The 114926-nt window shown below is 28.7% G+C and overlaps 14 protein-coding genes, 1 long non-coding RNA gene and 1 pseudogene across 36 annotated transcripts; 5 read left to right on the top strand and 11 right to left on the bottom strand.

Moving 5' to 3' along the window:
* Positions 1-12754: 12754 nt before the first annotated feature.
* LOC117207284 (F-box/LRR-repeat protein 14) lies at positions 12755-18150 on the bottom strand. The gene has a single exon (XM_033447331.1). It carries the CDS (start codon positions 16795-16797, stop codon positions 15340-15342), a length of 1458 nt encoding a protein of 485 aa, XP_033303222.1. The 5' UTR covers positions 16798-18150; the 3' UTR covers positions 12755-15339.
* A 3285-nt stretch (positions 18151-21435) lies between these two features.
* Positions 21436-27880, bottom strand: LOC117207266 (ras-related protein Rab-35). Of its 2 annotated transcripts, none has more exons than XM_033447299.1 (4): positions 27765-27880; positions 27150-27438; positions 24317-24741; positions 21436-23149 (listed from the first exon to the last, which is right to left on the bottom strand). In XM_033447299.1, the coding sequence occupies exons 2-4, from the start codon at positions 27199-27201 to the stop codon at positions 23021-23023; spliced, it is 606 nt and encodes a 201-aa protein (XP_033303190.1). In that variant the 5' UTR covers positions 27202-27438; positions 27765-27880; the 3' UTR covers positions 21436-23020. The 2 variants fall into 2 exon arrangements, with proteins under 2 accessions (XP_033303190.1, XP_033303189.1); XM_033447298.1 differs by having other exon boundaries at positions 27678-27842.
* Positions 27881-31134: 3254 nt separating this feature from the next.
* Positions 31135-33555, top strand: LOC117207315 (tRNA selenocysteine 1-associated protein 1). 5 transcript variants are annotated; one of them, XM_033447386.1, is made up of 6 exons: positions 31135-31240; positions 31920-32005; positions 32101-32298; positions 32404-32726; positions 32809-33008; positions 33359-33483. In XM_033447386.1, the coding sequence occupies exons 2-6, from the start codon at positions 31964-31966 to the stop codon at positions 33481-33483; spliced, it is 888 nt and encodes a 295-aa protein (XP_033303277.1). In that variant the 5' UTR covers positions 31135-31240; positions 31920-31963. The 5 variants fall into 5 exon arrangements, with proteins under 5 accessions (XP_033303277.1, XP_033303281.1, XP_033303280.1 ...); XM_033447389.1 differs by lacking the exon at positions 31135-31240 and adding an exon at positions 31364-31425; XM_033447387.1 differs by lacking the exon at positions 31135-31240 and adding an exon at positions 31502-31618.
* Positions 33556-34741: 1186 nt separating this feature from the next.
* On the bottom strand, positions 34742-36341 carry LOC117207318 (annotated as a pseudogene).
* Positions 36342-42071: 5730 nt separating this feature from the next.
* Positions 42072-48997, bottom strand: LOC117207310 (transcription factor TFIIIB component B''). 2 transcript variants are annotated; one of them, XM_033447376.1, is made up of 6 exons: positions 48917-48997; positions 45320-45731; positions 44246-44699; positions 43680-44113; positions 42979-43080; positions 42072-42814 (listed from the first exon to the last, which is right to left on the bottom strand). In XM_033447376.1, exons 2-6 carry the CDS (start codon positions 45699-45701, stop codon positions 42210-42212), a joined length of 1977 nt encoding a protein of 658 aa, XP_033303267.1. In that variant the 5' UTR covers positions 45702-45731; positions 48917-48997; the 3' UTR covers positions 42072-42209. The 2 variants fall into 2 exon arrangements, with proteins under 2 accessions (XP_033303267.1, XP_033303268.1); XM_033447377.1 differs by lacking the exon at positions 48917-48997 and adding an exon at positions 47901-48251.
* Positions 48998-49201: 204 nt separating this feature from the next.
* Positions 49202-55282, top strand: LOC117207314 (Bardet-Biedl syndrome 5 protein homolog). 4 transcript variants are annotated; one of them, XM_033447385.1, is made up of 8 exons: positions 49202-49329; positions 52505-52653; positions 52922-52971; positions 53044-53171; positions 54276-54411; positions 54480-54581; positions 54684-54875; positions 54958-55282. In XM_033447385.1, the coding sequence occupies exons 2-8, from the start codon at positions 52509-52511 to the stop codon at positions 55159-55161; spliced, it is 957 nt and encodes a 318-aa protein (XP_033303276.1). In that variant the 5' UTR covers positions 49202-49329; positions 52505-52508; the 3' UTR covers positions 55162-55282. The 4 variants fall into 4 exon arrangements, with proteins under 4 accessions (XP_033303276.1, XP_033303275.1, XP_033303274.1 ...); XM_033447384.1 differs by lacking the exon at positions 49202-49329 and adding an exon at positions 49504-49735; XM_033447383.1 differs by lacking the exon at positions 49202-49329 and adding an exon at positions 51426-51541.
* A 93-nt stretch (positions 55283-55375) lies between these two features.
* LOC117207309 (WD and tetratricopeptide repeats protein 1-like) lies at positions 55376-63721 on the bottom strand. 6 transcript variants are annotated; one of them, XM_033447372.1, is made up of 15 exons: positions 63091-63496; positions 62792-62909; positions 62453-62583; positions 62194-62305; positions 61668-62054; positions 61381-61498; positions 61087-61266; positions 60747-60850; positions 60366-60493; positions 60211-60291; positions 58853-58995; positions 56416-56560; positions 56135-56327; positions 55784-56012; positions 55376-55681 (listed from the first exon to the last, which is right to left on the bottom strand). In XM_033447372.1, the coding sequence occupies exons 2-14, from the start codon at positions 62855-62857 to the stop codon at positions 55809-55811; spliced, it is 1992 nt and encodes a 663-aa protein (XP_033303263.1). In that variant the 5' UTR covers positions 62858-62909; positions 63091-63496; the 3' UTR covers positions 55376-55681; positions 55784-55808. The 6 variants fall into 6 exon arrangements, with proteins under 6 accessions (XP_033303263.1, XP_033303261.1, XP_033303264.1 ...); XM_033447370.1 differs by adding an exon at positions 63684-63721 and having other exon boundaries at positions 55663-56012; positions 63091-63470; XM_033447373.1 differs by having other exon boundaries at positions 55663-56012; positions 63152-63496.
* Positions 63722-64141: 420 nt separating this feature from the next.
* On the bottom strand, positions 64142-65783 carry LOC117207317 (DNA-directed RNA polymerase III subunit RPC7-like). Its single transcript, XM_033447391.1, has 2 exons — positions 65462-65783; positions 64142-65098 (listed from the first exon to the last, which is right to left on the bottom strand). Exon 2 carries the CDS (start codon positions 64808-64810, stop codon positions 64160-64162), a length of 651 nt encoding a protein of 216 aa, XP_033303282.1. The 5' UTR covers positions 64811-65098; positions 65462-65783; the 3' UTR covers positions 64142-64159.
* Positions 65784-66161: 378 nt separating this feature from the next.
* LOC117207312 (nucleolar protein 58) lies at positions 66162-69249 on the top strand. Of its 2 annotated transcripts, XM_033447379.1 has the most exons (5): positions 66163-66372; positions 66551-66627; positions 66797-68190; positions 68297-68304; positions 68432-68534. In XM_033447379.1, exons 1-5 carry the CDS (start codon positions 66328-66330, stop codon positions 68438-68440), a joined length of 1533 nt encoding a protein of 510 aa, XP_033303270.1. In that variant the 5' UTR covers positions 66163-66327; the 3' UTR covers positions 68441-68534. The 2 variants fall into 2 exon arrangements, with proteins under 2 accessions (XP_033303269.1, XP_033303270.1); XM_033447378.1 differs by having other exon boundaries at positions 66162-66372; positions 66797-68304; positions 68432-69249.
* Positions 69250-70155: 906 nt separating this feature from the next.
* On the bottom strand, positions 70156-72921 carry LOC117207313 (fizzy-related protein homolog). The gene has a single exon (XM_033447380.1). The coding sequence runs from the start codon at positions 72661-72663 to the stop codon at positions 71203-71205; it is 1461 nt and encodes a 486-aa protein (XP_033303271.1). The 5' UTR covers positions 72664-72921; the 3' UTR covers positions 70156-71202.
* A 1022-nt stretch (positions 72922-73943) lies between these two features.
* On the top strand, positions 73944-75261 carry LOC117207286 (NADH dehydrogenase [ubiquinone] 1 beta subcomplex subunit 3). 3 transcript variants are annotated; one of them, XM_033447332.1, is made up of 2 exons: positions 73944-74061; positions 74829-75261. In XM_033447332.1, the coding sequence occupies exon 2, from the start codon at positions 74848-74850 to the stop codon at positions 75157-75159; it is 312 nt and encodes a 103-aa protein (XP_033303223.1). In that variant the 5' UTR covers positions 73944-74061; positions 74829-74847; the 3' UTR covers positions 75160-75261. The 3 variants fall into 3 exon arrangements, with proteins under 3 accessions (XP_033303223.1, XP_033303225.1, XP_033303224.1); XM_033447334.1 differs by lacking the exon at positions 73944-74061 and adding an exon at positions 74090-74165; XM_033447333.1 differs by lacking the exon at positions 73944-74061 and adding an exon at positions 74267-74363.
* A 90-nt stretch (positions 75262-75351) lies between these two features.
* On the bottom strand, positions 75352-80914 carry LOC117207287 (meckelin). Its single transcript, XM_033447335.1, has 13 exons — positions 80562-80914; positions 80342-80500; positions 79881-80182; positions 79628-79822; positions 79285-79536; positions 79004-79149; positions 78707-78872; positions 78336-78620; positions 77795-78259; positions 77453-77712; positions 76888-77068; positions 76605-76806; positions 75352-76533 (listed from the first exon to the last, which is right to left on the bottom strand). The coding sequence occupies exons 1-13, from the start codon at positions 80758-80760 to the stop codon at positions 76310-76312; spliced, it is 3036 nt and encodes a 1011-aa protein (XP_033303226.1). The 5' UTR covers positions 80761-80914; the 3' UTR covers positions 75352-76309.
* A 6657-nt stretch (positions 80915-87571) lies between these two features.
* On the top strand, positions 87572-90951 carry LOC117207297 (flightin). 3 transcript variants are annotated; one of them, XM_033447348.1, is made up of 3 exons: positions 87572-87726; positions 89293-89516; positions 90420-90951. In XM_033447348.1, exons 2-3 carry the CDS (start codon positions 89305-89307, stop codon positions 90661-90663), a joined length of 456 nt encoding a protein of 151 aa, XP_033303239.1. In that variant the 5' UTR covers positions 87572-87726; positions 89293-89304; the 3' UTR covers positions 90664-90951. The 3 variants fall into 3 exon arrangements, with proteins under 3 accessions (XP_033303239.1, XP_033303240.1, XP_033303241.1); XM_033447349.1 differs by having other exon boundaries at positions 87584-87726; positions 89279-89516; XM_033447350.1 differs by lacking the exon at positions 87572-87726 and adding an exon at positions 87768-87792.
* An 801-nt stretch (positions 90952-91752) lies between these two features.
* Positions 91753-92619, bottom strand: LOC117207245 (the record flags this gene model as incomplete). Its single annotated transcript, XM_033447241.1, has 2 exons — positions 91753-92127; positions 92416-92619. Coding segments are annotated over 2 exons (573 nt in total), but the record flags the coding sequence as incomplete, so codon positions are not given.
* A 2229-nt stretch (positions 92620-94848) lies between these two features.
* On the bottom strand, positions 94849-109794 carry LOC117207253. Its single transcript, XR_004487489.1, has 3 exons — positions 109782-109794; positions 107095-107101; positions 94849-94948 (listed from the first exon to the last, which is right to left on the bottom strand). It is a non-coding gene; the product is annotated as an uncharacterized LOC117207253 (long non-coding RNA).
* Positions 96380-112620, bottom strand: LOC117207251. Of its 3 annotated transcripts, none has more exons than XM_033447257.1 (3): positions 112526-112620; positions 99509-99714; positions 96380-98059 (listed from the first exon to the last, which is right to left on the bottom strand). In XM_033447257.1, the coding sequence occupies exons 2-3, from the start codon at positions 99687-99689 to the stop codon at positions 97344-97346; spliced, it is 897 nt and encodes a 298-aa protein (XP_033303148.1). In that variant the 5' UTR covers positions 99690-99714; positions 112526-112620; the 3' UTR covers positions 96380-97343. The 3 variants fall into 3 exon arrangements, with proteins under 3 accessions (XP_033303148.1, XP_033303147.1, XP_033303146.1); XM_033447256.1 differs by lacking the exon at positions 112526-112620 and adding an exon at positions 109742-109889; XM_033447255.1 differs by lacking the exon at positions 112526-112620 and adding an exon at positions 109732-109880.
* Between the last annotated feature and the right edge of the window lie 2306 nt (positions 112621-114926).

The following is a 114926-nucleotide window of genomic DNA, read 5'->3' on the forward strand; positions in this document are numbered from 1 at the left end:
GGGATCTTATGTCTCTGTAATATTACTATGGAATATGCGTGGATATAGATGTACATATGTCTAAAAAAAACTGTCATGAAGCATTCAAATTTAATTGTGCTTATTATTAAGCATTGTGGTGGATCCATAATGGCGTGGGGCTGCTCTCGATATTTAGAGTTGTTAATTTAGTCATATGTTTCATCAAAGTCGGTACTTTGAAAAATCAAGGATATATCAAAATACTATAAAAAAATTTGTACAGAAGCATTTAATTAGAAAATTTATCCTGCAACTCCAATGTCTGGATTTCAAACCCATGAGACATTTATGGGATCATTTAAAAAAAGAGTTCGAGAAATAATAAAACTAAATTTTAAGAGGCATTGCAAACAGGCAACAATATCGCTAATAATTTTATTAATTCTATCCGAACAAAACTAAGCCGTTATTCGTAGTAAAAAATATTATAATATCATATCAGAATACATAGACATACGTATTTTTTTTATTTTATGTACATTAATCATATCATTAACTTAGGTACCTTTCGAATTATATTCAAAATAAATATCTATTTTCTTAAAAGTTGTAAGAATATTTTCAAATTTTTTCTTGCTTATATATTTAACAATGCACCTCTAATTTGTAGCAGGATTTTTCATTTATCTAATATTTAATATTTAATATTAATAATTTGATTTTGAAGTAATAAAGTCTGATTTTTCAAACCTGCCAATTTACTTTTTAAGACTATATCTTTATACGAACGTTATTCCCTTTTCTCCTTTTCTATGGCGCATCAAATTTATATCCAAAATCTTGCCTGAGCTTTTTGGAACATACTGCGGATAAAAAGAATTAATCCATAAGACAATAATAGTGATGACCATGTATTACTTATAAACAGATGAAATACATACAGAGTGGGTCAATAAAAAATACTATCTAAAATAACTCGTTCTCCATTTGTTTGATCGAAAAACGTCTTAAATGAATTATGTTACATTTGAAGGGAATTATCGAATGGATACAATTTTATTTTCTGACATGTCAAGATGACCTTGAATTTTTTTAATGGTACCGTATATTTTCTGCGACATTAATCGATCCTGGACATTCTCTACAAAAAAGTATTAACTTACTTATACCGAAAAACCATTAGTTTGACAGATATTTTAACTTTAATTTGTTGAATTTAGTGTATGAAGGACAAAGACAACGTCAGTTGTCGCTACCAACATAATTCATTTAAAACGTTTTTCGATGAAACCAATAGGTAACGAGTTATTCTAGATAGTTCTGTTTATTGACTCACCATGTACGTATAAACTCTGATAGTTCAAATCAAATAAACTTTTACTTCTTTACATGACACCATATGATATCTTTTATGTAATGTTGATGGCTATACGCAGCGAATTCAACACGGCTGTGTTTCCTCAATAATTTCTTTAGAGAATCAGTCAAAAAATGCATATATTAGTACAAAATACATATATATTAGTATTCTGTAATTGAGATAATCCGAGTATCGTTATCTATACAAATCCGCTATTTTCCGTGCATATATTCTGCATACACAGTACAATAATAATATATCAACTATAACAAATAAACATCGCTTTTACTAAACTGACAAGTTTAAAATACACTTATTACAACAGCATAAACATGTACCATGGCAAGAGAAGCAATCTTTGACTAACGTTTATACCGTTTGCATTCAGTAAAGCTGCGCACACACTAGCGACAGTTTGTCGTTTCTGAAAAGAGCATCTGTTGATAATGCTTATATGGACGTGCGCATATTTGACGACGCGACTGCAGGACGACTTTTTGTTATTAGAAGACGAAGAAATTGAACCGTTGATTGAAAAGCATTTTTAATTGATTCGATAGAAAGCATTACTGGATACTTCTATAACTGACTTACTTGTTAATGAGTAAATTTGTTACACTTTAGATCGATCTTTTCATAAGTTACTAGAGAAAAGCAATTGTTCATAATATCGTTGAATTCCTCTCGATGTTATCTTCGATACTAAATAAAGAAACGAATAGTATCACTAAAGAAGATCCAGACTCAGGCAAATTTTGATCTTGTCTTGAATCAACAAATTTGCGACTATTTCTATCTTTGCAATTTGTTACCAGTTGACAATAAATGCTGACTAATTTTCGTTCGAAACATTTTCTTATCAGATGACTGGAAATACCAGAAGAATCGTGCCAACCATTACGATGAACACCCTGTATATAGCTTTATTAGTTAAGCTTCTGATTTATATATCATTTATTACAAAACACCAATTCATTTTGATGTACTTAAAATGGAAATTTAAACAAATCGTTGCAGGTGTAACGTCAGAAAAATATTCGTACTCTTACACGTTACGCCGTTGTGAAATCAAAATATTTATAAATTCCACAATCCGTTCGTCGCTTTAAAGTACATAACTGTATGTCTGACATGAATACTTAACATCAGATTGCTACAAGCAATATTGCAAAATTCAACAGCCAATTGAACAACTTGCACGCTTGGGATCTCAATTCATCGAACTATTAAAATCCGTATATAATGTTTTACTCCACAATAATCTACTGTCGACTGGTAGTCGTATTTTGTATGCTATATATACACGTTGTTAATATGCTTTTATAACAGAATAAAATTAAAAAGAAAAAGGGAAATGTTACGAAAAAAGACGATAAAAAAGAAAATCTCTTTGATGTACCATCCTGCATTTTCCGATACACACAGTGACATTACGCGTGCGTTTTTAAGAATACGAATCAGAGGCACATGTAACGTTGGTCAACGAGGTTGTACCTGCTGGATCACGCGAGAACAACGAAGTAACGTAACAGGCGTCATTGCGCGTGCGTCACCTAACATTCAAGAGGAAATGTCACCACCATCGTGTGGCTCTACTGTATTACTCGACCTCGGGATGCTTATCTTATAAAAATCTGCGCACGTTCTCCTTCCTCCCATCGCTGATCACACGTGAACAATCTTCAATTCGGGCGTTACTACGTGTATATCCAAATTTTCTTTACAATTATCATTAATATTTCCTTTTGTCCTTAGCGTTTTTATCAACTATTCTTTTTTTTATTACTCATCTATCCTTATGCCCTTATTAGTATTTATTTATCTTTCTTATTTCGCTTTCCTTTTTACTGTTGTAATCGTATTTGAAGGGCAAGGGGCAGAAACGAGGAATGTTCATTTTTCGTGATTCTCCATTTTACAGCTCTCTTTGTCTAGCAAGCGTAGGATTCTATCGCTATGGAAAAATTATTTTTATTTACGGCGAATTGTAGCGTGTAAAAGATCGTATTTATCTTTCTTTATTGTGATTTTCCATTCAGAGTTCAGATGAAAAGATCGAATCGAATGTAAAGTAGTGATGCCAAAGAGGAGCTAGAAGAGATGCAAAACAGATAGACTGATTTTGAGCGACAATTAGTTTATAACAATTGTGAAAAGGCTAAGACTTCAATTCCACGAAGTAAACGAAAACTTCAGATGTGAAGGTCTAAACTGTTTTGAAACTACAAATGCTGAAGAAAGACAAGCTATTGCGATAAATTTAGCAGTCTACATTCAATCAACGCATGTCTCTTATTGTTGAAAGCGATAAGTGTCATTATAACACGATGTAACATTTCGTTATAAAATCAGAATAAAAGGAGAAAATATCGTTCGACATCTGTTTATGTCGATTTATTTCGATTCATGCATTAGAGCACATTCGAAGGTATTTTAAAATTGATAAAACACCTACACTCGATAAAAGAGGTCAACACTCTTTAGAACATTAGAAATTAAATGAAAATTAAAATAAAGAAAAGCAAATCCGAGAACACATTGCTTCTTTTTGAAGAAGGCCGAATCACTATACTCTACAAAACTCTAAAAAATTATATACGCATATTTGAAAGTTGAATGTTTCTAAAATGTTTGAGATCTCTTATGGTGATTAAAATATTTCATACCAAGTTTATGTTTATTTTATGAGAGAAAACGGACTGCTCGAATGTAGGTGAGAGTTCAGGAGCAACTTCGACTTCGAAGCAATAGAAATGTACTCTAAAACAAAATATTTCATTGCCTGACATAACGAAGAATGATGTTTATTACAGGAGACAGATTTCTCGTTCAACCTTCATACATTTACTTCAGGAAAATCTGTTTTTTACCTATCTAAAGTTTTTAGGAGAGAAAGCTTCAGATAGAGTTTCTTCGATCCTTTTTTCTTTTAATACAATATTTTGTAGCAAAATGTTCCTTATTTACATTGTCTTTTGTGATTCAACAAACGCGATATGACGGACAGAACGAAAATGTCACCACTGTAGTTAGATTACTTCGTTATACAGGGTGTTTTGGTACAAGTAGTACAATCGAAAATGAGTAGATTCCTTATGAAAAAATCGACCGAAGATATAGAATAACGATTTTTTTTGCTTGCGGCCTTGTTTCTGAGAAAATTAAGTTTGAAAATTCTTCGTGTACAAGGGCATTCGCCACGCTGTTGACTTAATCGATACTACTATAATGGTATTAGATTGGCTTCTTCGTGTGTTTATGATCATGTAAACATTAGTAATGTCATGCTTGGTTTTAGTAGAAAATTGATTTTGTATGCCAGCAAATCACCGGACCTCACTTCATTGCACATTTCTTCATGGAATCGCATGAAAGAATTCGTGTATGTCGAATAGCATAGGAAACATGAATAATTATAAAGCATCTGAAGAAATACGAACTCAAAATTCATTGGCATTAGTCCATGTTTCCATGATTCGACAAGCAATTCGTTTACGGCAAGACGCGCGACGACAATCTCGATAATTTCCTCGTTAATGTAAGTTTTAATTCCGCCAAAATAGAATTAGGCAATCTCCTTCATAATATCGTCAAAATATAATACTAGCGTATAGTGTATACACTTAAGTGAAATGCGTGGCAAGTACTCACGCATACGAAGAATTTTCAAACTTAATTTTCTCGAAAACTTAGTCGCAAACAAAAAATCGTTATTCTATATCTTCAATTTATTTTTTCATAAGGAATCCACTCATTTCCGGTTGGGTACTACCCGTACTCAAATATCTTCTCTGTAGTGTTCACGAGTTAAAAAAATTGAATTCGATTCATGTTACTTTCTCTGTTAGATGACATTCATATTTAAAATACGATAAAGATATGGAGTTAATCAGAAGACGAGGATGGAGTCAACAAAGGATTGGGTCAATGTACTGCGTGATGTACGAAGTAAGCCCTTCAAGTTGTAAAGATAAATCAAAATATAAGGGAATGAACATTCTTCCTGCGAGAAAGATTTGTCAAGATCATATGTCTATGTCCATATGTCCATCTTTCATTCAACAAGTAAGAGAATTACGAATATTATGTGATAAACCTAGGTTTATTTCTTACCCAGCTGTTTATAATGACTGTTAATTAAGCAGTGTTATCACCAATAAAAAAAGAAGACGAGGCAATAAAACAAAGAAAGGGAAGTTTGAATTTCTCAACAAAGCATATACAGAATTGTTAGCTATTTCAAAGGTAAGATACCAAGACCTTACAGTCCTAAAAAACTTATGCGCTTCTAAGACTCCGTGATTTTATAAGATGATTTTATATTACGTATATTAAAATACATACATAAGAAATGAAAAAAGAGTCAGTGGGTATTAATGAGCATTAACAAGTGGCGTTTTTTTCTTTCAAATAATAATAGTTTCACTAATAATGGAATCATTTACTTTATTTCAATTTTTTATGGCGTCCAAATTTGACAAGAATTACAATTACATTAAGATAATTACTATTTTAATATTTCTTTTTGTAATGTTTAATGTATAAACTTCATTTTATAAACAAAACAGTTAAATTCATTGAAAGTTGCCTATTTATGGACTAGTGGACTAAAAAAGTTAAGATTAAAGCTGAATTTTTTGAATAAACATATTTCGTGATAGTCCTTGTTTCTCTCCCTTACTCTTTATTTATATTTAGTTTAACCAATTATAATATAATAAAACATCCTTACTTTCAATGACGTTTTTATTTCAATTAGTTCCTATTACTTAGGCATATAAGCATCTAAAGTAAAATTTTGTTTGTCAATAATTTGATAACACTATAGAAATTAATACATGAATATACGGCACAATTAATTCAAAGCGTGTGAAACCGATTAAAAATTTATATCCAATCTGAGGGAAGTTAAACAATGAATTATATTATATATTTAATAATTATCATTAATATATTTTGGCATATGAATCGTACAGCGTTTGTGACAGAAAACCGAGGGAGAAATTGGTGAAACGTGAAAAACGTGTAAAAACTTCCCATACAGAAAAGGAATCTAAACTTAAGTGGAGAAAAACAAGGAATAATAATATGTAGAAAGGAAGGGAGGGGGAAGAAACAAAAGAAATGGCTATAGAAAGAGAAGAACTGCAGGATATAAAAACGTTTAAATACCGAAAATCCAACAAATTTAGATGAATGATAAAACCATTTTTATTAATAAAAATCGGTAGTAGCATAGCTATCGGAGGTTTGAGAATGGGGAAAGAAAAAAAGGATAAGAAAAATACAGACAAAATACACACATAAAATAGGTACTACGTAGAGCTATAATAGATAGATAGTAGCACTCCAAAATATATAATGTTAAAAAAGACAAAAAGAAAAAAGGCAAGAATCAAAAACCACAGGAGGGGAGCTTTGAACTTCTGAATGTATAAAATAGAAAGAAAGAGAAAAGAAAAATAGGTGCGAGTAGAGAAAACTACTGAAGAAGGACCGAATACGAACTTTAGGTAAGATTAAACTAAGAAGAAGAAAACAGAGAAGGATTAGAAGAAAACATAAATACAAGGCAGGAATTAACTGGCAAGGAAAAAATTGTGTATACAAAAACAGAAAAATAAACAGAGTTAGATATAATAGAATAATAGGACAAATATGTCACACAAATCTATCAACGTACTTAAGAAAGAGAGAAAAAAAGAATATTGTTTGTAAGAGTAAGGTATGGAAATAAGGAAAAGAAAAGTAAATATTAGCTGGAAACAAGTTTAATTCCTAAATCTAAAATCTAATTAACAAATGTGTTTACCAATAACGTATGAACCGAACAATGAATTAAAGTTAAAGAAATCTACAGCACGTACTGTAGAGGGTATTGTAAGCGCGTTTATTCAGCATCCAGCTTAAGGAAGGTCTCGCATACCAAACACAAATAAATCAAAGTAGTAAACTAACATTTTGATTGATTTTTCTACTATAGACATCTAGCTCGTCTAAAAATTGTTGTTTTTCTTGCTTTTTCTAGAAAAATGTCATTAGAAGTTTAAGCTTGCTTTCGCGAAATTATTTTTTTCTAAATTGGCGTGCAAGAATAACTGAAAATTAATAAGGTGATTGATTCCAAGCGAAGATTACTCATCTTATAATAAACCTCGTTGAAAATTATATCTATTATATGACTTATATAAAGTCAACTTACCTGTCGAAAAAAGTTCATTTTACTTCCAAACGAGAACTTTTTCGATTCTCGATGTTCTTTTTAGAAATATGTATAATGCTGATACAAATTATCTAACTTTACGAAAATTGTTCATTTTTTGTCTTTTAATGAATATGACAAATGCTACATCCCACGCCAATAGCAATTGATTGTACACTGCACACTGTCCGATAAACAATAAAAAATGTTTTCTATAATTGAATGTCTTCTTACATCTCAAGAAAGTTTAGTTCCATATTATCAGTTGACTTTAGAGTTGTTATACAAGATTTCTCATTTAAATACACGTACTTCTACGGCACGATATATTAAAACGCAAGACTCGTGTGATTCGATTCAACTTTGTTCAACTATTCGTTGTAAATAAATGTAGCATCGAATAAAGAAAAATGAATCTGTTTCGACATGATTCAACTCGGCTCGGCTCGGATTGGTTCGTAAACTCTTTTTGAAGAACTATAAAATTAATTCAGTAACAATATATGTATGTATGTAGACTCGATACATACGTATGTACATATATGCTTAATCTATAGACGTAGAAAAATAGCAAGATCAGTCACACTGTCGAAACGTTTATGGCCCGATTCGTATTCACTAATTCTGACGAACATACAGGCTCGCCAGCAGAGTCAGAATACTGTTTTTAGCTCCCAAAATTGTATTTTTCTTGTAATCCTTTAGCGAATTTGCACTATATTAAATGTATCATCAATACGGAGAACACATAATTGGCGTAATATTATCTGTGTTATCAGAGACTATTACTTTTCGTTTAAAATTACCAATTTATCTTTTATTAGTTACCTATTACGTGGTTTATATGCCTGGTATAATAAAGGCTTTCCAGCGATTCAATATTTAAATTATCATAATTAATTGAAACTTCTTCTACCGTAACCGATCGAAAAGAATAAATGTGATTTTAAGAAATTTACATTAATTTTAAAAATTTACGAAATATAAAAGGAAAAACCTTGATATAATATAATTGATATACTTGCAACTAAAGTACAGTGCATATAATAAAAAAATATAATGTATGAAGAATTTTATAGAAATTATATACATACATAAAAATATCGTAAAAATAATTATAATAATTATGTATGTGAGTGGGTGTGGGCACGAGTGAGTGTATGTAGGATATTGAAAAAAACATATTTGTAAAAATACAAATGAAATGTATTAACATTTAAAGAAATATATTATAAAATATTAACAAACGCAATTACTTTTCGCAGTGTCAACACGTTTAACGTCAATAGTGAATCGTCAATAATTGTTTATAAGGATATTTGCCATGTTTCTGCATGTCAGTAACGGCTAATAGCAACAGCTGCTAGTAACTGTCATAATGAATTTACGTATAATTTTCTATAACAAAGTTGTATTTTACAATTTCTCAATTTGAAGTGAGTAATGAGATAACCTTTTTACAAACAGTCAATGTAAAAAATTGACCTGCAAAAACAAGGCGTACACAAATATATGCATGTATATACGTCTCTAGATATTAGATATGCATCCTTTAGAGACTGTTGATTTAAATGAGCATGGTAACATACAACTGTGGTAAAATAATACTTAGGAACAGAAGTTATTTACAACTATCAATTTATCATCATCGAAATGAGATAAATTTGCCAAATATGAAAATAACAAGTCAATATGAAAAAACGAATTAATATACATACTTGTTATCAATAAAAATTAAATAAAATTCAATACGTATAAGTATTATAATTTAAAAATATAAATCAACTGCACTTTATCTCTTAACATATTGTTAGTCGTAGATTGACAAATATTTGATATACACTAATTCGAGCAAAAATGTCTGTGCATTTGACTAGCAGTTCCTAACAAATTTATTATTTGCCAGAACGTAAGTATGCATTATCGGTAGTATCATGATAATTAATGAATTCAAAATTAACACGTCCTGTTTTGTTGATAATAACCCAACTCTAACATAAAAACATTTAGATAACAAACGTTGTTCCTTCATTTTTAGAGTTCTCATCTAGAACATAATCTCTACATAATTTCCTATATCATTCGAATACATTTTACATCTTCTTTTTACATTTTCAATTGTCTGAATGTAAATAACGGATACAGATCATTATTAACATGAACAAAAAGGATGTCAGAAATAGCAAGTAGAAATAACATAACATAACATAAACAAGCTTTCAAAAAAATATTTCATTTTGAGAAAAACAACTTTGAAAATCTATAATTATCTAATTTGATGAGATAAAAGTTAATAATAGTGTACTAGTATTACTAGTACACTAATAATAATACTAGTACTCTGAATGGAATTATATTACCGTTCATTGAAAAAAGTACGAAGAAGTCATACAGAATTGGCTAAAAATTCAACAACTTTCTAGTTTGGATTAGTCAATATAAAATTTCAACCTAAACCCTGTGGGAAATTATAATTATCAAAAATACGAATAAGCGATTTATACTATTCTGGATTTAAAACCAACGATATTAAATATTATCAAAATTTAACGGAAAATATATCAATTAATGCTGTTTTAAAAGTCAAAGATTTAGAGGCAAAATACTAATAATTCTTTAAAGATCAAATATTGTATTGTTCAAAACATATCGTACAAACATGAGTTAAGTTATATGCTAGGGCTCTTACCATCCGCACTACCTAAATATAAGCATGAGTAGTGGAGTATCCGGGTTCAACTTTTTTTTCATGATTATTCAAATATATATGAAGCTTTTCTTATATATTTGAGTTTAGCTTAAGGAAACCAAGTTTAATATTAGTAATATTAATATAGTATTGTTAAGAAGTACGCCGCGTCTATGGATTTACAGTGACCCACCATGGGACAAGGGTGGCTCTAAGAAGAGTTAGAAACAGTATTCACTTCAGATGCAGAAGATGTGAAGTCCAAGCCTAGAGTTTACCAGGACTACATATTAGGTATGTATATATTCATTAAGACGTAGAGCATAAGAAGACACAACGAGGTATGCGACTTGATCATCGAAAAAGCTGTTAAACGGTGCACGATATTCAAAGAACCACTGATGAATGTAATGAATCAGCTGTGTCAGTCTGATGCAGTCATTACAGATCGTGTTACGGTTTACAGCGGACGTTAAAGTATGCTATGAAGAGAAAAATAACTTGAATAAAGCGTACAAGGACAAGATCAAAAGTACAAAGATACCGCAAAGTTAATTAAACGAAGAGTAAATGCAGCTACAGCTGTTGTCCTACCAGTGATGATCGGATGTGAAGAGGCAGTGCTCTAAATCATCAAGGAAGACAAAGAAGACGTCCTTAGAAATTATAAACTAACATCATAGCCTATAATTACGTAAGGTGATCGTTAATTACATCGTGTATTTATTCAAATCGTTTATTCCTTAGATAATCTCAATTTTAACGAGTAACTGTAATGAAAACTATCTCATGGCTATGACTAACTTATTTATTGTTTTACATAACGACTGTCTGTGGGCTAATGATAACGAAGAAGAAAACTGTCAACTGATATGTCTATGTATACATAGCTCATCTCGGCTTTCTACATCGAACGGTGCGAATACTGTCATACTTTTGTCCGAGTAGGGCGCGAAGTGGATCCTGCATGAATAAAGTTCAGGGTGACACCTTCTCGCGTCATTCCGAAAGAGTTCCTCTTATTAACTTTTTTTAGAATGTGGCAAGTTTCTTAGCAGCGGTGTTGGAAAGGTGTCCTTATTTTGACCAATCCATTCGTGGATTGTTATTGTTATTATTGTTGTTGTTATGAACGCTTTATTATCATCTGGCAAAAGACATTGTACCTCAGAAGTATTACACCACCCTTTGGATGTTGGTACAGAAGTAATCAAGTATTCGGATACTCGGATCTAAATCGAGCGAGTAACCAAGTACTCAGTTATATTCGGATACCTGGATGTGAATTCAGTGAGTATCCGAGTATCACATTCGGTAGATCCGAGCAATAGTAAGAGCGCTAGTATATGCTCATAATTAAATTGATTTTTATTCATTGAAAATTGAAATCTGTGCCGCATGTATTGATAAAATCGTAAATGAACATTTTTCAAATTAACTGTATAAGTTTTTTTTTTTTTAAACATGCTATGTACGTATGTAGCAACGAATGATCAAGATTCAGCATTTTCTTCATTTTAATGTTGAGTACCTGAATACAAACGTGTCTATGAACGATTGTTAGAAATATTTAATAATATTCTAGTGGAAAATATAGATACATGCAATCTTTTTACTTTAACAACGTGTAGAGTTACGACAAAACATTTTGAAAATATAAATATAAAATGACTACTAAAAGATACTGTCTTGGAAAAGACAGAACTTAAAAAGGGGCGTTAAATTTTTTTTATTACACATCGAAGATATGAGCGTTTTTGAAGCAATTCTTATATTAGCTGACCAAATAAAATTCATTAAATAGAATTATAACTTGAAAGAGTATGTAAAAATTTAGAATAAGAAAAAGATTGAAAGTTGATGTCTCATCTCAGAAATAACTTTCTAGATCTAGTATCCTTCGCTGTTTTCTTTTTTTATTATAAGAACACATTAAGCATGAAAAATTATTTATTTACTTATAATGATCGTTGAATTATTTTCATCATTCAACTGGATATATTTGTAAACTTAACCATGTTCGTTTTAATAGAACATCATTCACTTTCTATTCTAAATTTTACACATTTTAAAACATGAATGGATTTATATGCGAAACAAAGTTCTACTTTTGGCTGCAAATAAATAGCAACTATTTATCGTTTGTATTACATTATTAATAAAAAAGTTCTTATTGGTTAACATTCTAAATACAATATATATCATATACCCATGTAGTACTTTGAAAAAAGTCATTGATATTGAGAATTGTTTTTATTACTGTTCGAATACATGACTGAGAAGCCAATTTTTGTACAAATTTGTGTAACATATTCGTGTCAACTAATATTACTGCTTCCTTTTTTCCTACATTTTTTGTCGTTTTAATTACCTATATTTTTTAAATGCAAAAATATATGTTAGTTTAGTATAAGAACATAGAACTAAAATATATACGTACATAGATGTATTAGATCTATCGATCAAAATGTTTAAGAAGAAAGTCAAATAAAGCAGATATAAGCAGTCAAATATTGCACACACGGATATATAAATAAAGAAAAGAAATATATAATTGCTTAGAGTGTAAAGAAATAGAGTTGTATAAATCATTAAAAGAGATAAAAATCGTGTGCATGTATTATCAAAAGTAAAAATTAGATTGTATATTTCTGATACAAATGACGATCCTTGCTAAAGTCATGTTTAATAATTACTTCGTCATGAATACTTAACTTTCTTCAGAATTTACTATCTATCTTTATCCATAACAATAATAGTCGAACATAATATTAAAAAACTAATACAAAGATACTTAACGATAATGCATCTAAAAATCCTAGTCAAATGCGTTATAACTTTTTCGATAAGCTATCTACGCGAATAGTAATTGTAATTTCTTCCGACTACAAATAACAAAAAGTGCAAATGCACAATATAGAAATTAAAAAGGAAAACCCCAATATATGTTTTAAACAAAAATTATGCGAAATATGACATCCTCCGAAAAGATGGACATATGGACGTATATACTTAGATTTATCATGATCAAATAAAACGTTAAAACAAATAATTTTGCTATTCGAATTATGCTATTTCATTCGAATTCAACATTGACATAACAACGCAGGTTGCTTCTTCTAATTCTAATACATATTCTGTTTGTAACTTGTCTGGACAAATGAAATTGCTACGATTAAATTATATGCTATTAAATTTGATTTTGTTTATTGCTATATGCATACTTTGTTTTATACCTACACATTATTTTTATCTTCTTCAGTTCGTATATAGAATATCACCTAATTCTTGCCTACGATAACAGAAAATTTGCTAAATCAGATATAATACAACGTACTAATCCTTTTCATTCCTCACGCTCACCTCTTTTTCTCGTTTCTTTTTCTTCTCTTTGCTTGTATGTATTTATATGCTTTTAAGGAACGGATATATGTTTCAATATCATTTATATAAAATAAAAGCATGTTTGATGTTATGGATGATCTGTACAGACAAAATAATCGTATCATATAACCTGAAGTCTAGCAAAGCGTACGTATTCGATAACATTTTTCTTACTATCATACTAAATTCGAACTTATATTATGAAGAAAAAAGCAACGATTTTCGCTAATCAGGCAAACATAACGAGTGTGTCTCTACATACTATCTCATATTAAAATAATCGAATCACGTTGAAAACGAACGAATCAGGCGATTATAGTATTATTCTAATCTCCGTATTCTTTGGTATGCGTAATATGTTAGATAATTACGATGATTCGACGAAAAGATCTTCGCTCAAATAACAAATACAACGATCTCGTTATAGAAGGCACATGAATAAAAAAAATAACAGATGGTAATGAGTAACTAGCAAGGTTTTAACTAAAAAGTATCTACGTGAAATTACATTTAAGAAATAAATTGAGAAACTTGGGTCTTTTTATGTAAAAGACTTGGTAATGTTCGTACAAAGAGATCAATCGAAAACAATACGCAATTACGACGACAAAACGTTTGGTAACAGAAAATATTTGACCGATTACCTACTTCGTGCATGTATTGTTGTGTATATGCGTATATGCGTGTAAATACAAATACATATATGTAAGGTATGCATATACGTTTACGTAGAAGATGAAAAATGTATAAAACATTGCAAAGAGACCGAGAGAGCGGCAAATGATTCTAATCGATCAAGTATAACACCTTGGTTAAATTGTTACGATATTTCGTTCATTAAAGAGACATAGATTTACGTATCAGATTCGTATGTTCATATGTATGTACATATGTATGTATATTTAAGAAAATAAGCATATTTCTTGACACGATAATGGAATAAAGAAATAAAGAAACAGCTCGATACGCGTTTTCCATTGCGTGCATGTGCAGAACGCTTTGGAAAGCACGAAAAGAGCGTAAACGTTAGACTAGAGTGTAATTAAATCTTCAACGTTTAATTCCGATAAGGTTATGACAAAGGAAACAAACGTACGATTAAAGAAACGAATGGGTTTTCGAACATACGCAAATGCTGCGTATTTATCGTAAATGAAATTAGTTTCCAATGATATAAATATATTGAATATTGATATACCGATATCGCAGTAAGTGCGGGTTGAACGAAGCACTGAAAATTTGAGAAAAAGTTTTTGTTCTGAAAAATAAAGTATATATGTATATGGAACCGATGATTAATGAATCCTGTTCGTCACTTTGTAACATTAATGATCGAAAAGTGTGAAAATTTGTCTTTGACACGATACGCAAGGATGGCAAGAGAAGAAGAAAAAATGAGTGTGAGACATCTTACATAATCGTCGCATGATCAAAAAGAAAAAAAAAAGACGAGGAATCTGCTGCTGTTGCTACTACTGTCCACAAGTGATTTGATAGGATAGCGTATAAAAAGTAGTACGTAAGAAGACGCGGCGTAGGCGGGGTGGGATGGAGAAGAAGTGTTAGGGACGTTGGTAAAGGAAAAAAAAAGAATTAAAAGAGAAAATAATTAGGAGAAATACAAGTATAAAATCGGCATGGCATCCGGCGATGTTTCGCAGGCACCGAGGAAACACGTTCGTCGAATACTCGTACGAATATAGGGACGCAAATAGTGCATGTAGTACGGTTGAGAAAAAGCCATCACCGCACGTGCCAAAGACCAAGATTTAACGTACTCAATTGCGGCAACTTCATAATCCTCTCTAGACCGTTGGTACTTATCCTGGTGCATCCATAAAGATCGATACATTTCAAATGTTTCATACTCTCGGCGATGGTGTAGAGTCCTTTATCCGTTAATCTGCTGCACTGGCCGATGTTCAGTGTTTCGAGATCGTGCAAGGTCTTTGCGATCTTACAGATACCTTCGTCGCTGATTTGACAGGCAGAGAGAGAAAGTAATTTTAAATTAAACAATCCTTGGGAAATGTGAACGAGCGCTTGATCTCCAATCTTGTCGCAGAACGATACATCCAACGAGGAAATCCTGCTGCCACCTTCCGCGAGATAAGCCATACCGATGTCGGAGATATTATCGCAGGATCGAAGATTCAGTTCGCGCAAGCTAGACATCTTGGCCAGATGTTTCAACCCCGAATCGGTGATACACACACAAAACGAAAGGTTAATGGATTTCAAGGTAGTTAAACCGATCGACACGTGCCTGAGGGCTTCGTCGCTCAACCGTTGACAATCTTGAAGACTCAAATGCTCCAACGCGAGATTTCCCCCGGCTGATTCTCGATTTACACCAGCCAAATGAGCGATACCCAAATCAGATACTTGCCAACAGCTTCGTAAATCGAGTCTTTTTAACTTTTTCAAATTCCATGCTATACAGAGAAGTCCTCCGTTTGTAATGTTACAGCAACCACCGAGTTCTAAATGCTCGAGATTTTTTAAATACTGCACTATCCTACCGAGAGAAATATCCGACACTTGTTTGCACAGTGAAAGATTCAGTTCGATAAGCGTGGCATATTCTTGACAGAAAGCGTTGATTAAGCCTACATCGGTGATATTATAGCAACCTGAAAGATTCAAGGCCTCCAAGTTCGGCACGCCTTTCAAAACATCGCCGAGACCTCTTCGCAATGACAATACCTGGACCCTTTTTACCCCTCTTCTTACCAGACTAGCAAATAATGCTGGGGCCTGCTTTCTTAGGTGTAACCTGGCCTCAACCCCTCGCCAGACAGACCGGTAATATGCCGCGTCTCTCCACGCGGTACATACTTGGGCAGCGCGTCCTTTATCCCTGACCTCCAGGTAGCTAAAGATCAGCGCCAATATTTCAGGATACAGGCAGGAGATATGCGTGCTCGGTACTGTGACAGTACCACGAGCAGTTACTTGCGGTTGTTGCCTCGACGAAAGACCTTGCGCGTACACCGGTAAGCCAGTCGTCGCACCGCTGGTATAATGTGACGGCGCGTTACTTGAGTTGTAAAGAATCCCCTGATTCTGCGGCGACGTCGGTATCGCAGCCAGGTGCGGCTGGTGTAACTGATAATAATGTCCTGAACGATGAAGCAACGTTGTGCCGCGACTTGGCGTCAATGCCGGAAGTTCCGTCATCAACAGCTGACTTTCCTCCATCTTGCCCACTGATATATACACACGCGCACACACATATACACGTTTTTCAAAAACTTCGAGCCTTCACAATTATTTCACGCACGTTTCCTTCTTTCTTCTCTTTGTTTCTTCTTTCCCGTTTCCTTTGCCTTACCGTCTTTTCCTCTCCCTTCCCTTCCCTTTCCTTTCCTTCCCTTCCCTTCCCTTCCCTTCCCCAATATCCTCCAGTCCGTCTTTATGGAATCATCTCTTCACACCTCTGACTCTCGCTTTTCCTTTCTTCCATGCACCGCTATTCTCCTTCTTCCTCACACTCAACGATCTTGTACCATGCACGATTCATATTTCAAGTACAATCTTCGATTCTTTTGTCTAAATATTAATTCGAGATCGGCAATAATCAGTCTTGAACAGTTTACTTTTCTGTCGTACCGATCGTTTGATTAAATTTATCAGCAACGATAAACCCATTCTAACTAACAAAACGAAACAAAAGGGAGAAAGTTCGTCGATTGTTTTGCTTTACGATTTTCTGTCCCACGCGGATCGCTTAGCACTCGCGAAACACCGCATATCACATGTAACACTACCGTATTTTTCGATTCCTATTTCCCTTCTTCCACGCGTTTCGCTTTCTTCCTTCTTTCTTGTTCTCTATATTTCTCTCCCTTACTCGCTCGTTCCCTCGCTCCTTCCCCAAGCTCCCTCCTTTAACCTCCCTCACACCGTCCTTCTCTTCTTCTTCTCTTTCTATATATGTACAAATACGTGTATATATTCATCTACTATAGAGTACATACACACACGCGCGCACGCGCGCGCGCGTGTGCGTGCGTGTGCTTGACTGCCCGTGTATATAACTTTATTACGTATCTGTATCTGTAAGCGCGCCCGCAAGCGCGCGTATCTATATATGTGTGCATACGCGTACGTCGTGCGTGTCGTGCGTACAATGTGTAGTAAATTTTTCTTTCTCTTTCTTCGATGTTTGTATCACCCCACCAGCACTTCCCCTCGTTATTCTGAACTTTTTCTCGCTTGCGATCGTTGATTTCTTTTCGATTCTGCTCTCTTTACCCCAGTTATTACTTTTTCTTAGACGCGATACGAGTATCAGCGATACTCACACGCACACCGCCGTTATCTCCTTTTCAGGTAAAAACAAATTATGAACAAATTATGTCAAGCGCCAAATTTATTCTTTTCCACACTCTGATATTGTGATATTGTCTTTGTATTCACTGCCTTAACGGTTAAACGTGTCACAAAACCACTCGCGTAACTGGCTTACTGGCTTCAAAACGAGACACATTGCCAAAACATAAACCGGTGCGCTGCCAGTCGCGAACTGTTGTTCCAGTTACCTAAAGTTAGATGTCGTGTCGTCGCTCTGTTATAGAAGGAGAGCAAACTTCATTCTAGCAAAATCCCGATTGGCTGCCAGCACTCGAGTCTCAGTCACGTGACTACGTTGGCGAATATCGATTCGGGTTGCGCTGCGGCGGCATTTTTAAGTTTTCGTCAGGAGGTGGGGGTACGACACCGTGTATTCCGAACCACGTTGCTAGAACACCTTTCCTTAAATTTTCCTACATACTGTATTCTTATTTTATATAACCTTTTTTCATTGATTTTGATTTTCTTTATTTTACAGTACTTTTTTTCATTATTAATTTGGAAAAGGAAAGAAATGGAATTCGTTCCTTGCGTTTTTTATCCTATATTGTAACGTTTTAATAATTATCAATAATCTTCATAAAAGATTAAACAGTTACAATATTATTTTCGTATAACTTATTTTAATTGGAATTACATAACGTTACGAAATAGTAAATAGTTGCATACGAAAAAGTAAAATAAAAATTCCTTATGAATATATATATAAGATATATTTCTATTAATATATTGTTTAAGAAATAGAGAATAATTACAAAAATTTATATACTGTTAAATAGATGAAACATTTTACAGACAAAACAAAGCGAGGCAATGTTACAATTACATTACATGAAAATTATAAGTAAATTTAGAATAATCAGTTCATAAACTTCATTATGCATAAAATATCTGCCATATTTTAATTAGCATAGCTTATTTTTAAAGTGGTAAGTTCTGTAGCATATACTCTATATTTAAAAGTAATTATTTAAGAGAAATTATTATAAATGAAACTATTATAATAGCATACGTTAGAAAAATTGAATATGTTTAGAGGTAATATTTTTTTGTAATATACAAAATAATAATACACAAACTAAAATTTTACCAGTATTTGACTCTAATATATATTGACTCTGGTGTATAGCAGGTAATAGATATATACATATATATATGTGAATTACCTACTACATAATGTTACTACGCGTTTATATTGTGTGCACGTGTATGTATATATATATACACGTTGCCTTGTGTATTATATATATATATGTATATATACATATATAAAATAATATGTAAATGCTCAACTTAATATTAATCAATGTAATAAATATTTCATACAATTAAAGTTATTTAATAATCTTTCTTTTCGTCAAAACGAAACACGTTGAGTAAGATCAATTTAAAATATGTGAGTGCTATAGATTTTAGAGTTTACTGACAAAGGATATGTATATATGTATGTATGTGTTTATAATGTATGTATATATGTATATATGTACCTATGTATGTATATATATATATACTATGTAAGTATGGATAACAATACTAGTATCATAATATATGTATAAATTACACTATATATCATTTTACACGTCTATAACAATACGTTATATGTAATTCTTATTAATTTATATGGTTACATGTAAAAATTTTTATATTATTCTTTTTATATACAAATTTTACAGATTCTCCTTTAAAAAATGTGAGGTTACGCAATTTTTTATGTGTGTATAGAGATATATAATAGATAATTTTCGTTTCAGCGATATTAGATAATATTTTACCGAATATTTCTTAAACCGTTTATAATTCATATTACTATTTTTAATTTATATTATTCTTTACCAATAAGTTTTACTACATTTGAAACATAATCTAATTGAATAAACAATTTTCTCTCTTTTTCTTTCTTAGATTTTATTCTCTTCTGCTTTTAAGATTTAATTTTTGAAAAAAAAGTTTACATATATATCTAATGATTTATAAATCAAAATAATGTGAGTAATTTTAATTACCGGAATAATACAATTATATTATATTTATAGCACTTGATCTTATAACACATGCTTAATCATTAAATGAAAATTCATTCCTAATAAGAAAAAAAGATATATCGTACAATAATCATTAGTTCCGTTACTGACATCCTTATTATCCACCCTTTTGTATTTAAGGGGTTTGAAGGAGTCCTGTATTCTTTACAAAATGTCTTTATTAGTTATATTATTGTTTTTAAAGAATAATCATTAGAAAACAACCTTTCCATATGTAATAACTAAATTTGAATTGAAACTACAATACAAAACAACTAAATCAACTAAATTAAAAACAAAATTTAAATCTCGTATGACTACAAAAGTTAGCTTTATATTTCTTAAACTTTAATTGTTTTTAATTTTATATTTTCCTATATCCTGCTCATTATAAATAATATACACTGACTGTTGATAATTCCATGTTTATTACATATCCTTATTTATTATGCAAATACTATTATTTGTACATATATATAAATTTATTAATCAAAATTATTCATTATGTATCAATATTTAATGATTCTATGTATTTTTTAATTTCTAGTGTTAACTTTTAGTTCAACAAAATTTTGAAATCAATATAAAACATATAATGGCTATGAAATATTATAATTATTATAATATTATTTAGTATTAGTTTCACATAAATTACATAGATATAAGAAATTAATTTAAATATACACGAGATAAATTTATCTTTCGCAAAGATGATTAATAATTTATTTTAGCATTTAGTAATGTACTAAAGTTTATATTGCTATACATCACAAATCTTGAATTATATAAAAAATAATGTTATTTAGGAAAAGTAATGTTATACATATTTGTTACTTTTAATGCAGGGTTTTTAATTAACAACTTAGCTTCACAAACCATATATCTTTCTTGATTGTAAAAATTGGGAGTAACATTAGGAAAATTTTTTAAATAAAAACCATTCAATTTAATAAGAAAATCAGTAAAAAAAACTAATTTAATCCGTATTCCCTATTTGAAATCTTATTCTTATCCGTATCTAGAACTCCAAAAATACCTTTGATCTAGTTTTCAAAAATTGTATTGTAATGCCTAAGGAAACTTTATTGCCTAAGGGATTAAACCAAAAAGGAAATTATTCTAACATCTTCAAATATCAATGCTTAATGTTACTTTTGTAAATAAATTGATTTAATCATGACAAATATATTTAAACTTGTTCATATTTCTTGTTAATTTTTACACCTTAATAGTAACTACTTAATAACAATAATTTTTGCGAACAGATTTTTATTTTTTTTTATAAACATTTTTGCAATATTATATTTATGTCTATAATTGCTGAAAACAAAGAAGTATATAAAAATGCATGATATCCAATACTTTAATTTATAATTGTCATAGAACTTAAATGTGAATAAAAATGGGAGAGGTAATAAAGAATCTAAAAAAATATGAAGTATATTCACACACAACACACATATACACGTAGATTCTATTTATTTATATTTTAAAGTATATAATAATTCATATTACAATGTTATAACTGTATAACAGTAAACAATATTGAATATACTTGATTGGAATATTTGTAATATGCCACTAAAACTGGCAAGTAGGATATTTACATATTATAGGATGCCGCTTCATTCCCTCATTTGAAAGATATGTTATTTTGACCAAAAATTTGTAATATCAATTACAATAATTTACGGAGCTATTTTTAACGGTATTACAGCGGCAGCTAGATAAGTATCCTAACTATTATCACAGATGATAAAATATGTTTATTGTGTTATTATAGCACATATAATATGTCAATCATATTTATTATCAAACTTGGCAAATTATTACGTGTTCAGAAGTTTGTCTTTTCAATAATTACAAAATGTTAATTTTAATTGTTTATATGTAATACATACTTAAAAAATTTGCTAATAATTTTTACTTTAATTATTATCATAATGGGAACACTTATAATAGTTTCAACAATGAAACTGATTGCAAACAAAATAAAAATTTCAGTTCATATTATTTAAAAAATTAATTATTTGAATCAAGTTCATAAAGATAAAAAATTTCACAAATGCTAATAGTATTGTATTAACATATTGCAAGATATACTTTACAGCATTCAAGTCTACAACATATATTCATATTGAAAAATAAATAGTTTTAATTTTTTTCAATTTGTTAATTCAGTTTTTAAATAATGAATAGTCTGTGTTTATATTTTAATTGAATTTATAATATTTAAATTGACACAGTGTAACTTTTCCTTCATCAATTAAACAGCTTGCCTCTGTTATACCGTAAATATATTACTGTTTATTTCAATTTGATTTGTAAAGTCCATTCTAAAGCGTCATCAAACTACAGGAACTTTGTACAATGAATATGCACAAAATTGCCTGAACCTGCTGATGAAGATAGATCGTCTTCTCTTTATTAAATAGCATGCCTTATCTATGTTGAATTCACATTATGGTAACTTATTAAGAAAAATTTATCCATAATCATTCAAATCTCACATACATTATTTTACGTTTTTTCATTTTATTCAATAAATTTAGATTGAGCTTTGTACAATATATTCCTTTATCTTCTATTTTATACCACTTTTCTTTATAAATATTTTGCAGTAAAAAGAATGGATAAGAAGCAGCTATGTATATAATTTAATTCATTTTTCTTTTTTGTGCTAATTTTTTGTAAATTGTAAATTGTACAATATAAATAGGCCTTTATGTTCCTAATGCCACATTCAAAATATGCAGCTTGTTGAAAAGTGTGTTACTTACAAAGTTACTTTTACTAAATAAACACTACACACTCATAACATTTGCATCCTATGTATATTGAACATTACTAGCATCAAAGTATATTTCTATGAGAATACAATCTTCGATGTTGTAATTTAGATACAAAACTTAATAGTTTTAAAAAACGTTGGTATTACATTACATGATCATTTTGTTGCTATAGCATGCTCTCTGTTTTAGTTTTGTTTCATTTTTATTACTCTATTAAATGGTATTAAGAACAGATTGCATGCTTATACAATTCTGTTAACAACACTTTTTTTTATGCTGTTTTGTGCTTTTTCTTAAATTGACTGTTTCACTGGTTTGTATAGCTTGTCGTTCCTTCCTTTCCTTTTTGGTTCTTAATACTTGCCGTGTTATAGCCATAAACATCTAAATGCAACAAATTAATATAAATTAAAGTTATGTCACTGTCAAATTTAACATATTTATTTATTTACTTATTTAGTACTAAAGAAGTCCTACATTACCTTTATAAAAAAAAATCTCTTTAATAGCAAACACAAATCAGAAATGCAGAAAAAAATTTGTTTCTTTGAAGTTTAGTTTTTAAAAATATTAGTTCTATAATACTCCATAAAATAAAGAAATGATATAATCTTTCTTACAGAAATAAAATTTAATAGAAATATAATCATTTTCACAGAAAGGAAAAGATGGCTGTATAAAACTAATATAACATTAAAAATAAATAAGCAGCAATTTGATTCGTATTAATCTAAAATATTAAGTGTATATTTTTTAAAATTACTCCTTCATTGTGATATTTGATATAATTTTCTAAAAAAATAATTTTATTAAATAATTGATTGGTTTGAAATTTGGTACATATATGGAGTAAATTTCCTTGGTATATAATTTATAAATCTATAGTTCAAGAAAAAAGACCATGATGTATACAACATTTCTTATTTAAAATAATATTATGCATTTTAATAATATTATAATGACAAACTTTGTTGGTCTTATTGAATATTTCGTATTATAACAAAAAATATAAAATATGCAGAATATGAAACTGATAGATACTACGTCTTCATATATCTACATAAATGAAGACAATGTAGTAAAATATGTGTAGCATAACAAGTACAACTGTTAGCGTAACAGTAACAAACACTATTTAAATCTGATAAATCTAATAGTAAAAAAAGGTAATGAAAAATATAAATTACTAAGAGATAATATCATAAGAAAATCATCGTATGAAAATCAAAAAGAAAAATTATTTTATAAAATTTGTTAGAAAAATAGACAAAAAGTCTATGAGTTTCTGAATAATATATGCAATTGCCATATTGTTAAAATATGTTCATATTCTTATTTAAAAATACAATCATTAATTTCAAAAGATAGGTTATCATATAGTGGCATTTAAAAAACTGTAAACAACATTGAAATAATCAATAACTAATAATAAATATAAAATATATATATAAATACATTTAATTATATCAAATACTATATCTTACAAATTATTATTTATGAAAACATGTTGTAACATGAATCATAGATATATGTATACTGTATCATACTTACTTCTTGCACATTTATATTGTCTTTAGCAGAAGTTTCAAATAACTGAATTCCCATTTGATTAGCAAATCTTTGTGCATCTTCTGTTAATACCACCTTTTCATTAGGTGCATCATTTTTATTTCCTACAAGTACCCTGTTGACCACATCACAATTTTGTTCGATTTCATGTAACCATCTTTTAACATTAGCAAAAGAATCACCACTGGTCACATCATACACAACTATAACACCATGTGTTCCCCTGTAGTAAGTTGAAGTTATTGTCCGAAAACGTTCTTGTCCAGCTGTATCCCAAATTTGGAGCTTTACTCTCTCACCATCTATATCCACAGTTTGAATTTTAAAATCCACTCCTATTGTCGTTATGTAACTGCCATTAAAAGTATTGTCAGCAAATCGTAATAGCAGAGAACTTTTACCTACTCCTTAAACAAAAAATGAAAAAGAAATGTTGAATATAATTTAACAAATGCAGCTCGTATAAATACAAATATGTTTATGTAATATAATAAATATAGATTATTATAATCTGATAGATGATAAATAAAACATAACTATTATTAACAAAAATAAGTTTTATATAATAGAGAAAGCCCTAGCTAAGGTGATACAAATTAGTTTCTCAAAGCTTACTAAATGTAGTGACTTTCTTTGCCTTATTATTATATATTACAATCTTTAATATTATTAATGGAGTATCTTTAATCAATCCATCAGGAAGTACTTCATTTTTCAAATAGTTTCCTTCAACATTACCTAAAACATTTATTTTTATTTTGTGTAATTATAAAGATGTGGTAAAAAATAAACACACAATTTAGTAATAAACAGATACGATATCTATAGTATAAATGTAAATGATATTCATTCCTTAAAAACATATTAGAAATAATATATATAACCAACAATAATTCCAATGACAAAAAACAACAAAAAAAATATATTTATAAACCATAGTGTTCGATCAATTTAGAAAAATTAATAATTTTCCTAATGTAACATAACAAAATTAGTTAAATTTTAAATAAATAGCATTTTAAATAACTGAAAAAGTAATGTCTAAACAAGCAAATAATAAAAAACATATACATTATATGTTATATTACATTTAGTAATATTGGAAAAAATAAATTGTAACATTTATCCAAGGATATTTTATATAAATCATTTGTTTAATCAATTTATAATAATCTTAATATAATCTTAGTATGTAATATAGTATAATAATAATTAGCTTACATTTAATTATGTTTAACTACGTCTGTAATATCAAATAATTTGTATTTAATATTATGCCCGATGGAAGAATATTATGGGTGATTCTTTAAACATTGTAACAAAATACTTCATTTGAATTCTGTATTTACTATTTTTGAAAGAATCAACATTTACAGAATGACACTCCTTAAATTACAAAACTTTATGAAACTCTAAGATAAGGATTGATATTATAATATTTTGAAAAAGTAAAAAAGTATTTAAAATAAGAAAAAATTCAATTAATATATTAATTCAAACATTAATTACTAATACCAGTTCAAATAATAATATATAAAATTTTAAGTAAGACATAATATATTATTGCTTTACTGAAATGAAATATTATATGATGTTAGTTAATGATAGGCACATTTTCATTTATTGAAATTATGATGCTAAACATGTTTTCAAATAAAATATGTATATGAATATTCAGATTTGTTAGATTCATCTCAAATTAGAAAAAGAAAGTTGATGACTAAACTAATAATTATATCATTGTTTCTTCTTGTTAGTTAAAATCAAATATGTATTACAATAAGAGAACATATAATATATACATTTATTTTACTTTGCATATACGTATATTATTGATATTATAGTCTTCAAGATAATTCTTCAAACGGAGGAACCATCAGTACGATAAACTAATAATAAAATCATAACATTGAACATAATCTGCTATCACTAATCAAAATTAAGTTAATAAACTTAATAAAATGAAAAAATATAAATATAAATTATGTAAATGTAACAAAAAATAGTTCTTTTCATTAAATAATGAAATAATTGGAAGATTTACATTAATTTTGTAAACTCATTAAAACTGTATATTTTCAAATACTTAGTAATAAGCTATATCATAATATCTTAAACAAAATATTAGCTTAGTTCTTATAATAATATTCTTAAAAATTTTTAATTTAATAAAATAAATAGGAAAAATATATAGGAAAAATATTTCTATTGTCTTCATTAAAAAGGAATTTTAATGACTCATTTATATTAAGTACACAATAACACTTCATTCTATTTTATTATCTATATCTTATTATATTATTATAACATCAAAGTTTTACAAAACTGCATTCAATATTGAATATTAAAGCATTTTTTGAGATTGTCAAAAAATTTTTGAATATAATAATATATCCAAAAGTTTCAAAGACTGTTACACGGTAAAGATTACGAACTTGTTCATCATAATTACTTGTAACATAATATAAATACATATAAATTACTAATTTACTTAATAATATTAATTATACAATTCTAAGAAATCTTATGTATATTTTTAATTGTACATTAAAAAGAAAATCACTTGTAAATAGTAAATTTTAATGAAGTTTTAGAAAAGTAAAAATTTCCTGAATGAAAATTTCTTCTTTTGTTATTATCATATGAAATATAATTTTCTTCTAATTTTGATTATGATAAATGTATGTTGTCTATTTTTTATTAAAAATATAAATAGCATTATATTCTTCTGTATAATTTTTAACTTATCATAGCGTACAATTATATTTGTTTATTATTGAATATATTTAACAGCAATGAAAATTTGTGCACTTACCACTATCTCCTATTATTAGAAGCTTAAATAAATGATCATATTCCCGGGCCATTTTGACATGTATGACGTTCAGGTCTATCAAACGTTTCCTCGTAAAAACAGTTCGAAATATAGACGATACATTCACCGTATCGTAAATAGTTTGAATTATCTATGAAAAAATGCGGAAAATGAAATTGCTAACTTGATATAAATTGAAACAACGTTTGCGGCTTAGTCCAAGTAAAAGACTCCGGTATCAAATAAGCGCCATGTTTATTTGCCGTGATATCACAATTCATTATCACCACTGAGGAAAAATTATATTCGTTAACAATGATAACTATTTCACATTAATTTAAAATAATAATTAGTACATTTTATTTATTTCAAAAGCCATATTTTTATGAAAGAAAAGAAATATAAATGTATTTAGTAATAATTATCATTAAAGTTAATGAAGAAGAAAGTTTTCAGAAATATGTATGTAGGCACATATTTTTTTAACAAAAAAGTAAATGATCTCAAAATATTAAATAAATTACAAACCACAATTTTGCTTTACTATTCAATTAAAAGACAAGTATTTCATTTGTAAAGATATAGCAAATGTCGGAACACTATATGTGTACATAGATGAACATGATTTATCTATATCATTCGTAACTACATGTCTATGGCACTATTTCATCCTTTACTATTATAAATTCTCATTATACTACGACTATATATGTATACGTATATCTATGTATATGTATGTGTATATATATATATGCAAGTATGATATTAAAGAAAACCTGGTATGGATAATTTAAAATATAAGAATTTACTAGATATTCGTAATGATTCTCTTGCTCTATCTCTCCTTCTCCTTTTCCATCTTATTCTTACTTATTATTTCTTTTATTCTTTATTATTTTTTTCTTAACCTTACGGAGTAATATTGCAAAGATGTCGGTGACTTCAGAAAATTGTAATATTTTTTACAAATGTGTAAATAAACATTAAACTATTCATTTTGCTAATTTATATGATAGCTTATAGAAAAATAGAAAGAATGTTTGTTATGTAGTCTTTATAACTCTAATCTCTCCAGCGACTTTTTAATATCTTTAATGTAACGTAATAAATCTTTATTACAATGTCCTAAATATTTAGTATAAATAGGAGAATATTCTGTACAAAATTTGTTAATAATTTATATATGCATATGCAGAGAAGTAAAATGTAGTTTTCTTAAGGACTCATCTAATTGGAGGTTATCCCAAAGTATTACTTATTATTGTATTATTCTTATTCTTACTTAAGATGTACAAATTCTAACTCTTTCGTACACAACTATTACAATTTTTCTGGAAAAGGAAATATAGAAAAGAACAAATAACTTATATATCAAGTATCTGGGTAGATTATAATTATCCTATGAAGCTTATATTTATTAAGAAAGCTATGTAATTTTTATAAACATAAGAAAACAAGACATCATATATAATCTTTAGCGGTAATTATTGTTTAAGACTACTATTCATGCTGTATATTAATTCTTTATTAAATGTATATTTACAATAAATGCCTTGCAACTTCTATATGCATTTCTGGATTGGTTTCAAATTCTACTGTAATACTTGCAATCGTCATGTTTCATTACAATATCAACAAAATTTTTAAGAGATTTGTATAGCACATATAATATATTCATAAAAAATTCTATGTTTGTGTATTTATATCACAGTTTCAAGATGGATTTAGTAGAAATTGCTTTTGTAACATAAATATTGAATGTATTTATTGTTTAAGGAAAGATTATTAAGAACAGGAAGTTTTATATATATATTATAATTTAGTAACTTATCTTACTAAACTTTTTGTATATTTGTATTTCTGTATACATAAGTATAGGTTCTGATAAATTATTATTATTCTTAATGAAACTATTAATAATGTATCAAAACTTTAAACTTTTGTATCATTAAAGAAAAAGTTGACTGTGATGATAATATTTACATAAAAAAAATCGCTTTGCTATAAAATTAATAGTGATATAAACAATTAAGTGATTAGTTGGGACTCATAAAATTATTTACACAATCAAGAATGTAATAAAAATTTTTTTATACAACAGAAATGGTATTCTTATAAAATTATAAAATTTTATATACATTAATCGATGGAACCTTATATTCTCTATTAGAAAAGTATTAATATAGAAGTAGAAAATTAACTAGTTTAAAAGATATTTTAACTTTAATCTTGTAAAACTTACCATATGAAGGACAAGGGAAGACAGTATTTTATGTTTATGTTTTTTTTATCTTTCATACTCAATTTAAATTAAAATTAAAATATCTTTTAAACTAAACATTTTTGGACACAAGTTTTCTAATACCTTTGTATTATATAGAAAATTAAAAGACACATCAATTAATATACTTATACAAAAAGTTATGTCTATTTAAAAGAATAGAAATGATCTTAAAATCTTTAAAATGGCATCACTTTCAGGATGAATATATATACCAGGTCATATATTGTTCAAACTATCTAATTTTGTCCAATGAAAATTTTTTCTTGCTTTTACAGTTTCAGAAATGTAGTTTATCCTAGTTACACGGAATACTCTATATACATATTTCTAAATATTGGAATATTAGTATCTGTAAATATATTTAAACTTATGATTTGAATATTAGTCTGTCAAGTTTAATGAGTATTTAAATAAGATTTGATAGTACAAAATTTGTTCTTATATCAGTTAAGTCATCTTTTCTTTTCTATAAAACTCTCAATAAAGATTCTTCATATGATTTTTATTTTGTTTTAAATATTTTCATAAAAAAAAATATTTACTGGATTTACATTTGTCATGCACTGTTCTCTTAGCTCTCTATTTCTCTCTATTTCTCTATTATGGATGACCAAAGCAGTAATCAAAATAAATGTTCTTACTTATCTGTAATATGCTTAGATTTGATCTATGTCTGTGTGTAAACTCTAAGTCTTCTGTGGCAGAAAAGTTGTAGATCTTATGTATAGTTCTTACATGAAGTTCTTGATACACCTATTTGTTTGAAAAGTGATATATGCTAAAATTTGTTAATTTAAATTTGATAAATAAGTTAAGTTTAAAACTACATTGATATTATAGGACAATAATTTGAACATTTTTTCTAAACTGTTACATTTGAATACATGCAAAATCATCATAAAGACTAAAAAATATTCAAATAAAAATAATTTTGTTTGCAATATACACTTATTTTTACAATTAAGTTACAAATTGATATTGGAAAGTATAAATTTACATTATAGAGAAATAGAAACTATTAGCCAAACTTTCGATTTTACAACAAAACATCCACATATACATTTTTTCTCTCTCAATAGCATTTATCCATTCTAGATAACTATGTCATTAATATCAAACATGATACCATATATGTTAATGTAATGAAATTCATATGGTTTAAGTCACAGTATGAACTATTTAGAAATAAAAAAATGGATATATTTTCAAGCCAAGCAAAGTTATTAGTGATACAATACATCTATTTTGGAATAATTTCTTCATGAAATTTAAATGAGTCATTCAGGGAAATAATATGAAAAAGCTAGGTATATAAACATATAAATAAATTCTCATGGTTTCTTACAAAAATATATTTATTAACAAAAATGTTCCAATAGTTTTAATCAAAATCCCATTGAAATCCATTATTTTTTGCTATTTCATAGGCAATATATGGATTACATTATGAAAAATGTTTTATTTTTTTGAGGCAAAAAAGTTATTAACCCAATTTCTTGACTGTGAAAACTTCAATACTTTGATAAATAATTTTTCTTAGTTAATCATCATATCATTAGATATTAATTATAAATAATTTTTTGTATATAAATATGAAATCTCAATTTTGACATTCATTATTATTACAATTGTTAACAAATTGCAATTATTATACAAAAATCAATTACTACAGAGCTTTCTCGCAATTATTCAATCCAAATTATGTCTTAACATGTCTTAACATTTTATGTACTGTACCTAAAATAGCTTTTATATGTTGAAACAAGATGAGATGCAAGGATTAATTCCATAAAAATTATTGTTATAAGTAAGTATACCACCATATTTTTAGAAATCTTAATTTTTTCAAAATAGTTTTCCTAAAAGTTGACATTTAAAATTATAGTCGTGATTGGTTTGAGGTTAGACGCTAACTAGCAATGTTCGTTACTTTACTCTTTATGTTCCTTATTTACTATCTTACTTACATACCATCTGGTGAATACTATATAAGTAGTATTCAAATGATAAGTAATGTTTGTTAATTATTTTATATAGAAACAGTGAAACTGAATAACCATTACAAGTATACTTACTTGACGATAAAGAGAGGAAAATTTATTTTAAATAATTACAGTTTACATAATCATTATTATATTAATTAATACAAAGTAATAGTTACTAAAGTAGAAATCTAATGAAAACAGTAAGTTCATAACATAACATCTTTTTACTTAAATTTATATTAGTTTAAATGAATCCAAATTTAGACAGGAGTTAATTTATCTAGATTCTAACCTCTTCTTATAGTAAACAACTTTAATAAAACATTACGTCTTATACATATGCATTATATTATGTTCATAATAATTGATAGTATACTAACGAGATTATAGCACAAAATTAAATACATAAATATAATATTAATCCTATTTGTATAAAAATAGATAAACTGGATAGCTATCATTTAAGTGATGAAAATTATGAATTGTTTTGTTTCATTGCAGAATTTTACGAGATTTTTCTGTTTTAAACAATTATAAACAAGAAAATGTCTGGACCTATGGTATTATGTCAATTATGGATGGGTGGCGTAAGTAAAGACTACTTATTATTTTATACAAAAATATATTTTTTATATTTTGTATCTATGTTTTACAATGAAGTTGAAAGTATATTTTGTTTTAGTTAGAACCATATATGACAGAAAGTTTTATAATGAATGCTTTTCATAAAATGGGAGAACAACCACAAACAGTTAAAGTAATGAGAAACCGTTACACTGGTGAACCTGCAGGTTATTGCTTTGTACATTTTCCAACTGACGAAATGGCACTTGATGCAATGCATAAATTAAATGGCAAAGTGATACCTGGTTCAAATCCAGTAAGGATTTAAAAATTTTTAATGCAATCTTTTTGATAAATTATTATATCTTTATTTATATTAATATATGCATCAGTTTGAACTTTTATGCCTTCTATATTTTAGGCTGTAAGATTCCGATTAAATCATGCTAGTACCACAGGAAAACCAACAACAGAAAGAGAATTTAGTATTTGGGTTGGAGATTTATCAACAGATGTAGATGATTATTCTTTATATAGAGCATTTGCTGCTAAATATAATTCAATTAGAACAGCAAAAGTAATTTTAGACAGTTCTGGATTTAGTAAAGGATATGGTTTTGTCAGATTTGCTAATGAAGAAGAGCAGAAGAATAGTTTAGTTACTATGAATGGATATAGAGGATTAGGAACAAAATCATTAAAAATTTGCAATGCTGTTCCAAGGCCTTGGAATAAATTATCAGGGTGTGCAAATAATACTTTAATTTTTTATCTATAAAACATAAATTATAATATAGTATCAATAAATAAATTTCCTATTCTTCAGGTCAACACCTCCACAATCATCATCAGAATATACACCATCAAATTTAAATTCAGATGCTTACAATTACTATGACACATCATCTTACTGGAACAGTTACAGTGCATGGCAACAAGGTTATTATGAAAGTGAACCTACATCAGATGGATATAATAGCTATATATCTGATCAAAAACCTGAAGAAGATGAATTGGAATTAATTGGTATGAAACACATCTTTCATAGATATAGCAATATCATTTCATTGATAAATACTTAACATAGAATTAACCTTATTCTGATTAATATCATTGATGATATGCTTTATTTAGTGAATAATATTTAATGTATAATCTAAAAACTTTACTTAGTTTTATGCTTTTGTCCTCTAAACAAAAAAACTTAGTTTAATTTTCAACAAAAAATAATTTATATTATTATAAGTATATTTTTTAATTTTTTAAACTCACGAAACATAAAATATACTTGGAAATTTTTACTATAATATTTTCTATTACTATATATATATTATTTTACTATAATATAGTAAACATAATTTTTCTTTTATTTATAGAACATTCTGTTCCCATAGACATTGATAAACTTAATAGAGAAATAATAGAACAAGATTATAACTTGTGGGATGCATTAGAAAGTTCAAAATGGATACCATGTGATACCTTAGAATTATGTTATTAAAACTTTTTTGCTATACTTGTACAACATACACACTATGTATTTTTATTGATGATATAAATAAATGTATAACTTGCAATATAAGCTTGTAAAACGAAATTTATTTCTATTTTATTATAAACGCGATCGATTGTTATTAATATATGAGCGCTATACTATGCTGTTCTAGTGTAATTTGTAACCTCATATCATAGAATTCAATATTTTAAAATTCAAAACGAAAATTATTTGTCTAACAGAAAATTTCAGTACTTTTATAATACTTAAATATATTTTTCACTAAGTTCATATCATTTGAGATATTAGAATTCTAAAATGATCTATGATCTAAATGATTTGAATTTAAATGTAGAAATGTTAAAACATCTTTTTCGTAAAATTATTTTCTCAAAAGATATTTCACTGTATTAAAATAAAATAAATGCTCTGTATATGTCAAAAGAGAGATGTTGTCTACATTTAATGTTTGCTATTTCGGATCCTTGTGGCGAACACTATCCAGAGAGGTGTATTCCAGAAATTGCTCGGATTTATCTCTTTTTCAATACATTCGTCCAGGGGAGTTTATGCATTTAGGCGTGCGTTCTTTTCTCCAATTTGGGGTTATGTTTAGCCATATCACAGACCGTGTAAAGAATGCAAAGGTACCAATGAGACAAGTTTGGGGAATACAAGTAACAAAGTTTAAGGATGATTTCAAAAGAAGACTGCTTATGTTTGATCGCTTAATAAATCGCTGAAGTAGTGCTTACATTTAGATTACTGCACACCCGAGTAAATAATATTAGAAGAAACTAAGTGTGAGAGAGAGAAAATTGAAACAAGGGAATGAGTTCTGAGATATGAAGAGGTTATTAGAAAGGGTGTAGGTAGAGTGTTCGTTAAACAATGCCTGAAAGAAAAAGAAAGGACAATAGGAGAAACAAAGAATAGCAGAAAAAGGGAAAGAATACTTCTGGAGAAACGACTACAGCTATCTAAAGTGTGGAAAGTTTGAGGCAGCGGGAAGTTTATTTAACCCCTTCCCGTGCCATTTAGTTCGACGAAACTCGGGCCCAAGCGGTAGACATCGACGCGCGCTAAACAGACCAGACTGATGCTCGTAAACAGTCGCAATACGAACCGAAATGTAGATGCCCGCGATACCAGTGGTATAGTCAATTTTACGCGATAATGCTGTTGAGGAAGTAAACTCTTATACTTTTACTTTTATAGATATTATAAATTTATTATATTTTGTCATAAAATTATTTAAAATTATATAAAATTTAATCATAAAACTGAATGAATATCTAAAAAGGAAATACGTAAAACTCTACAAATCCTCCATGGTACGATACCTTTTAAAACATTCTGGCAAATGTAAAGCCACTTTATATTTCGCGCATTCCCACTTCGTTGCGCTTTGAATTTTATGTTTATAGCAGACTTTGCACGTCCTTGTTGGATACTTATTCCGAGGTGTCGGATCTATATTTTTGGGGAAATGAGCCCAATATTGAGCTTGGAGTCGAAGAGGTGTTTCAACTGATGATTTCGCACGCATTTTGTAATTCAATAATTTAACAATTTGTAAAATTGCCTCCGCTATATTTACACGGTAATCAACACAAGTCTCCCGTTTTCGACTCTAAATTGTTTTCTGCATAATATAGGTATTGAACAAAGCCATATCTGATATGTAAAAGAAAAGCTTCCGGTATCCTTTCATGACTTTTCTCATTATTGGGAAACAGGCTAACATCTGATCTTGATGATCAACTGGACTCATACCCTTGTTATATTCCACGATACATTTCGGTTTCATTACTTTCTGTAATTGTTTGGTTGATTGCTCGACCATCTCTATAGTTCTGTGTTTTGTGGAGAGCATATAAACGTCGCGCTTGTCCTTCCATCGCAGAGCTATCAAATTATTACAAGATCTCCACACAAATTCTCCTTTCTTCAAAATATGCTTTTCTAAGTCTTGTGGCATATTTTTTCTGTTCTTGCGTACGGTCCCGATAACGTTTGTCTTTTGCTGATGTAATTTTAGAAACAGGTTGGGTGAAGAGTACCGGTTATCCAAGAATAAAGTATATCCTTTGTTTATTAGACTTTGACAACTCTATCACAACGTTCTCCGACGCACTATCGTCGGTATATATTTTACAACCATGACAGAAACCGGTAGTTGCCTCGCACAACTTGTAAATTTTTATTCCAAACCGAGCTCTTTTTGACGGATTGAACTGTTTGTACGCTAAACGCCCTTTATATTTCATCAAGGATTCATCTATGCTAACATATTCATTGAGTGTGTAAATTTCTTTAAATTTTTGATTCCAAAAATTAATTACAGGTCTTATCTTGCGAAGTCGGTCTTTACTATCATCAGTTTCATTATCGGAAAAATGTAAAAATCTCATAAAAGGCATCGTTTGCCTAAATATTGGCGTTTCTAATACAGCTCTTTTAGTCCAATAAAGTTGAATATTTGATTTTTTTACTTGATCCATCAAAATATATAGTGCATAATAGGCCTTGATTTCGTCTAAAGTGACAGGATACCAAGTGTCATCCACATACCGTTTTTTAAGCTCGTCGTGTATTGTCTGATCTGCGAAGCGATTTGTTTCCGTAACCAGGATTTCCCAAAACTTGTTATCAAATGTAATAAAGAACAGGTTTAGTATTCTTGGATTGTCGTTTACATTATTTAAGACAGACGCTTTTATTCTATGATGATCAGAATACTTCCGAACTATTGGTGTGTTTTTTACTTTTTGCCAAATCCATGATTGTCGTGTCGTACTTTCCTCTTCGCTACTCTCATTATAATCATACACCTTACACGCTTTGCGACTGGTATAATCACGTCACTATCAGAGGATTCGTTGTCACTGTCTTCATTTAACACTTTTGTATCTTCCATTTTGAAGGGGTTTCTTAAATTTTAATAATTGAACTGCTTCGTAACAGTAACGATAAGAATTGTGACTAACTGTTATGAGGTACTGACAGGAACTAACATTCAGTCACGATCGTAACGGGCAAAAAACAGTCCGCGAGCTCGGCTTGTTATGTTTACGTTTGGCCCAAGTATCTGGTCGCGATATTCATGTTTGGGCCAAAATCTTCATCGCGAGTCTGACTCGATAATGTACGGGAAGGGATTAATAAAAGTTCTGACAGAAAAGATCAAAGAGTTGCAAGGCCAATTGTGATATAATAAAATCTGGAACGCCAAATATAATAGTAAATACAAATACATAAGAACAGCGGACAAAGCGAAATATCCGGGAAAGGAAGGAAGGGAAGGCAGCAAGAGGCTAATGGTAAGGGCAAGAGGCGGAAATGTGAAAGAGGAAAACAATTATTGGTTGGCAGAAGAAAAAAGAAAATATATTTTACGTAATTTAGAGATGGGTACGTTGAAACAGTTATTAAAAGACAACTATAGATTAGATTTTAGTTTACTAAGAGAAAAGAATACGGCAGAAAGTAGAGTTAACGAAACAATGAAAAACTGGTTAAGAGTTTAGGAGAAAAGGCGTAAGAATATAGCTACTGAAGTGATTGCAAGCCAAAGAGAAATATGTGATAATAGATAGGTTAAGTATAGGATATATAGGTTAAGAGAAATAAAGATATATATATATATGTCGGAGACGAAAGGACGCCGGGGCCCCTCTGGAACTTCAGGATAACCTCCTAACATTGTAATCTAGAGTCTACTATAGCCGTAATGAAACAATCGCAGTTATCCAAGCCGATGATAACCGTCCGGGATTAGTGACGGTGAGCTTTGGCTCGGGGCGACAGCCTGTCGCCCAACGTAGCCGCGGTCAACGGGACGGGCGCTCCGTCTAACAAAGGTGCGGAGCGGTGTTATGACCCTCATTGAAGGAACTACCCATAGAGGTATCGGACAGTAAAACATGCTAACGGTTCCTTAGGACAAGTAATACCTGAGGTTGAGGCACGTACACAGCACAAGTCCCGGCATCCCGAGGACCCGCTATAAAACCTGGGTTTTTCGGCAATTAAGATGTTTTGCAAAAGGACAGGCAGCTTCTGTCCCAAACTGACCAATCGACAGCGACGTCGATCCGAGGATCTTGGGTACTTAGACACCCCACCAGCAAGCATATCCATCCTCCCGTTGACCGTGGATTCGTTATCGAACCTAAGACCACTATCACTAGTGTCGCGAGGGCCTAATCGCCGCTGTTGACTGTCGAATCGGTAGTGTTCATACCCGTTGTATCAGGCCATATCTTCGTTATAACACGACCCTGGCCAACTCCAAGGGAGGTCTAGCAAACGCCCACAACTCTATTACTGACGCTTCTCTGACATATATATGTAATCTGTAGCTTTGTGAATATAGAGGGTGATTGGTAACTGGTGGTACAAGCGGAAAGGGGGTGATTCTACGCCAAAAAAGAAGTCGAAAATATAGAATAAAAATTTTTTTCTAATTTTTTTTTTTAATTTTTCCATCGAGACAACGATTTACAGTGAGATCCGTTAAAACGAGACGTGATAAAGTGCACGCGTACCGAGCGAAAATTCAAAGTCGATTTTCTCGAAAACAAAGCCTCAAACGAAAAATTTTTATTCTATATTTTCGACTTCTTTTTTCGCGTAGAATCACCCCCTTTCCGCTTGTACCACCAGTTACCAACCACTCTGTATAAGGGGATATATGTTTGACATGGGAATGTGGATGGTTGTGTTTCGGATTATGATGGATATTCTAGGAGCTGTAAGGGGATGAGTGAAAACTAGAAATATGTAAACCAAGTTCTTTTCTAAAGTTGTGAAGCCGAAAAATAAATAAGGATATATAATAATTATTAATTCATACATATATACATTTCTAAATATATTTGGTTTTTAAATATTTTCATATATCGATCTTTTGTACTTTACTTTGGGATAGTTTTACTATCCCAATATATATCAACATATATATCCAATATATACAATACATATGTATTGAATGTATATAGTATATGTGATTTTTGTATCTCATAGATAGGCTATTGTTCAAAGCCGAAAAACTTGTCAGTGTATGAACTTGACCAAATTTAAATCAATCCTTTAACAGAAAATAAATAAATAAACAAATATATGTAGCATTAATATTCAAGTATATATTTATATATTTTATATACATATATTATTATAAAAACCTAACATTATTAGGAAAAGGTATATGTTATGCACCATAATATACAAAATTAATTTAAATCTCTTTATACAAAAATTAAAATTTGTATTTTTATATTTGAAGAAGTTCAAACTACACTTTTTAAAGAAACTTGTTTACTATGAATTCGTATATCATTTTATATATTTATAATCAAGATAAACAAATCTTTGGTGAACTTGTAGAACTTTGAGAAATCAACATTTTGAGCAATTGTTCTTTTTACATATTACTGTTGGTCTCACTTAATTTCCGAGATATTCGCAAAAAACTACAGGTATCGCTACAGAGTATTTCTGTTCGTAGTTGTGCATCTGTGACAACATATACGTTAGTATGAGTTGCCGACTACCGGCTGCTTATCTTCTGTTTATAAAAGAGAGTTGGACGAGCGTAAAGACCCCGTGCATAACGTGCATATACGAAGCTGTAAGAAATGCAGTCTTTTTATAAGTTATAATTCAATTAAAAGTGAATATCATTAATGAGTGGGGTCTGAGTTTGGATTAAACTTTCCAATATCGCTGCGAAGCAGATGGCTGCCATGAAATATAACGATTATTCTATTTCGTAAAATAGTATCAATTATTCATTCGTCTATTATTTTTGTAATTAATTTGTTATTATTTCACGCAAGCGTTACTAGACTCGTGGCGGCCGAATTACGAAAATTAATCCAAACCCAATACGTTGATGATATTCATTTTTAAGTCAATTATAAGAGACAATTCTTGCAGTTTCGCATATATGTCGTAGATATTTGTTTATAAATAAAAAATAAGCTGCCGATGGCCTACAATCAACACTAATGCATACGCAGCCACAGACGCACAACTATAGACAGAAATACACTCTAGTGGTACCTGCAGTTTTTTTGCGAATATCTTGTAAAATAAGCGAAATCGACTCCGTTACACGTGTACGAAAATGTTGTTCAAACTGTTGAACTTTACAAAATATTCAAAAATTATAGAAATCGGAAAGGACGGAATGGTTCTACAAATTCACCAAATCTTTCTTTGAAAAGTAGTTAAATACAAACTTTCTTGCTTATTTATTATTACTTGCTTGCTTATTACTTATTATTTTAATTTTCTAATTATACAAAATTATTTTAACTTTTGTACTAACAACTTCGAACAAGCACTTTTCTTATCAATAGTAATATTTCTAAACAAGGAAAATATACCATTTATTGAATAATGCAAATTTGCTATTTTCGCACATTATTCTTTATTGCTAATGGAATAAATTTGATTTTAATGAGTAAAATACTTTTGTAGTTATCTATAATTGTGGAAGGTGTCCTGGATGTTGAACATGATAAAGGCAAAATTATGAAATACTTAGTTCTTTAACTCCCATAAGTGTACCTTATCCTGCTAATGCATGAGAAGTATGCAATAACATCACAGATACTAATCCTATACTTATAAGCCAAGCGTGGAGTATAGAGAATTAACAGGTAAGTATATATATTAAACAATTAAAATCAAATTACAATATCATAATGATGCAAATATGTACAGAGTGCATACAAAATAAATGTCATGACCATCATTTGCTAAAAAAAGTTGTTAAATAAAGCTGCAGCAAAATTGACTGTGACCTTGAATATCAAGGCTAATTTTTTTTTGGTGCATCATATTCTATTCATTATAAGGACCAAACTTGTTACAGGAACCACAGATTGGAACTCAACTGTTCCCTTGGAAAATTCCTTTGGCTTTTCTAATGACATTATTTGTGTTGTTTATCTTTCTTAGTCAGATAAGAAGTAAATAGCGTGATATTAATGAGAAAACAGGAAGTTATTCCTTAGCATGTGAGATAACCCATCCTAGATAAAATAACACATCTAACTTCATGGCTTAATTTTGATGGTTTCTAAATATTATTTTTGAAGAGAACGATTGAGTTTCGACCCGTGATTTCTTTGAAAAATTTAGTCCTCGTGATAAGTAGAATATGTCGTAAGTAAAACAAAATCTGATTTTGAAATTCAAGATCAAGGTAAATTTTTCGGGAACTTTTTTAAACAAATCTTCACCGATCCAGAGGTATAGAATCTCACAGTGGTGATCATGACATTTTTATTTTATGCAGCTTGTACATTTTAGTCAAGTTTTAAAAATTAATTTAACTCAATTACAATCGAATTCATATTTACATAAATGAAATTTTCAGAAAATATTTCTTTGCTTGATATTTATAAAGTCATGATGAATTAAACTACTAATAAAATTTATATATAATAAACTACTATTAAAATATATATAAGCAAGATATGTTCATGTAAAAAATGTTACAAAAATCAGCATTTTACAATATTTCCTAAATTGCTCCAATGTGATAGAATATTATGCAATTTAGAAAATGATAATAAAATACAATATAGATAACATCAATGTAATTAAAATAAGTTGAACTCTGATAGATAGTCTTAAGAGGGTATGTTAAACACTACAACCTTATTCAATGCATCATGATAGTTGCTAAAATCTAATGTATGGAAATTATTTAACAGAACTTAATACACATAAAAATACATAAAAGCATCAGACAAGATTATAAAATTACAAATGTATTGTATGATTCGTTTGAATCTTTAGGAAAGTAGTCTAATACTCATCATATTGTCTAAATTTAGCAATTAATCATAAAAAAAACATATATAAATATTTATAGCTCAAAAGCTAGGAATATAACAGTCAAACCATTCACATTTATAATTCACGGCTACATTCAAAAGTTGAAATGTATTCCAGGCCACATTTAAAGAATTAGCATTATTATTACTTAATTAATGCACTGTATGGAAAATGGCACTCTCCAAAGAATGTGCTACTGTATAACAATATATGCTGGCAATAATTAATAGGCAGAGTTACGATCGGACATTCTAGATTTATATAAAAACAGATAGAATAAACATCCGAATCTGGCTTGTGGATCTAGAAGTGGTATTTAATATTCATGTATCAATTTGAATTTTATAATGATTGCAAATAGAACAATCTTTAAATTTTTTACATGAACTAATAATTGTTCTATATTACGTTTATCATAATTGTGAAGTTTAAAATTTGCGTCCTTATCTTTATAATTTCTGTTTATCATCTTCTTTATAATCCCATATCAAACAAAGTACATTATGAAGGAATTATTAAATCAATTTTCTTTAGTCTAATAATAAAAAATTTAAGTAAATAAAGTAAAAATTTAACTAAAACAATGAACTAACACAATCAAGTGCTTTTTTATAAACAGATAATGTACATAAGTGCATTTGAATTCTAACCAAAAATTTAAATATAATATACAAGTATGTGACATTTTCAGTAGAAATTTTAAATGATATAAAGATATAGAGATATATGTATATTAAATTAAGTTAATTTAAAACCTTTCATGTAAATTAAATTAAGTATTCTTTTTGTTGAAAGTGATTTAACATTTGATAGTCAATGATTACAATTGCGAATTATAAGAGTTTTGGTGACATATGTATGTTAGGTTCCTTGAAATCTTAAGGATGAACGTCCGAACTAACCATATAAACTTGCAAAACACTTTTACCTGGTTCCTCCAAAGATTCTTTTGACAAAATAACAAAGGATCCTGGTTCTACGTCGCCGATATTTGGTATAACTGTTTTAAGAGGATCTATATGATGAATTTCTGAATTAATACTGTCAAAAATTAAATCCTCTGTAACTTTAGCATCATTTTCTGATGAAATTGTGATTTCATGATCATTAGAGCAGTAATTTAACTTTTCCTTATCAAACGTATTTATATCAGGTCCCTGTAATCTTTTTACTTTTGGTAATCTTCCAGATCTTGTTGGTCTTACACGATAAACTTCAGTATCACTGTCAACATCGTTACATGAACTTAATGATTCTACGTCATCTCTTTCCGTCAATAACTTTTCCTCATCTCTTGGTCTTTTATAAAGTTTTTTATTTGTCTTATTTAATGTTTGTTGATATTTGCCATTTGATTTTGTATTTTCTTTGTATACCATTGAATCCAAGCCGCATTTTTCATTCTCTCCTTCTTCTTCACCTTCTCCTTCTTCTCCTTCTTCACTATCAGTCTCGCTTTCAATCCCAATACTGCGTGCTAATTCTACAAATAAATAAATATACTGGTAGCTTAATATTCTTTATTAAATATATATCACTTTAACAAAGATATTTTAAAATGTAAGCAATTGAAAATATTTGAAATATTTGAGCAAGTGTAATGTCAAAATTCTTCAAATTCAATATTTATATTTATTTTTAACTTACTACTTATTCGTCGTTTCCTTGATTTTTTATTCTTCTTCATCCTTTGTTGTTTACGTTTTTCTTTTATACTTAAAAGTTCTTTCTCTGAAGCTTCAAATGCAGCTGTTAATAAACAATTAAAATCATGATATTAATCAATAAATAAACTATTTAATAATTTTATAACCTCTATTTCAATCTTTTACTGCAAAGCCAATAAAATAAGGAAACATAATATTGGTTTCTCAGCACCTAGTTACATATCTTTATTAATAAGTATAAATTTATATACTTCATTTTGCCAAAATTATTTTTAGGATTAAAATATATACTTTAAGTATACTTTATATAAAAGTTGTAATTTATTGTTAAGTTGAGTACTAATTTAAAATTAATATGATTAATTCAATAAACTAATATTAAACTAAGTTAAAATATATTGAAATAGAAATTTTCATCCAATGGTAATAAGTGTATAAATATACATATAGCCGTAAAAGACAAATTTTTTACTCTTTAATCAATACCAAATTGGTATTACCAGATATTAGTACCAATTGGTACTAATGGCAATGAAGTTTTTACGTTTATTTTGTAGTTTAGTTTTTATATTTACGTATATTTTATCATCTAATCATTTTATATTTTTCATGAAATATTTTGCATGAAGTAACATAAATTCACAGTCAATTTAAAAATAAATACAGAATATGCAAATTTACCTAATGACTTTTCTAGCATTTCAGTATCAAATTCTTGATGATATGCAAGAGCTTTTTCAACCAAATGTCTATTTACTTTCTCTTCTTTCTTAAATTTTATCTTCATTTCCTGTCTCGTTCTGTTAGGAAAAAGACTTTGCATCAACAAAAAGTCTGTACCAATTGTATTTAATGCCCTATAGAAATTTAAAGTTTCTCGTGCGGACCATTCTTTACTTTTCTGACGCTTTTTATAAAATCCACTTCCACTATTATCATCATCAATAATAGCTTCTTTTGCTAATACTTTCCTACTTTTCTTTGCATTAGTTTGCTCTATAACAAGACTCTGTTCATCTATTATTAATTCACCATTTGGTCCAACTTTTACTTGAGGTACTGGCATTGTGGATGATGGATCATCTTCATTTTCTTCTTCTTGAAATTCTTCAGATCTGTAAAAATGATCATTTTTTTGTATTTCAACTTATATATTGTTTTTATGAAACTATTTTCTCCAAAATTAAGACATATTACAATACACTTGAAATATTTACATTACATAATTTACTAAATAGAATACTTACTGACATTCTGAGACTCTTCTTGTTGATATGGCAGAGTCTTTAGACTTTTTCATGGGATTAGTAACAGGATTATAATAAATTAAATCATACATTGTAAGTTTGCTTCTATCTGGGGTTTTATTTTCATGCTTTAGATGAAATTCTCTTCTAGCTTCTGCTAGTTTCCTTGCAGATTCTGAAACTAAAATACGTCTCTTTTGTCCTACTTTGGATGTTATTAAATTATTCTTGATATTATTAGTAACTGCATCTTTTGTATTATTTGTTGATTGCGTTAAATCGTTCCTAGTATGATTAGCAATAGTGCATGATAGTCTCCTACTATCATCTTCAGATTCACTTGTACTTGCTCCACTCCCTTGAATACTATTCCTCCGTATTCTATTACTATTATCGAATTTTGGTGTTGGTTTCATAAAACCAGTCCGATTTTGTGTTAATTTTATAGGAGAATCTAAAACAATATATAAACAAATATCATAATTCTTCACAATGACAATATTCTGACCTGTGCTCTTCTTATTATCAATGATAAACTTCTATGATAATCACATCTTCCTCAATAAATCTATGATAAAACCTATAATATTATATCCTTTACTTTATGTAAAGAATAAATATCATATAATAATTTGTATTATTCATTATCTATCACTTCTTTACTATTATTAAAAAAAAATTGATTTCTTTTTTTCTAATATCATATTCGTTAATTTTTAAATTTAAGTAAACTATATAATTAATAGTGTCTTATGTTAGTTATAAAAAGTTCATCTGATATTAAATAAATCAATTCCATTCTAAGCAAGTAATCTAAAAGAATCTTTATGAATATTTGCAACAATCATTACCTTTATAAAATAATACACATTACATTCATAGTATTAATACAAATGCACAATGTACTTATATATTCCAAATTAAAAAAAGATTTCATGCAGAAATTTAAACAAATTTAGAAATCAATAATGATACAAAGTACAAATTTATATAACTATCTATTATATTCATTTATGTACTGTCATTCATTCTAATCCTAGCTATTCATTTTTGTATGTAGCTCATTATACTTACTAATTTGTGTTGTGTTTAAAACTTCTGGGGAATGTACAATTTCTTTCATAGATTTTTCAGAATTTTTTGTAGAGTCATCCTTATATTCACTACATTGATTATCAACATGTAATTCCTCATTCTCTTTTTGGTCTCCCACGTCTTGAATTTGGTGTATTAATTTTTTTGTATCATCTACATCTTTTGTATCATCTTCTTGTATTTGTGTTTCTTGGAAAACATTTTTTGAAATTTGTTGTGATGTTATACAAATGTCATTAGATATATCTTTATTTTTCTCATTGTGTTCAATTGAATTAGGGTCTTCAGTAATGGATACATCTTGAGTTGGCTTCCTTCGGGTTGGAACAGTAACCATAGCTTTTATACGTGCTCGTTTCATTTTCTTAAATATATTAATTTATTAAAATCTCTGTAACATAGATTAATATCAAAATTTATAGATGGAGGATTTTAGGAGAAGGAGGAGTAAGAAAGAAAAGATAAGTAAGGAAGCATAGATGAAACGTTAAAAAGGGGTAAGATTAAATTAATCAGAATATGAGATGGAAGTAGAAAATTTAAAGATGATAGCTGAAAAGTGACATTAGGGGACGACATAGCAATAACTAGCAAAGAAAATTTTAAGAAGAGGACACTTAAAGGAAGATTAAAGCATATTACAAACACTAAAGTCGTTATTAAAAATGGCAAACAAAAATCTCTGCCAAGTAGGAACAGGAAAAATAGTTGTCAGAACAACATGGGAAGTACTAAATGTAATGAATAGATTTACGAAATATAGAACATGAATTTTTATGCATTTATAAGAAATTTGGAGGTGAAAAACTTACATGATGTTAGATGAACAAAAAAAATAACAATGAATGTACAGTTTTAAATTAAATTTGAAGCCGGCCATTTGACCGGGCCTGCTAAGGTTAATGTTAACTAGTTCTTTTAGTTACTCATTATAGAGCATTAAAATACAGGTTTTGCAATTGAATTCTATCATAAAAAATTAATTGTTATTAATTTTTATGAAGGAAATATTCTAGAGTAAACCTTCGAAAAAACCGATCTTTTTGCATTTTTTAAAGGAATGTAATTTCAAAAATATATGTGGAAAACCCTATGTCTGAACCTTTAAAATTAACTTATATTTTTAAAATAAAAATATTTAACAATATTAATTGTTGTTAAAAAAGGATACATTTTTATTAATTATCATTATTTTTTATTAAACAGAAATGTATTTTTTAAATAAAATTATTTAATAAAAAAGACTGATTAGTCCGGTACAGTTTGATTGCATTGCGTTTGCATCTTAATCTGTTGTTTACCACGGAGCTCTTTTAAATAATTTTTTGTTGTCGCGGACACCCAAGATAATTTAAAATTTAAATCTGTAATATATCTTAAATATGTGTATTTAAAAAACTCATCAATTACTCATCAACAACCTTCAAATTTGAAGAGAAAAGATTTAATATAAATAAATAAATACATATGCTCGTAGTGAATATTTTGTATTCGAATCATAAAATAATAACTTATATGTGTGCTTCTTGGGGGCTACAGATTAAGAATTACTGGTCTTCCGAAAAAATACTGATTTGATCGATACATTTCGATCATCAAACGTATGCAATTAGCGCAAATAGACGATGGATATTGCCCGTTCTAATTTAAGGCTATGTCAGATATAGCCGCGTGCTATGGATGCACCTAGGAAATCCCGTCTAAGGATAAAACAAGCCACAAAGGATAAAGTAATTAGAAACAAAAATATTTTACTGGAAAAGATAAGAAATTGTCTAATATAAGAAGATAGGAGTAAAGCAGAAATATCCATATACAATACTGCTTCTAAAGACAAAGAATTTAAGCATAGAATTACTTAGCGATGAATCTTCCAATAAAATTCAAAAGAGTACAAGCACAGTTGAGACTTACAGGAAGGCTTCAATAAAGAATAAGGAACAATGAATAAGGACACGTATTAAATATTAAATAGAGCATGTATTAAAACCTATCCAATGTATGAAGAAGTACACAGCAAATTATTACAGCAAAGAAGGGAGATATTAAGAAACTGTATTATTTCATAAAAAATGCAATGAAACTCAGATTAAACTGTCCAAAAATATAAGAAGGAATGTAATCGGGTTCAAAGAATACTGATAAACCTTGAATTTAGAAAAATAACATAAAGTAGCTCGAATTTTACTAACTAGAATTAACATAGATATAAGACAGTTAAATTAATTATACACATTTAAGATTGTAATGGGTGTAAGTCTAAATGCAATATAATACAAAAAAGAGTATTAAAATTTATATGATTATTTATCACATATTACACATTAATTCTCTATAATGCCATGTAACTTCGAAGTCACATGCTTATATATCAATATTCTTTTAATCTAATTTCATTTTTTGTGACTCCAAAGTTACAAACCATTTTCTTCATAATAAAATTTTTGAAAATTGTAAATTCATTGTCTATACAGGGTGTACAAAAAAATTTGGGGAAAACTCTAGAAACATATAGTCAAAACAAAAAATCTTAATAAACATGGATTCAAAAATCACTAACTTCTGAGTTATAAGGTGCTTCTGTCATTAAGATATAAGCTTTATACCATATGTTCACTATGTCCCTTATTTATTTCAACACACAGTTCAACATATTGAAAAATCCCCAGTATTTCTCTTATCTCTTGGCATCAGGTTTTCGAATCCTTGTATCAACACATATAACAATGTAATTGGTTTATTATAAACTATAGTTTTATATATTAAACATCTACCTAAAGCAAAAACCATTAGTTTTGGACTTATGTTTATAAAGACACTTTTGCTTGTTTTGACAAGTACTACATATTTCCAAAGCTTTTTCACATATCCTGTATATAGAGAGTTATCATCATTAAATTATAAAATATATTAATTATATTTCAAATATTTTAAATAGTGTTATTAAACTTTTAAATATATAAATAAAATTAGTATTCTATCATAAATAATTAAAATTATTTCATTATGTTACAAAATCATAAAATATTACAAAAACTAAAAGAATTTAAAAAATTTGTTATGAAATATGAAATTATATATCATAATTTACAATGATTGTATATTTGGAAGAAAAACTACTATACTTTTCAAACTACTATACGTTTCAAATACTAACAATAATATCGCTACAGAGTCACAGTTTTTAGCTTACGATAAATTTTTTAAATTAGAAATATTCCATTTTGTTTATACCTTTGTAATACAAAATATAATAATGACAGCAAAAACGAATATATTTATAATAAAAAATGAAAGTTTAACATTCATAACTATTTATTCTTTAATTTTAGAAAGAATATTTTTGTTACAATATTTGTAACTGTTATAAAATATATGTATGAACATATTTATGGAGTAGTAATAAAAATATGACAAGTCTTAGTAAGATAATATTTTAAGCAGAAAAATATGATAAGTGAACATACTAGCAGATTTAATAATAACTAAATTTAATTATGCTAAACATTGATAAGAAACTAAATTCTCTAACTTATCATTATTTTATAGTATAAGGTTATACGTGCATCTACTTACCAATGCAGCTTGACTCTCCACGACCGTATACGTAGATACATATGCATACGGTATACATATGTCCGGCAACTCCTATGGAAGGGGTACCATCATTTTGATATCGTATTTATAATTTCTTTACTGGCCGCATAGCGCTGTCAACGAAACTATCCAAGCGTGCGCATGTGCATTCGTCATTAGTGACGTACAAAAAGCACGGATCACATTCGCTGATGTCGTATCACCACTGTTATTAGTGCCAAAGTCAGTGCGTATCACAGTCAGAGACCAATAGAGAGATCACCAATGCTTATGGACGAAATTCAGCCAAAACGGACACCAAGAATAAGGGCCTCTGGTGGTCAATAGTTGCACTACTTGCTAATTTTGTCTTCGGTTTAGAGTTCTTGGTTGGAGAAACGAGCAAATGCACGGTAAGAGGGGGAATGTGCGATCATACGATCTTGGATCGTACCGGTGAGCAGTGGAGGATAAATATGCACACGGTACCAAGTACTGTCAAAGCAGACATGTAGTGTTAGCTATAAATATGTACTAAGGACACATATTGATATGTATCTTTGTATGTGCTACCATACTCAGCATACTCTCCTGATTTTGCACCATCGGACTGATCATTTGCTCTGTTCTCTTTTTTTCTGAATGGTATAAACTTTGATTCAAATGAAGCGCAATAAAAAATCAATTGCTTCAATTTTTTGACAACAACGAGAAGCACTTTTATGAGCGTGGAAATTTGAAATTGTCCGGAAGATGGTGAAAAGCAGTAGAACAAAATGACCGATATACAGGGTGTTAATTTTAAAAGTGTTTTTAAAAGTAAGAAAAAATGACTAAATAAAATGTACATAGTTTTAAGGCGTGCAACTGATAGTGGTAAAAATATCTTGTGAAGGTCATTTTAACGGTTTTTTCAAGGTCATCTTTTTTTTTTTTGCATATTAACGTGCACTTTTAGTTGGAAGTGGTAGTTGGCGTCAAGATGAGCCCAACGACTTACACACCATTATCTTGAAGTGGCCTTGTAGGCGTAGAAATCAGTTTCAGTTTGAAGAATGCAGAAATAGTAAAATGAAAAGGGCAATATCACTATATTTTATTAAATGCTAAAAATACTGGCCGCCCACAGCAAGACGCATCCGTACACGATAAGTGAGTGGCTGCATTTTTTATGGCATTCCCGCGATTCATAGTGCAACATGCATTCTGTATTCGTTCTTTCATAACTTCTGGCATCGTGGGAACATCGTTATAAATACTAGATTTTAAAGTTCCCCACAAAGAGTAATCTACTGGTGATAAGTCGGGTGACCGAGCTGGCCAGTTAATGCTTGCACCACAGGCTATCCATCAGTTGAAAAACATGTCATTTAATACACTTTGAGCATTATGAGCAGGACAGTCATCATGTTGATACCACATTAATAATCGTTCTTGATATGGAACATCATCTAATAGTTCGTTTAAGTTTACAATAAGGAATTCCTTGTACCTTTCACCTTAATGTACCATTAATAAAAAATGGACCAATAATTTTGTCTTTCAATAGGCCGCACCACATATTAACACTCCAAGGAAGCTGGAGTTCCACAGTTCTAAGCCAATGAGGATTCTCAGTAGACTAGTAATGTATCTTGTACCTATTTAACCCTCCATGATTAGTAAAAGTTGAATCGTTAGTAAATAATACGTTGTCAGAAAAATTCATATTATCTTGCAGACGTATCTTGCTGCGGGCAGCCAGCATTTTGAGCATCTAATAAAATAAAGTGATATTACCCTTTTCCTTTTATTACTTCTGCATTCTTCAAACTGAAACTGATTTCTTCGCCTTCAAGGTCACTTAAAGACCATGATGTATAGGTCGTTGAACTCATCTTAACACCACTTTGTGTTATAAAAAATACATGTTAATATGAAAAAAAATACGATGACCTTGAAAAAGTCGTTAAAATGACCGAAAATAATTTAGGTGCTTGAGTTAAAATTAACAGTTTGTATAACAGAATGAAATTTTTTTTAAATATGAAAAAATCGTTTTCCATCTTCCCATGAATAAACGAAATTATTTCCCGAACAACCTAATATTTAATAATATAGAAAATATTTCTCTTTTTATTTGTACATTCTAATGTACTGTATGAATACGTTTATTTTTCACTGTAAACATATGCGTTTATATAACGACAACAGAAAGGAAGCTCTCCAAGATAGTCTTGTGTTTTATTTCAAGATCATTGACATTTTTTGTATGTATTGAATTAATATTTATTTTTTATAAAAACAAGTTCAATGATCTTTGAAATCACGAACTGGAATGATGTTAAATTAAATAGTAAAATATAGTATTAATGTTGAAACTTTCTCGATTTTTTATTAAAATTAATTATTTATTCTGTATTGGTTTCATTTCATACTTGACAATTAATAAATCAATAGAAGTCTGGAAATATTTCAGATTACTAAATGCTTATATATATACAAACATATATATATCTAAGTGTTACACTTTCGTAGATATGGTAAGGATATTGATTTTTATGATAGTTGAATTCTACAGTACATTGTTATATTTTCAGCAAAAATGTGGCAAGATAATGAAGTTCGATTCGATGTTTCTTACACGTAATAATTGTGATACTTTTAAGTATAATTATTAGATACGTATTTTCATTTTCTCCATTTTTTATTTATATTTTTAATAGAAATTTACTGTAACGGGTGTTTCGTTTAACTGGAAACGGTGAAATATCTAAAGAGGAATTGAAGGTATCAAAAAATTGTTCTTACAAAAGTTGTTTGGTATACAGGGAGGCATTAGATGGCATGAATAATTCTTTGTAAATTAAAATTAGTGCGGGAAGTATCAAAGACAAGTCAAGTAACCTCTTTTAAATGAAATCCTATATTTTTTATCTATAATCATACATTTTATTCAAATATATGATAGTATTTGTTGAAACGAACAGCGACCTGCGATACGATGTCATTTTATGTAGTAAAATGTCATAAATTAGATCCGAAGATTAACATAAATCGGTAGCTGAACTCTACTGCATTGTCTAATGCCCTAACGCTATCGGATGACACTACATAGGACTCGGCTACTGATTTACGTTGACTTTAAAATTTATCTTATGACATTCTACGATATGAAATGACATCATGTGGTAGGTGGTTGTATTCGTCTCAACAAACCCTATCATATTATGAATAAAAAATACAGGGTTCCATTTAAAAAGATCAATTTGTCAAAAAAATGGTTTGTACCATCTAATATTCCTCTATACACCAAATAACTTTTGTAAGAATAAGTTTTGATAACTACAATTCCTTATAAGATATTTCACCGTTTCCAGTTAAACGAAACAACTATTTATAAAATCATTAACAATTAAATTAGAGTAAGAGTATAAGTAGATATGTATTAAGAATATGAATAGGTGTGTGCGTGCGTGTGCATTTATGTGTGATTAAAATGAAAAAAAAGTTAAAATGAATAGCACTATATAGATTAATATTTTATATAAAATTATGCGAAGAAATAATGAAGAGTCCATTATTTATAAAGTCTTAAATTTTTAATAGTCATATGCAACTACGATTGGGCGAATTTACTGTTGATAAACTTGACTTAATAGAAGATACAAAAGGAAATGCAGGAGATACTGGAAAACTTATAATAACTAATCTCAGAATTATATGGCATTCTTCGTTTCTTCCCAAGATCAATCTAAGTATGAATTAATTTAGTGATTCAAATCATTGAATCAAATATTCTTTTATAATCATTTTTATAACTATGTATTTCTGAAACATACACATGCTTATTAATGTGAAATAAAATTTTTGAGATATTTGTAATAATTAAAGTTAAATTTCATAATTTTGAAATTTATTAGTGCTATTTAAGATATATAAATATAATATTTGTATACACATATATAAAGTATGATTTAAGTATGATAAAAATGATAAATCTCATATAAATATGTTTTTCTGTAGGTATTGGCTATAACACCTTTATAACAATAAATACTAAAACTATACATAGTGTTAGTATGCTTTAAGAGGTCATCATTTTTGATTTTTGTTTTGCAATTAACAGAAGCATATTATTTTTGTAGTTGCAAGGAAAGCATGTGCAAGCGTTACATATTTTAGCTTCCTTCCGACATTGCAGATATGAATTTTTATTTACAAATCAAGATTTAAAAAGTACAAGACATTATACATCTGTTATTGGTGTTTACAGGTACACTTTTTATTAAATTTAAAATTTGTATTATTTATTATATAAATTGTTCTAAAACATGATATTTATATTTAAGACAAACATCAGGATGTACGATATTTTAAATGATTAGGATTGTGTAAATAATATTTAAGCATAATAAAAACACCTTCATATGTTTTATTTTTATTAATTTTTATTTTTAAATTGAAACCATAATGTCTAAGGTAAATAATTTTAAATATATTTTTGTCAAACTCTTTTTAATAAAAATTGAATTTTGTATTTAATTTCAAAATGATATTTTTCTGTTTTTTAAAATAGAAGCTTTTATTATTTTTTATATTTAGTAAAAATATGAAAAAATTATTTTTATGAAAATTTAGCTGTTACAAAATATGACATATGATTCTTTACCTGGATTTTTCCTATTATTATTATTTACATTTTTTTAGTCATTGCTTTTGTGTTCTGGATAAATTCATATATTTTGATTTATCATGCATTTTGATTATCTTATTATACTTATATGTTTTTTATTCATTATCTATTAGAAAACAGTATTCTTACAATCCTAATAATAATGACAATATTTCTATAACTTATACATACTTTAACAGATTTAAACCAATTTGTAGAATTATACGTATAATAACAAAATAAAATACACAACAATATATATTACTAATATACAATAAATTTATAAGATTAAAGAATTATATAAATTAAAAGTGTGGTTTATATAGTTAGTGAATAAATATAAAATTAATTAAATAAAGTAGAAAAAGAAATAAAAAAATAAATCTAAAAAGAATTTCTATTAAAGTAGGAAATAATTAATAATAGTAAGTATGTTATATAATATATCGCATACACAGAGGAGACTTTTATCAAGAAAACAATTAGTTCAATATCTTTACCACAATTTGATAAGTACAATGACATAAATTCGTTATTTGACTAACTTATTTAATAAGATTTTCAAGATTTTGATTTAATAGAACTTTTCCTAAAAAAGAACAAATATATGTAATTTGAAAGGTCTTTATCTACTTATTATCTATAGTGAAGTTAAAATTTAACGTAATTAGAGAAAAGTGTTAAATAATACTTCAAACGTTGCAGAGCATATGTTTCATCAAAAATTTATCGAGAAATTAAATTGAGAAGTGGGATAATTAATGATAAACAATTAACATTACTACCACTGGAAACAGTTCATTCAACTTTGCAAGATATTTGGAATTTATCATTAGAACAGGTTGAATTCTTATTTGTAGTAATCTATACTATTTAAAAAAAATGTATTTTTAAAATTTATTTTGTTAGGGAAATGTTGGAACTTTTATTGTAACAAATATACGTTTAGTCTGGTTTGCTGATATGAATTATCAATTCAATATATCAATTCCTTATCTTATAATAGCAAATGTAAGTGCATATATTGTGTAATATATGTAGTACATACATAAAAACATGTTAACAATCTTTAATAAAAAAATATAGTAAGGAGAATCTTTCTTTTTTAAATAGATTACTGTTAAAAATTCAAAATTTGGTCCAACTCTAGTCGTTACTAGTACAGAATCCAGTGGAGGATATATATTAGGATTTCAAGTAAATCCTATCCAAAAACTTCATACTGTTCATAAAGAAATTTTAATGTTATTAAAAGCGTTTGAAAAATCTCCTATTTTTGGTATTGATTATACATTTGAACATGAGGTAATATTATGCTAATATAGTTTTTAACAAATGCATTGAATAAATAAATATGTTATTATTAATTATCCATTAATTATTACAGGCTCCATTACAACAATTAAACGTAGAACAACAATCTGAGATACAAGACAATCAACCTGAAATTTCAAATGTGTTTGGCTATTATTTCTCTGAAGGTTCAAATCAAAGAAAACCTAGTTTTTCGATTTATTTAGGTCTTGCAGCAGAAGAACCTCGAGAAACTAGTACACTACAAAGCCTATGGGAACTTGTGCGTCAAACTTAACTGATAACATTAATAAACTTTAAATATTATGTAAACAGCACTTTATATATATAAAGTTTAGAACATAACTAATGCTAATACATCACATAAACTTTGAATATAAAATAAATATAAAAGTTAATTTTTTATTCATTTATAAATTAAAATTATAATATTTTAAATTAAAGTAAAAAAATTATTACAATAAAATATATTATTCTACATTTTTTCCTAATTTTCATTTCTTTGAATCATTTAATGTTTAGCAGCTAATTTATACAAAAAACAGAGATATAATAAACATATATATATAAGTATTATGTGTGTAAAATACAATCAATTATATTATACCATAACTATTGTCTGTTTTTAATGTGTTATCTCTTTACATATCTATGCCCATTTTTATTATATATAAAAGAAGTCGATGATAGGAATTTCACAACTATTTAGTACAACTATTTTCTTCTCTTTTCAAAATTTATATTTTTAACACTTTACCAAATATTTTTTGATAGGTTATTTATGGAAAAGTCAACGTCTATAAGGAATTGATAAAAAAATAGATAATTGGAATTAAAGCATTAGTATTCTAGAATATAACACTGAATAAGTCTTTAATTGTTTAATTGCAATTTCATACCACTTTTCAGATTTTGTCTTTAAATTTAACTTGGTCTACAATTTAAAGGTTGCACAATTGATTGATCTTGATTATCATCACCATCTTCATTCAGTTCAGCCTGCTGAACAGGAAATCTATACCCCATATTCATAAGCATTACTTCAAATGGATCGCTTTTCATGCGTATTTGATTTGCAGATGCAGCATCTTCTAAATTCTGAATTTCTCTTTCATTTATGCTACCATCCTACATCAAATAAATACTCAAATATAATTTTTAAAATTAATTAAATATTTTATAAATATCAATCCTTATTTATTTATCTTTATTAAATAAAATAGATTTTGGTAAGTAATTATAACATATACCTCAGGTAAAGGACTCCATAATCTAACTACTGGATCAATACCACTAGTAGCTAGTAAACATGTAGATGGATGAGGTTGAAGACAATTTACAATGCGTTCATCTCCTCTTAGTACACGTATAATATTTGTGGTATTACGATCCCAAATAAAGAAAGATCCATCATCTGATCCTGCTACAATATATTGACCATTGCTTAAAGAAAAAATTATTAATTATAAATGCATTACTAATTAATAAACTTCCAAAATTATTTATTAAATTATTTTTAAAATGTACTTACTTCCCAAAGAAATTGGCTTCCTTTATATCAGTTGTAGTATTACAATGCCCACAAAACCTCATTTTGTAATCAATTGTATTGCGTCGCCATTCTTGTTCATATTCTGATATTTGAATCATTAATTGATTCATATCAATATCTCTACCTGATTGTATAATAATTACATTAATCACCAATTGAAAAAATATTTTGAAAGAATGAACATAAAAAATATATTGTTAGTATACTATCATGTAACAAATATAACAGCTACATATTTGGATTCATTCATATTTCATGTGCATATTATAAAATATGGAAAGTATATTAAATCAAATAGTTTTCTTTTACTTTTCCTTTATATTTCTGTAAAACATGTCTTTTGTACTGAATACATATTTATTTTACTTTTTCGTACTTAATTGCCTTAAAATGTTATACTTGATGTGCAAAAATATAAAAATTTAAAGAAAAAGCACTAATTTTATATAGTTCTTATATTCTACAATGTCCATAATATAAGACAATAGATTTAGTTGTTGTATTGTGTATATGTTTAAGATATTTTATTAAAGGATATTGGGTTGCTAACTAAGTGATTGCGGATTTTGTCAATATCACCTAATGACAAAATCTGCAATAACTTAGTTGCCAACCCAATATATATATTCTACTATAGATTAATATCTATGACATTATGAAAGAAATAGGGCCTTGAGACTTCTTTCATTCAGCACAAGATCTTATTCCCTATGAAACTACATGGAGGAGTAAAGATGAAAATACCTTTAAAATATTCAATGCAAGTAAATTGTATGTAATATATAATATTAATTTTTATATTAAACTAAATATTTTTCAGCTTTAACGAATTTTTAAAATAGTAAACTCTTTAGAATTAAATTAGGATACTATTAATAATTAAAAGGCATGCAAACTTATTTATGAAGTGAAAGTGAATAGGTATATAAATATATCTAGAAGAAGAGCTAGAAGAAGAGATAAAAGATATATAAATATAATGTAACACATCATATACAATGTATAATCTAATACATGAATGTCTGTTTTAAGGAAATATGCACGACAATACTACATACAATTACATATCCAAATAAAATCTTATGTTTTTTATTCATTTAGCAAATTATTTGGGGGAATTTGGAAATTTAAAAAAAAATTAAAAGAAAGAGAGAAAATATTTTGTTATGATATCGCTATTAGTACATATTTTAGCTGTACCAGGCAAGTAATCCTTGAAAATAATACAAATAATACATTAGTAGGTAAAATTTTTAGTGACATATTATGTTATATTTATATCACTGCTTATTATACTAGAATTAAATGATATCAACATGGTGTACTGAATACAATTTTACATCTGGATACATGTAAAAATGAAACTAGATAACATACTCCTTTTAAATGTTTGTTTTCTTAAACAAGGCAATATTTCGTAATATTGAAATAATTAATAAGCAGAATTTTATTATTTATCAATGGAAACCGTAAGATGAATCAATTATGTATAAAATCATTCACAAAATCAGAAATCTTACAAAATATTTTTCTTTGTTATATGTGATTTCAATACATGTATATATATACGTATTTGTATGTCGTATATATGTATATGTGTATTGTATATATGTATACATACGTGTATGTATATACAATGTTCAGAAAAATGGATTTAAAGGAGAAAGAATGTTTTTGAATACTTTGTTCGTCTCATAGAATACCTTTTAACTTCTTTCTTAATGTTAATATATTTAGTATATATTCCAAATTTGTTTTTATATGGATGTTATGAATATTATGTACATCGTTTGCATATTTTTATTGACTGTTATGGCATTATTAGACTTATACTATGCATTATATATAATATAAGGATGATATAATGAAATATTACTACAAGATATAAACGTCATAGAATAAAAGGATTTTTTATTCCACTTTTCTATCATTATTTATTGTGATTAATAGAACTTCTTGTGCTTGGTGGATAAATATGTTACGTATTAAATGAGTAATAATTATTAATTCATTCTAATTCTTTAGTGAACTGAAATACTTTTTAGCTATAAATAATACTTTAAACCTCCAGTCTCAAAGAACAGATTACTGTAAAAACTTGTTGAAATAAAAAATATCCAGTTTAACATGAAAATAAAAATTTCGTATTTCATAGATGCCCATTCTTATTAAAAAATGTATGAGATGAACTTCATTTTTACACTTTAATATTACTCTCAATAACTTTCTTGCAGTAAATGAGGAGACTTTTTTGTGTAAAAAACAATATAAAAATTTGCAAGTTCCTATCATAGATTCAAAAAAATTAATCCGAAACTACTTTAGTAAAAACCTCCTATATATATATATATATGAAATATGTATATGTATACATATCATATCAACCTTGAATATAATATAACGAAAAAAGACATACCAGAATCTATAGCTTCTTTTATATCCATTTTTAATGCTTTACACGCAGAGTTGGATGCATATTCCGGAAATTTTTGTTGAAAGTCTTTAATTATTTTATCAGCTTCAACTGATTGATGTAAATCAAAGAGACAACGAGCCAATCTATAAATATATATATGCGTATATATATATATATGTACACATATGTGTATATATGTATACAGAATGAATCACGTAAAACAAGCCATCTGTCTAACACTTTCAGTTGTGGAGGTAAGAAGAAATGTTTGAAACAAAAGTTATTTGAAATTTCATCTTTTTAAATGGAACTATATGTTTTTGGACATCTATAATGGTATCCTTCTTCAAGATAATAACCCTAGTCATACAAGATCACTAAAGGTTACGGACGCAGTAATATATAAGAAATTAAAATTCATGATGAATGTTCCTAAAACAGAGTATTCTTGACTTTATTAACAGAATCATACTCAATACAAAATCTAAACAAATTTTGTGAAGACATTTATCATCAAAATCCTCTCACAGTTATGTAAATAGTAATACGAATAATAGACTGATATTAAGTTTCAAATGATAAATATCTTTAAACTATCATTAGTCTACATTTTTGCATTCAAGTACTATGCTTGTACCGAGACAGATTTCCTGAACGGCTTTGTCTACCTCGTTCTACGTTTTACGCATACAGTTATAGAAGAATTTTAAGAGACCAACAACATATCCATACATTTTGAATTGATTGAGTATGATTCTGGCATTAAAACCGAAATATTCTGTTTCGGAAGCATTCATCATAAATTTTCATTTTTTACCTATTATTACGTCCATAAGCTTGAGTGACCTTAAATGATATAAGCATTGTCGTATGGAGAGCTACAGTCGTAAGTGCCCAAAAACACATAATTCCATTTAAAGAGATGATGTTACAAATTTTCTAAGCACGTCCACCTGTTAAAAAGTTTTTACCATTTCCTAATAGTTGGAGCCAAATAACTTTTGTTTCAAACATTTATCTTATTTCCATAATTGAAAATGTTATTCAGGTGGCATATCTTATACGACACACTCTGCATATAATATACATATTACATATATGTTAAATTTTCTAAAATTAATCACCAATTTCCAGGCATTTCCAATAATTTGCTAAATAAATGTTTTGAACGAAAGTTAGATCAACAGCTGTAAATCATAGCCAATGAAACGGTATTATTGTTATTGTTAGAACTGCCTGAAAAATGATGGTTAATCTTAGAAGATACACCCTGTATACAAGATTATATTATACATATTACGTTTAATTAAACTGAATATGTTATCATATATGAACATATATTCACAGATCGTTATTACCTAAAATGAGCCTTTACATGTCCAGGATCAAGAAGCAATGTTGTTTGACAATCTTTAAGAGCAGCATATATATCACCATCCCTGTAAATTACGTACAACTCTATTCAAAATCTATATCCAGAAATATAAAAAGTATAATAGTGGAGAGATCATACCAAGTTCTTTTCATATATGCTGCAGCTCTGTTAGCAAAAAGCACAGCAGCAGTAGGACAATAACAGATTGCTTTATTGTATAAATTAATTGCCAATGTATACTTTTGTTGTTCAAAGCTTTCATTTGCCTACAAAGAAAAACAATAATAAGAGAAGAAAAGGAACATAATTAACTCATTTAATTATTTTCAGATATAATAAAGAATTATTTAATTAAATAAATCAAGTAAATTAGTCCAAATTAATATTATACAATTTTTAACCGTTTTTTCTACAATAATTTATTATAATCATTGTTTAAAATATTGTTCAATAAAAGAAAATTATTTATTTTATATTTTTAACTATAAAATAAGATTTATATAAAACGAGTAAACTTACTTGACGTTTTAATTCTTCAACATGTGGTGGTAGGATTTTAATGTTTTTGTTGGTAAAATCTGTAATATCTTCATGATTTGCCATACTGCACTTTTCAAAATCTCCTATTAGCAGTTTTTAACGAATTTAAAGTTGCATATAAATTTAAGATATAACTTAATTTATCTAAGATTGTAGTAGATAGCGAACAATATAAAATTTAATATAAAAGTTATTATTCCAATCATAACTGGTATTTTATGATGATTACCATTTATATATATTTCCTATTATATTTTCAAAATGTTTAAAAAGTCATGATTCACAAAATATAAAACATTGTAATAATTATAATCATTACCCAAATACATATTTGAGGAGTAACCAAAGCAAGTCTTCAAATTTTTTGGATTATTGATGTCAAATAAATAAATTTGTTCACCACCCATGTTAACAAGTAGCTCGTTTCCGTCAGCACTGAAGGTTAAATATGTAGTAGTGAGACTTCTATTACTGTCACGTTGCCGAGAATGCAGATGGCCTGCTCAATATCAAACATTAATAGTTTTCGTTAGAGTGATCGTGTAATATATAACAATAGAGGAAGATAAGGGTAAAGGAGTCGCGTACGCTATTTCTGATCGTACGAACGAACCCGCGATAAAGTACTGTGCGCAACCCAGTGGTACATTCTCATCTGGATCACCTCCACCAGCTAGACGTATACATACATTTCCTCTTGTCCAGTTACTATGTGGAGACGAAATAGGCACCTATCGTCAAAACAACATACAAAGAAAAATTTTTCTTGCTCAATCATTTAATGTTGGTTTATATTAGTGTTTATTTCAAATATATCATAGTTTAAGAATAAGGCTTTTTCAAATAAAACTATTTTTATACATAAATTTATTGAATGCTTAGTTTTTGTTTTGTAATTACCTGAGAAAGCTTAATCATTCTACGGTCATACATTCGTATATATGCATCATTGGCTCCAATAGCTATTAGTTCAGGTTTTTTTGGATTCACAGAAATACACTTGCCTTCTGCATATCGACCAGCATGATTAACAAGATTTACTAATACACTATTACAACCATTGCTTTTGCAACTATGAGGAGCACGAATATCATATTGTAAAATAAGACCATCTTCTGCAGCACTCCAAAAAAGAAAAGGTACAGTAGTTGCAGTAGCAATACGTTTTACACGACCTATATGACAATTACATGAAAATATTGGTTCAAGAAGTGTAAGATCACGAACTCGTACTTTCCCATCTCCAGCACCTGATACCAATATCCTATCATTTGATTTTGGCATGAACTACAAAACAAAAAAAGGATTATATTCTTTTCTCACTGCCGATCTCCAAAACTCTGAGAATTTAAAACTTATAGAAATTAATAACTATTTAAATTAAAATTTTAGTACTTAGAAGATTACATATATAATATTAAATTACCTTAACAGAAAATATATTTCCATGATGACGTGTACGAAGTATTAACTTTTTTTCATATCGAAATGGATCCCATAATATAATATTCATATCATCAGATGCTGAAGCAAGAATTCTAAAAATATATGTTAATACATAAACATATAACTTATAGTTAATTTATAGTTAATTTTCTCATTATCTACGGATATTTACATTTATTCTAAATAATTCTATGATGTTACTCTATGACTGTGTTTTATGTTATTTAAAAAATACTTACTGCCCACTTTCATTCCATTCTAAACAATTAACACATCCTGTATGACCAACTAATTCTTTTTCAAGTCCTAACCGGGATATCAAATTTTCTGTCACATGTAACTTCTGAGAAACTGCATATGCCACTGAATCCTAAATAAAATAATTTAAATAGAATTAAACATCAATTTACTTTTATATAAAACATGTTTAAAAAAATAATAAAGTCTATACTAACATATAAAGACATTATGAGAAACCATTAAACTTATATTAAGAAATAATAAATATTAATATATTTACAACTAAATAAATAGATAAAGAAATGCGTAATTATATATTATTATATATATTAACGTACCCGTATTTCACGTTGACGTACTAAATCCAAAACTCTGTAATCTTTATCATGTATGTTAGGAAGCATTTCTATGTTTATTTCATAAATCACTTATTGTACTAAAAAAATTAAATATCCTCTGAAAATCATAAGAAAATTTATTGTCATTTTTATTTAATATATTACGTTTGAATTTTTTTTAGTAAAAGATGTAAATGTATGTAATTATGTGTTTTGCAAAATATAACCTCTCATATAGAGGTACTATTGTATTGAAAGTGTAAAAATTAATTTTACGAAAACCGGACAAGAATACTTAACTTAAAATTAATGCGATAAAACAAGATACAAAACGGTTAATAAGTCGTTACTTATTCATACATCATCAAAATGTTATTGAAATGTTCTTGCACTGCTGTCCTTTTACACAATACCATGAACTTAACATAACTTTTGTACTTTATCACATTCTATCGTATAGTTGATATATGTATATATATGTATGTCTATATATATACATATATTTATTTATGTATCATATTCATTATTTTGAGTTCACATATGAACCAATTTTGCAATTATTTTTTATCTTTCAGAACAACTGATGTGGAGATATAACTCTCTGTATATCAAGTCTTGCTTCCATTTTCATTTTTTACGTGTTCCTCTATTATTTGATTTGTCTGTTCAGGTTTGACATCTATAATAATTAAATTAATCTAGAATAGTAATAAATCTGATATATATGTTAAATTTTCTTCACTTTATTATTTATGTAAAATATATCTGTACGTATATCTTTGTTTATGAATCTTTCTAATTTGAGAATAAATATTTTAAATGTCATTATATTTTTAACCTAACAAAAATCTAACAAATTCATATACCACATAATATTCATGTAAGTACTTACATTTATTATATTTGTACTGTTATTATTCCTGTCATGGGATTTATTATTATTACTGTTATTATACAATATACAAGCACATATTCTATTGTATTAAATATTAATATATGTATATGTACTGATAATTTAACGAGTTAAAAAGTTTATAAGCATTCCTAATATTATTATGAAACATAAAATGTATTAATCTGTACTTTATAAAGTATAAACAATCTAATTTAATCAGGAAAAATTAGGAAAAAATTAATTTGTATCTTTTTTAAGTGATCTATTTATTTAAAAATATTTCTATGCACTTTTATATATATATATATATATATATGATAAAATTACATCTCACATACATATAAAATTATCAAATTTTCTAAATTGAAACAGAAAGATAAGGATCTTAGCAAGTAATTTTTAAGATAAAAAATTGTGGTATTTAAATAAAATACTATCTGAAATGGAAATTTTTGATTCTTGTAGAAACTATCTTAATAAATCGGCCCATCATCTAAATTATCGTCTTCATCATCGTAACCTTCTCCATTATCGAAATAATTATTCACATAATCAGTTCCCTCATCCATTTCCTCATCTAGTTCTTCTTCCTCATCTTCTGCTTGCTCATCATCCTTTCCTTCTGCTTCTTCCTCCTCCTTTTCTTCTTCCTCTGCATCACTTTGTTGCAAACTCTCTTTTTTTTCTAATTCTTGCAACTTTAGCTCTATATCAATGTTCTTACGTTTTGTCTGTGGGTTCTCACATTTTTGTCCTTTACGCTTTCGCAATTGAGACTTTAATTCTATAGGCATTTTGCTCCAATCATATCTACTCTCATAACTACTTTTATCAGTAATCAAGTCTTGATATCGATCTGAATACCTCTCAATATCCTTTTTAATTACTAAAGGCAAAACATTGTTAGGCGATTCTCTCATATATTCTGCATATCCTTTCTTTAATTCCAACAAATAACTCATTTCTTTAGTAATATTTAAAGGCAATGGTTTATATTCTAGAAGAGGATATTTTAATGGAGGTTGTAAAACTGGTGGAGGTAATGTTTCTCCTTTAGCAAAGCCTAATTGTTCCGTACTGATTGACATGGAAGGCTTACCTCTTCCCCTACCACGTCCCGCCATGATAGTATTATATATTTATCTTATTATTATATTCAGTAGGATAGAAAAAGGCAATGTTTATTCCAAATTTGTTAGTAGTTACAAGAATATATGTGTTTAATTACTCTTATCATTTTTCAGTTTAAATGTGAGTATGAAAAATATGAAATATCAGTACTTTAGAAAATTACCTCAGACATTTTAGACCATAAGTTATTTTTTACTTTAATAATCAGGAAATAAGAAGGATATTTGACAAAATCGAAGACTTCAACAGCTAATTCTGTCTTACATATTCGTAAATGATCTCTGCAAGAACATAAGTAATAATATGCTTTAGTATAAACTTCAGTAATATACTCAATCTTCAGATTATAATATGATACATAGATATAATCTCATTAATATTTAATAGTCAGATTCTGTAAGTAAGCTTAAATAGAATGTATTAAATAAATAAAATACATATTTTTAACAACTGTGATATTTGTTTTAATGTATCAAGAAGCAATAAATTTGTTAATATTATTATAAATACATCAATGATACTTTAAATACTATCATGTCTGAATAATAATGTAACTTATTATATGTACAACATTCAGTACAACTTTTGAATTTTATTTTCGAACATGTTAAATTTATTTTCTATGAATAAAATACTTAACTTACGGCGGTTAAACTTTGTTTTGAGTACACCGAATTTGTAACTTCTTTTTATATGATATGATAATGACAAAATGTAAAATTCAAGTATAATTCAAAAATACTAGTCCTAAGGCGTGGAGATCAGTATTGTAAAAATATTGTATACTTGTACGTGTATAAAATTAATAACTAGTGTATGATCTATTAGTACGCTATATTTACTTCACTCATAGTTCATATTATGATCATATAAACTAACTGCGAAAGCACGATCATATGAACAGACTTTGACTCGACGTTGACACTCGATCGACATACTTGATTTCTACCGAAACCAAATGTATAGAAGGAACCGTCCGAAAATTGAGTCGTGATAAATCAACATGGAAGACAAGAAAAGGATCTCGTTCTGCACATGCATGATATGCTATGGATGTTTAAGACAGAGACAAAGACACTATATTTATCTTTGTCTATCTCATACAACAAGAATTTTGTTGTCTTCGATGTTGATTTTTCGTGACTCAGTTTTCAGACGGTTTTCCCTAGCGAGTTTTCATTGATGACTGATGAATGATGACAAATGCATGTACATGTGGTTTTGGAGGTTTCATGACAGCACCGTTATGCGGCTTAATAATTAAATACTATACCAAAATGCTGATACCCTCACCAATCCCCCTCCATTGCAGTTGCCGGACTTGTGTATACGTGGGTATGATACTAGCGCGCAATATATAGTGTTATACGACCGTGCTTACTGGTTACGAATGTTTTACGAAATTATAACTAGCTGGCGTCTTTTATCATAAACGTGAAAATTGTTAAAAACCTTAATACGATATTTCGTATTAAATAACGTGACGTGACGTGAAAATAAATTAACCAAAATGTTAGTGTTATTTGAAACCCCTGCGGGATATGCAATTTTCAAGGTAAATTATATTAAAAGCTGTAACTTAATACTTAACCTAAAAAATGTTGCACGTGTTCGTGCTGCTAATAATTTTTAGGTTTATTTTAACAATTTAAGTATCTTTTTACGTTTTAAATACGGTGTAAATACCTTATTGGTTTAAATATGTATCATAAAATCATGTTTGTTTCTTACAGTTACTTGATGAAGATAAGTTAACAGAAGTAGAAAATCTTTATCATGATTTTGAAACACCTGAAGCAGCTAGTAAGATGTAAGTTGATGTTTTTGACTTTAATTTTGCATTACAATAATTTTGATAAGTTCTGTTGTTAAAAAATGCATTAATACCTTTAATTGAAGTAATAAATTCGATAGAGCAAGATATTGCATTCAGAACAATTTTAATTTTTAGTCTTAATATTAAATATCTTGCATTACAGAGTGAAGTTGAAACACTTTGAAAAGTTTGCCGATACTACTGAGGCTCTTGTAGCTACAACTGCTGCGGTAGAAGGTAAACTTTGTAAATCATTAAAGAAGATACTTAAAAAACATTGTAATGAACTTCAAGAACAACTAGCTGTAGCTGACGCTAAGCTAGGTAATGCTATAAAGGATAAACTGAGTTTGTCTTGTGTCAGTAATACTGCTATACAAGAATTGATGAGATGTATAAGAAGCCAGATGGATAGTTTATTGGCTGGTTTACCTAAAAAAGAAATAACAGCAATGGCATTGGGTTTAGCACATAGCCTTTCTAGGTACAAATTGAAATTTTCACCTGATAAAATTGATACTATGATAATACAAGCTGTTTGTTTGTTAGATGATTTAGACAAAGAATTAAATAACTATGTTATGCGTTGTCGTGAATGGTATGGCTGGCACTTTCCAGAACTTGGAAAGATTATTACAGATAATATAGCATTTGTTAAAACAGTAAAAGTAATTGGAACTAGAGAGAATGCTATAAATTCAGATTTATCTGATATATTATCAGAAGATGTAGAGGGAAAAGTAAAAGAAGCTGCTGAGATATCTATGGGAACTGAAATCTCTGAAGATGATATTTTAAATATTCAACATTTATGTGATCAAGTTATTGAAATTTCTCAGTATAGAACACAATTATATGATTATCTTAAAGCAAGAATGATGGCAATGGCACCAAATTTAACTGTTCTTGTTGGAGAGTTAGTGGGAGCTCGTTTAATCTCACATGCTGGGTCTTTAATTAATCTTGCCAAGCATCCAGCATCTACTGTGCAAATACTTGGTGCTGAAAAAGCTCTCTTTAGAGCATTAAAATCAAAAAAAGATACTCCAAAATATGGTTTAATTTATCATGCACAACTTGTTGGACAATCTTCAACAAAAAATAAGGGAAAGATGTCCAGAATGTTAGCTGCTAAAGCTTCATTAGCAACTAGAGTAGATGCATTAGGAGAAGATGGCAGCTTTGATCTTGGTGCTGAACATAAAGCTAAATTGGAAGCACGTTTGAGGATTCTAGAAGAAGGGAATTTACGTAGAATTAGTGGCACAGGCAAAGCAAAAGCAAAATTTGAGAAATATTATACTAAAAGTGAATATATTCAGTATTCTGTTAATGAGGATGTAACTCCTCGACATGGGAAAAGAAAACATTCTGAAATTGAAGATAAAAAAGCGCTGATCGAAGAAATTACAAAGCCAGATGAAGAAATTACAAAGCCAGTTGAAGAAATTACAAAGCTAGATGAAGAAATGCCTAAGAAAAAGAAAAAGAAAGTTAGTGACAGTATAGATGAATCAGTAACTCAGGAAGTAGCTCAGTCAGAAGAAGTTTTGACAAAAAAAAAGAAGAAAAAAAGTAAAGTACAGGATATAGAAGGTAATATTGAATCAAGCTTTAAATGTGAAGAAGAAGGAGAGAAAGCAGTAGAAAACATTCCTGGGATATCAGGGGGTTAGTTTTTATTTTATCTATTTTATGAATTTTAAATCTATAATATGATATGAATAAAATTACAAGTAGAAAATATAATATGTACAAATTTAATATATATATAAAATATGTTTTTTTTTTGTTATAGAGCAAATAAAGAAGAAAAAGAAGAAGAAAGATAAGGATCAGGAGATTGAAGAGACTACATTCACAAATGAAGAAACAAGTGAAAAAGTTATAAGCGAAAAAAGAAGAAAAAAGAAAAAGAAATCTCAAGATGAATGAAATTTTTTCAACATATGCAATTTAAAAAAGTAATTTTTTAAAAATATAACTGTTCATTATCGATTGTAAACTTATATATAATTAAAAAATTAATTTTCTTTAAATATACATATATGAAATTATGTTTTTATAATAGAATTCAATTATATATTTTTAAATATAAACAATATAATCATACAATTTGAAGATAAGTGTATAAAAATGACTGTGGGTCTGTATTTTGTAAGATGTATTATATTAAAATACAAATATTTCAAGCATTAAATAAAGAATGATCAGCAAATAGTTTAGTTAATATTTAGAAATATGCTCAATATTAGTGATTTAGTGTCTTCTTCATTTTTATATATCTTTTATAATATGATATATGTCTTAAAACATCATTGACATTTACTCATTATTATCTATTTCTTTTAATAACATACTTCGAAGTTTAAATTTTGTAAATTCATAATTCTGCATGTATGTATTATCTGTTTCCAAAATTCTTCAATAGTATTAATGGATGTTTCATAAAAAATTAATTACGAATATCTCTATAAATAATTTATAAATATTTGTATAATAATTATTGTACTGATGCATTTAAAATAAATTTAATGATAATACAGTTACATGTAATGAACCAGAAGTGGAATCTATAACAAGTGTATTTACTGTTTATATTCAATTATAAGATATCATTGAAATTTGTTTGCGTTTCATTTAGACGTTAATAAGAAGTTTTTTTTATATTTTAGAATGATTTTCTAAGTAAATTATTGAAGACAAGTAGTTTTGTATAATACCACTGAATTTGTCTCAATATTACTTATAAAACTAAATGGGAAAAACGTAACTTCCAAAAAGTGCAGGTGACCACAACTTTTTGTCAAAAAAAAGTTTCAGGCTAGTTTTACATTACAACTTGTTATTGATTCAGGACTGATCAACATTTGTTTGGAACATTTTTTTATTAGATTACTAAAAGTTCCTAAAAAATTGTGACAGCCATAAATATACTGTATATTTATACATTTAACAACATAAGGCAATGTAGATACATATACATATGGATATTCCCATTGATTTGAATTTATGTTATAACTATGTATTTTATTTATTGAATGTTTTAAAATATTACAGCAATTGTGTGTAATAATTACATATATCTCTTTTTCAAAAAGCTCAAACTCAACATTGTATTTTCTCCTCTAAATCAAACATCTTTTCCATATTTTGAATAATATGAGTAATATTTATGTGTATATGTATATTTACATTGAATGTAATATACATTTATCATAATTTCATAAACTAAGCGTAATCATTCCATATATGTTAGTATTTAAATTTCTATTTCTAAATTGAGTTTGTACAAAATATAAGCTATAGCTTTTTGTATTTTCTATTTAAATATTATTATGATATTAAAATCTTATATAGTATCATATCAATATTTAAAAAAGAAAACAATAATATTTAAAATTACTGATATATGCACTTATATTAATTCATTCCAATGTATCATATCAATTATGATACAATAAGGTCATATAATTTACAAACACTTTTATAAAAAAATCACATCATAATTTAATGTCAGAATATATTTATTTCGTTTTACATATACTTTAAAGTATTTTTTAAGATTTGGGAAAATAGATTATACATACTCTTTGAGAACTATACAATATAAATTTTAAATTCTACTGCACTAGAATGTTTATAGTATTTTTATTAACTGTTTTCTAATTTCTTTTAGAATATACAGGTAAGTATATATCAATATATTATTTTTATATAAATAAATGAATTTATTTTATAAATCATATTTCAATTTATTTGTACAATTTGCTGCTGCAAAATATAAATTAATATAAGTTGTTTTGGAGAAAAAATAACTGATAATTATGATACAACCTTTTTATATATATAAGTTTTTCTATATAAATTTCATATATATAATAAATTTTGATAAGGTTGTAAGAAATATTCTTTGAAAATCTGTAGATTTTATAAAAAATTAAAAATTATAAATATTTGGAATCTCCCTCTCTCTCTCTCTCACACACACACACACGGGCGCGCGCACACACAGTGTATAATATGCCCTTAAAAGAAACTGCAATATTGCAATTCAAAATTAACAACAATACTATAATATTCCATTTTCTTTGCCTTATGTTTTACAGTACTGTATATCTAAAGTAAATTGTTAAATACTTAGTCATTGAATTTTGTTAAAATGAATAAAAGATATAAATGACTAATTAATAATTATCTGTATGTAATATTGTGTAATAAGATAAAATATAAAAAATGTTAAAAAAATAGATATTGCATTCTTGAAATATAAATTTTAATGCTTTGGACATAAAAATATTTGTGTGAAAAATACATAAAAATTATATATGATCTTTGTTTTTCCTTATAAGGGCATGATTTTATGAATAACTTATTGCACATAAAAATTAATGAACAATAGGCTGTGCATATAAACTTAATCTTAATAAATTTCAAAATGTTTTTACTTATAACTAAATGTTTGTAAATTATTAGTTATATACGTTATATATCTTATAATTTTTCAGAATACTAGAATAGTGCATATATTATGTATTATACATAATATCATAATTTTTTTATAATAATTTATCGAATACTAGTAAAGAGGTTTAATACAGACTTATTTTCTTTCTGACTACGTGCTTTACTGAACACATTCCAAAAACGTAAAGTTTCATCTCCAGCACCAGTTACAATAGCTTCACCATCTGGTGACATAGCTAAATATAAAACTCTATATGAATGTCCTGTTAATTTTGCAACTTGAGTTAGACTGGGATATTTCCACACCAGAATTTGGTTTTGAGAATAACCATGTGTACTGACTAATTCTGAACTGTGCTTACTCCAAGCCAAATTACAAACTTGAGAACCAGTATCTACACATTGCATTGGTTGACCGGTTAGTGTATTCCAAAATCTAATGCATCTGTCTGCTGTACCACCACCAGAAGCTAAAAGACCATGATGATGTGGAGACCACGCGATAGCTTTGACAGCTGCTAGATGTTCAGTATATGTTTGTATCGGTGAAAGGGAATGTAAGTTCCATACATAAAGACGATTGTCATTTCCACCAGAGGCTAAATATTGATTATCTGGGGACCATTTGAGTCCACAGACTTCTTGTCTATGAGCTCCTAAACGTCTTTCACTCACAACACAAGGAGTTCTAACATCTCTTTGTAATATTAACCTATCTCTACTACCAGATGATAAAACTTCACCATTCCAAGCTAGAGCTCCAACTCTTGCACTATGTCCTTGTAACTTGCTTACTTGTTTACTCACAGCTACATCCCATACTTGGATATAGCCCAAATGTGTACCAACTGCTACTAAGTTTCCTCTTTCGTTCCAAGCAACTGATGTTACACTATTACCATCACTGGATAAATCACATAGTCTAGTCACCTGGCTGGTACACGCAGACCACAAATAGACACAGCTACCTAGACCAACACTGAGAACATTTTGAGAAGACCAATCAACAAGATTTAAATAAAAGTCATCTTGCAGTTCAGGGGCATCTAGTACTTTGAAAGGTATTCTGGAAATCTTCCTTGTTGCTTTTCTTGGGGATCTTAAAAGTTTTTGACTTTTGGCACTCAATGGTGACAAAGAATAAGGTGAACTTTGATCCAATAATGTGTGGTCTTTCGTAGGTGTAATGTATTTAAAAAGATTTCTGGTAACCACTGGTGATAATACTCTTCGTTCTTCACATTGTCCTTTTACATCTTCTATGCTTGCTCCAAGCAGTTCATTTTTTAAGAGACAAGAATAGGCAATACCATCGCGGTTACTTTCTCCATTCTCGCGAGTCTTCTTTGTGACTATACCATTTCGATTGTTCTCTGATATCATTGAAAATGTTGTTTGGTAATTATTGCCCGACCGTGTTGGTATAAATCGATCGAAACTATTATTCATCATTTTAGTTGGCGAAAAATATACTGATGGATGAAGTCCAGGACTTGCTAGACTATCTATATGGCTCTCGCTGCTTGACTTTAACAGCCGTTTTTCGTATTCGTGGTGAAACATTTTTTTAATGCTACTCTTTCACATTCACTCACATAATTATTCACCATACACGATTGTTCTCCTTTAGATTACGTAAATTGCACGTCCATTGTCATTTTTCATACAAAACACGGTACTGATGAAATTGAGCAAACTGTCCCGTAGAATCTCTATTCAACGTCAACTTGGAAAATTTTTGATACGGAAATAAGGAGGTTGAACGTGATTCTCCAATCGAAAAGCTTAATTCAAAGCGCTATGTTTAAAAACAGATAGGCAAATGACTGTGTAAAAAGCTGTACTTGAATGAGCATCCACCTAGCGACGTACTAACGAAATTATAGTGAAATGTTGTTGTATAACGTACTTTTTAAAGAATATAAATGAAGAATTTAGATATCTCATTTATTACCAATAATATTATGTATTACCATTATTAAGTTGATTCCAAATTTTATATATCATAATATATTCAATGATAGGACCAATCGTATACCATATCTACTTTTGCGCTATAATAATGTATATTAATGACATTAAGTAACGTTTTAGAAATTATTGTTTTAGTGATTTGCCCTACCAAATTATAATTAGAGGAAATTAAAAGTGCAATTATTTTGTATGTGATTTACGTAAATGTAACATTTTCTGTTTAGTTTTTGCTTTGTACTGCACATATTTATGTATTATATATTTATTTTTGTACGTATATACTTCGTATATACAGGATGGTTGGTAACTGGTGGTACAAGCGGAAAGGAGGTGATTCTACGCGAAAAAAGAAGTTGAAAATATAGAATAAAAATTTTCTTTTTTAATTTCTTTTTTTTTTAATTTTTCCATCGAGACAACGATCTACAGTGAGATCCATTATAACGCACCGCACGCATACCGAGCGAAAATTCAAAGTCGATTTTCTCGAAAACAAAGCCTCAAACGAAAAATTTTTATTCTATATTTTCGACTTCTTTTTTCGCGTAGAATCACCCCCTTTCCGCTTGTACCACCAGTTACCAACCACCCTGTATATTGATAGTTAAATAACTCAAAATTCATAGTTCAATGGATATCAATGAATAGTAAACGTTCGCTAACAAATTTTAAAGTTATAATTCAATATATAATTAAAAAAATTATATGTTTATTTAAGATAAATGTTTAGTTTATTTAGAAATATGTATTTGTGAAATTACTAACAAATATATATATTCTGTGAATAATTTCATAATTTTTATTAAAATTTAAATGTGTTTAATCGTAAGAATAATTTAAAATATGCATTATTTAGTGAAGTCAAAATTTTATTTATTCACATCCAAGATACAAGATTGCGCATGCGGCATGCGTCAAAATTGACGTGTGTATATGTATGTATATTACCATTTTGTATAATCGAACAATCTTCAAATATTTTTAAAGGTATGTATACATCTTTCTGTATGTATAAATGTTTCGTTTTTGTAAAACTGTAAATACCATTCTTATCTTTATTTAAGAAATCAAACTAACATTGTAGAATGACGATAATAAGGATTTTGCTTTTAAAGTACATGTAATATACCAACCTTAACACTCAATTTGTGGCTTACATAAGCTGTACAACCTCTTTTGTACAAAGTATTAATAATTAGTATAAGAATATCAAGTGTTTGTATTTTAAGCATAATGCAAAACGTGCTTGAAACTGCACACATACAATAAGTTGTTCTGTTGATGTAAAGGTTAAATAATTTTATTCAATAACTACAGTTTTGTATTACATTAGATAATTTTTTTTAATTTCTTGTTTTATTCTGACCATAAATTTTGTGTAATAAACAGATTAAATTTTTAAGAAAATTACGAGTAATGTGTTAAATTAATACATTTTCATATTAATAATAAATTCACTTATATTTTGTTATTGTATTTCAATATATGAGATCTTTAAATTCATCTTATTATATGTGTGTTCTATATAAAATTTTGTATTTCTATACAAAAGCATGTTATGTATTGTGTATATATTTACTTAACCTTACAATAATTTTAATGCCTGACTTAACAAAGTTATGTATTTCCATCTGTTTTAATTACCTAAAAATTGCATTTATAAATTAGATTTTTTTATCCTATATTTTAGGTATTTTTTGTAACATATGATTATTGTTCAAATATTTGATTATAAATTAATAATTTAATTTCAGATACAACTTTTTTGAAAAAATGGGAGGTCATGATCATGGGTATAAAATACCAAGTCCTGATATATACAAAGTAGAAGATGTGCCACAGCTTAAAATGGTCCAAGAGGAACTAGCTAAACTTGGGTTGAAGGACCCTTGGTTAAGAAATGAAGTTTGGCGTTATACAGGACTACCTGGTAAATCACATTTCTTACGAGTGTTTAAGGGAGTTACCACGGGTATGCTAACCGGATTTGCAGCATTTTTAGTAACAATAGGCATAGAACAATATTTTGGAATTACTTATGGCAAACATCATGATAAACATCATAACAATGATGATCATCATTAATATTATATAAGGACATATTTGATGGCCAGGAAATATTAAACAGTTTAAATTACTGTTATATGTATTATAGCTTTAGAAATAAATTATAATTTGAGATTTAAATGATGAGAGTAATGAATTCTTCCACTCAGTTCCAATAAACATGCAGTTCTTGGTTCATATATAACATAAGGAATATATTCTTATTTAATACATTGTTGACCAGCTATTTCATGCAAAGATTAACGCGTATAACATTGCAACGCGTTTGTGCATAAAAATACTAGTTTATTCGTGAGCAGTCAACCATATGTTAATATGAACTTTACAACTTATACATGTATGAAAGTATCTTTATTTATTTACTGCATTATACAAGAACTGTTACATATCAGTCAGGCAAAATTTATCCAAATGAATAACAAACAAAGATAAATATAGCAATCGTTATTTGTGAATGAAGAATAATTTTATTTATTTGCAAAATTTGTCTTCGTTCGTAATTAATACAGTTCGTAATTAATTTTTTGTCAAACAATACATAGCGAGATTATACGCACTATGATTTTATTTGCGTCATTCATGAATAAATATACAAGTAATAAAAGGAAAATAGTAACTCCTAATTACGAATTTAACGAATAATTAAATATTTGTGAATAAATTTATTTGTGAATAAAAGTTTCGAATAATTTATTTATTATTTGGATAAAAAAATTAAATAATGCCGAACTCTGCTGTAAATTTTTCAGCGTGTTGCATTATACAAATCCATATTGTAAGGATTCAAAAGATATATGTCATAGCTTTTACGGATGATTTTACATCTTCGGATCGGTGGATATTTGTTAAAAGATGGTGTATATTGTAAAACTTGACTTTGAACAGTTGAAACGTTGCGATCTATGGTTCCTTTAACAAGTTTTGTCCTTGTGATGAGTAGAATGAAATTTGGCCTTGAAATTTAAGGTCAACATCTATTTTGTAGTATGCACTTTTTTTAAACAGATTTCTATTAAACCTATGGTTTAAATGGAAGGTGTGAAATCATCTGGTAAACCTATGACATATATATTTTTTAAATAGCCTATACAAATTAATAGTAAGTACTATATGTTAATATAAACGTATCAAATACAAAATGTCACAATATTTGAATAATACAAATCATTTACATAAAAAACAATTTATCTAATAATGTATGATTATTTAAATTTTTTTTGCCATTTTCTTTTACTATCACAACTAACAGCATTGACACTAATACTGTAATTATAATAGCTAATGTACAATCGTTACATAACACAATAATGAAAGTAAATACTGAAATTTCAAATGTTGCAAATAACCACTCATTTCCATATAATAATACTTGACTGAAAGAATAATTATTATCTGCAAAAATTATATATATGAGTTATCATTAAAGCTACTTTTTTTTCTTTTTCTATTAAAAGAAACATTACCAATATAGAAAATTGATTTCTCTTCGTTGTGGGAAAATACTATATTAAATAACTTCTCAAAAAAATGTTGTTCTTTAATGGCATAGTCTTCATTTGTTATGCAGTGATCTAGATATTTACATAGATATTCTTTCAGTTTTAATTGATTATTGAAAATATATTCCCAATTTGAATAATAAGTCCTTATAAAATTACTTGGTTCCTGAAAAGAAGTAAAAATTATAAATAATTAGTTCGCAAAATAAATTTTAAGAAATGTTAGCTAAAGTTATGTTATACATACGATATTCATCAGCTCTAAACTTTTGTTAAAAGTAATTCTGAAAGTTTTTGTTAAGTACAATATAAATGTTTGTTGAGTTGTTCCTGGTACAAGACCTCTATGTGCACATAAATTATTTTTTTCCATTTGTAAATCATTAATTAAAGTACGTAAGTCTGTGTCTGCAAATCCATGCACTGATCTGTTGTGAAATGATGAAAATATTTAATTATAAGCACTTTACTTCTATACAGGGTGGTTGGTAACTGGTGGTACAAGCGGAAAGGGGGTGATTCTACGCGAAAAAAAAGTCGAAAATATAGAATAAAAATCTTTTTTCTAATTTTTTTTTTTTAATTTTTCCATCAAGACAACGATCTACAGTGAGATCCGTTATAACGAGACGTGATAAAGTGCACGCGTACCGAGCGAAAATTCAAAGTCGATTTTCTCGAAAACAAAGTCTCAAACGAAAAATTTTTATTCTATATTTTCGACTTCTTTTTTCGCATAGAATCGCCCCCTTTCCGCTTGTACCACCAGTTACCAACCACTCTGTATATTTATATTTATTAATGCATATTACCTTCCATGAATATAAAAACCATAATAATTAAATGGTAAAATAAATACACTGATGTTTGCAATTGAACATACATTTATAAATTCTTGCATTTTGTTTGCAATACATTGTTCATAGAATACAATGAACACTAACCACTGGATGGAATAAGTTAATATATATATTAAGACACATATTGTAAAATATAAAATAAAATTACAATCTTCAGAAAATGTTGGGATTATTTCTGGTATCCCAAGAATCCATGGATACAGTCGTATGACCTATTTGAAATATAAAATTTAATCTTAATCATTTAATTTCTCGCTACTTACTCTTGCATAAAAAATACATAAAATAATTTACCTGAAAAATACATAAAACCACAAGCAATTGTATCTTTATGTTTATCTTTCTTTCAGTTTGAAGATTTAACCACTGACTTGCAATAAAGTATGTCCTCCATATACTAATAGATGAATTATTAAAATTGTTACTTTTATTTATCATCTGATCAGAACTTTTTGATATCGAGTTTGTAATTGAAATATTAGTTTTGTGCTTGTTAACTGGAAAAGATTTGTTAAAATTTTTGAAGTTATTATGCTTATTTAACTTATACAAGATTTTCTTGCGTTTAGCTGTTATTGTTTCTGATGACATTTGCAAATGTTTTAATTTATTCCTTGAGAGTTTATCATTATGGAATTCATTTATAGGCACATATGGAAGATCATTACATTGATTGTATGTCATTTTTGGTTGTTCCCAATCAATAAAGAATATATCAGTATTCCAATATTGACAAATAAATCCAAATATTTCTATAAGCTAAATTAGAAATTAATAAATTTGAAATACTTAAAGTAATTAATTGTATATTTATATTTTACGTTTAAATACTTACTTTAGAAAAAAATGCTACTGTACTAAATGTTTTTATCATCTTTTCATTGATATCTTCAGAGAAGAGGATATACGGTATTGTTTTTCCTTTATAAAACATAAATAGATATAGGCATAAAATAATCAAACACAAAATAATTATGCTTCCTATAGCAGACATAGTGTAAATAAAAAACCAAATAAGTACAAATACATTAATGGAAGAAGCATGATGTTGTTTACTGTATTTCCATGTTTTTATCCCAGATAAAATGAAACTTAATCCTGACAAAATCCCAATAATTATCTAGGAACGAATATACATATAACAATAATAATATTATAAATATATCTTATTGTTATTTTCTTCTTATTACTGTTTTGTATATTTACCATGAAATGTGAATCAATATTCTCATCTTTTAGAGTGAATCTTATTTTATAATCTAATGTAACTTCTATAATTTTATCAATCTGTTCATATGTTAATTCAGCATATTCAATAATTAATAATGGAGGAAATATTTTATTGTTATCCTTTGTACTTTGAATATTAATTCTGTAAAAAGTATTATAATATATAAATTTGTTATTTTAGTAGTCACGTGTTAAATTTAATATATAATTTGTTTGATAAAATCAAATTTTGTTTGATAAAGTCAAATTATAAAGAGCAGGTAAAGGACTCACATTACGTTCAAAGATTTCATATAACGTAACACAGACAGTTCATCACCATTGTTACTTGTGAGATTATATAATGTTTTAAAACCACTAATATTATCAACAAAGAAAAATTTTCGAACTAACTGCCAATCTGATAATTTATTATGATTCTGTAAAATTGTTAGGATTATATATATTTTAAAACACTTTCATAAAATAATGCACAAAGCACCATTTACAATCTAATATAGTAATCAAGTATTTATATCTAAATTTATTGACTACTTCATAATTGATTTTCTTACCTGATTAATGTTTTTAACAAATACAGGTAATGCATACATTAAAATTTTGTTATCTCTTATAAATGTTAAGTATGGAGATAGAAACTCTATCTCTGTGTGCAGTAAATTTTTAATTGCAAATTTACATTTTTTTTCAAAATTAATACCAAATTTAACATGCTCTAACAAATTGCATGGAATATTAGGTGTACCAATTGATTTGAAATTGCCATGTAAAGAGAATGTTATAACTGTAAAATTTAATATATTATCCTAAAAAGATATGGTTTATATTATCAAATATTATACATTTAAGTAATAGATTGTTACAAATATTACAAATACATATATATGTGTTACATACCTTGTCTCCTTTCATCAAGCTATAATTTTGCGTAATTTGTTTGCTATTTAATACAGTTGTAGCTTCATCTTTATTATAAAATAACCATATAGGTGATTTTTGTTTTTGCATAAAGAACTTGCATGCAATATCATTAGCATAAAGACTTAAAACACATATGTTTGATAAATATTCACATGCTAATTTATCTCTTTTCTAAAAATATGCGTGTACTATTATTTTCTTATTTTTATATTCTTATTTGCTCTCTTACCTTACAAAAATATATAGCAGTCTGAAGTTCATTACTAAAATAATTATTTGTGTTTTGACTGTTAAACTTCACTTGAAATGCAGGTTTTAGATTCTCTTTATCAACAGAAGTACTTTTATGTAAACAATAATTCTGTAGCTGTGTATAATGGTACTTTGTTAAATACATATCAGTTTGATAATAATCATATTTAAAATTTTTGCAGGGCAAGCATCTAGATACATCCAAAAATGGATAAGTATTATTGATACATGGAACACAATGTATAGTATCCAATAACGTTCCATCTAAGTGTCTATCTACTGTAAAATGATTAAAATATAACTAATAATAATATAAATAATTAAAGAATCTGCAATTTAATCAATAGATAATATGTTACAAATATGTAATTTAAAGTAGTTTGGTTTAAATGCTAATACATAAATACTTTTGCCTATTGCAAATGCTTTAATTATTACCTTGTATTTCATTAGGGGCGCATCTACACGTCGTGTTACATGATACGCAGTCGTTCCCATCCGAAGTTACTGTAGCATTAATGCCACAAAATACGCATACGGGATAACCATCCTTGAAACCAATTTTTTTACTAAATTTGTTACATATACATCGTAATCCTATAAAAGGAATAATTTAAGTATTTAAATAAAATGTTGAAAAATTTAATTTCAAACTCACGGTCGACAGATGGTTTTAAATTTTTATTGGCATCACATGGCATGCAGGTAAGTGATGTGGTATCAAAATATTCGTTATTTTTACATTTCGATGGTTGAGAATATTCAAATAATTCTTTACTCACAGCAATAATTTGGGTAAAATTTACCGAATAGATTAAGAAATAGAAAAAGATATCTTTTCTTGTAAAACGACACATTTTGTATACATCTGATATCTATATACGTATGTATGTACTTACTTTGTGTACGACTTTCGTTTCTATAGTAACCGGTCATGAAAGTTTGTAATATCTTACCTATATATGTAGATAATCTTTTACGTATTTTATTTTTTAAGAAAGTACAACAAAGAATCTAATACAAAGTTTCAAATACGATAGTAAATATTGAAGTACACATATACACACACGCACGCGCGCGTGTAAAAAATGTATATGAACATATATATGTCGGAGTGCCATCGGGAGTAAGGTTGGGGGCGGCCGAGGTATCTCCTCGGGAATTAGCCATGGATGCAAATGACGATGGCTCCAGATTTGTTGACGAATCCACGGCACACGGGATGGCAAGTATCAGTGTAATAATCGGGTCGGGTAACTTCTCGATGACTCGGTCCGCACTTCGTATAGCGACTCACTAACAAAAGCTCTGTCCATCTTAATGAGACTGTCCTTATATATTCCTGTCCCCACTTCTGGGGTCAATCCTTGTTTTTAAGGAGAGTCATATAATCATTCCGTACCTCTGTCAGATACGCGTCCCTCCCGTGCCCGTGGCTACGTCCAGTGACCTGTTAGGTCACCCTAAACCCGAACCCGTCGTCATAAAGCCCGGTTGGAACATTAAAAGTTATTTTCTTATTTTTATTACCTCAACATACAAATCTTGATTATGGTATTGGGGGTTTCCCAACATTCCCGACGGCAATCCCGCTATCCTTCCATCTCCGACATATATGCCGGAGAAGAGTCAGGAACAGGGTTGTGGGCGTTTGATAGACCTCCCTTGGAGTTGGCCATCATTGTGTTATAACGAAGATACGGCCTGATACTACGAGTATGAACACTACCGATTCGACAATCAACAGCGGCGATTAGGCACTCGCGACACTAGTGATAATGGTCTTAGGTTCGATAACGAATCCACAGTCAACGGGATGATAGATATACTTGCTCACACAATCTAACTCAAACGTGTAATACTCACAGATCGTAAGGCGCTACTCTCTCCGTCGTTAAGATCGTAAGAAAGAATGACTTTTCGTCTCAATGATGCCACAGAGGAAAACTATAATGGGGTGTGTCTAAGGACACGAGTTCATCGGATTCGTTGAGTATAGCCCTCGTTCAGAAAGTAAGGGAAATTGACGTGGCTGTCAATTGGTCAATTTGGGACAAAGACTGCCTGTCCGTTTGAATAACCTTAATTACCAAAAACCTAGATTTTATAGCGGGTCCTCAGGCTAGCTGAACTTGTGCTGTGTAAGTGCATCAACATCAGGTATTCATTGTCCGAAGGAACCGTTGGCATGTTTTACTGTCAGGTACCTCTATGGGTATTTCCTTTAATGAGAGTTATAACATCACTCCACACCTTTGTTAGACGGAGTGCCCGTCCCGTTAACCGCGGCTACGTTCGGCGACTGATGGTCGCCTTGAGCTCAAGCTTATTATCACAAATCGCAAACAAGTACCATTGGGCAGAATGACGGCAAATTGTTTAATCACAACTGTAAACTTTAATTACGATTTTACGGATTTTCCCGAAGTTCCAAGGGAAGGCTCCGGTGCCCTTTCATCTCCGACATATATATCTTAGTTTTCGAGTTATGAATGATTAATGAAAATATTCGAAGTGCCTGGTACCTCAATATATCCGCTGATTGTGAGCGCTAATTCAAGCTATGCCTGTATGCCATGCTGAATTGCCGTCTTGATACAGAGCTTTTGTATCTGTTTCAAAAGGCAATGTTTAACACATAGCGCCATCCGAGCTTCCTACTCTAACAAAGTTTCTTGCCTAAAAATCAGTAAATTTGTAAGCTCAATACTTCAAAAACTAATTAAAATTGTATAGATGAAAGGCTGATGAACTTGTCTTCAGAAGTACTATCAGATGATTCATAGAGAAATATATAGTGCTGCTTAAAAAGCGAACTTCTTTATATCTCGGAAAATAATAATATAAGAAAAATTCATTAGGAAATAAAAGGCTGTCCAGTGTTCAGAGTTACCGTGGATATATTAATATGATTAATATTATAATGACGGACAAATTTTCAATTGATTGTTAATATTTGATAATAATCAAAAATTTAGCGATGTTATTTATTGTAAGGAAAACATATAAAATGCATATGAAACAACTTTCCATGAAAGCACGTTGCCGGTTTTACAATGTATAGCTAATCGGGAGCGGTATTCAAATGTCAATGACGATTATATTCGTTAATTTGCAAAAAATCGAAATTTTAGTTTATTTGTATTCATACCTATATTTATTTTACGATATGTCTACGAAATATGTACGAAATGCGAATAAACCAGTCGAATTAGAATCGGAAAAAATTGTAAAAGTAATTTTTTTACACAAAATGGTTCGGAAGATCATTTGAAATGAAATGTATGTGTTGCAAATTTATGAAAAGTTGGGCGTCGTAGTTAGAAAAAAAGGCATATAGGTACGAAAAACAGGTTTTTCGCGTATAAAAATATAAATAGTGATTTTACAGAAAAAAATTTAGATTGAGAAATGCAGGCATAATGTAGGAAAGATCGGCAAAATGAGACCTATAAGATCAAAATCGATCGATACGTTGACTTGCAACAAAATAAAAGCTGTCAAAATAGACCTCATTTTCACTCGTTTGTTATTCACAGAGATTTGAACGCACGACTTTAAAATTTTAATAAAACATGATCTTGGTAATGATAAAAAGCGTGCCAAATTTCAGTTTGAAATTTTTGTTAGATTTTGTACAAAATTGTTCGCTTCATCCCAAAAGGGTCTCCGTAGAAGTTAAGTTTCTATAGCTTTGATAAGTTTTTTTTTTTAATTTTTTTTTATTTATTTATTTGGATTTTACAATTTGTCCAGTAGGACATTTGGTAAAATGTTGTAGCTGTATACTAATATAACATGTGGGTGGCTACCCCCAGCGGGGTACCATCATCGTGTTTGTTAGGTTATGTCCTTTGTGAGATCTGTTGGGTGTTTCCTTTTTAATCTTCTTTTTATGCTTGATGTGTCGACCGTTTCCGCCTTTGATAAGTTGCATAGTAAGCTGTGAGCATGCTTTCTATTCTTTAATACTTGCACTATCGTATACATTTTGAAATGAAGTAATATTTCTAAATTAAATCATCTAAAAATGGTTCTGGAAAATAAATATGTTTCTTTCCTCTAAAAGAATGAAACAATTCTTTTAATTTTTGTCATAGCGAATTGGCAATAAAATCAATTAAAAACTATTATTATTACACGAATTTACAGAAAAGTTTTCTTTCATGAGATAACTTTTTTCTTTCAAAAAAGTAATTCTTAACAATAAGAGCTAAAAATTTCACAAAGTGTAAAACAGTGGAATTAATTGCCCTTCAATTTTCGAATGAATTATTTCAGAAAACCTGCTTTAACTTTAATAAGTCATGAAGTTTCAGTATACGGACGAGATAGCGAGCTGTTGCGCAGTGGGAACAGTGGCGACATGCGTCGGTCTATCTGCGAACACGCCTAAAATTGAATTTGCGCTTTCAAACTGCTGGTACCTACATTATCTCAGCAATAAATTGACGTAAAACGATGATTTTTAAAAATCTGGGGCAGCTCAATGAGATATTGACAGATAATACAATCAATTCTTTCAAAAATTATATTCAAGCTCAAAATTTTTAGTTTTTTGGTTTCTTATTTTTTATATTTCTTGTTCACTATTTATATATGACATAAATGACATAAATGACATTTTACGTGACAATAACAAATGTCATATAATTTAAATTTCTTAAATATGCAATTTTCGTTATAATGCTATAATTAGAGAATCTCTAAGAAAATATTACCGGTTTTTTGTTTTGTTGCAAGTTAACGTATCGATCGATTTTAACTTTATGGATATTATTTTGCAGATCTTTCCAATGGCTATATTCCGCAATAGAATCCTTTTTCTGAAAAATTATTACATTTCTTTTCATATGCGAAAAGCTCGTTTATATCTTTTTGAAACAATGACGCTCAACTTTTTATGAGTATCAAACTCATATGTTTCATTTCCAATGACCTACCGAACCATTTTCTGTAATAAAATTGTTGTTTACAATTTTTCTCGATTTTGGGTATTTTGAAGGCTAATTAGACTGGTTTAAAATTGGTTGCCCGAATATGCATTCAGTATGCGGTTTATACGTGTCAGTGCTGTTTCACTATTTATCCAAAATAGAGCTTGGCTCTACTCTATTCACTATTTACTCTGGAGAAACACTGCGGATGAAACAAGGATGAGAACAGTGCTTTTCAATGAATCATCCGTGGTGTTCTTTTAAAATGAAATTGTGTAAATTCGGCTTTAATCTTCGACAAAATAGTTTTCGAGCGAGTACAGAACTCAACGTTAAGCAGCGTCTGTTGAGGTACAAGGCGGACACTTTGAATATTTTCATTAAATGTCTGTAACTCGAAAACTAAGCTATGTAGGACATACATATGTCCATAAGATGTCTTTTACTTATTTTCGTGATATTCCGATAGATATTCTGTCCCCATCTCTGAAATATTGACATGTATTTATGAATCACCCTGTATATAGAATAAATATATTAACCATGTATGTTAAAATGTTTTGTTAAGTACTAAAGATATCAAAAGAATGTTCTTACAAAGCTTGTTTGATGTGACGGGGGATATAACGCGGTACAAATAGCTTTTTTCGCAATAGAATAGTAGGAAGATATTGAGGTCAAGTTCTTTTTTTTAAACAGGATCTTATATATTTTTCTTATCGATAATATGGTACTGTTTTTTTGCAACGAATTGATGTACTAAGGAAGTCATTTCGTTCTACTCCGCAAGGTCATTCTGTTAAACCCTGCTACAAGTCACTCACTCATCCAATCTTGTAACTTCTTCATGGTATTGAAGAAGTATCGACCATCATGGTATCGACCATCGTCGATAAACAGTTTTCATATGATATTCTGCATACTGGAAACTTTAAGAAAGTTTGGGAAAACAAATTCAACTTTTTGCAACTATATTAGAGTAATGTCCCATAAATACACCGTTAAGATTCTTGTTGAAATGCCTTTGTATGTATAGTATATAATATATGTATATATATACGTTCGATCATATACATATCTATATAGATAAAATTTTAAGTGATCTATTAAATTTACTATCGCCAATAATTCTCTTCCTATAATAAAATAGAACGCTGATAAGTCTACTTCATCTTATTATGAAGAAAAAATTCTACCAATTTCAATGCTTAGAAAAGAATAGTATTATTGTATGCTTTCAGTGTTCTTTGCTTTTTATATTTTATATATGACAATTTCAGACAAATATACTATAATAAACGCCAGTTTTGTGAATAATATATGTCTTTAACGTAGCTTATGATTAGTATTGTGAATAGTAACTAAACCAGGGTACGATGTCAATGCTTCTATTTCGACATAACGCTACACTCTTTGATACGTGTTTAAGCCTTCTATAGCGGCAAATTTATAAATAAACTGAACTTACAATGACGGTCATACGTTGCAAAGCATATACTCTTACATACAATTATATTGGAAACGAAATAATAGAACTGAAGAATAATGAAGAATTACTTTGCAAGGATGTACAAAACAATTAGAAAAGAAAGGATTGCTTATATTTATATGTATTTTGCAGTATATGTTTGCGGTATGTGTATATTACACACACACACGCGCGCACGCGCACACATACACATAAATCTGGCATAAATATGTTATTGTTTTTATAGATTTACGTTATTTTGATATAAATTTGTTACGTACGTAATCTACTCAATTCGGTAAAAAGTTGTTTTGCACAGTGGTTACGAAAAGTACCTGTACATAATGAATAAAAGGCTTTTTTATGAGTTTTCTACATTTTATTTTCATAATATCAAATTTTAATCTTTCTACGAATGTACTTCTAAATGATATGAAATTTAACAAATGTACCTGGTTTTAATGAAGTAAGATACAAATTCAGTAATAAGTAAAATAATGTGCAAATACTTTTTGTGGTCAATGTGTATGAGAGATTATTTGAATGCATACGATGTTTCCAAGTTAATGTTACTTGTGATAAATATAAAATATTTTTTAATATAAATAGATAAATGTCTGAAGAAAAGTATTTCTAAATCAGGAAACGTAAAATATAAAGAGTATCTCTTAGAAAAGACAATCATGAAATGCAGCAGCTTATTATAGTAGTCCATTTTTAATGGTTAAATATTTGTTAGCTTGTGCTTATAGGAAATATCTGGCAGTACATATACCTACGTATAATGTGTATAAATATAAAAGCATTTAAATATACATTTTTGATGTTAAATAATAGGAAAAGAAATAAATATTGCTATTGGCAAAAAATAAATTATTTGAAATAAAAAAATTAATGATAGTTTAGAAAAAAACTAATTTAATAAAAAACCATATATATAATATATATATATATATAATTTGACATTACCACTTAAAGCTTTTTATGTCTTTATATTTTTCTCATAAATTAAGCATCTTTAATTGCAATGTTTTGATATACTACAACTTTCATTGCATGTAATGGCATAAATTGTTACTTTAAGCTTTAATCAAATGAATTCGTACCAAGACAGAGATCGTTCGATACAGAGTCGTAAAATTGGCCAATGATTATTAAATTGATCGTTGTCTTGCGTGATAACGATTACAGTAGTTTAGCTGCCAAAAATCCACCTCTCTTCCCTCTATCCTCCCTCTAAGTCGTTTCTTTGCCACTGTTCTTTCGGAGAGGGGCACTCTTCTTTTACTTAAAGGGAAGACCGGTGGGAAGGCAAGGAAAATCTTATAAGCTAAAATAAAAGCGAAACAAGGCAAAGTCCGCGGGAGTATTTTTTTCAGTCTCAAGAAGTGTTTAGTGGAGTGACTATCGTATCACAGGTATTATCTTCTCAAATATTGTAACACGTTATATTGTATAATTGACAAGCTGAAATTATAAGTGAGGTAATGATAATCTATTGTGAAATCGTCCGAAAGTGAAGAAGTCGCATTTTGTTTTATGTGCAATAAATCAAGTAGAAAAATAAAAAGAAGAGGAACGTAATATTTTGTTGAAAGTGATATTGCCGTGGCATTATCGTATAAATCCTTTAATAAGTTTGAATTTGAATGTTGACAACTAAAGTAAACTGGATAGTAACTTTTGCTAAGCTTAGTGAAATTTTATTAGTTTAATAAAACTATAAAAACAATTTTATAAAAAGTTAATCGATTACCTTTAATATTTATTCATTGATATCTTATTTGCTTTTTCGGACCTTGGGGGTTTTGGTTTTTATACCCATATATCTACTTCTCTCTACTCGGTAGTATAAATATATCATACATATAAACTTAAGACCTAGTATCTATCGTATCTATTTATAAATTTATTGGGTTGTAACATAAATAGGTTCGGTCAAATAAAGAAAAATATTGAGTTTAACTGAATTTACTTATGTTACAACCTAATAATTTTCAGATTTAAGATCTGAAGCACAGCTGAATCTGTTTATCTCTTATTACCAAATACTAAATACACCTATTTTTGGTGTATCTCCTGCTTTCCTATCAAAGCACTTTGCTTTATGTGATTTTTTCTCTATCTTTTGTTTGTTCTTTTTTCTTGTTCTCTTTGCCGTGTTTTCTCTCCTCGCACTCCTGCCCCACATTTCCTTTATTTTCCTTTTTATTCCTTTCGTCCAGTTCTTTCCTACTTTTTCCTCCAATATTGTCTCTGTTTCTTCTCTTCCTGCTTCCATTTTCTTACGTCTGTTTCTTAAATGTTTTCACAGTAATTACACTTTTAATATTTATACTATTTTTATTTCTAAAGTTTGTATGTTGCTTGCGAATAATTGGGAATGTATTATGAGCTATTAAAAATTGAATTTGCTTTTTCATACATGTATGATTATATCGTAATACATATGGGAATTATATCAAAATCATGACATAATTGACATAATTGATTTAATTAGATTGTCGATAAATAAAGCATTCTGTTATAATAAATAGGAATCGATGTCACAATCAAACAGTTTGTTGTACTTTAACGTGACCTGCTTTCATTCGTTAAATATATCTCATTAGCTAAATATATCAATCGAGAGTACTAGTTGTAACATCTAATTAGAAAGAAGGCTACCAAACATTGATAAGTGTTTAAAATATGCGAACGAGTCTTTGAATTGAATGAGACCCGCTAGATCTTTCTATAAACTATCAGTTATATATGTAGAACAATAATATGTTCAACCAATATAAATAAAAAATATAATTGATATTTCTCTTTCTTTCGAACAAACCTAAACATTTCGGTTGTTGACTCATACATACATATATAAGTATAACGATACATACATCTATAAAATCAAAATAATATACATAATTTCACTGTATAAAAAAAGAGTTTAGAAGAAGAAGAGGAAAAATTGTTGTTATATCTCAGTTTACTTTTGACAGACGTGAACAAATATGTGGGCAGATGAGGAACCAGCGCCATGGGATATCGAAGAAACCCCGGCGGAACAAGCTCCTGAAGCATCTGCAGAATCAGCCGCCCCAGCTGCCGAAGCAGCGACTGGAGAGAAACCAAAAATCAAATTAGAAAAAATTGAACCACCGCACTACAATCACCATTGGGTTCGCCCTCTCTTTCTTAATTACGCGTATCTTTATGAGTATAGGTATGGGTTTTTAATGTAACTCAATTAATTAATATTTCACATTTTATTAATAAAGTCCTACAGTACAAATAGTCATTTAAAAATTGAAATATCAATATTTTTAAAGTTATGAATTTTTTAAATTACTTTAAATTTAGAATGAATTTTCATAAAGAATTTAAAGAAAAAATTGACTAATTTTAATTACAATTACAAAACTATTTACTTTTCTCTTTTTACAATTGAAGAGTTTGCAACAATAAGAGGTTATCTCAATGTTTAAATTGTCTTTATTGGATAAGAAAGGGAGGTATGGGTTCATACTTAAAAGAGTAGAAGAGTTTATTACTATGAATATTGGTCGATTATGACTTTATAGCAGGTTTGGAAAAGTAATTTGGTTGAGTTGGTTCTTGTTGGTTTACTATATATTATGATCTTATATATTATAAATTATTGATAAGTGGAGTTGTCTTTTTATTTCAGCAGCTTCTTCAATTATAATGTCAAATTGAGGTTGAAATCAAATTTAGGTACTGTGAATATACCCAACGAATTAAATTCAGCTATTGAAAGTAGTTTCACTATTTTATTAGGAGAACAGATACTATTGAGATTTCAATATTTATTTAATAAAAATAAACTAGTGAATAATATTTAGTATTATACAATTTGTTTGTATTAATTAGCTACCAGCTATCAGAATTTAAACATAGAGATGCACAAAAAGTGCATAAAATAGTTTTAGAGAAGATTTATAATACATCTAAAATAATTCTTATAATTTAGAAGTTGCTATAATTTTAATAATTGAAAAAGATAATTCATAAGATCTATAAATTCTTTTAATGTAAACGATGACAATAATTATAATTAGGTACTATAAGTATATTTCTATGAATTTTTGATTCTTTTTTTCTTCAGAAAAAATTATTACAACGATGTCATTGATTATCTGAACCAACGGGAGAAAGGCATATTTCGAGAACCTCCCAGAGCACAAGAGTGGGCTGAACGAGCAATGAGGACTTACGACGAAAAGAATACCGACAAGAGTTTCAAACGATCTGCAGATATGAAATATATAATTAATATGAGACATGAACCTAGATATTACAGTTACCATACTCGAGCATATTATAGTTTGAAATATCAGAAAATTTTGTAAATTATTTTTTGATAATAAAGCTATATAACTTAATGATATATTGGCAGAATTGACATATGCAGCATAGATGTAAAGTACATTACAGTCGTTTTTATCTATATGAAATTTATAATACCAAATTTCTAATAATATTAATTATTTACCCAAACGTATCTATATATTTTTCACGAATACTAATACCAATTTTAAGCATTGAATATTTTCTAAATGGATTTTCTTACTACAAAAATAAACTAGAGGAATATTTCTTATTTCTTCAGCTAATAAATAAACCATAATAAACCAGAAGTCATTATCTATATTTGATTCCACAGAAAATCCAAATCTCTATCTCTTAATTTTGTATAAAGATTGTATTGTGCTTAGTACACAGACTGTGTCATTAAGAAACACTGTAAAAAAGGTACATTTTATCCTATTTAAAATGTATAACCTCCTTCATTATTCTGTTATATGACCACTTAATTTTTTTTAGTAACTCATACTTATATGTACACATATCTTACTTACATCATATGTATATACGTATTTACGTATAACATACACATATGTATAAGCTATGTATTATATCTAACATCAAATTCTGCATACATCTATTACAATGTATGTATGTCATCGCAATATCGTTATAAAGTAAATTTAACTACATATACATATTTTGAATCAATGAGATACATCTAATATAGATTGAAACCTTTGCAAATGAATTTTGATATTGTAGGAACTTTTCATTACATAGATAAATTTCAGAATAATGCCAAATTTCGACCAAAAATTCCTGCTGTTTCCTAAGAAATTCGTTCTTAAAAATTTTTCGAAAATTTATCATATTCAGACCACTGTTTGTCAAAGGACTTTCGCATTCTCATTCATTATGATCTAATGAAAAAATGTTATTTCATAGTTATGTTTTTCAACCATTTTCTTCTCGGTTACATGTGGTATACTTCATGATGTTTATTAAAACTACAAATGTTTATGAAAACAAAATTTTCTTGTGGTTTATATATATATGTTTTATTTAAATATTAATATTAAATAATATGGATACATTTTATTTAACACAATAGTAATTTACAATATTCACTGAATTTTTTAAAATGTAACACTTTTCTTTTTATTCGAGAATTTCCTTTTTAACGGTAACAATGCAATGGTATTTAATGGATTGACAATTTCATTTGTTTCCATTATTGAGTTGATTTTGTCTCTTCTTGATTTTGTAGGTTGTGGCATACACGATTCTATATCAATATTAGGGACTTTTATAAATTTTATGGTTTTCGGCTGTGGTTTTTCTGACAAAATTTCCATATTAGGGAATTTTTTTAATCTGGTGTCATCGCAGCTATCTGTGTTATCGAATTTTGTTGCATGTTGTTGAAAAGCAATATCCGCTTGTTCGAGAGTATTTTTAGCTTTTTCAATTTCTGCATTCAAGTCAATAACGTCGAAAATACGATCCTGCAAAAATAAATGACAGCATAAATTTATGAAATTCTTGTAATATCGTTATTTAATGAAACTTATACAAATTTATAGACAGATTTTCATATATTACTCATTTATTCATTCAAAATAAAAGATTCCACGGTATTATATACATATATAATGTATATGAGATGATTTTAAGGTGATTCTATATCTGAGTGGATGGAGATTTGTTTAAAAAATATATCGCCAAATTGACCTTGATTTTGAAATTTAATTGAAATTCAACTGATCTTTTTTATATTATGTAAATAATATAACCTGCATGTCTCTTCGTTTACGCCTCAATTCCGCCAGATCTTCGGTAAACGCAGCAGCCGCACGCTCCTTGTAACGCCGTTGGTTGATGACAAAACTGTCTTCAAAATCGTCTTCGATTCCTCGCCCAGATATATAACACAAGTCATCGAATAGGTCATTGCGGCATCCAGATATATTGTGAGGATCTAAAGTATTTGAATGATAATATTAGACAACTTGACATCAAATAACATTTTATAATTAATTTATAGTTAATAAATGGTATATGTATAATAGTATGATAAAAACTATAGTTTTTGAAGAAAATATTTTAAACAACTTCAATTGAAAGATATTCTAACTGAATATTACTGAAGGAGATTATTTTATACATGGAAAGAAATTCTGAATGTAGAATGAAATTCTTTCATTTTAGATCTAGTTTTCGAGAAAATCGAAGTTGAAAAGACAGATACGCGTTTACTAGACTAATTCTTGGAATACCCCTAAACAATAATTTTGCAAAATGCCCCTAATTTTTTTCAATTTCTTCATAAAATTAAGTAACAACTAACAACAACTAACAACAACTAACAACAACTAACAACAACTAACAACAACTAACAACAACTAACAACAACTAACAACAACTAACAACTAACAACTCGGAAACCTACAATAACTTGTCCACTCATTGTACACAATTTAGATTAGTGACTCGTAGTGAAGCTCCTTCCACAGTACTCTGTGCAAGATTGGTTAGAATTGTCCTTGCAACTGACTAACGGCTGCCTTTTATACTACGGTTTCGGTATGTCTACCACACACATAGATGTGGATGACCCATGCTCAGGTACACCATTTTTAATTACCCCATGTCGTAAAGGACCACGGATAAATGGTCAGCACTTATATTGATTTGTACCTAAAGTACATTGTGATTTCTCTGAGACTACAATATATTATTTATGATATGTACAACATTGCAATTGAACCACCTGGATTTGCTTCTTTCTTATGATCGTAAATCTCAACCCTGCTTCGTGTCTAGTTACTGGGTAAATTAATATTGATTGATTTGAGTATCGAAAGTAAGTAAATGAATATTATGTTCTATACGATATGATATTTATATACGATAGATTACTTTGCATGAGTATATGATTATTCGAATAACTAGTATCGACCAACTTTTATCGTCATTGACAAAATACAGTGACTCACGAAAGTATTCGAATGTCCTCCAAAACAGAGTGATATTTTTCAAACTGAATCAAAGACTTGAATTTTTTTGAGGGGTTAGAAAAATTATGTAGTTGATTATATGTACTGTTACGTCCCGTGACTCTCTACACAAAGTAGACTCCATATCTCGGGCAAAATGGCTACCTGATGTGTAAACACGCTTATTGCCGACTCTCGATAACCTTAAGGACTCATCATAAATCTTAGCACTTTCATAATTAAGGTTCTTAAGACCATACAAGTATCTTTTAAATTAAAGTATTTCTTATATTTACTGTCCAGTCCGAGAAAACACAGGAAAGCGGGTTTTCCTATGTACAATACTACCCACGGACGACCTTTGATTGGGGGCGGTCAGCACTCATCCTGACACACCCGTCCTGATTTACCAGCCTTTTCCTTATCCAATTAACAGCAATGACCGTTGCCCTAACTTTCCTAACCAAAATTGCCATCAACATCGACGACAGCATCGTCGCCGAACTTCCCTGGGTTTACGTCCTTGGACCAGTCAACATCTTGACTGATTTTCCGTTCTTCGATTAGTCATCATCTTAACACTTAGTCAAACCGAACGGGGAGATCTCCCTTTTTCATTTTAGGAACGGGTTTTCTTTTTTTTTATTGTTATTATCAATTATTCTTTACCTTAAGGAACAATAAGTAGGAATTGTTCCCAATTAATTGCGTCACTTTTTCTGTTTTTATAAAGTACAGCATATAATAAAATACACCAATTTAGTGGTGTTAAAATTAACACCACTTTTACAGGAATTGCCCGTGACACCACGATGAAATGCTAAATAACTATTCTATGTTGTTATGTCCAGGAACCTACTATAAATCATAATCCATCCCTCGGTCATACTTATTCGGACCCGCAATAGACCTGAAGAACCATCATTGAGATTTAGCATTTTCTACTTTACTATCAAGGCTCTTAATTGCTATCAAACATATTTCAAGTCGAAACTTTCCTTAGGGTTATTGTTCCTTAAGGTAAAACACGCAAAAGCAGGTTTTTCTCATGTTCGACAGCCACTGATGGGAGGTGCACATAATAGATCTATATTTCATGTATAAATAAAATTATTTTTATATGTTTTATACTGCATTAATTTCGTTACATCATTGTAGTAACGATGGAAATAATAACAAATTTATTACTCTTGAAATTTGTTTAAATCATGTGTTTCTACATGTGTTTTAACCTGTTAACTCAGTGTTATCATCGTTTCAACCACCTCTATTCTCTTAACCGAAATAGGGGATCGACTGATTCGTGGCGTCGATTATCGTATCGTAATTGCTACCGCGTCTCTCCGCGAACGGTCGAACATGTACAGAAAATTTTGAAAAAAGCGTTTGATTGAAAGCGCGAAGGAAAAAATAAAAGTCACCTTCTACAACTTTATTATATGGGGCTGTAATGAAAATTTAAACAACACATTTTGAAGAGTTATGTACATACTATTAGTCAGCTATATACATTCTGAAAAGTTCATTGAAATCGGTTAACGTTGCTATGAGCCAGAAACGGTTAAAAATGATGAAAATTGCAGTTTTCTACTATCCATTGGCTTTTAATTGTAATATATCCACATTTTAGTCCATATTTTGATGCTGTATAAATTGATAAGATCAATTAAGCGGAAAATAGTAATTTGTGATTTAATGAATATACATGTATGTACTCGTATATACTATGCTATGTTATATATCGTATGTACTCGTATAATTATAATATATTTAAACGGCATCGTAAACAATGAGTCAGACACTCTTTTGTTTCAAATCATCCATAACAGAAATTTAGCCTACAGTTAGCAAATAGGAGAGCTTGTGAAAATGAATAATGTATTTGTTGAAGAGATGACCAATGTCTCAAAATGTGTATAATGACGTCACTGCCCTTCGACTTACCTTTAGCATTGTCACGAACACTTTTGATGTAAGTTACAGAATCTTTTTTATGAATAAAAATGTTAATACTTTTGAGAGTAATTCTATTATTATTCGATTATGTTCCAAGAGCTGTGAATTTTTTTATGGATTGTAATAATAAGAAAAGATGAAACAAAAAAAAAATATATGCAAATATTCAACAATCTGTGATCAAGAATTCTCTTAATATATATCAAAAACAAAAAGTTAAAGGTATTCTCATAATATAAACAAAAAACATGGTATTCAAAAAGGAATCGTTCTTGCATATGTGGGTGGGTATACAACATGCAAACACACTATGTATTCAGGATACATTGGAACAGTGAAATTTATTTACAAATAAGAGAGATTAACAGAAATACATATAGTAAGGTTAGGACAATGTTTTTTTCTGGCACACTATGTTGTGATTTGACTCTTGACTATAAAAGAAAGAGTAGAAATGAAATTAATTCTTCGCTTAATTTTATATACAGGGTGGTTGGTAACTGGTGGTACAAGCGGAAAGGGGGTGATTCTACGCGAAAAAAGAAGTCGAAAATATAGAATAAAAATTTTTTTTTTTAATTTTTTCCATTGAGACAACGATCTACAGTGAGATCCGTTGTAACGTACCGCACGCGTCCGAGCGAAAATTCAAAGTCGATTTTCTCGAAAACAAAACCTCAAACGAAAAATTTTTATTCTATATTTTCGACTTCTTTTTTCGCGTAGAATCATCCCCTTTCCGCTTGTACCACCAGTTACCAACCACCCTGTATATAAGTACTATACGGTTTTATTTTACGTAAAATTTGCGAAAACGAAATATTGATTATTCAACAAGGTATTGAACATATTACATACATAAGTTACGTTCTATTTGCTAACTTTGATTAAATACTATGTATTAGTCGAAAGTATACTTTTGCTTCTCCATTGATAAATTTTAACATTTACTGTTTGCTCTATTTGAAAAATGCATTTTCATATCAAGAAAAACAAACAATTAGTACTTAATATTTAAAAAACAACGACGACGAGGAAATAAGTGTTTGTCTATACAATTATTAAAAAAATATCAAGTTTCAAAGATTCACGTTCTGCTATTTTAACTAATGTTATTTAATATCTTTTTAACTAATGAGTGATTCAACAATATTTTATTAAAAATATGATTTTCTAATTTTAAAGTAGACAATAAATAGGAAGAAATTCTTAACTTATCTTTCGCCTTCAGAAAAATTACAGAATTATAATCGAAAGTCCAATAAAATTTACAATTATATAGTTTCTCGATAATACTGTATAAACTAGTGTACGTAAAATAATAAATATATGCGCTGTAATAAGTATATCTGCGTGTACTCGCTGGTATCGTATTCGTGCGTACATATGTATATGCGTATATTTATATTATACGCGTATAGCATGACTTTTAATACATACAAAAACTCTCTGCATATGTTATATATTCCTGGGTATATAAAATAAGCGATAATCCGATTGAAATTGTATTTCCATGATATTGCCAATGTATTTCTACTACATAAATAATTTTATACAAATATCTGTATTATTCGTGTAATGTGAAGATATCGTTGTTTCTGTTGCACCTATGCACTGTCAATTAAAAGTGATCGAATATTCAAATAGTACATATAATACAAACAACATCTGCAGGATCATTAGGAACAAATGACAGTCAATTGATCGAAAGTAAATGGTAAATAACGAGGGAATATTCTCATATTTGAGTTATAAATATTCATTCTTGTTCAGAGGACGTGTTTCTCAGAGTGTTCACGGATGGAAACCTTCTTGCTATGAACAGATTGTTCTTGGAAATTTTCCGTATCGGACATATTTTCGTTGATCAATGCCCTGAGGGCAGCTGCCCTGCGTTCTCTTTTTGCCTGTCTCTCTGCAAGCTCTTCCATTTCAGACTCAAGGTCGTTCAAACGAGCTTTGGTTTGCATAGCCCTTGTCGCAGCAGCATTAGCGGACACTGAACTTTCGTCCTCGTTAATTAATTTCGACCATTTCGTAAGCATTGGTTTACTCTCTTCTAATCGATCGGTTTCGTCAAACAGCTTCGAACGTCTTTTAAACGTAGTTTCTGCCTCTTCGCTAATTGATTTTATGTCTTGCAGATTTTTCCTTGAACTGAGAATATTATCAACTTGATCCTGTCCTTGACGTAGGCGTCGTGGTTTTCTTAATACAGCATCGACCTCATCCTCTAACCCGAACGTGGCCAGTTTCGCTTTCAGATGTTGCGTCGTCGCTACGACATCGTTGGCAAAATTTTCAGCGAATCGACGTCGACTGCGCTGGCCACGGCTGTCGTAGACAATATCCTCGTCTTCGGGGAACAAGTTGTCGGTAGTCAAGGAAGGTAGTGGCAATTGGGAAGCGCGAATGGAAGGGTCTAATTCAAGGTCAAGGTCACGCCCAAAGGAAGTGTTGCGAGGACCAGAGAGGTCATGCGTGCCTGTAAAAACCGATATCTCAACATATGTACACTATTACACTTATACATATGTAGGTATGTATTATATTTGACTAATGAAAAAACAAATGTCATCTGAATTGAAACTCTCTTTAAAAGTCCACCATTTTACTGCAATGAAACCGCTTTTAGGTCGATGTAAGTACGCTGCCATTCGCTGCGTAATAGAATAAATAATCGACAAGTAGATATCGATAAACGGTTTAATTATAATTACGTTCAATTACGTTACAATTTATCGATTGCGGATTCATAGTTTATTTCTATATTTACTCTTTTCCGATAAATAAGCTTGGTAACAAGGATTGTTACAGTTTCAAGTAACAACTTTCTAATGGGATACAAATGGGAAACAATTATTTATTAAAATATGTACTTAAATAGAATCGGTATGTCAAATATTTGTTACTATGTTCGTAAACAAAATATTCAATGATTAAATTCGATATTTGTCTGGAGAGAGAGCTACTTATATTTCATTTTATTTTATATCATATACTTAAATTGAGTGTTTCGTAAAATCTATTGATTTTCTCCTATTACATGCATATAAATTGACATAAAAAGATAGCAAAATCAACAAATGAAGAACATAAATTAATATGAGTGAATTTCAATAACATACGATATAAATACATTATAATGTGTAATCAATGCTTGTAATTAATGATGATGTTTTCATTGTCGGTAATAATGATATATATCGTTCTTTTCAAATTTTGAATAATTTTTTTTTAAATATCCGTAAACGAAATTGAAAATGTGATCTCGACATGCTCATAATGTAGATTATTTATCACACATATCTATGTAATAAACACATATATTAGCTTGGTTCTATGTAATTTTACAATAGCACAGGTAATGTTATTCCATTTCTGTAACAAGAACTGAAGTTAAACTAAATTAATATATTTTATCTTTAGCTTAAAATATATAAAGGAACAGAATACACGAGCAATTTAAAATTGGAAAAAATAGTAATTAATATTTTATTCATATGTGGAACCTAAGTGATAAAAGATTAAGTTTCATTTTCTCACTTTTATACGAAGAAAAAAACGTTTAAATAACAGAAGTTCGTATCATGTCACAGGAGATAATAAATCATTAGACGTTGCAGCTTTATGTCACGATTTTATTTTATTTTATTATTGGGGCAAAGATTTTCTTACGATGACCCTCTATAGAGTAAAATTTTGTTGTGGCTGTAACAGCAGATGTATAGAACAGTACATTCGATTCATTTCACATCAGGACTTGGATCGGACATGCCACTCATTAATTACCAATATAATGAAAAATAATTCAGCATTTTCTTACTGACAATGAAAAGAGTTATTGACTACTACGGTTGTAATAGTTAAGGAGAAAGGGATTAGGATAAATTCACCCCTTAAAACCATTTTGGAAAACGACTGAAGATGTTACCGATGTCGCCTCGGCGGGCTGCGATCTCGTCAGCCAATGAAGTTCTTGGTTCAGAGAAAAGCGGTCGAGAACTGTATTTTCGATCCAAGTGGTCGACCATTGGCTTATAATATGATTCTCCTTTGTCATAGTTGCATCCATATACGCGTGTACGCGGCCTGCTAAGGATTGGCCTTGACATCTTGACAGAACTATTTCTTCGCTACCTGAAATTCCAAAGATTTATCATAAATAAACTGTTAAGTAGCTAACGATTCTGTAAGTGTTCGCAAAGAGCACCTCTTTGCAGTAAAATGACCTCTATACACCTTGACATATTTTGTTTTTTTTTTTATTTATTTATTAAAATTACAATCAATTCTCGCGTTGAGAATTTTCAGTAATTTTTCTGGCGTGGCACAGTGACATGGCTGATTATTTATGATAAGTTAATACTTATTATAGATAAGTATAATTTATAAGTAAGTATTATAAATAAGTGGATATTACTTAATTTATATAACTAATTGAATCTAGCGTTTAGGTCTAGCGGGTAGTGCCCCTTCAGCCTGCGAATCTGGTCCGTCGTATCAAGTAGTCCAGTGATTAGGGGGTTTCGGTGTTTGTTGATTCTTTTGCTATATCTGTCGCTATATTTTGCTATTTCCTCTTTGACTGTGGGTATCTTGAGGTCGCGATGTATTGTTTCGTTGGTAACATATCAAGGTGCATCTATTAAGGATCTTAGCGTGACGTATTTTGTGATGCGTATTTTTCGTAGACCTAAGAATATGACCTTCGACTCTGTGAGGGTAGGAGTAAATTATGGGTATCTGTGAAAGAACAAGAGAGAGAGAGAGAGAGGTGTGAAAAATGTGAAAAGAGCATTAGTAAAAGGAAGCGGCAGGGTAGTGTCGGACTTACCGACTAAAACCCCACGGTGTCCAACCTGACGCTTAAATATTTATTATTTATCTTTAAATATTTATTATTTATTTTAAATATTTATTATTTGAAATATTTGAATGGAAAGAGAGAGAAGAGCCGAAGAAGATACAGAATAAGTGAAATAGTAACTTAATTAGTATAGTTCTGAGAGATATTAAAATACAGAGGATTAGAATCAGGACAGATTTAAGAGCAATAAATTTTGAGTTAATGTTAGGTGATGAAACAAAGGAGCTTATGCTAGTAGAGGAATGTTTAAAAGAAAGAAGAGAAAAGAGCATAGAAACAAAGCAGAGTACCTGAATAGAAATTGGTATAGTCAGTTGGGTATAGTACGGAAAAAGAATAAGAGGAAGAATATATATTAGGAATACTAATAAAGGGAGCGAGGATGAATAGGAAAAAGTAGGCATAAATGCAGGGTACGATATAACAAAATAAAGTTTAAGTACAATGAAGAAGACTAAAGAGAAAACACCCCACTGTATCCTGTTATACAAACACATACAGAGTATAGGTAGGTAGGCAATGTCCTACTGGACAAATTGTAAAATTTGAATAAATAAATAAATAAAAAAAAAAAAAAGAAACAGGCAGGCAAAGTTTGGGAAGGCAAGATGTGGAAATTTAGAAAAAGAAAATAATTACTAAAGGGAAGAAAAGAACAAGGCACGTAAAATATGTGAGCTAGAAATAGGATAGTTAAAATTTAAGACATATAGTGGAAGATTGTATACGTATGAGCAGAACAAAATTAACGTTAGAGGAAATGTTAGGAAATGAAAGATCAGAGGTGATGGAAGGTGATGGGAGGGTTGAGAAGCGTGGTACGATTAAGGAAAGATAAAAAAAAAGAAAAAATAAGCCGAAGGAATTACGTACATTGTTACAGAATTATGCAGTATTATGATCATATGTTTCTAATTTTAGCCTCAGTTCTAGTTTTCGATTTAATCTTAAGTTATCATAAGTATGGAGAGAGTGGGTGGATGAATAAATATATCGTACTATAGTTATTGTAAACCAAGTCTATTTCTACTTCTTGACCGCCAAATTGAAATCAAATATCCATCTATACAACTATCTATCTATCTATCATAAAATCTGGTAACTTCGGTCAATTTGGCTTCTGAATCATTTTTTTTGTTCATTGTCTTCTTGTGTCTGGGCTGCCGATAGAATATAAAAAGTTTTGAGAGTCCTATACCTTTGCACATAAATAAGCGCTACTGGATTTCGATCTATATCCGACATTAAACTGATTTTATACCGAGTACGAATAAAACTAACTAAATCAAGTAGATCAAGGATATGTCGTATATCAAGAACAAGTTTCATGGAAAGTGCGTTTTATACACTTTTCAATCAATTGAAAGCTAACTAAACTAAATTTCTTGATTACTTTCGCACGAGCCATCGTTTAGTGATCATTTAATGACAACTTAAAAAAATAGTACGTAAGGACACAAACATGAAATGTGCAGTATTATTAGGTTTTCCGAAAAGTTTCTTTTGTTTTATAAGAAAATAGTAGACGCACAATGTTTTTTGTTTTATATTAGTTTATTAAATTATGTACGAACATAGTAATAGAAATAGAACGAAATGGATCATACCTAATTCAATAAAATAATATAAAACAGAAATTGTTGTTCATCTATTATCACCTTATGAAACGAAAGAAACTTTTCGGACAACCTAATACATATGTCGGGAAATGATAGCTGCTACTCTCAAGTAGCAAATAGGAAAATATTGGTTTGCTAAATATTGGCTATTGGTCTTAATAAAATGAATAAAACACATAATATTAATACAAAAATACTATGCTGTGTCTGATAAGGATTCTTATTTAATGCGAAATTTTTATAGATAATTACAGTAATCTTTCATAATAAAGGATTCAAATTCGCCAAAACACGGACATCAATTCTACGATCGTGTGACTACATCTACAAGAACACGTCAAATATAACAATGTCTGTACCGATAGATTGGCGGATATCATAGTCATACTTGTCCATCGTCGCCGTTGTGTTATACGGATGTGTGATTGCTCGTCAAATTCTAATGCATTGCATCACTCCGAAGTTTAATGACACTTTATCAATATCGGATCTTGTTCTCTAATCAAGACAGTACATAGTAATTCTTGTATCGATGCAAGTCGCAACGAATCTACACATATAAGCCTCTCAGAAGCCAAACTGATTAAACTCCACTTTTATGGAGTTTTCAATTTCATTATTCAGAAACATAATCACCGTGAAACTTCTTTAAAAAATGTATAAATTACTTCCATGAATTTATTTGCCTAAAGGAAACCGTATAAACAATCATAAATTCCAATGTGAGTTTTAAAAAATATCATTTGCAATGTTTTCATATTTTTGTTTTACATTTTCAATGCATGCAACATGTAGAACGCAACATTTAGCATATGTAGATTGCTTTAGAAGCCTACACTACACTTTGCTACAGCAGAAGGATATACATACACTACTGAACACAAGTACTTGGACACTTGCTGCAAGCCAATTAAAACATTGATATTTTTATTATATCTTCAACATTATGATAGAAGAATGTTTCTCTACTGTTAACTATTTACTTCTTGCTATAACTGAAACTGAATGTTCTGCTAAATTGAAACTGAAACGAGGATTATGTTTGGATCAATCAATTTCATATTTATCTCTAATATATAGTTCACACTTCATAAAATCTATATAAACTTTTAGAATGTGGTTTGAAACGCGTGTTCTAATTGTTGTAACAATAAAGTGTCAACGCTGAAAAGATACATTTAAAGTCATTTAACTTAGGTGTTTCCGTAAAAGCAATTTTCATTTATTTTCAATTATTGCTCTTTTATTTAAGAAACAAAAGAGACAACTGCAAAATTCAAGGCGTGTGTTACTTAGAAATATATCCTTTATGATGTAGATATGTATGTGAAAAGAAAAATGATCCGCGCTGTACAAATTTTGATCAACTTTTATCGTTTACATAAATAAATTTCTACTTTATTTTACTATATTTTTTTTTTACTATTTCCGAGATAAACATTCAAATAAATTGCATCCTGAAAATTATAATATAAATTTATATTTTTAGTTACGCGGTTATCTGTTTACTTATATGGTTTTTTAGATAAAAATGAACTCTTCAATTGCCTGCGTGTATGTACTACCCTGTATTTATTCTATAGTATGTATAAGCACATTATTCTAATGCTTCACTTTTCATTTTTTGATTGTTTTTAACAGACTTTTCACTGAAAAAGCGTTTCATATAATGCTTTGTTAATTTTACTGCCATAATGTCAAGAAAAAGGTAAATACACATTTTGTTTTGAGTTTACATATAGAATTTATTAATACTTTTCTGATATTTCAGTTTGTACGTGTAGAGTCGGCGATAAAAAGATTTGGACATTGTACAATTTTAATTTCTAAGCTCTATATTTTCAGTAAATGTACAAGAACCAACAAAAACGTATTACATCACGTTACATTACGCTATTATTAGTGATTATTTATTCTTGTCTAAATATTAATATAAGCACTAAAAGAAAGTGAATTTTTATGTCAGAAAAAGTTTCGGACACTAATACTAAAATTACTATAATACTAAATACTAAATTAATAATACTAAAAATACATGTAAAATTAATCAGATGATACATATAAAACTAAAACCAATAATGATTATTCACTAAAATTTAATATTTAGTTGGGTATGCTATATGCTTGATAATATGGTGTTTTGTAATAGTGAAAATAAGTTTTTTTAAATAATCAATACTGCTTTGTTTCCTTTTTTTTTAAACGTTTTTGAATTGTTTTTTAACGTATCCGTTATTTTACGAATTGACCTTTTCTATTCGTAGTGATATATTACTAACTATCGTATTTCAAAACTTGTATATTCTCTTTTGCTATTCATTCTGAATAAATGAGTAACGAAACTAATGCACATTTGCAATCCGATGTGTTCACACTTGCTTTTCTTTACTGAGAAATTTCTGAATGGATATTTTGCGTCTGGAACTTTTTGTGACATAGAAATTCGCTCTTTTTCAATATTTCTTTTAAAATTTAGACAACAATAAATAATAACTCAAAAATTCTTTTTCTGCTATTATCTATGTAGTATAGTGTAACATAATGTAATACATTTTTGTTGGTACATTTACTTGTACCTTGTACATTTACTGAAAATATAAAACTTAGAAATTAAAATTGTGCAATGTGCAAATGTTTTTGTGACCGGTTGTCTTTGAAATCTAATAACGCCTCTGTCTTTATTTACTACGCAAGATACTGAATACTAATACAATACAGTACATAATATTGATATTATGACTCTAGCGTGTTGTTGTTTGTATTATTCGTTTATTTCAACTTTTACTGTTAAGTCAAATTTGTTTACCATTCACTTTCCAGTGAACTTCTTTATTTGATGAAATATAGTAAACTATATATAGTAAACTAAAATATAGTAAGCTATAGTAAAATATAGTAAAATATAATGAAATATAGTTATCCTGGAAGAATGTGAGGTAACAGGGGGATCAAAGGGACTGGAAGAGACACTAAAGGAGACAGGAGAGGGGCTAGCAGTGCTGAAAGAGATAATGGAGAAAAGAAGAGAATACAGCTAGAATCAAAGGCCAAAGAACGACAGGCAGAAGGGTTAGGGCAATATAACAAAGTGCAATGTAACATATGTCGTATTACAAAGTAGCATAAGTGTACTGTAAGGTGACTTAAGTAGTAATGTAAGAAAGTATGTAAACCGGAAGTCGTCCAAAGCCGAAAGGCAGGGACTAAGTTTAATAAATAATAGTAAACAAATTTATCTTATTCAAAGAAAAATATAAAATTAGATATAAAAAATGGTAATAAAAAATAATTAAAATTTCATTAAAAATAAACAAATACTTATATAAAGAATATTTTACATATATTTTAAAACAAATTCTCGAAACCTGTTGTTTTTATGAATAGAGATAATAAATGACAAAAGATTGTAACATAATCTGAGCTATGGAAATTGGAGGGTTAATATTGCGCAAAAGATGTAAAAATAGTAAGAAGAGAATAATGAGAATGGGATACTTTTTTGAATTGTAAAAACAACAAAAATTGTTCATTTAGTGGAATATTAAACAAATATACACTATACCTAAGTATTAAAATCTGAGACACAAATAGTTTTGTATTTCTATTGTATAATCTTAAATTAAGATACAATACGTTATACGTATACATGGCAGGTTGCCAGATCATTTCATTTTCACGTATAATTTTCCAGTTGGCAATGTATAACGGCGTCGCATCATTAAATAGTTGGAAATGTGTAATTAGACGTTAAACCAAAAAACTATTTTCATCAAACTAAATTATAAAACGAATAGGCTCTGTTGAGAAACACTACAGAGGAATTAAAATTTCTCAATTATTTTATTCCAAGCATGTATTTCACCATTTGTATTATATTTTGAAAACAACTTTTTCGGAATAAGCAAAGTAAAAAATGTTAAAAATTTTTTTTGTAATATCACCTAACTACAAATAACATATTACTGATTAATTGAAGATAATGATAATTTTTTGAATTGAAGTTGTTCCTTTCCTGTTGCCTTTTTTGTTATTTAATCTTTTTATTTTAAACAATTTTTCAATGGAAAATGTATGAAATACTAAATTCCTTGTGTAATGTTGCTATAGAGTTTCTAGCATGAGTAACCAGTAAATTGGAACAAGAGAGCAACTATAAGTTGGTCAAAAATAGACCATGTCTAATTTGGTGTCCGTGAACTGAACTGGCACATAGTACTCTCAAGTCCCGGACGACCGCCTTCAATTACGAAGTATGTCTGACCTTATTGTTTTTTTCAGATTTATCTCTTTTATTCTTATTATTCTCTCGATTTATTTATTTATTTCTATATTTTTCTTCCCCTAAATCAATCATTTCGTTTCTGTTTTACGTAAGAACCAACAAGAAATATAGTATTTTCGCTTTCGTAAATATATTTCATTTGCTTTCAAACCAATTAAAGTGATAGGATATATACTGTATTTGCAGCTCGATATCAAGGTATTGATTTTTTATATCAAATATTCAATTCCTATATTGACTCAACAATACAAATAAACGTAAATTCATACACAACTAGATATTATCTAAACTCAATGATTACTTCGGAGGCATATATGTTCTGTTATGTTGTAAAAGATATATCGCTATGATCAGAATTTTAATTTAAAGTATATTTTAAGTAAGATATATTTAATACGCATTTAAAATATAAATTTATGTTATAGAGTGTTATGGCAATAATATATATAATATAGAAGTATTTGTATGTATACATATGATACTATATTTTCATATATTATATCTGAAAACATTGAGTTATTGAAATGTACGAATGGTGCAATGAATACTTACTTACCTATATTACTATCTTTAATTATTATTGTATCTAATAATTGTAGTACATACTTTTTTTAAATTTATATGCTTCAAGTTCTATCACATACTGTTAAATTATATTTATTGGAATAAATATTTAATTATCACAGTATATATAATGTATCAAATCTAAAATATTTATTCTGAAAAGATAGACATAATACATAACTAACAAAATTTCTAATTCAATTTTTGCGACATTAAAATAGCTTGATCTATCATTAACTATCAGGAGTAGTTTGTAATGGTTTATAATAATGATATACGTCAATTATTTTGTTATATATTTATAATGTTATATATTTTTAAATACGTTATACATTCATATTTTATAATATGGAAGATATATTTGCCCTCAATCTCTTTAAGAATTGTTTTCTTTCTTTGCTCATATTTTATGCTTTCAAAAAAAAATTACGTACTACGAATAGTATATTACGTATATATGTTAATATAAAATCACAATGAAATTTCTGAGAAACTTAAAGTTAAATATAAGCTGTATGCACGCATAAACCAAGCATTATAATCGATTCAGTTCAAACGTAATTGTAGTATTACAAGATTTTGATATGCAACGAATAAAAAAAAGATATAAAATTGATATGATTCAATCAACTTGTAAACATTGTACATTGCTTCTATGTAATTACTATTTAAGTATACAAAATGTCAAAATCAGTATTAAATATTTCGTAATTTGTAACATTTACGTAATGTCATAGAAACAACATAAACAAGTAAACTTCAATTACACAAGTAGTCAAACTAGTCAAAATATACTTAAACTAGAGTTATACAAGATAACTATCATAAGTAGATAACACGATGTATGTTTTTGAAAAACACTCCTTTCACATTTACAACAAAACAGAACATGAGGTCCCTGATAATTTATTAAAACATGTATAAGAAACAAGAATCAAAAATGCCATATTATGTAAATAGCAAGTAAAACATACAAAATTAAAGTCTAGAACTAAATTTTTTTCTAATACAACCAGGTATGAAACATTATATTTCAATTTCTTAAAAACTAGCTAATATAATATTTTTCTGATCTGTTCTCATAATAAATCTACCCATATACATTCGATATGAAAAATACTGCAACATCTGTCTATAATTACTCTTCCAAGTAAAAATCGAATACTTCACTCAATTTTTTATTTTCTTACTTCGATAATATTAAGTTGTGTAACGTATTATAATTATTTAAATTTAGTATAACAATCACCAAAAAAGTTATGAAAAAATTAATGTTATTGAATCAGTTATTTAAACTAAACAAAAGTTTTACACTGCATGTCTATTTAAAAAATTTTACCGATTTTGGAGAATATATCACGTTTTGAAGAATATAAGTAATATACCTACTTGTAATTTTAACGTGATATTTATCGTCGTTTTTGTATGTAGTTATTTATATTTACGGTTTTACATATATTAAAAAAAAACAATTTTTATTTTCCAACTCTGTGTGACAAAATAAAATTGACTTGTCAATGAAGCTTAATAATGTTTATAATTATCAGCGGGCAATTACCAATTAAAGAAATATAAATTTAATATAAAATTAAGTATCTAATGCACAACAAAGCTACTTAAATAATATTTTGTTATGTTAAAAAGAACTTTAAAACATTTATGAATTGAGAGAAATATTAAACATTTTAAAAATGTTTATCGATGTGTAATAACTATAGAAATTCTTCGTATTTTTATTTTTATTGTTACTTTTATCATCAATATTACTTTTATCATTATTATTCTTGTTAATATTATTAGTACGGTTGTTGTAATTGTCATTAATATTTTGTTATTTAATAATTTCAATAATTTTGTTATCATTCACATCGTAACTAACACAAATCTTATAAAGGCATAATTATTTATTAAATTATGATGCATTTTTTTATGAAGTTTAATTTGAAACGAAGAGTAGGTACATACCTAAATAAGTACATACATATATTCAGTAGTGAGAGTGCGTTCGTTAACACGTTACGTAAGAACTACCAAATTTAGCTTGCAGACATAGTTTTAAAATAATGATATCGATTCCAAAATCATTTCAATCGAATCATTTTTTTATAATTTGCAACAAAAATAAGTATTTCAGATTTATTAACGACTTTCTATTTCAGCCATTATTGTCTATATTTCAAAAACCCTTATTATACATAATGCGGTTTTTAAGCGTATTTGAAATAACTAAGTGTAATCAGATGTTAGTTATAATATACAATTATTTAAAATGCCAAAATGAATTTCTTAAACATTTAAAAAAATATAATAAGTAATTCGAATTATTATAAAAATATATAAATATAACTAAATGAAATATTTTTTAATTTTTGATCAAATTTATTTAGCGTAAAATAGGTATCATAATAAAATTAAAAAATCGTGGAAGTTGTGAAATGTGATAAACAATAGAGATAAATGAAAATTAGGCTAATGAAAAAAGATCAGAAGAGAGTAACAATAGATAGCAACGTTTCTATTTTATACATGTCTTATGGTTATAACTTTCATCAGGCCCAAAAAAGCAAAGTTTTAAGGTAGATTAATATAGTATATTCACGTCAAAGTCAATACTAGCAATGTAGATATTATAGTATTGTCATTATTACCCTATCCGCGATTTTTAACTGAACACTTTTCACGAATGACACTGTACTAAATGTATTCAATGTTGCTCGAATAAATCAATTTAATTTATATATATGTATATTCTAATAAGCATCACACAAGCATACATAAGTACAAAAAAATGTATGGCATTATAAAATTATAATATTTTGTACCTGAACTTACAGGGTATCCTATAAGACGTTATTTGCTCGGAAGTAGCGACACGACTCTCGCAGACGTTGTTACGTTCGTTATTTCCCACTCCTTTCAAGATCCTACCCCTTCCCCTTTATTCTGTTTCATCTAATATGTATTTCTCACTAATTTACTTGTACTCGATAAAAGTACACATCATCCATCACACATCCATCTAAGTATATTCGCGTTAATAATATGAAAAATAATAATTTAATAATATGAAATTTTGAATAATATGAAAAATGGCTTCCGAAAATATTACGTGCCATTTACGTAGCATCGTCAACATTATTTTTGTTAACAAAACTACTGATCCAAGTCATTTTAGCTTGAGGCATTTTACGCTCAAAGCTGCACATTATAAAAGAATTTGCTCATGTTAAGTACATAATACTAACAATAAGATGATATGACGTTATAATATATAGTACATATAATAAGTATACATACTTGATAGGTGTATTATATATATACATATAAAGATACATACTTTTATGGCACGCTTTTATGTATCTTCTAGAATTAGTGTATGACTAATACTAAACATATGTACATGTATTTAAAATCTAATGCGTGGTATTTTACACGTTTTCTATTACCAATGTATGACACATATGTTGATGTATTGTGATAGCGAGTATATAGTATCGAACAACTATTAATAATCGTACATGTATTGTAGAACCTCCAAGCAGAGTAATGTTATAAATTGTGTATATATTTATATGTACTTTCCAGAAAAAATCACAATTTTGCTTTAAAAAGTGCAAAGCTAATTCGTGGTGCAAAGATAATTTATTCATCCAACCTCCTAGAATTTCATGTTCAACTTTATCTAATTCTGTATTTATATTTCTTTAACTTGATTCACCTAACTTATTGGCTATTTATTATTAGTCATAGCAAAGTCAATATGCGTTTTACCTAAAGAGCTATATGCACTAAACAACCCAATCAAATTAGTCTTTTACGCAATATTAAATAATATCTGAAATTTTCTTACGCGATGCCGATATCGATAGATTGTATTACCTATATAATTCTTATATCATATATATCACCATACATATATATCATGTTCAGAGACGAATCCCATATATTTTTCACTCAAGATTTGTTGGACGGATTTTGTAAACAATTTGTAAACAATTTCCAAAGGTGACGAAAACAGGGTTTTGTATATAACAACGAATCTAATAATCGGATCGCAATAAAAATTGTATTTTTAGATAAAACAAGTTTCGAATAAAAATTGCATTAAAAACATCCATCAAATGAGACGTCACGCGTTAGCATTGATTAATTCGTTGAGCCATAAATAAATAAGAACCATCCAAAATTGCACTATTTTCAGTCGTTAATTATTCATATGAAATTGAATATACAAAGTTTATAATTTCACACTTTGTGAAAATGTAGTATTTTTTCATTCGTAAAAAGTGTGTAAAATTTCCCCAATATTTCACCCAATATTTACTAGTTTCTGCAAAAAGATATTTGGCAACTAAAAGGCGTCTTCGTAGAACTTAATTTCTACAATTTCCGGAAATTATGCTTAATAAATAAATTGATTTCAGAATTAGAATTTATATTTGTTTACGTTTAATTTTTTGCTTTCGTCATTAATTTACTGTGGATCATAATTATTAACATTACCTGTATATATTTTTATAACTAATATTAAAAAAGATAGAATTGTAACTTTATTATTAAATAATTAAAGATTTTTAGTCATTTTTATTATAATTATGCGTTTATTTTGGTCTGTATTATTGAATTCTAGTAATTTTTACTTTTTTAATATAAATATTAATGATAAATGTTATATTATTTATACTATAAACGTGTCTCATTAATGTTAATATAATTATAAACAGTAAAATGATGTGCAGTTTCTGACGCCATTGTTTAAAATAGTTTACGATTAAAAAATCAATTTGTTTCGAGTTGTACATGATAGTGCAACTCTTCCAGAGTAGAAAAAGCCCCCATCAGTTGCCGTATTTCCGAAAATTGTAGAAATTAAGTTCTACGAAGACACCTTTTTAATTGTTAAACAGCTTTTTGTAAAAGTTGATAAACATTTGGGGATGAAATCTTGCACGGTTTTTAGAAATGAAAGAAGCTACATTTTCACAAAGATTCAACTTTGTACACTCACTCATTTTACATAATAAGTGATTGAAAATAATGTGATTTTGGACGGTTTTCATTTATTTACGGCTCAAAGAATTAACCAATCGTAACATCTCATTCGATAAATACTTTTAATACATACAGCTCTTATAACTAACTTTTGGCACGTTGTTATATGCTAAACTTATTCGTTAACTTTTGTTTACAAAATCCGTGTAAGAAATCTCGAATGGCAAATATATAGGTTTTCTTCCTGAACATGATTTTTATAAGTTCGCGCAAGAAAATTTCAGATACCATTTAATGTTGAATTTGACTTTTAAGACTAATTTGACTAAACTGAAAGCTTTATTCCTACATACTAGTATCATGTCAATACATTGTTTATACAATGTTAGCTTTGCACCAATAACATTATATTATCAGGTGTATAAAAATCGTAGGCATGACTATTTATATCTTTCAATCAGAAACTACAATTATGGGTAAGTGCGTATTGGTATGAATTCGGTATTTGCACATTTTTAACTAATTATGTAAATGAATTCACGAAGATAACATTATAGACAGGTATTTCTTGTTTCAAAAATTATTAGAAATAAGAAAGTTACAAACTATAAAAAATTTTTTTACCGACGAACGTGTGACGTCATAATATTACTACGTCGTCTGCAACAGCGCTACAAACCAAGGAAGAAATTTCTTCTCTGAATAGAGTAACATGAACCGCATCTCTTATATTTATACACTAGGTTAGTGTTGCGAAAGACTGTTTAGGCTGACTTCATGTAACACGTACAATGCAATATAGGTATATGCAGAGTCACCAACGTAACTTGAAACCCGCGGGCTCAAGAACTTGGAAAATGGCAACATAACCACATGTACGCTTACTACAGAATTACTTGCGCCATCTATGAGTTACTGGTAGAACTAGAGTTAGATATAGACCTTATAGTGCACAGCGATTATGTATTTTAAAATTAATCTTGTACGGAAATACCATGTTGCTTCGCATTTTTACAAGTATCATAACACTTTCTCTACTTCATTCGATATTTATCATTCTTAACGCTTTAAACATTTTCTGTTATGTTATAATTTAAAATTTGTTAACAGTCACTCTCTACAAATGCTTTAATGCTTAACTATCCATTTAAATATCCTCAATATCCTCTATCTACACCATGAGTTTACACTTCTTGAAACTTTTTGTACTTGCATTTGAAATGCCTTTCAAAGATTTTCATTAAATTTTTCGCAAACTGGTTTAAGTTAACAATGTTTCTAAAATATCGTTACAAAATCTACCGTTACAATTTCATATTATTTGTTTATATTTATCAGGCCTGTAAGTATGAAACCGGAATTTGCCTATAGATGGCCCTAACTGATAATGTGTCATTGATACCAAAAGTCTGTTAACATCTCACAAGCATTTTCGACTTAGAACAATGCAAGTTTCATACAACAGCATAGTTTGTAATAGCGCTGAACATGTCAAATTTTGTGCCTGGAAGCTACGATTTGCGGACAGCATTGATTTTCTGTTACCATTTGAAGAAAACTGCCGCAGAATCGCATCGAATGCTTGTCGAAGCTTACGGTAGGCATGCTCTTGGTAAATCACAGTGCTTTGAGTGGTTTAAAAAATTCAAAAATGGCAATTTTGACGTGAGGACCGAAGGACGTGGAAGACCACCGAAAAAGTTTCAAGACAGCGAATTGCAAGCATTGTTGGATGAGGATAACACTCAAACGCAACAACAACTCGCTGATCAATTAAACGTATCACGAGAAACCGTCTCCGTACGTTTGAAAGCCATGGGAAGGATCCAGAAGATGGGAAAATGGGTTCCACGTGAACTGAATGAAAGACAGCAGGAAAACCGAAAAACCACTTGCGAAATACTGCTCGCCAGATACAAAAGAAAGTCATTTCTCCACCGAATTGTGATTGGCGATGAAAAGTGGATACATTTTGAGAATCCTAACCCAGACGAACCAACGACATCGACTGCAAGACCAAATCGCCATAGACGAAAGACAATGCTCTGTGTTTGGTGGGATCAGAAGGGTGTGATCTATTATGAGCTGTTAAAACCTGGCGAAACCGTTAATACTGAGCGCTACCAACAACAAATGATCGATTTGAATCAAGCTTTGCGTGAAAAACGACCAGAATATCAAAGAAGGCAACACAATGTAATTTTGCTTCATGATAATGCACCATCACATACAGCAAAACTGGTCAAGGAAACGATTGAAGCGTTCAGTTGGGAAATACTTCCGCACGTGGTTTACTCACCAGACTTGGCTCCGTCCGATTACTTATTTGCATCGATGGGACACGAACTTTCTGACCAGCATTTCACTACTTACGAAAGTGTACGAAAATGGCTCGATGACTGGTTTGCCTCAAAAGATGGACAGTTTTTTTGGCATTGCATCCACCAATTGCCAAACAAGTGGGAAAAATGTATAGCTAGCGATGGGCAATACTTCGAATAAAATATTTTTAATCATTTTCATACATTAAACGTGTTTTCTATACACAAATTCCGGTTTCATATTTACATACCTGGTAATGCAAAAAAAAAAAAAAAAAAAAAAATTAGAGATATTCGTTACTCTTTAAAAGCAATTTATTTACAATTAGCAAAATATTTTTTTCACAGATACAGAAAAAAACATTGGCATATACGAGACAGCCTTGTAGAATTAAAATTAAACTTTACAAAACATGCGATTCAGATACTTCATAAAGTAGCGCTCGGCGTGGCTTGCATTTTTGTACCCTAATACAAACAAAGTTATGCTATGACACGACCGCAATACTGATCGAGGCGTAATCAAAGGAGCGAAGGAGACAATGACGCATCATTCTTCACGATAGCTGAAATCACTGACTTTTTCCTTGCCCGCCCAAGATCATAATTTCCTATATCCGTACTATCCAGTAAACACAAAATCCCTTTAAAGGAACTTGTTCGCAAACTATCCCCACCATTTTCTGAAACTGATCGCTCGAAAC

Source organism: Bombus bifarius, unplaced genomic scaffold (genome assembly GCF_011952205.1).
Source record: "Bombus bifarius isolate JDL3187 unplaced genomic scaffold, Bbif_JDL3187 scf7180000008026, whole genome shotgun sequence".
NCBI classification, from domain to species: Eukaryota; Metazoa; Arthropoda; class Insecta; order Hymenoptera; family Apidae; genus Bombus; species Bombus bifarius.

Excerpts from the sequence above, each read along its gene's own strand:
- LOC117207284 (XM_033447331.1), bottom strand. The coding sequence starts at position 16,797 with ATGGAGGAAAGTCAGCTGTTGATGACGGAACTTCCGGCATTGACGCCA.
- LOC117207266 (XM_033447299.1), bottom strand. The coding sequence starts at position 27,201 with ATGGCCCGGGAATATGATCATTTATTTAAGCTTCTAATAATAGGAGAT. Across the intron at positions 24,742-27,149 it reads TCTAATAATAGGAGATAGTG|GAGTAGGTAAAAGTTCTCTG; the intron begins GTAAGTGCACAA and ends TTTTTGTTTAAG. Across the intron at positions 23,150-24,316 it reads ACAATATAAATGTGCAAGAA|ATGTTTATGGCTATAACACG; the intron begins GTAAGTATGATA and ends TGTTGCATTTAG.
- LOC117207315 (XM_033447386.1), top strand. The coding sequence starts at position 31,964 with ATGTCTGGACCTATGGTATTATGTCAATTATGGATGGGTGGC. Across the intron at positions 32,006-32,100 it reads GTCAATTATGGATGGGTGGC|TTAGAACCATATATGACAGA; the intron begins GTAAGTAAAGAC and ends ATTTTGTTTTAG. Across the intron at positions 33,009-33,358 it reads AGATGAATTGGAATTAATTG|AACATTCTGTTCCCATAGAC; the intron begins GTATGAAACACA and ends TTTTATTTATAG.
- LOC117207310 (XM_033447376.1), bottom strand. The coding sequence starts at position 45,701 with ATGAAACGAGCACGTATAAAAGCTATGGTTACTGTTCCAACCCGAAGG. Across the intron at positions 44,114-44,245 it reads AGAAGAGTCTCAGAATGTCA|ATCTGAAGAATTTCAAGAAG; the intron begins GTAAGTATTCTA and ends TCATTTTTACAG. Across the intron at positions 42,815-42,978 it reads AAGGAAACGACGAATAAGTA|AATTAGCACGCAGTATTGGG; the intron begins GTAAGTTAAAAA and ends ATTTATTTGTAG.
- LOC117207314 (XM_033447382.1), top strand. The coding sequence starts at position 52,126 with ATGAATAAAAAATACAGGGTTCCATTTAAAAAGATCAATTTGTCAAAA. Across the intron at positions 54,412-54,479 it reads GGAATTTATCATTAGAACAG|GGAAATGTTGGAACTTTTAT; the intron begins GTTGAATTCTTA and ends TTATTTTGTTAG. Across the intron at positions 54,582-54,683 it reads CTTATCTTATAATAGCAAAT|ATTACTGTTAAAAATTCAAA; the intron begins GTAAGTGCATAT and ends TTTTTTAAATAG.
- LOC117207309 (XM_033447372.1), bottom strand. The coding sequence starts at position 62,857 with ATGCTTCCTAACATACATGATAAAGATTACAGAGTTTTGGATTTAGTA. Across the intron at positions 60,494-60,746 it reads TTGAAGAATTAAAACGTCAA|GCAAATGAAAGCTTTGAACA; the intron begins GTAAGTTTACTC and ends TTTTCTTTGTAG. Across the intron at positions 56,561-58,852 it reads AAAAGAAGCTATAGATTCTG|GTAGAGATATTGATATGAAT; the intron begins GTATGTCTTTTT and ends TTATACAATCAG.
- LOC117207317 (XM_033447391.1), bottom strand. The coding sequence starts at position 64,810 with ATGGCGGGACGTGGTAGGGGAAGAGGTAAGCCTTCCATGTCAATCAGT.
- LOC117207312 (XM_033447378.1), top strand. The coding sequence starts at position 66,328 with ATGTTAGTGTTATTTGAAACCCCTGCGGGATATGCAATTTTCAAG. Across the intron at positions 66,373-66,550 it reads CGGGATATGCAATTTTCAAG|TTACTTGATGAAGATAAGTT; the intron begins GTAAATTATATT and ends TGTTTCTTACAG. Across the intron at positions 68,305-68,431 it reads CATTCCTGGGATATCAGGGG|AGCAAATAAAGAAGAAAAAG; the intron begins GTTAGTTTTTAT and ends TTTTTGTTATAG.
- LOC117207313 (XM_033447380.1), bottom strand. The coding sequence starts at position 72,663 with ATGTTTCACCACGAATACGAAAAACGGCTGTTAAAGTCAAGCAGCGAG.
- LOC117207286 (XM_033447332.1), top strand. The coding sequence starts at position 74,848 with ATGGGAGGTCATGATCATGGGTATAAAATACCAAGTCCTGATATATAC.
- LOC117207287 (XM_033447335.1), bottom strand. The coding sequence starts at position 80,760 with ATGTGTCGTTTTACAAGAAAAGATATCTTTTTCTATTTCTTAATCTAT. Across the intron at positions 79,150-79,284 it reads TTGTTAAAAACATTAATCAG|AATCATAATAAATTATCAGA; the intron begins GTAAGAAAATCA and ends ACAATTTTACAG. Across the intron at positions 77,713-77,794 it reads TGGTTTTATGTATTTTTCAG|GTCATACGACTGTATCCATG; the intron begins GTAAATTATTTT and ends TATTTCAAATAG.
- LOC117207297 (XM_033447348.1), top strand. The coding sequence starts at position 89,305 with ATGTGGGCAGATGAGGAACCAGCGCCATGGGATATCGAAGAAACCCCG. Across the intron at positions 89,517-90,419 it reads GCGTATCTTTATGAGTATAG|AAAAAATTATTACAACGATG; the intron begins GTATGGGTTTTT and ends TTTTTTCTTCAG.
- LOC117207251 (XM_033447257.1), bottom strand. The coding sequence starts at position 99,689 with ATGTCAAGGCCAATCCTTAGCAGGCCGCGTACACGCGTATATGGATGC. Across the intron at positions 98,060-99,508 it reads AGCCCGCCGAGGCGACATCG|GCACGCATGACCTCTCTGGT; the intron begins GTAACATCTTCA and ends CGGTTTTTACAG.